General features: G+C 28.9%; 16 protein-coding genes and 2 pseudogenes across 37 annotated transcripts in view; 11 read left to right on the forward strand and 7 right to left on the reverse strand.

Annotated features, from left to right (window-relative positions):
• LOC149894600 (uncharacterized) overlaps positions 1 to 12,749 on the reverse strand; it is a 13,606-nt gene extending 857 nt beyond the window's left edge. Inside the window, exons 1-10 of one of the 6 annotated variants that reach the window (XM_090088202.1) lie at positions 12,521 to 12,749; positions 12,344 to 12,412; positions 10,181 to 10,394; positions 9,700 to 9,919; positions 9,546 to 9,606; positions 8,972 to 9,188; positions 8,564 to 8,784; positions 806 to 868; positions 511 to 733; positions 20 to 291 (exon numbers count right to left, since the gene is read on the reverse strand). In XM_090088202.1, coding sequence (XP_089944328.1) covers positions 20 to 291; positions 511 to 733; positions 806 to 868; positions 8,564 to 8,784; positions 8,972 to 9,188; positions 9,546 to 9,606; positions 9,700 to 9,919; positions 10,181 to 10,394; positions 12,344 to 12,412; positions 12,521 to 12,560 — 1,600 coding nt within the window. In that variant the 5' untranslated portion in view covers positions 12,561 to 12,749. The remainder of the gene's footprint in view (positions 1 to 19; positions 292 to 510; positions 734 to 805; positions 869 to 8,563; positions 8,785 to 8,971; positions 9,189 to 9,545; positions 9,607 to 9,699; positions 9,920 to 10,180; positions 10,395 to 12,343; positions 12,413 to 12,520) is intronic. The other 5 variants (XM_090088215.1, XM_090088207.1, XM_090088231.1 and 2 more) reach the window with 5 other exon arrangements.
• A 5,248-nt stretch (positions 12,750 to 17,997) lies between these two features.
• Positions 17,998 to 18,822, forward strand: LOC149894601 (uncharacterized). The gene has a single exon (XM_090078732.1). It carries the CDS (start codon positions 17,998 to 18,000, stop codon positions 18,820 to 18,822), a length of 825 nt encoding a protein of 274 aa, XP_089934858.1.
• A 2,170-nt stretch (positions 18,823 to 20,992) lies between these two features.
• Positions 20,993 to 40,712, forward strand: LOC149894602 (putative hydroxypyruvate isomerase). Of its 2 annotated transcripts, XM_090095598.1 has the most exons (9): positions 20,998 to 21,274; positions 21,752 to 21,862; positions 29,302 to 29,401; positions 29,938 to 30,055; positions 36,641 to 36,710; positions 37,329 to 37,378; positions 37,585 to 37,654; positions 39,526 to 39,660; positions 40,325 to 40,712. In XM_090095598.1, the coding sequence occupies exons 1-9, from the start codon at positions 21,160 to 21,162 to the stop codon at positions 40,369 to 40,371; spliced, it is 816 nt and encodes a 271-aa protein (XP_089951724.1). In that variant the 5' UTR covers positions 20,998 to 21,159; the 3' UTR covers positions 40,372 to 40,712. The 2 variants fall into 2 exon arrangements, with proteins under 2 accessions (XP_089951727.1, XP_089951724.1); XM_090095601.1 differs by lacking the exon at positions 40,325 to 40,712 and having other exon boundaries at positions 20,993 to 21,274; positions 39,322 to 39,660.
• LOC149894603 (uncharacterized) lies at positions 22,868 to 25,649 on the forward strand. Of its 2 annotated transcripts, XM_090095586.1 has the most exons (2): positions 22,868 to 24,791; positions 24,963 to 25,649. In XM_090095586.1, exons 1-2 carry the CDS (start codon positions 23,136 to 23,138, stop codon positions 25,503 to 25,505), a joined length of 2,199 nt encoding a protein of 732 aa, XP_089951712.1. In that variant the 5' UTR covers positions 22,868 to 23,135; the 3' UTR covers positions 25,506 to 25,649. The 2 variants fall into 2 exon arrangements, with proteins under 2 accessions (XP_089951712.1, XP_089951701.1); XM_090095575.1 differs by having other exon boundaries at positions 22,868 to 25,649.
• On the reverse strand, positions 30,334 to 34,062 carry LOC149894604 (zinc finger protein 862-like; annotated as a pseudogene).
• Positions 40,713 to 41,143: 431 nt separating the features above from the next.
• LOC145191997 (EKC/KEOPS complex subunit LAGE3-like) lies at positions 41,144 to 41,546 on the forward strand. Its single transcript, XM_080069131.2, has one exon. The coding sequence runs from the start codon at positions 41,202 to 41,204 to the stop codon at positions 41,475 to 41,477; it is 276 nt and encodes a 91-aa protein (XP_079925257.2). The 5' UTR covers positions 41,144 to 41,201; the 3' UTR covers positions 41,478 to 41,546.
• A 465-nt stretch (positions 41,547 to 42,011) lies between these two features.
• LOC145192336 (centrosomal protein of 78 kDa-like) lies at positions 42,012 to 49,920 on the forward strand. 3 transcript variants are annotated; one of them, XM_090090970.1, is made up of 14 exons: positions 42,579 to 42,868; positions 43,387 to 43,453; positions 43,643 to 43,739; positions 43,827 to 43,899; positions 44,022 to 44,125; positions 44,215 to 44,386; positions 44,832 to 44,945; positions 47,922 to 47,986; positions 48,335 to 48,450; positions 48,588 to 48,640; positions 48,722 to 48,996; positions 49,103 to 49,145; positions 49,433 to 49,523; positions 49,672 to 49,920. In XM_090090970.1, exons 1-14 carry the CDS (start codon positions 42,634 to 42,636, stop codon positions 49,706 to 49,708), a joined length of 1,542 nt encoding a protein of 513 aa, XP_089947096.1. In that variant the 5' UTR covers positions 42,579 to 42,633; the 3' UTR covers positions 49,709 to 49,920. The 3 variants fall into 3 exon arrangements, 2 of the variants coding, with proteins under 2 accessions (XP_089947088.1, XP_089947096.1); XM_090090962.1 differs by having other exon boundaries at positions 42,012 to 42,868; positions 48,588 to 48,996; XR_016453499.1 differs by lacking the exons at positions 49,103 to 49,145; positions 49,433 to 49,523; positions 49,672 to 49,920 and having other exon boundaries at positions 48,249 to 48,450; positions 48,722 to 48,900.
• A 51-nt stretch (positions 49,921 to 49,971) lies between these two features.
• Positions 49,972 to 54,080, forward strand: LOC145192337 (uncharacterized). 5 transcript variants are annotated; one of them, XM_090090986.1, is made up of 9 exons: positions 49,972 to 50,160; positions 50,528 to 50,633; positions 50,711 to 50,779; positions 50,885 to 50,949; positions 51,161 to 51,263; positions 51,376 to 51,503; positions 51,614 to 51,709; positions 51,917 to 52,069; positions 53,358 to 54,080. In XM_090090986.1, exons 1-9 carry the CDS (start codon positions 50,110 to 50,112, stop codon positions 53,580 to 53,582), a joined length of 996 nt encoding a protein of 331 aa, XP_089947112.1. In that variant the 5' UTR covers positions 49,972 to 50,109; the 3' UTR covers positions 53,583 to 54,080. The 5 variants fall into 5 exon arrangements, with proteins under 5 accessions (XP_089947112.1, XP_089947130.1, XP_089947114.1 ...); XM_090091004.1 differs by lacking the exon at positions 53,358 to 54,080 and having other exon boundaries at positions 51,849 to 51,976; XM_090090988.1 differs by lacking the exon at positions 50,528 to 50,633 and having other exon boundaries at positions 50,038 to 50,160; positions 53,358 to 53,702.
• A 5,911-nt stretch (positions 54,081 to 59,991) lies between these two features.
• Positions 59,992 to 79,693, forward strand: LOC145192605 (F-BAR domain only protein 2-like). 2 transcript variants are annotated; one of them, XM_090090204.1, is made up of 29 exons: positions 59,992 to 60,134; positions 60,354 to 60,380; positions 60,961 to 61,217; positions 63,742 to 63,833; positions 65,265 to 65,342; positions 65,635 to 65,776; positions 66,004 to 66,075; positions 66,188 to 66,280; positions 66,388 to 66,412; positions 66,527 to 66,606; positions 68,120 to 68,218; positions 68,868 to 68,964; positions 69,042 to 69,110; positions 69,230 to 69,314; positions 69,393 to 69,426; positions 73,709 to 73,826; positions 73,928 to 74,058; positions 74,238 to 74,256; positions 74,417 to 74,480; positions 74,627 to 74,826; positions 74,926 to 75,308; positions 75,429 to 75,564; positions 75,646 to 75,976; positions 76,277 to 76,432; positions 76,769 to 76,904; positions 78,375 to 78,574; positions 78,659 to 78,723; positions 78,840 to 79,004; positions 79,282 to 79,693. In XM_090090204.1, exons 3-29 carry the CDS (start codon positions 61,008 to 61,010, stop codon positions 79,305 to 79,307), a joined length of 3,306 nt encoding a protein of 1,101 aa, XP_089946330.1. In that variant the 5' UTR covers positions 59,992 to 60,134; positions 60,354 to 60,380; positions 60,961 to 61,007; the 3' UTR covers positions 79,308 to 79,693. The 2 variants fall into 2 exon arrangements, with proteins under 2 accessions (XP_089946330.1, XP_089946338.1); XM_090090212.1 differs by lacking the exons at positions 59,992 to 60,134; positions 60,354 to 60,380; positions 60,961 to 61,217 and adding an exon at positions 62,296 to 62,489.
• A 5,256-nt stretch (positions 79,694 to 84,949) lies between these two features.
• On the reverse strand, positions 84,950 to 89,897 carry LOC149894605 (uncharacterized). Of its 5 annotated transcripts, XM_090075312.1 has the most exons (14): positions 89,780 to 89,897; positions 89,382 to 89,417; positions 88,956 to 88,979; positions 88,799 to 88,822; positions 88,686 to 88,709; positions 88,573 to 88,599; positions 88,463 to 88,486; positions 88,100 to 88,123; positions 86,036 to 86,106; positions 85,891 to 85,924; positions 85,743 to 85,766; positions 85,438 to 85,622; positions 85,281 to 85,366; positions 84,950 to 85,187 (listed from the first exon to the last, which is right to left on the reverse strand). In XM_090075312.1, the coding sequence occupies exons 1-10, from the start codon at positions 89,820 to 89,822 to the stop codon at positions 85,916 to 85,918; spliced, it is 306 nt and encodes a 101-aa protein (XP_089931438.1). In that variant the 5' UTR covers positions 89,823 to 89,897; the 3' UTR covers positions 84,950 to 85,187; positions 85,281 to 85,366; positions 85,438 to 85,622; positions 85,743 to 85,766; positions 85,891 to 85,915. The 5 variants fall into 5 exon arrangements, with proteins under 5 accessions (XP_089931438.1, XP_089931419.1, XP_089931434.1 ...); XM_090075293.1 differs by lacking the exons at positions 84,950 to 85,187; positions 85,281 to 85,366; positions 85,438 to 85,622; ... (1 more) ...; positions 85,891 to 85,924; positions 86,036 to 86,106 and adding an exon at positions 87,443 to 87,781; XM_090075308.1 differs by lacking the exons at positions 84,950 to 85,187; positions 85,281 to 85,366; positions 85,438 to 85,622; ... (2 more) ...; positions 86,036 to 86,106; positions 88,686 to 88,709 and adding an exon at positions 87,443 to 87,781.
• Positions 89,898 to 104,504: 14,607 nt separating this feature from the next.
• On the reverse strand, positions 104,505 to 106,690 carry LOC149894606 (myb/SANT-like DNA-binding domain-containing protein 3). Its single transcript, XM_090094905.1, has 3 exons — positions 105,906 to 106,690; positions 105,453 to 105,598; positions 104,505 to 105,052 (listed from the first exon to the last, which is right to left on the reverse strand). The coding sequence occupies exons 1-3, from the start codon at positions 106,193 to 106,195 to the stop codon at positions 104,709 to 104,711; spliced, it is 780 nt and encodes a 259-aa protein (XP_089951031.1). The 5' UTR covers positions 106,196 to 106,690; the 3' UTR covers positions 104,505 to 104,708.
• Positions 106,691 to 107,416: 726 nt separating this feature from the next.
• LOC149894607 (uncharacterized) lies at positions 107,417 to 111,289 on the forward strand. Of its 2 annotated transcripts, none has more exons than XM_090094913.1 (7): positions 107,417 to 107,569; positions 108,767 to 108,836; positions 109,086 to 109,250; positions 109,811 to 109,951; positions 110,169 to 110,263; positions 110,430 to 110,607; positions 110,943 to 111,289. In XM_090094913.1, exons 2-7 carry the CDS (start codon positions 108,770 to 108,772, stop codon positions 110,993 to 110,995), a joined length of 699 nt encoding a protein of 232 aa, XP_089951039.1. In that variant the 5' UTR covers positions 107,417 to 107,569; positions 108,767 to 108,769; the 3' UTR covers positions 110,996 to 111,289. The 2 variants fall into 2 exon arrangements, with proteins under 2 accessions (XP_089951039.1, XP_089951049.1); XM_090094923.1 differs by lacking the exon at positions 107,417 to 107,569 and adding an exon at positions 107,658 to 108,582 and having other exon boundaries at positions 108,708 to 108,836.
• Positions 111,290 to 112,541: 1,252 nt separating this feature from the next.
• Positions 112,542 to 126,348, reverse strand: LOC149894608 (uncharacterized; annotated as a pseudogene). Its single transcript, XR_016453309.1, has 3 exons — positions 126,167 to 126,348; positions 113,290 to 113,952; positions 112,542 to 113,107 (listed from the first exon to the last, which is right to left on the reverse strand). The product of XR_016453309.1 is annotated as an uncharacterized LOC149894608 (transcript).
• On the forward strand, positions 113,975 to 114,828 carry LOC149894609 (uncharacterized). Its single transcript, XM_090090247.1, has 2 exons — positions 113,975 to 114,389; positions 114,525 to 114,828. Exons 1-2 carry the CDS (start codon positions 114,312 to 114,314, stop codon positions 114,804 to 114,806), a joined length of 360 nt encoding a protein of 119 aa, XP_089946373.1. The 5' UTR covers positions 113,975 to 114,311; the 3' UTR covers positions 114,807 to 114,828.
• LOC149894610 (uncharacterized) lies at positions 116,030 to 116,479 on the forward strand. The gene is made up of 2 exons (XM_090090236.1): positions 116,030 to 116,093; positions 116,167 to 116,479. The coding sequence occupies exons 1-2, from the start codon at positions 116,041 to 116,043 to the stop codon at positions 116,477 to 116,479; spliced, it is 366 nt and encodes a 121-aa protein (XP_089946362.1). The 5' UTR covers positions 116,030 to 116,040.
• LOC149894611 (uncharacterized) lies at positions 116,039 to 118,598 on the forward strand. Of its 2 annotated transcripts, XM_090090224.1 has the most exons (4): positions 116,526 to 117,388; positions 117,485 to 117,605; positions 117,717 to 117,760; positions 117,850 to 118,598. In XM_090090224.1, exons 1-4 carry the CDS (start codon positions 116,711 to 116,713, stop codon positions 118,447 to 118,449), a joined length of 1,443 nt encoding a protein of 480 aa, XP_089946350.1. In that variant the 5' UTR covers positions 116,526 to 116,710; the 3' UTR covers positions 118,450 to 118,598. The 2 variants fall into 2 exon arrangements, with proteins under 2 accessions (XP_089946344.1, XP_089946350.1); XM_090090218.1 differs by having other exon boundaries at positions 116,039 to 117,388; positions 117,485 to 117,760.
• LOC149894612 (uncharacterized) lies at positions 121,510 to 123,401 on the reverse strand. The gene has a single exon (XM_090099141.1). The coding sequence runs from the start codon at positions 123,290 to 123,292 to the stop codon at positions 121,595 to 121,597; it is 1,698 nt and encodes a 565-aa protein (XP_089955267.1). The 5' UTR covers positions 123,293 to 123,401; the 3' UTR covers positions 121,510 to 121,594.
• Positions 126,349 to 132,713: 6,365 nt separating the features above from the next.
• The window catches only part of LOC145192385 (RNA cytidine acetyltransferase-like), a 27,861-nt gene continuing 18,559 nt past the window's right edge, over positions 132,714 to 142,015 (reverse strand). The window contains exons 25-28 of the mRNA XM_090095450.1: positions 141,147 to 141,220; positions 139,611 to 139,691; positions 132,954 to 132,987; positions 132,714 to 132,820 (exon numbers count right to left, since the gene is read on the reverse strand). Coding sequence (XP_089951576.1) covers positions 132,746 to 132,820; positions 132,954 to 132,987; positions 139,611 to 139,691; positions 141,147 to 141,220 — 264 coding nt within the window. The 3' untranslated portion in view covers positions 132,714 to 132,745. The remainder of the gene's footprint in view (positions 132,821 to 132,953; positions 132,988 to 139,610; positions 139,692 to 141,146; positions 141,221 to 142,015) is intronic.

The raw sequence follows: 142,015 nt of genomic DNA on the forward strand, positions 1-142,015 counted from the left end.
ATCGGAATAAAAATCTTACCTTTGCCAAAGATCGGAGATTTTATAAGCGTCATTTCATCTAAAAGAGACTTAGGGGGATTCACGTTTTTTTTAAAGTTTTCTATCGAGCCAATATTTCCTCGTGGTTTGTATCTACAAACAACAACAGATATTTCCAGCTTCTTGTTTAAAGATATCCCACAACCTAGATACTCGGTTTCTTTCCATACGATTTGAGTAAATTCGTATGCTTGGTAATTTATCTTATGGATAATATGATCGTCAAATGAGTACTCTTTTATTGTTGCGTACCTAAAAGTTAAATAAAGATAAAACAAAAGTAGAATTTAAAAAAGCAAGAAAACCCGAGAAAGTTTTTATTTATACAAACTCGAAGCTCACTTAACAAGCCCTACTCGCAGGTTTTTCTTCACTCGAACACCCTTACTCACAGATTTTTCTTCACTCGAACAATCTTACTCGCTAATATTCTAAAAGTCTCACTTTTTTTTTATCATTGCTTTCACTTACCAATAGCGAATTGCTTCGTTTGCAGCAGCTGCAGTTGTACATTCCGTGCATTTATATATGTTTTCACCATACTCTTTTGTGATAGGAGAAGACATTATTTGGTTGTAATGACAAAGCTTTTTTGACCAATTTTCGGCCCCTTTTGCTAAATCTTCATTCCACTTTAATCCGTTGACACCGTGATATTTAACGCGTATTAAGTTATGCGCGAACTGAAATGCTCCTACGTAAAGTATTTGAGAAACGTTGCTTCAACAGTTTAAAAAGTAACTTAAGGACATGTAGACTAACTTACCCATGACATCTATCGCGTTTAAAAGTTCAACTCCAGCAAATGATTCGTTTTGAGTAGAGTTTTCTGTAAGGAGCAAAGAATAAAAATCAGCCAAATCACCACAAATGAAACAATTCAAAATTTAACTCGAATTGTTCAAGAACAGCATCCCAACTATTTTTTTCCTGCTGTTTATAAAATGGATTGTTAGTATATATAAATTAAGCATCGGCGTTACCGCACCGGCGGTAAAAAAATTTCGGTAAAATGCGGTAAAATGCGGTAAAACGCGTAATAGGCATTTTTACCGCAGTGCGGTAAAAATGTGTATTACGCACTTTTACCGTATGCGGTAAAAATGCGTATTACGCATTTTTACGCTTTCTTGTAACAGAAGACGGTAAAATTGCGTAAAAATGCGTAAAATCGGTAAAAATGCGTAAAAATGCGTAAAATGCGTAAAAATGCGTAAAAACGGTAAAATTGCGTAAATACGGTAAAACTGCGTAAAAGCGGTAAAAATCGGTAATTTCGGTAAATTGTGATAAAAGTTTGTATAAGCGGTAATTATTATGGTAAAAAATTACTTTGTTTTTATCAAGTCAGATAGTTGTTAAATAATTAATTACCCTCTAAAATTAAATTAGTCTCCTATATAAGCTTGACAAAAGTCAAGAAAGACTAACAACCTCAAAGTTCTTCAGTGATCTGATTAGTATACCAAAATCACTACCGAATCAAACCATCTTCAAGAAACAATGTCTCTTTGGAATTATTTTACCAAGCTAGACAGAGAAGAGGATAACATCTCTGGCTCTGGCAGAAAATCAGGATTTGCTGAGTGCAATAAGTGCAAAAAAGTGATTAAGCTGTCTCAAGGTAGCACCAGTGGAGTTAAAGCTCATTTAAAGTAAGTGTTTTACTCTTACTATAGTTTAGTATATTTTAAACCACTGATCTCAAAATATAACTAGATAGCGTATTCTATTGTTGTTTTCGAAAAAATATTGAAGCAAAAATTGGCCTTCCAAGATGGTGGCGATCAGAGCTCTTAGCGGTGAACCGATGTACATCTAATAAGACTATTGTAATATGAAAGAAAATAATTAAACAGTTTTGAAAGAAAAACAAGACAATGAAACAAATTTTTAAAAAGTTTATAGAAATGAAATGATTTTAAAAAAATTAGACAATTAAAGAAATTGTTAATTTAAATGTTAAAGTTCAAAATATTCGATATAATTTTTTTATGTGCAATTTACGATTAAATTAATATTTATGTATAACTTATGTACCTTTTAGTTCTTAGTTACCCAATACAGTGTGCTAGAAGGTTGATAACACAACTGAATGGTAAGCGGCAGTGGTGTCTACCTACAATTTTGACAAATTTTATATTTTCAATAACGCAACATGCAGTTGTGCTACTAACCTTCTCAGGGCGTGTCTAGGGGATGTCTGCTACGTCGCTGGACATACCCAAAATATGTATCTTTATATATTTTTTCACAACTTCAATATTTTGAATAAATATGATGCGTCGGTAGATAAAAGCAAACAGAGCGAATAATTATAGCAAACTAAAGCAATAATTAAGCAAACTATACAAGGTTAATTGTTCGAACGGATGGTAAGAAGTTATTAATCCGGGATAACAGTTAGATTTACGATTTGGTATTTTATTATAGCGCTTTTCAAATCGAGAACGGTCTAAAGTTTATTAAAAAACGATTTATATATTAAACGGAGGTTGTTTTAATTTTTGACTTAAACAAATTAATAAAAAACTTGAATGGACATACCTTTTTTATTAAGTTATAAAGTACTTCATTTTTTAAATATTTTCTTTTGTTAATTTAAAAAAAATAAAAGTTATTATTTCTTAGAGAACAAATTCCGGACTTCCATTTCAATTACACCCTTAGTAAAGTTTTAGTCAAATACTTTTGATATTTATCATCAGGAGGAGAAGACTACAGTTAACAACAAGCATATATTAAAATATATCAATGGACATCCCCAATTGTTTTATACAAAGCTGTGTATCTTTTTAATTACTTGCATTTTGAACAATATAAAAAGAAAGTAAGGGTTTTAAACACTAAAAATTAAATTCGGACTTACGTTTGTACATACACTAAGCCGTCTTACCTGATATATGCGTTTCTCAATGAGGAAGGGGGGGGGATGCTAAAATTTAACATTTTTGGGAAGGGGTTAAAATTGCGACTTATCCAAAAAAATTCCTGTACAGGCCCCTGCTTCTAGCACAAGCATTGGGTAGTTAAAAACTAAAAGGTACGTAAGTTATATTGCAAATGCTAATTATTTTAAATTTGAGATTTCTGCACAAGTAAACAAATACTTTTTCTTCACTACTATTAAACAAACTAAATTGAAACAAACTAAAATTAAAACTCCTACTTAGTTTTACTGAGAATCTGTATTTTATCATATGTGCCCATAATTATGAAAGTGGTCTAAGTCAAAATTTAAAAAAAATGAATTTATCACTTATTTCACACGACATGATTTTAAACTAAATATATTCAATGTAATTTTTACGATATCGTCAAAAATGAACCTTTAAAAAGTAGTTGTAATTACAACGTTATACGGAATTTTTAATTTATTCAAATGCGAATCATTAAATATCTCGAAATAAGAAATATGACTTAGACCACTTTCATAATTATGGGCTCATATTTATTCTAAAAAACGAAAAGCAGAAAGTTAACATACAACAAGCTATTGTAAGAATATGTTTTGTTAAATAAAAAAATATTTATACTTGAAGTTTATGTAATTATGTAACATTCCGTTATTTTTATGAAAAAGTCTTATGCTAAACAAAAAAATAGATTTTTATTTGAAACTTATCAATATTTGAGCTTAAGATATAAAATTTGATTATCATTAGTTTCTTAATTTTCATATAGCCGTTCGTTGTATCCGCCGCCTTCTTGAGAGGCCAAAACTGGCTTCGAAAAGTTTTGCGTTTATATGAATAAACGAGCTGGCCCGGATAGCGATCCGGGCTAGTTTGTTTATTCATATAAACGCAAAATAAAATTAAGTTGAAATAAGGACAACGTCGAGATCTCGGTAAACGGGCTGGCTCGTTTGCCGAGCCAGCCCGCTTTCCATATAAAGAGGCCCTAACTCTAAATTTTCACCAGTCAACAAAAAAATCTATTAAAATGGCTGCCCACAGTTTAAAAACAGAACCTCTGATCACGTGGTATTAGTTTAAACTTTTATAGCATTTGTTTAATAAGACTGTACTTCAGGATAAAGTAACTACTTCACGCGTTGACAAATTACTAAACAAATTACACCAAGGTAAAGGAAATTAGTTGTCGGCACGAACAGATTTTCATCATTTTTTCAAGATAAATATTTGTAAATTTGGGAACTTTTTTCGTGTAAACAAAGTCTGTCAATGATAAAATAGATCTGTATGGATAATTTTAAAATGACTAAAAAAAGTATAGCGAAGTATAAAAAAACTTAAATTAAATTTTTTATTAAGATCTGGTTTCATTCAACTCCTTGGTCCTTCATTCACCAGCCTTAATTTTGTGTATTTTTTTAGTATTTTTTCCGACATGTCGCCATTTTTTGCCTCGGCTACTTTATAAGCTCCATAATTTATATTCCTTAATGCATTATTTTTTTAGTAGGTGTATTTTCTTATAGACTTTTTTATAATTCATTTGATAAAGCATAACCTTTTAAAAAGTTATTCAAATTTATAATTATCTTGCAAAATGCGGTCAGATATTTCATGTTTTCGCTTTTCATATTTCATATATTATTTCAATTGTCATAATAAGCTCATAATAACCCATTTGTTTTTGTCAAATAAAAATTAGTTTATATATAGCTGGTAAATCATTTTATGTTAATATTAAATACTTAGTTATTCTTGCGGTTTGCCATAAATTGACTTTGCTAAATTCTTTAAAACTGTGACAAATTATTTTTTTCTTTATTGTATTTACATTCATTTTATGTATAAGTTATTTATCCTTTACTGTATATATTTCTGTTGTTAAACATAAAAATAGAAAATTCTATAATATTCATAAACTGGATGTCTACAGCAATATAATAGATGGAGTAATTCCCTAGACATGAAACCATTGTGCTCTAGGTAGCTACAAAACAATTTGATTTTTGTATTATTTATTTTATCTCAAGTTATACATGTACTAAGGTAGTCAAGCAAATGATCTCAATTTCTTTTCATTGTCCGCGTTATTTCTTAAGGTATTAAGAATGTCTATCTATATAAAATTAAGCTTAAAACTTGGTTCTTTTGCTGTTATCTTTAATAAATGAGAGGAAGTTGAAATGACTGGTTAGACGAGTCCAAAAATTTTCGTTAAATCCGACAGACTTTAATATAATTTAATTTCTATTGCTTAAAACAAAAGATTTCTAACTATGCGCAACGAGCATGGTTCGCAAAAAAAACAATAGGTTGCACGTCCATTTCTTATATGTCCATGGTAAAATGCAACATGATAAAAAAAAAATTATTTAGAATTTTTAAAAAAACACTAACGTGTCTTGTGGTTCATGTATTTATTTTTTATGAACTATCTACTACTGAAACATTGTAATTCGCATCCTTTTAAACATATATAATTCCACTATTTTATTTCAGATCCTGCAATCCGCTATCTTTTTACCAGATGCAAAAAGTCGATAACGAAAATAAAGAGAAGAAATTTCAAGAAAAGAGGAATGCTCAGGCAGAGGCTGATAAGTCCAGTACCATAAGAAGATATTTTGGTCCTATTAATAAAAACAAAAGGCTTGATAACCTCCCACATGATGCATCATCAAGTCACCAAACAAAAATGGACGACTTTACTGAAACAATAAAGTGGCCTTCACAAAGTGCTCAACAGTTGGAATTTGATACCATCCTAACCCTTTCACTAGTTCTCTCTAACCTCCCGTTTCACGTTATTGAAACTGCTGGCTTCAAAATGCTGCTGAATTATCTTTGTCCACAAGCCAACCTAAAAAGTCCAACCACCTTATCCAAATTCAAGCTACCAATGATTTATCGCAATCTAAGACGTGATGTAAAAATGCAAATTGAGAGAGACATCCCGCATTGCGAAATGGCAGCTTTCACTACAGATGGATGGACTGCAAGAAATGGTGATCCCTTCGTCTCCCTTACATTGCATTATGTTACCAAAGACTTTGAACTCAAAAACTTATCTTTGGATTGCCAAAACTTTATTGGGAGACATACAGGGGTTTTGCTTGCATAAGGAATAGACCACATGATTTCTCAATTTCCTGGTCTTCAGAGGGAAGACCTTTACAAAGTGGGTGTTACTGATGCTGCAGCCAACATGAAGAAAGCAATCACGGAAAGCAAAGAGATCAGTGATCATCTAACCTGTGCCGATCATCTGCTCAACACTTGTTTAACAAAGGCTGTAGAAAAATCAGAAGGAATCAATGGTATAATTAAGAAATGTAAAGGACTTGCTCAAAGGACCCACCAAAGTTCATTAGACTGGCAGGACATCAAGAAAGCGTGCGTGGAAGCAAATATAGAACCAGTAAAGATCATTCAGCCAATTGTAACAAGATGGAATTCTAACTTTATGATGCTTAAGTCAATCCTCAGATTGAAGGCTGGTTTACTGGTTGCTCTAGAAACTCTAAACAAACCAGATCTTCAAAGTTTGATTCCGGATGAGTTAGAGTTTATTAGTATTTACAACATTTTACCATTTCTGGCAGAATGTAAGCGATGCTCTGATTCCTGGTCTTCTGAAAATCTAGTGACTATGCATAAAGTTCAAAAAGACATATTAAATCTCCACTTGCTTTGCAAAAGAACCATAAATGACATTGAAGAGCGTGACCCTCAAGTTGCAGAGTGCCTACACAACTTCATGAAAGAATTTGAGAAGGGTTTACCTAATTATGGCGTTGGAGTCAAATACTATAATGTGGGTTCACTTCTGCACCCATATTATAGAGGATATACACTCAAAAATATTGCAAACAGTGAGGAAGGGAGGGAAGCCGCCATCAAGGAATTGGTTGACAATCACCCAACCACAATCCAGTTCTGCGAGTCATTGGTTGATGATCATACTTCACTAGAAACATCAGATCTTGACGAAACTATGGATCCAGTGGACCTTGAGTTTTTGAAAGACAGGAGGCAGGTTTCAGCGCATCGCCCTGGGACTTCACAGCCTAGCCAATCAAAGCTCAAGCCACCCTTGATGCTTGAATTTGAAAAGTATCAGACTATGGCCTTACCTGAAAGGGATGTGGATGCTATAGAATGGTGGAAGCAAAATAAAAATGAGTTACCTTTGCTAGCTGGTCTGGCTAGAAGTTACTTGGCTATACCTGTGACTTCTGCTTCATCAGAAAGAATGTTTTCAGTAGGAGGTAGGACAGTTACTGATTTTAGACATAATGTAAAACCAGAAAACACTAGCATGTTAGTTTTTGTGAGTCAAAATTACACAAGGGTTCCTTCTAACCTCAACGATTGGGAAAAAACTTGCGAAGAAGAGCCGTATGAATTACCACATGTCACACCACCAACTAAGAAGACTCACCAACAGGGAAAATCACATAGTCAAACTGAAACTAAAAAAAGAGGTGCACTTGAAAAGGCTTCTCCAACTTTATCAGATACTCAAACTGGTCCTGAACCTAATAAGCAACAACAGCTACAGTTAGATACTCAAGAGAGTCAAAGGACTCTAGCTCAACAAGAAGGGTATGAAGTGACTCAAGGTAAAGACCAAACTCAAAGTGTCTCTTTGTTTATTCCAATGACACTCCAGCACAATCAAAGTAGAATCAAAAAAGCAAAATTAGGTAATATAATGAAGTCGAATTGGAAGGGGAATGAGAAAAAAAAGTACAGAGCATCTGAGCTTGCAAACATTTTATTAGAGACAGATGATGATATATCTGATGATTAATTTTTTATCAATAACTTGTTTGTTTAAAACTGTAAATGTAATATTTACTAATAGAAATACAAAAAGCAATTTAAAGTATCTTTTTTAAGTTTTTTGGTAATCAGCAAAAAAAGAGGTAATTTGTGATAAAATGCGGTAAATCGTGATAAAAAGCGGTAAAAATTGATAAAAACGGTAAAAAGTGATAAATGCGGTAAAAAGTGATAAATGCGGTAAAATTGCGTATTACGCATTTTTACGCAAAATTACCGCGGTAATTACGCATTTTTACGCATTTTTACGCTTTTTACGCAGATTTACGCATTTTTACGCAAATTTACGCAAATTTACGCAAATTTACGCATTTTACGCATTTTACGCAAATTTACGCATTTTTACGCATTTTACGCAAATTTACGCATTTTTACGCATTTTTACCGACGGTGCGGTAACGCCGATGCTTAATATAAATTAGTACAATCAGAAACGTCACAAAATGAACTTTCCAGAACCTATTAGCACCGTTTATTCAGCACCACGTGCTTAGTTTAACAATCAGTTTGTTATTATTTTTTTTGGAACCCCTAAAACTTAAAAGTTTTTAAACAATCTAGCTCACGTGAGTACCTAGTGCGCTTGGTACCTTTGTGTTTAAGTTAAAACAGCTTCATTAAAAACTGTTAAATGGTTATAAACTGTCATTTGGTCAAGAGTTCAACTCTTGGACTTTTGTTAAGTAAGGTTATATTTTGTAGTAAAGCTAAATTAATATTTAAACTACTCCTTTTTTATATATATTTTTTATATTTGAAACCTGATTGGTTATAGTTACTTGGTATTGGTCTGACGTGTCGAGAATAATCCCCAATGTTTGCACGTGGCTTATATCTGCAAACAACGTATGCCAGTTGTGTAAACTTGTTTTGACAACTCCCGCAGCCTAAGAGCCTGACATCGTCCCACACAATTTGAGTAAAAGCGCCAGCCTGTCGATCTACTCTCGATGTGTATCTGTAGTTTCTTCCAGTATTATACCTACAAACAAGTTTCGATGTTAACTAAACATCCTTTAGATGAAAGCAAGTTTAAATTGCCATTTTCTTAAAACGTTTATTTTTTTGATATAGTTTCGATTTTTTTTTTGTTTAAGCGAACTTTAAACTTTAAATAGATTTAAAAGCTGAAATAAACAAATAACTAAGAAACAAGAAATAAACCTAACCAATAATCAACGGCGTTTATTTGTTCAAATAAGTCATCCGTTGGACTATACTTATATATATTTTCACTAAAAACCATAGATTGTGGAGAAAATTGCATTTGGTTTTGAGTTGCTACGCTATAAGCCCAATCCTCCGCACTTGCGGCGAGTTCTCTGTCCCATTTTAAGAGTGCAACGTTATGTTTCTTTCTGTAAGTGTTATGTGCTTCTAAAATGGCTAAAAAAAGTTTAACTGCGATGCTGCTGCTGATGGTGTTTCCTTCGGATAATGATGATGATGATGATGATGATGATGATGATGATGATGATGATGATGATGATGATGATGATGATGATGATGATGATGATGATGATGATGATGATGATGATGATGATGATCTTGATCATGATCATTATCATAATGATCATGGTTATTATAAAGGTCATCAACGGATCATCGTTATGATTAGGATGATCATGATTATGTTTCTAGAAATTATGATGATAATTATGGCTTTAGTGGTTGTGGCTATAGTGATATTAACATTAATTGCTAGGGCAACAATGATAGAATATTTAAAATGCATTTATTTACCGTTTTCAGCTTTTTCAACAAGATTTTTACACTCGCTTTTAACAAAAACGTTTGATTTCTGCTGCAAGAGAGAAATTCTCATTTACTATTTGACAATTTTATTTGTTTATAATAAGAGGCTAAAATTAGTAATAAGACTCAATAACACGCTTACCTGGTTTACCTCATTTTCAAATGATGGGCGAACGTGTTGAGAATAATCACCAACATTTGCATTTGGACGGTATCTACAAACCACAAAAATGAGCTGCTTTGTGTTATTACGACAGGTTCCACATCCTACATATTTTACATCATCCCCAACTATCTGAGTGAAAGCGCTAGCCTTCACGTGAGCATTTGCACGATTAGTGTTGTTCTCACCAGTGTTATACCTATCAAGTAATAACACAGAGTTTTTTAAGCTGTATTTAACTTGTAACGACAAAATATTCAAACTGCATTTATCTTCAGAAACATATTTCTTTTTCTTTTATTTTAAAAACGGAAAGAAAAGCAAAGACGTCAAAATGTTGAGTGGCCGTTTATGTTTTAATAGTGGTGGCACTTTGTAATACATTAGTTGCTTGGATTTTTCTGTCACCAGAAATATAAAAAATAACAGGTTATCGAACTAAACTGTCTAAACATTTTACCAGTGATTGACGACGTTTAACAAAGTAAATTGATCGTAGATTTCACTTTTAAAAATGTTTTCGCTGTAATCTAATGTCTGTGGAGAGAACTTCATGAGTCCGTATTTAGAAAGGTTGTAAGCCCACTCCAGGGCACTTTCTGCTAGTCTTTCATCCCACTGCACGAACGAAACGTTATGAATTTTTCTGTACTGATTATGCGATGACAGCAAAACTAAAAAAAAATTAAACTTATCCAAAATAAAAAAAAAACTTAAAGTTTTTGATGCAATCTCTTTAAAATATTAACTTTAACAAATTGAAAACATTTTGCAAAAGGTTTTAAAATCTAAATTCAGGGCCGATAACTTGAACTATTCTAGTGTGATCTCCTAAAGCATCTCTCAACCGCTTCCCCTTTCTATCATTAGGAAAGGTTTTGAAATCAGTTTTTCTCGGATTCTCGGATAAAAGACTTTCAGTTTCATAACAAGTGACTATCCGGAATAATGACCCATGGGATTTTTGAAATTTATTAAGAACCACATCATTATTGAAATCAATAATTCGTTTATTGCTTCAAAGCAAAAAAAAAACTTTTTTAAAGAGATTGCATCAAAACGTTTTTGATGCAATCTCTTTAAAATATTAACTTTAACAAAATGAAAACATTTTGCAAAAGGTTTTAAAATCTAAATTCAGGGCCTACAACTGGAACTATTTTAACTATGTTCTTCAAACCCATCTTTTCTCCGTCCATATTCAGGAATAATATGAAATCAAATTACTAACGATAACTATATTAACATTACAGGTTGCGGCCAATCATTCGCGGACATTTTGGTGCAACTAGCCCTAGAATTTTTGAGAAGAATATAAAAAACAATCTCTTTAGGCTATATTTTTACAAGAGAATATCGAAGCTAATGAATTTTATGATTTAAATGGGTCTCCCTTTTTGAATAACGACTGAATGATTGAGATATTTCTCTTCATTTGATCTTTCAATTAATAACTTTATTTAATGTTAAGAGTATTGTTTAATGCTATCATTTTATTTAATATTAAGAATATTTATAATCAGTAAGAGAAACATTCACTATGGGCCGCCATTTTGACATGTATGATATATTCAAAACGCTCAACCATGGTCACGTATTTAAGTAGGCCTTGGCCTATTTAAAGCCTATATTTTAGTACAAAATGTTAGTTCTTGATGTTAGAAATCAGATTTGAATGAAATAATTCATGATTCCTCCAGATACTTTTCTATATAAAACGGTAAAAATTTCAATTGATAGCACCTTCATACGCTTGTCGTGAATAAAGTCTTCTAGATGTAATTAGCGTGTGCGAAGGTGTTAATGTTTTGTAGGTGCTAATGAGTGAAGGTGTTAATGTTTATAGGTGCTAATGTATGTAGGTGTTAATGTATGTAAGTGTTATTGCATTAAATGTGTGAAAATGACGCGATTGTAAAAGTGTATAAAAAGAGAGTGTATTTTGTAAAATGCATTGATTCGCAGTCAGATGTTAAAAATATTATCAAGTTCAAAAAGTGACTCTTTAGTGTCTCAGGGAAAGTCTAAATAGTTCCTCACACGCTTGACCATGATGATTTTCCATTGAATATTATTTAAATTAGTGAATCTTTGATAGCATTCATAATTGCAACATATCTTTAGTTTCGCCCAATAAAGTCTTTTTTTAATAGCAAAGTCATCAGGAAATTAATATTAAGCGTACAGAAATTACTCTGCTTAAAACGCTCTAAAAGATTTGCGTTCTTATTTACACTAGGCTTTAATTTTGAAATACTTCGTTGGACGGTCTTATATTACTTTCATTGTCAAGCCGATGCAGTAAATTGTGCTCTTTCTAGCACAGCAATCTTAAATTCGTGCTGCTGAAGATGATCATTTGCACTTTGATTAGCAAGGTACTGGATTTCCTTCATAGCATAAAAAAAAAAAGAGACTAATGTTATGTAATGTTCAGCATGTGAAAGAAACCCTTTTGCTTTCTAAATATATGCATTATTGAAATGACATTATTTGTTTCAACAAATTCTATTCATCAGGATTTAATTGTGGTAGCGGTGATTTATCATAATGTAACAATACTAATTGTATTTATAAAACTATAATAGTAAAAAATGAACGTTTTAAGTGTTTTAAATGTCACCTGCTTTATCTTCATCGATATTTATTCCGCATTCATCTTTACTCACAAGCTCTGCCAAAATCACCTCACCTGAGCAAAAGACAATCAGTTTTAATCGTACTTTAACGTAAGACTCAATTACAACGCCAATATTTTGAAATGAAAGTATTCTATAAGTTTATATAATTTGCTGTTTACCTCGAGAAAAGATTGAAAACAACAAGAAAACAAGAAGCATTTTAAAAGTACATTTTTAAAGCAATTGAGTCACATTGTGTCACATGCTTTTTTTGAAGCAACTTTGGAGTATCATGAAGGTTTGGAATAATTTAAGCAATTTTTGATAAATCTGACCAGCTTTTTTTAAAAAGTTTGCGTATATTTCCAAAACAATGTCAAGCAAGCCACAGTTGGTTGCACATAAAACAATGTTCAAGTATTTGCGCACGAGATTAAGCGTTTATTTTAAAAATTATATAACTTTCAGAATTCTGTTAAGTATTGTGCATTAATTTATTCGATTACTAATCAAAGAATTCCAGCACAAAATTTTGAACGGCTCATAATAAACTTGATAAATTTTTAACTGGTTTTTCGAAACAAAAAAAAAACTGGTTTCTGTTTTCTTTTATGATTTAGGAGAGAAATTCTGATCATCAAGTTATGAAACAATATATATAGATAGTTTAAAATTATTTTACATTGAAAAACTTCGGAATTCGTTAACTCAAAGTATTTTATTTTTTGGTTTACAACTGTTCATAGTATATTTAAAAAAAGATTAATTATAGGTTTATTCTTTTAGTTTATTTTCTTTAGCTGTAAAGATTAGCAATACTTTTTCTTAACAAATTTATTTACTTCACGAAATTGTACATCGCTCTCTCGCTAATATTAAATCTTAGATCCGCTAGCCGGATGTCATTATACTTGAAATATCATCAAATTTATTATTTTCAAAATCTTTCTCTCATTCAAAAACAAATCTCATTGAAGTGATCAACAAGAGGCTCTTTTTCACTTGTTACATTAAGAAAGCATATACTTCCTGTTTCCTACTGAATATACAGTTTTTGAAAGTAAATCGTTATGTGTTTCGTCATTTTGAATGTATTTACAAACTCAAACAGATTACATACCATTTGTACACAACAAAATGGACAAATCTCGGACTCATTAAAGCAAGCTTTTAGAGATTTATTTGCACTGTATTTCTATTTATGAAATATTTAGTTCCTTGTGTAAATATTTCTCACAATGTTGTAATTTTTTTTTCTGGCATAGTTGGGGAAACTGATTCGAATCAGATAATATGTTTAACTCTTCAAAGCCTTCAAATAAAAAAGCCTTCTTTAAATCGAGATTTATAAAAATAGAGCTTTATAAGGATCTAGAAAAATGTTTGGTTTAAAGCCAGAATTGAGTTTTTTCAAAAGGATTTGGTGAAGAACTATTTCAAATTGCGCAGTATTTGGATGTTTCATACAAATATTATTTTTTTGAACTATCATGATGACAAGTCAGAAAGGTCTTTTTTAAACATGGAGTTGGATATTCAATTTCCTTCACTGCAAAAGTTTAAATTTTGCTAGAAAAAGATTAATAACTTTAAAAAATCAGTATGGTTAAAGAAGTGCATTGTTTTTTAAAATTTATTTGAAGTTTAATTATTTTAAACGACATCTCTTAATCATTTAAGAAATGAATTAATGACTGGGATTTAGGTTTTTTTGTTTAAATTAAAACTAATGGTGAAAGTTTTAAAAAAAGAGTTGTTCTATATTTTTCTTTAGATTACAAAAAAAAAAAAAAAAAAATGTTTAAGGGTTTAAAAGTTTTTTAAGTTTAAGGGTTTATAGAAATCTCGGTGAAATTTGACGAAGTAATCACAGAATTGGCATTACAAGCAAACTCTAAGCATTTCTGTGCATTTGTCGCAAATTTCGGTACTTATCAGTGAATAGTGTGATGCCCTTGGGCGTTTTTTTACTCAACCTGATAGAATATAGCAAAAAATGTGGAAAACATGTTCTGTTAATGTAGAGGATCTAAAAGATTTCCCAAATACCTATCATAGGGTACCATTCATAGGGTACCATTCATAGGGAACCATTCATAGGGTACCATTCATAGGGTACCATTCATAGGGTAGTTTTACTAAAAACTATCGAAACTTTATGGGGAGCAGAAGATTTTCATTGTTTAAGACCTAATAAGTTGAAATGGCTTTTGGCAAGTTTCTTTTTTGTAAGTTCATCTGCAAATAAATGTTATTGACTGATGAACTTACAAGTAAAAAATAATTGTGCTAGCTTTATGTTGGAGGGAAACTGTTGTATATTTGATTATGTAATAGCTTATGTCACTGTGCTTGCTTGGTCATATCATAGCGCAGTGTGATAAAAAATGGTCAAAATGTGGTCAAAAATCAAAAAAATCACATTAAAATTTTATATTTGACTATGGAGTTTTATTAGGAACACATTGGATAAGAAAAATCCAAAATAAGAATGTTCTAAGTTATACCAATTTGGAGATATTTAGTGTCAAATTCAAAAATTTCGAAAAAAATTACGATTTTTTTCGAAATCATTCTCTTTAAGACATTTTTTTGAAAAGCATTTTTATGGAAAAGTATAAAACTTTCCCCAGACCTCTTTATATCGTTAGAACAAAAGTTAAATGTAGTTTTTAACAGTCAAAAAATATTATTTCTTCGGCTTATCTTTCAAATTCCCTCGTAAAATCGAAATTTAAGAAAAAATATCTTAAATTTCATCTTTGTTGGACATTTAAAAACATTTTTTCACTTTTTCGAGTTATTTAATACTTAAGATACCTTTTCAAACATGAAAAGTTAAACAGCAACATGTTCATTAATAAATTGTATAAACCTTGTGCTCTCAATTCGAGTTTTTTAGTACCAGGTACAAACAAACCATGGTCGTCACCATGCCATGTAAAGTATATATCTCAAGCCGCAGAATGAAAAGCTTCCTTTTTTTCAATTGTTTATTAGGTAAAAAAATATTCATCTACGAGCTTCCTTCCTTCCTTCCTCCGAAGAAATTAAATGAAGTTTCAGATATACCAGAAGACCTAATTGTTCGAATAAAAAAGTTGATCGCGTTTAAACTGCCAGAAGGAAATCAATGCAGAGAAGTTAAATTGGTATTGCATAGAGGCTTAAAAATTTCTTCTTGATTTGTATGGTTCTTGGTTTATGATTCCATCTTAAGTACAAAAGTATTGGCACATGGTGCTAAAATTATGTTGCATTCGCCTGTTCCACTATACGTAATGGGTGAAGAGTCAAGAAATAAATTATGTAGGAAGTATCGTGAACTCCATACTCGTAAAATAAATTGGAAAGTTGATGTAAAGACATTATTGTACGGACTATAGTATCATTTGACACTCATTAGCTCTATCAATTTATAAGCCCAGTTAAAACAAAAACATAAGACTGCCATTAAACTTCTTTGTGTTGTAAAAGACTTTGGGTGAAAGTTCTGACTCAGAATAGGTTTACTAGTAAGATGATTATGTTATATTAATGATTTAAAATGTGATAATAAACTTTTATTAAAAAATCTTTTTAAATAAATTTGGAGTTTTTTTCAATTTTCTCAAAATTTGCCAATATTTCTCACAAGCTGTATAAACTGGATGGACAAAAATTTTACTGAGGCTGAGTTAGTATAAGTAAAAAAGTGCCAAAAATTTTTTACTCAACAAGGTTTTCGATTTTTGGCCACAGCAATGTACTAAAGTTCCACACTGTGCATCGGTGTACCTGATTATTTTCCATGAGTAAATGATTAGAATGATCCGAACGGGAGATAGAGGATAGAGTCGGAAATTTTCTTAATACATACACTCTTAAAAAAGTTCCGGTAAAATGACGAAAATTTCAGGCAAAATTCCTGAACTACTTTGTGCCGTATGAAACCAGACGAACATTCAGGTAAAATACCTGAACCTGAACTGGTTCAGGATTTTTACCTGAACCTGAACTGTTTCGGTTCCGGTATTATGCCTGAACCTGAACCAGGTCAGGTAAAATACCTAAACCAGACCCAGTTCAGGCTCAGGTATTTTACCTGAATGTTCGTCTGGTTTCATACGGCACGAAGTAGTTCAGGTATTTTGCCTGAAAAGAGTAAATATTCAGTAAAATACCAAATCGTGATTATAAATGAACTCGGTTTAGACGTAAAAACGATATTTGATTTTCAGAAAGTCAATATATTTAAATTTATAATTATTACAAATTTACGCTTAACAAAGCAATATAGGAAATAGTTATTAAAATATAAATGTTTTAGCACTTTAAAATTAAGTCTTTTTTGTCTAAGGTAAAGCAACAAGTCACTGGCTCCTCTCGATAGATGCGTTTCATCTTGGTAACCTAACACGGTATGTTGCAAAAAGTACAATAAATGGCTAGATTGTTCCGCATACTCCATGTTCATTAAAAAATAAAGTTTAATTAATATGTCCAAAGCATAAGATATACACCTTGCGACAGGAATAGCTCGACACTCTGTAACAATAAATAATTGTTCGACAATGCAATGAGTACCCAAAGCTATGACTAAAGGATGCTTGTAAGACTTTGAATCACAACATCCATCGGAGTTGATGCCTATTTAGACGCAGTAAGGAAATTAAAATAAGTAATTTAAAAAATGTAATTTTAATACATAATAAATATAAATATCAGCACATACAGCTTAGAACTAATACTATATTTACTATATTTAATAACTAAACATAGATTAGAATCCTGTTAACTCGGACCCATGGATAAATCGGACAGATTTTCAATTCCCCTTGAATTTTCTTTATTTATATATATATATATATATATATATATATATATATATATATATATATATATATATATATATATATATGATATATATTATCAGATTTACTTCAAATTTGGCTACAATACTGCAAGTATTAATAGGAACAAAGGCAGCCTTGTGGAGAAATGAATTTCAATAGTTTATAATTTTGGACCACTTTGTAGGCGCTACTCCTTTTTCTCCCCCTCCCCCCCCCCCCCCCTAATTTTATGATTGATTCTGATAGAGAATTTTTATGCTGATTAAGAATCGTATAAAAACATGGGTCTCAAAATCAACGGAAAGTGCTCTAATCTGAAGTTGAAAAATATACCGCAAATCGCTAATATTCGCCATCTTGAAAAGTGATTTTTTTGTGTTTAAAAGTTATCCTTTCAAAGTATCAACAACCAGGTTTTTATTTTTTATATTAAAGATTTCGAATAATAGAACAAAGAACGGTGCGTTAAGTTCATAATCAGGTGTATTGACCGCATTTTTTTTTTCTACTAGCAGGTAATGGAATTTAATGGCATTTACTCTTATCGCGTCAATTTGCTTTAACTGGATTCTTAGTTTGTTAGCTTGAGTGTCTTTTAAAACTTTTGTCAAATAAGTTGAAAAATTTTTTCATTGATTGTATTCTACAATTAACTTTAAAACAAGTTAAAAATTTTTTAATTAAAAAAATAATTCTTTAAAACTATTGATTTTCTTTTAATACTTCAAGTTAACCCCACGTGAATTTATTTTCATTATGTTTGTCATATAAAAAGGAGTGCTTCAGAATAGTTTCTCTGCTTCTTTATTTATCTACATATCATGGCTCTTCGAAGACCAACAATAGACGCTTTTGACTTACTTTCTTTGACAGAAATAGGAGCAAAATTCAAATACGATATCGAAGCTACAATTCACTGGTGCAGAACTTATGGTTTACTCGCTGAAAGTATGAATTGTAGTGTATGTAACGTGCCCTGCACACAGCAAACAAAGAATGGGTCAGTTGATCAAGTTATTTGGAGATGTCCAGTCAAGCGCTGCAAAAGAACCTTCAACATTAGAAAAGGCAGCTTCTTTGAGAAATCTCACCTACAATTGTGGCAAATATTGGGCTTAACTTACGCTTGGAGTAGAAGTGCAGGTAAGAGCCGGGGATTATCAATAAACGATTTAAGGCAAGAGTTAAATATCGGAAACGACAGCACCATTGTTGATTGGAATCAATTTTGCATAGACATTTGCGTCCCATATTTCCTCTATAACCCTGATCCAATAGGCAGTCCAGGGTGCATTGTTGAAATAGATGAATCTGTTTTTTGTCGAAGAAAATATCAAGTTGGTAGAATAATCCCGCAGCAGTGGATTTTTGGTGGGTATGAACCTGCAACGAAGAAAGGCTTTTTGGTTCCTGTCCAAAATCGCGATGCTGCAACATTAATTCCTATCATACATCAATGGATACTTCCTGGCTTTATTGTCTGGAGTGATATGTGGGCAGCATATAATGATTTGCAAGCTCCTGCATATTTACATGGTACCGTTAACCACACCCTCAACTTTGTAGATCCACAGACAGATGTAACAACAAATCACGTGGAAGCTATGTGTGCATCAAACGTAACATACATTACAATTCATGCCTAAGGTTATGTAAATCAAAAAACGGCTGAATTTTCACAGCCACACAAAGTTATTAAGAACATTTTTTGCAAAGAACATTAAGAAAACCCTTTTTTATTACTCCATGAAAGTTTTTCTTCCCAATTAATTTTATTCTTTAATAACAAACAAAAAAAATAATCGAAAAAATAATCGTAAATTCTGTTATAAAACTAAAAATTATAAGAAGGAATCGCATTTTCGCAAGAGCGACACGTTTTAAATTTTATAACTCGATCGTCTGCCTGATAGCTCTGGAAAGAACTTACGCGTCTATATTAAACCAGAACAATTCCTTATAGTAAAAACCAATGTTTTGCGGTTAAAAACAATATCAACCGTAAAATTAGTGATTTCAAGATGGCGAATATTAGCGATTTGTGGTATATTTTTGTACTTTCAACTTCAGATTAGAGCACTTTCCGTTGATTTTGAGACCCATGTTTTTATACGATTCTTAATCAGCATAAAATTCTCTATCAGAATCAATCATAAAAGTAGGGGGGGGGGGGGGGAGAAAGTGGAGTAGCGCCAGAGATGTGTTTATTATATATACATCTCTTTTACGTACGTTGGCAAAAAATATATACATTTATATGTATGTAAATGTAATATATATATATGTGTAAATATACATATATAAATATGTAAATATACTATATACACATCTCTTTTACGTACGTTCGCAAAAAATATGAAAAGATGGCTTACTTTTAAGCTTTTCTGTAGCATCTATAGATATTCCTTTTGATAATAAATATTCTGCCAACTTTGACTCTGACAACTTTACTTTTTAATAAAAAATTTTAAAATAAGAGAAAGCAAGCACATGCGACCTCTAAAAGGTTTAATGGCGATTGCTGTTGGCGCGGAATAATAGTTGCATATTTTCAGTCGATTTACTTAATGTTTCCGGTAAAACACCTGAACGTTCCGGTAGAAAAGTTCACGCAACTTCTTTTGCCTGAACATTTCAGGAGTTTTACACTAAGTGTTCAGCTAGTTTGATAAAATACCTAAACCGATACGATAAATTTCCTGAATGTTCAGGTAAATTTGTTGGCCTGAACCACTCCGGACAGAGTTTGCCTGAACTTTTTGTACTAGTGTACTATTCTAACAAGAAAAGGTTTGTAATTCAGAATAAAATTTTAAGATATTTTTGAGATATTTGAGATATTAAAAATTTGTTTCCGATGAAATTGCCAGGAATATTAAGGATGTTTATAAAAATACATGAAAATATTTAAGGAGCGATATTACTTGCTATGAAAGTTTTGAATTTTTATCAAAAGCAGCAAGTAAAAGAAAAATTTTTTCATAGAACTTTGTGCAACTTCAAATGCAGCTCCAAATAAAGCTAAACAAATCTTAACAATTTTGAAATGATAAATTTAATAGTCTTAGTTAAGGAGAATACCTGCTAATAAATGCTCTTAGAAATCTTTTCAGTACCATCAGACCAGTTGCCTGTTAATTTTTTGCACAGATATCTGTTCTATTACGTATTGAAAAACATTCTTTTCAGTGCGATAAAATTGAATTAATTCTACCAATCACAACACATCTTACAAAGACGTGGAAAAAGTTTGAAAAAATGCATGTGGTTTGAGGTACCAAAGGGTTACTTTTTGGATTGCTTGGGTCCTATTGTAATCATATACTTTTAAATACTAGAAAAAAGTTTTTTACAAAAAGAAATTGCTAAGCATATTACTGCAGCTCTCGTAAGAGAGTTGTTCTAAATGCTGATATCACCGTTCTTCCGTAGTCAGCAAGATCCTTTGTTCTTTCGCTAATCGAACATGTATTTTGGATATTATTGGCAGAACTCTGTCTGTTCCCTCGATGGAATTAAAGCATTAAAAACGAAAATCAGGTTTTTTTTATCATTCAAGAAGACATTGACAACTTTATTTAGAGTATGCCTTGCAGGAGAAGGAAGAATGTTAATTTACGAGAAGCTCTTACTCATTAAATTTATAGTTTAAGACCTTTTACTAAATTAAATGACAATTTTTTATGATGTGACTCTATAATTGCTAATTCATTATCTAAAGCTATGATAGCGCTCGCTAGGTGTTACAATTACCAACCCAAGGATGATATTAAAAAAAGTAAAACTCGTACCCAAAGTTTTTCTAAACCCGTCGTCGTTTTCAAAACCCGTCTAAACTGAACAAACAACTTATGAATTCAAAAGCCTCATGCAAAAAGGAAAACATTTTGAACGATCTAGATCTAGTCTGCTAAAAGTATTACCTCAGTGCAATTCCTTAGTGTTTAAGAACTTTTTTAAGTTCAGTTTGGAATAACTTTATTATGGAAACTAAAACTGTTGAGAAAATAAAACCATTAAAATTTTCTGCAAGTTTATCATTTCTTTTTCCTGAGATTTTAGGTATTCCGAAACGCTATGCGGCTGCACAAGCTGCAGGTACTTTTTTATGTCTTTTAAATAAATCTGTTTATTGGACTCTGATAATCATCATTTAAACTTCTTAAATTGTTGTTGCTGTGTTCTTATTTGCTCAAACTTTATATGAGGATAATTTAGAAAAGATTAAACTCAAACTTTATATGAAGATAGTTTGGATAGCAATCAGCCATCCAAACTTTCTCATATTTAGTACTAATTATGTTTTTAAAATGTTATTTACACTCAAAATTTATCTAAATCAGGATCTAATTAGTCATCTCTGCCACTGTATACACATTCTTTTAAAGTTTAAATGTATTTAGGTAGCGTTATATGTCTAACAATAAAATGGTTATAATATAAATGTCTATAATTTACATTAAAAAAAAAATCAGCTTCAGTCAATGACTTGTAAATTATATCACTAAAACAAACCTTTTCTTTACAATGTGTTGTTTTTATTTATTTATTTATTTATTTTCTATTTAAATGTAGGTTTTAAAGGAGTTGAATGTACAACCCATATTTATGACTATGCTCTACCTGAATTGATTGCTGCTCAAGAAAGCACCAAACTTAAACAAGTTCAAATGAACTTTTTTTGTGGTGAGCTGAACTTTCTGATATTTGTTTGTTTTTTTTTTTTTTTTTTTTTTTTTTTATTGATTCTTGTCTATTGTAGCTGTTTGATCATCTGTTAATCAAACAGTATGTTACATCTTTTATCAACAATAATAAAAAGAAAGCCATTTTTATAATAAACTTTTTCTTGTAAACAAGAAAACATTTGGTTTTAAACCTGTGCAATGTTTTTAGTCTTGTATTGTCTCAGCCAGATAAGTTTTTTTATAAAGGATTGCTATTCTTCTGAAACAATAAAATAACCAACCCTTTCTTATTTTAACTTTCTATTTATGTAAGGCTTGAGACTTAGGGAGAGTTTTAAAGTGGTTATTGACTTTCTGAGAAGAAAGTTTTGATTTTTCTTTGGTGGGATTGGTTGTGTTTCTCTGTCTATAAAAATATGTGGTTAAAGTTGTGTTATAAATTATTAAATTTTAAAAGTGACTTAAGAAAATGAATAATTAAATTAGCACTAAAATTAATAATATTGCATAAAATTATGTCTGTTGATTATATATATATATATATTAGGGCTGTTCATGTGAACACAGGAAAAAAATTTTTTTCTCGGATTTGAATGCATAGTTGTTTATTTTGTGCCATTTGACATAGTAATTGACTGTGGAAAAAATCTTTCCAATCAGATAATGTTTAGGGGGTGCTCAATGACCATAAAGTTTTACGAAAAACGTCAAAAACGTGTAAAAAGTTCCAAAGTTCCAAAAATTTCTAGAACCTGGTTAGTTAGATTTTTTCCACTGAAATATTGTCTGATTGCGTGCTATATAGATTAATTAAAGTGCAGCAGATTAACTGTCATCAGGGCACCAGACTAAAAAATGTCTGCTAGTGTTTAAAACAACTGTGTTTATATCATTTTGTTAAAATTTGTATTCATAATTTTAATACTATTATTTAACTCAATTTAGAATTTGTTCAAACAGAATAAAAAGGTTTACAAGTATAAATATTATTTTTATTTGGAATTTCAGTTTGACAACAAATGTATTAATATTTTGATAGTACCTAACCTTAGTAACCTATTACAGAAAACTAGCATGGTAGTCTGGTAGTGTATTGTTTGTTATTAAGTGCAGATAATAATAATTTCTAATTTGAAAATATTTATTTAATTTCTTTAGTAATAATTATTATAATATATTGCTGCAGCTGCATAAACCAACAACTGAATGATAAGTTTGTATAATATGGTATTGAGTTTTGATTTTCTCATAATATTTCAGTTATCATTGAAATGGCAGCATCATCTCGTGTTGCTATCTCTACACGACTTCAAACCAAAATCTTTTTAATTGGACAACCAGAGCCAAATCTTCCAGATAAAGTTCTTCCCTTAACATCTGATGTTTTAAAAACATTTTTTTATCATCTTAATTCAACCAAAAAGTCAGTGCCTGAAAGTCTTAAAACAACTGTTGATGAACTGATTATTATTTGGAATAAAGCCCGTATTCCGACAGCATTTCATCCGAATGTAGTCTTAAAGTTGAAAACTTTAGTCCAGGAATTTAAATTAATAAAAAAAAATAAATCCAGATTGTCAGATTCTCAGAAATCGAGAGAGAAATCATTTACAGACACCATTGGCCTACTTTTTGACATTGCCCACAAGGATGCTGAAACCATGATCAGAATTGAAGAAGATAAAGAATTTTTATTGGATCAGAGATGTCAGAGAAAAATGGTGATGTTTGGAGAGGACAAAGAACTTTCAAAATTAGAAGAAAGAAAAGAAGCAAGGAAACAAGCAGAGAGAGAACGAAAGCTAAAAGAAGAGCAAAGACAATCTGGTGCGAGTGCAATAGTTCCTGTTATTGAACCTTTACATGACGAAAGTTATAGTGATGACAACGATAATGATGCTGTTGATAATGACAAAATGGTTGTTAGAGATTTTGAGATAGAAATCCCTGTTTATTACAGACAACAAGTCAGTAAAGCAAGTTCTTCAGGGTCAGCTGAATCAAGTTTAGCAAGTACTCCAAAACAACAATGTATCTTAGATACAATTCTTGACTCGCCTGATGTTTCATCAACATTAGACAGAATTAATCTATCTGACACAAAATTTACTATACTAGCAGCAGCAATTGCAAGGGCTGGTGGACAGAACCTCGATGATGGATCATTGTCACATTCTACAGTCCGTAGAAAACGAACCTATCATCGATCAAATACTGAAGCTACTGTTCAAACTGAATTCTGCGATTTGGACAAACCACCATTAATCGTCCACTGGGATGGCAAACTGATGATAGATTGTACAAATTCTGCAGCCCCTAAAGCAAATGTTGACCGGCTATCTGTAGGTGTGACAGGTCACAATGTTGACAAAATACTTGGAATAGCAAAACTATCAGCTGGAACTGGAGAAGCCCAAGCAAAAGCAGTTATTCATCTGCTTAATTTCTGGGACATAATTGGTGATGTTATTGGAATGAGTTTTGATACTACAGCCTCTAACACTGGCTCCAAAAATGGTGCATGTGTAGTTCTAGAGAAACATATAGGTAGAAATTTGTTATATTTCGCTTGCAGACACCATGTTCATGAGATCATAGTAGCAGGAGTGTTTGGATCACTATTTGGACCATCATCTGGTCCCAACATACCTCTTTTCCAGAGATTTCAGCAATATTGGCCCAAAGTTAATCAAGGAAATTTTAAACCTCTGGATGACATTCGAATGAAAATACCCCTGGTGCAAGAACTGCAAAATGAAGTGATTGCATTCCTCAAAGAAAACCTGCATGTTAAAATGCCAAGGGATGACTACAAAGAAATCATGGATCTCTGTCTGTTAATACTTGGAAAACTGCCTGATCAAGAAGAGAAAAATTATCATTTCAAGATCCCTGGTGCTTATCACATGGCTCGCTGGATGGCCAAGGTTATTTATTGTTTTAAGATTTATTTATTTCGTGAAGAGTTCAAGTTGACCACAAAAGAGGAAAAAAATCTCTGTGAATTTTGCTTATTTGCTAGTCTGGTTTATGTAAAATCTTGGATATCATGCACAAATGCCAGCGATGCTCCAGTTAATGACTTGTTTCTGTTTCAGCAACTTAAGCAGTTTGCAGTTGTGAATAAAACGATTTCCGAAGCAGCAGTCAAGAACTTTCAAAACCATTTGTGGTACCTTTCACCAGAATTGGTCCCACTAGCTTTGTTTTCAAACAAACTTCAAACGGAAGAGAAGCGAAAAATGATTTCCAACATGAAATTTCACGGTGAGAACTGGTCTGAAAGGTTGATCAAATTAAAGAACATTGAAAGTCTAGAGAAGAAATCTCTGGACATGCTGGTGACATCAGTTTCAGCAAGTGCGTTGCGGTCAATGAAGGTTGATATTGATTTTCTGTTCAACAACGATCCAGCTACCTGGAATGATTCCCCAGAATACCAAGAAGGAAAAAATTTAGTATATTCATTGAAAGTTGTAAATGATGCTGCCGAACGATCTGTGGCTTTAATGTCGATGTTTAATGAATCGATTACAAGGAATGAATCTGAAATGCAGAGGTTAATTCAGGTGGTTGAGGATCACAGAAAGCGAGTGCCAGATGCCAGAAAGTGTACTCTGAAGAGTTATAGTCCTCGCTAGCATTAACATTGCACGAACTATAACATTACGATAATTAAATGTTAATTGCTCATATGTTTTTTTGTTTATAATTCGTATTTTAATCAATGACAAAGAGTCAAAAATCCTAGTGTTTTATTTTGGAAAAATTCTGATATAACAAAAACCGCAGAACTTTAGTCGTATTGCAGTATTTTATTTCATTAATTTCTCTGCTAATAAACCAGTCTAAAGTGGGTGTGGATTGTAATTTGTATTCAGAATTTAATATTTAGAGATAATTAAAACTGATCAAATCTGAAAAATCTAATTAACCGGGTTTTAGAAATTTGTGGAACTTTGTTACTTTTTCCATGTTTTTCACATTTTTCGTAAAACTTTATGGTCATTGAGCACCCCCTAAACATTATCTGATTGGAAAGATTTTTTGCACAGTTAATTACTATGTCAAATGGCACAAAATAAACAACTATGCAATCAAATCTGAAAAAAAAATTTTTTTTGGACAGCCCTAATATATATATATATATATATATATATATATATATATATATATATATATATATATATATATATATATATATATATATATATATAATCATTTACTGAATTATAGTTAGAAATTTTTAGAAGTATCAGCAAATTATTAAGGCATATGCTTTAGTTCAAATATTGCTATTCTAATTATATATTGCTAACTCAGCAATATTGTAATATAGTTTGTTGACTTTAAATTTCTTTATACAACTTTTTATTCAATGGAACTCTTTACCAAAAATTTCAATTGGTCTTACTTTGGGAATATTTGGTGAGTTACGTTTTTTTTGGGACAAAAAGGATGTTTTTTACAGTCAACCAATCTGTAATCTTAATTGAATTGTACCAGGTCTGGCCAGAATATAAAATTGTCATTTAGGTTATGTTTACCAATTGACACACATTTACAGGTATAAATTTCAGAATCAATGATTTGACCAATCAATGATTAGTTTTACAACAAAAGTTTTGAAATTCTTGCAGATGGAATAAACCACCATAATCTATAGATCAAAGTTCTACATAAATCATAATTCTAGGTTCATTTTTGTCTTTCTTTTTGTACTATTTGTTTAATTACTGTAAAACATTCTGGAAAAATGAAGTCTTTAATATCTCTCAGCAATTACGTATTTTTTGTATTATTTGTTAGTGTATGGAATGTTGCTTACATTTATGATACTTTACGTAGTTTTTCTTCAAATAAACAAAGATTACTTTTTCAAGCTGGTAAAACATTTTTTGAAAACTGAAAGTATCGTAGTTTTTGACAATTTTGACTTAAGCATAAAATGTTTGTAAAAATATACAAAGCTAATCTTTACCTTAATAATCATGTTGCTTTCTCTACCAGAAGTTCTTATATTTTTTGGATTTTGTCCTGGAAATAATTTTGTTTAAAAAAATTGTAGGACACCTGATCCACACATTCTCCTTAGCAGAAAACCATGGTCTTTTTAAATTTTTTTTAATGAAGAGAGCATCCACATGTTTACAAAAAAGTTGTTTTTATCTTCTTTCTCTAAATTAGTCTGAATGTTTAAAGCTTTATCCACTTGAAAACTCCAGGGGAAGAAATGGGAGTCAACTTTTTATGTTTTTCAATTAATAGTCATAAATAATAGTAGCCATGACTACCTTTATTTTTCCCAAATAAAGTCAGGTACCTATTTGAAATACAAGAAAAAAATCTTACTTTTTTAAAGCAGGATTATTTGAGCATGTGATTGAAGTGACTGTTAGTTGTTTGCCCTACAATTCAGCCACCCTGTCTCTGATGTCCAAACTATTGTATTAGTTCCAGCAAAATGTTGCCAATAAATTAGACGTCAGAGATGCTGCTGAAAGAAAAATTTTATAAATTTGAATTTATAAAATTTGATTGAAAAAAAGTAACATGTCAATATTTTGAATATATAAACAAAAATGGATTACTCTTAACTTGAACAATTATTTCTATAAATAATATTTTAGGCAGTGGAAATAAATATGAATGAAAAGCTTACTTGGGTAATAACCCAATATTGTAGTTACAATTGAAAAAACAAGTCCATTTTGACCTTAACTCCAGTATAAAGTAATATTAAACCTTTAATATTGAACTTGTAATATTTAAAACTTTACTTTGTTAAAATATAATGAAGCGCATAAAAAATCTTTTGAAAATCCTAAAAACTAATGTAACACCTCATAAATAAAATTTTGGACAAAATTTAAAAACTAATATTTTAAGAACTAATAAGTTTTATTATTTAATATTTCAACTGTTAATATGTTAGTATACGTAGTTTACAAATATATTAAAATAGTTATTTCAAATACCATATTTAGAAATATTATAAGGTTTTTTTGAATGATGTTTTATTTGAGTAAGGAAAATTTCTTTATTAATCTTTGAATAAAAATATCTAATTCTTGCTTCAAGATCTTCCAAATTCTGAGCTCTCCAATTATTCTCGTACACTAGCTGTTTTAAATCACCTCAAAAGTTTTCAATTGGTCTTGCTTCTGGAACATTAGCTGGGTTTATATCTTTGGGTACAACTTTGACTTTTTTCAATTTTAAAAAGTCGATGACCGACTTTGCGTAATGTGATCGAGCTAGATCAGGCCAGAAGATAAGCTTTTTGTCTTTTTTATAATATTCTGATACTAGAGGAAGTAAAGTTTTTTCTAGTATCTCTTTATAAGTGTACTGGTTGATTGCCTGCTTACTGTGATGAATATAAAGAGGGCTTATTCCATGGGGACTGATGCAACAAGAAACTAAGAGCTTGTCCTCATACTTTTTATGCAAATTGTATCTTACTTGGTCAGAACATTGAGAAGGATCAGCGGCATAAAACCTATCATTACCAGCTAATGTGCTATTGTTTAAGGTAAAATAGCTTTCATCATCCACAACAAAATCCAAGTTTTTATAATTTTCGTACAATTTACGACATTTAAGACGCATAGCTTTCTTCTGCTAATGGCTACGATCTGGATGATTTGTTTTTTTGAAAGTTCAAATGTTAGTCATTGTTTTTAATACTTGGGAAATTCGAGTTTGACTACAGTTAAAAACTTTTAAAAAATCCAGCAATCTTTGGAATATTTTCTTTATTAGCTACCTTAGCAATTCGACCACTTCCAACTTTTCTTTTTAGAGATCCATTCTCCAATATTATGATTTTGTCGTAAGAAGTTGATCTGGGTAAACCCCATTCCATAAACTGCTCAGTAACAAACGCTTTACCTTTTTCTCAATTTTTTTTAAAAAAAATTTCCATAATTTTTTCAAGGTCCTTTACTTTGACCATTTTATTTTCAATGTTTAAATAATATTTTTAACTTAATTAAATTAAATTTAAATAAATTATAAAATCCTCTTTCAAATAAGTATAAAGGCTTTTTGTGTGCATGAAATAAATTACATAATAAATGCAATTAAAATTTGTCTGAAATTTTATTTATAGGGTGTTATTATTTCCAAATTATTAATGCTAATATTTTTTTTTACCTAAAAAATTGTTTATTTCAATCTACAAAAACAAATTTTTTTGCAGTGCTTTTTACTTACTATTGTTAATAATATATGTATTATAAAAAAATTCCTTGTTTCCAATACCTCATGAGTATATTTACTTTACTCCTATAAACTTTAGATGTAAAATAGTTTTAGTAAATATTTTTTTGTTTTAATTTTAATTTTTGTATTTTCTAAATATGCTCATTTTTAGGCTGATTTTACATAGGTAATGTTCTTTTAGACATTACCATTCTTTTTTTAATTTTTTAGGCCAAAACAATGGAATTGCAGCTATCCCAAAACGTAATGAGGAGTTCAAACAGTGTCTTGAACTATCTATACAATACTGTAATGCATTGAAATGCAAGAGGTAAACAAAACTTTATTCAATGAGAATTGTTAGCATTGTTTAGGAAGATTCTTGATACTTGACATTTCCCCTGAAGTTGCCCCTTTAAGGAGATCTCTAATATTTTCTTTTTTTAAATTTAGTTATTTGATTTTCTTTGTATGTTTGAATTTTATTCAGATGTCCCTAATTAGCAAATCATCTATGGTGATTTGCTAATTAGTGACATCTTTTTCCCACTACATGAACTTGACTGGGGCCCCTGAAGAACAAGTCTGTCACAATTAGTTTGCTTATGATGTTGCTGGGCCTCAGACCTATATGATTCCATTTGTCAGACAGTATGCCTTATATTGTACTAAAAGTTCCAAGTTAAATAAGTAACAACAAACTTTATTTATTACGATTGTTAAAAACTTTAGTTTTTTAAATAAGCTGATAAAATCAAGTAAAGTTTAAATTAAATTATTAAGTTTTTATGGATTTAATCATTTTTTACTTTGATTTTGATTCTTGCAAATAAATCTTGTTATGACAAATATTGTTATAAATATTAGATTGCATATTATGGCAGGCAAATATCCCGAAGGTGTTGAAATAACTGAGGAAACAAAATCCACATTCACTGAAACATTCATTGAAAATTTAACTTATGCTTCACAGAGACTTGAACCGGTAAACTGTTATTCTGCTAAGTAAACTTTAATTGTTTTATACCTTAAAAAAATTTTTTTACAACCCAAATATAAATGTTCTAGGACCTATAAATACTTGTTTTAGAACTCAAATTAGTTTTTTAGAGCTCTCGTACCAAATTAGTTACCCTACAGGGTGCGACAAATCGTTTTTTTTTAATAGACGTTGGCATTCATATCTTAAATTATTGACGAACATCTAATTTAAGAGATACATGTCAAATAAGTGAGTTTTATATTAATGAATTTTTATTCTAGCTAATAACTTTTTAATTTATGGCCATCCAAAAGTCTAATACCAACTGCTGCGTCAATCCAATTTTTGACATGTTTTTGGGGCAAAAAGTCCTCAATTAACTGGCCATCAAACTTTATACGCATAATATCTTCTAAGGTTTTGTCATTTAATGAAGTTCGCAAAATATTTTTTTGTAAGTTCATGCAAGAAAAACTGCGTTCACAACATGCCGTTGAAGCACTGAAAGTTAGCATAATCTCTAACAAGATATTTATACTTGCCAATTCAGGTTCATTTTCCAACAAGATATCTCTATAAATGCTCAACAGTAAATTTGTCCTTAGTTTAGAGACTTTCTCCCTGAATAAAGACCACTGCAATACACATAAGTTAGAAGTTTCTCTGCTCATCAAATTATTATTCTCATAAAAGTTGCAAACACTTTTTATTTCATTAAATCCCCATTTTTTTGTCTCTAGCAAACCTGTAAAGGATTTTGGCCAGTTTCGACAATCAAAGATTGTGGTTAAAGATTTTAATGGCTCTTAATTGAAATCATGGCTTTCTCCTTTAAAATCCTTTAGCTTTCTGTGCAGTTTCGTCTTTCTCGTTTGCCTTGGTTTCTAAATCATAAATAATAACTTTATAGTCAGTTTCAATTAATGTTAACGCCCTTTCCCGGCTTGCTAACCAACAAATATTTTTCAATCTCCCAAGCTGTTTAAACTCTTCATCTAAAAAAGAAGCTATTTCTTTCAGTTCTTTTCTTCGCTGCGATGATAAATAGTAAAAACAAAACAAACTATTGATGTTATCATCAAACTTCTTTAAATAAATATCAAACTTTATTGAGTATAACACAGAAAGTTCTAATCTATGTGCCATGCAGTGGGTATATACTATACTGGGGTTTTTATTTCCCATTTTAGTTTGAACCCCAGCTTTATTGCCAGACATTACAGATGCACCATCAAAGTTAACATTTACAGTTTTTGCATAGATATTGTTTAAATATAAATCTTGATTCATTTTGTCTGTTGTTAAACTTTTTAAAACTAATTCTATTGCATTTAATATTCCATCGGCATCAACTGTCAGTGGTGAGTTAATACCAGCAAATATAGTTATTGGATTACCATTTTTAACAAACCTTAAAAAACTGTTTCTTGTTCACTAATACTCTTTTTAGTAGAACCGTCAGATAAAATTGCAATAAAACGAGCATTTGATACGTCTAAACTTAAGTCGCATTTTAAGTCAGACAAAATTGACGAAATAAAGTTTTTGCAAGCTTTGTCACTTAAGTAGTTCTTGCCCAACTTAATTCCATATAGCTTTTGTAGCTCACACAGCTAAGGAAATTTTTGAAATGCAAGATCCTCTTTAACAACAAAATACGATATCCGAAAAAGTCTGTTCATTTCTTTTTGATTATTCTCAGTAGTTCTTAAAACTGATGTCGTTACAGTTTTCTCAAGACTTGGAGCTATATTATGAAGGTTCTCTCGATATTTAGAAATACAGGCTTTATGCCCATCATCTTTATTGTGGCGTAACAAGTATGTTCTTTTCCAAAATTTACATCTCATTGTCACTGAATTGGTTGCATTGCTAATATTTGGATACTTTTGGCAAACCCAACAAGAGAAACACTCATTTGATTTGTCAATATGAATCCAGCTTAGTTGTTGCCCGTGTTTTTTATTGCTTGGCGGCAATCCATCTACGGTGTTCCAAAACATAAATTGAATATCTTTTGGCCATTTATTCAATTTTCCCAAAGTCATTGCACAATCCAAATCAATGCACTTTTTTTTCATATGCTTAGTTTCTCTCTCTTCTTCTCCTTTACGTTTAATGCTACGCTCCTCTGTACCATCTTTCTTTAACATCGAAAAGATGCTTAGTTGTTTTGATATTTTCTTAAAAACTTTAAAAATAATAGTATATTAAGTATTTAATTATAAGTTATTAAAAATATCATATTATTGGTGTTGTTAAACGCACAATAAAAAAAATTAAAATTATGATAAACATAATAACTTTATATATTCTAAAAGATAATGTATTTTTTAGTAAAACTTGAAAGTTATTTTAAAAACTTTTAGAAGTTTTTAAATATGCAAACAAACATTACTTCACTTTAAGGAAAATAAGAAAAAAAAAAAAAAAGCAGGCTATTGAAGAAAGCTATCATTAAGTTTAAGCATGGTTTTTTTTTAAAGTAATTGCAAATGCAGTCATTTTTAGTAAAATTTTGAATGCTTTTGTAAATGCATGCAAAAACCATGCTCAAACATAATTACTTTCTTCGTTCCAGTAAAGAAATTAGTTTTAGCGTGGTTTCTATTAAAGTCTTTGAAAATGCATTTAAAATTTTCGTAATTAATTGTTTTTTATTGCAATTACGTGTTTTTTATAATGAATAAAAAATGATCAATCGCTTAATAATTTTGAAAAAGTGCCTGAAGTAATGCGTTCGTTTTGAAAAATTTTAAGCAACTGCCAACATTTGTGTTAGGAAAAGTAAAGGAACGTAACGTTCGTTTTTCTGTCTTTTTTTAAGCAGACGTTCGCACATTCATCAATTTGTCGCACCCTGCCCTAGTTACTCTCAAAGCAAGTTGAGAATTGTATCCATTATCAGGATTAGCAGTTTTATTTTCTCTATTTCTTGTTTCAAAATCGATAACGGTTTTGCAAGAATGATTTAGTAAAAACAAAAATATTTACATTTATTTTAGTCAACCCTAGATTTACATTTTCTATATGGATATAGAAAATATAAATTTATAGTAAGCTAGAATATTCACCCACTTACTCATAAGTAAAAATATTTGTGTGAAAAGAACATGTGCTTATTTGTCATCCAAATTTGTTGTCTTTTAAGCTTCACTAGTGAAGCTTAAAAGACAACATATCAAATATTGGTGTATTTGGTGCATATAATGTTGTATCTAAAATTAAAAAATATATTCCTATGTGTTTCACTATCAATTTAATACTGTAATCATAATTAAGAAGGTTAATTGTTTTCCTAAATTAATTTAATTAGTTTTAAAGTTAATAAGATAAGAATCTGAGTAAAACCCCAAAAGCTATGGTTTTTAGATGAGTTTCTGGGTATCAGTTCTACTATTTATGGACTTTTGCAACATATAAAAGCTCTTTGTTCCAATTAGTTTAAATGTTTGAAATCTATGAGAAATTTAAAATAAGAATAAGTAAATATTTTTTATGTAAAAAACAAATCAATCTATATATTAAAACATAATTGGTTTATTGATTACTGTGAACTTTTTACAAACTTTCTCAAATCAGCTGGATTTTTACCAAATGCTCTTTATATTAATTCAATTCATAATAGAAAACAGCATCACAATGACGAGACATTGAATCAACTCATCTAATGAGAACATCCTGAAGAATGTCTTACCAACATTCTTTAATCAAAGCAAATAGATGGTCTTTTTTGGTTGGTTTTCTGCCAATTAATTGCCAATCGATGTACTCCCAAATATGCTCAATAGGATTTACATCTGGCTTTGTGAGGGCCATTCAAGAACTTTAACTTTTTGTGATTTAAAATAGTCTTTAACAGATCCAGCACAATCCTTTGGATCATTATCTTTTTGTAAGATCCATTTGTGAGTCAATTTATCCTTTACATCTTGCAGCATAACATTCTTCATGATGGCTAAATAAACTCTCTGGTCCAAAATACCTTCTATGTGATGAATGGAACCCATATTGTTATGGCTAAAAGATCTCTAAAACATAACATTTCCTCTGCCATGGTGAGCAGTAGGTAACTGATATTTTGGATTGAGTCTGTTTCCAACTGGACGTTTGGTATATGTAATTCCATTACTACTGAAAAGCAGAATCTCTAATTTTTTAGAGAATAGGACTTTTGACCAGTCATTAACTGTCCAACTAATAACTAAATATGATCTGTTTCAAATTTTATTTTCATTTTTACTTGCAAATTTCTTGCAGATATCTTAAGTATAATTAACTGAGAAATGGCCATACTGATTATTTTGATGTAATCAATCTTTAGTTTTATCAATGCGAGAGTTTGTGCCATAAAACTGACACATAATTGTATTAAGTTTAACAGCAGTCTTGTGAGGATCTTTCTTAGAATAGGGGAAAACCTTAATGAATGGGACAGTTTTTGTAAAATGCTTTTTAAACGTAGATAAAATTGTTTAATATATACACTACAATCTCTCTAATTCGAACTTCATGGGGAAAAATAAAAGTTCGAATTAGAGAGATTTTCGAATTATAGAAAGATGATTTTTTTTCAAATATTTTGGTCAAATTACAAATAGAAATGAAAAAAACAAACAAATAGTGATTCTTAGGCCTAAATGCAATAGAGATTATGTGTTTTAAACTTTTTTATTAAAAAAAAAAAGTCAGTAAATGTAGATCGCCTTTTTTGAATATAAGCTCATTTGTTTGAAACATTTAAGTACAGCTTTGTTAACATGATAATAAGTATCAACCTGCATCCGTTTAGCCAAATTTCCTTGACGAAAAGCGTCAAATAATTTATCTTTATTCTTTTTACAGGTTAAAAGAATGCTTGGTGGAATATCAAAGATTTTCGAAAACCTCTATTTGTTTTTCCTTTCTCCAATTCCAGTAGAACATTGTGTTTCCGCTTTAAATTGGTTTCTTTATGCGGTCTCTTTGATGCCATGATGTTTTTTAAACAAAAGATAATAGTTCACGTTAATCGTTTTTCAAAAACTCAAAACATTCGAAATTTGAAAAAAGAACTCAATGGTTAACGAGCTTTTTACACTTCAGAAAATAAAAAAATCAATTTACAGAGAGATACTCAATCCAATCAATTTCCAAAAATCCAATCGAATTAGGGAGGTTTTCGAATTATAGAGATTCGAATTATAGAAAGTTAAACAAAAGAGCTTCTTAAGCGCATTTCACGGTGACTTTACATTGAGTCGAGTTACAGAGATTTTCGAATTAAAGAGATTCGAATTAGAGAGATTGTACTGTATATTTAAATATGTTTGATAACCACCGACTTTTGCTCAATGATATAGTAAAACAAAAAAATTGGATTTGCATTTGGCTATTGGTAAAAAGAGAGTTTTATTGGAGCATGACATTTGTCCCATTCATTAAAGTTTATACGTTTATTTTTAATTCTTTTATGTTTGTCTCATTGAATGAAACAAACATAAAAGAATTAAAAATAAACGTATTTAATTCAATCATTTTTCAAATTAGTTTATTAATTGTAAATGTAGTTAAATATGTAGATACATACATAAAGACCACACAAAAAAAGTTTTTAACTTTAAACATTTTAACTCTAATTAAATTTCAATCAAAGTAGAACTTTCTCATTTTAGAATATTAAAATTAGTTATTTTTATTTAAGTAAAATATTGCAATATAAAAGTGTGTAAAAAATGCCCATTAATTAATGATTAGTCACACCAAAAACACCATTAATTAAGCTTGAATGTTTTACTCACTGTAGTACTAGAGACTGCTATCTATTTAAGCATGGAATTTTATTTTCCATAACTTCAAAAATTGCTGCAAAATCAGAAAAAAAAAAACATTAAAAATTTCTTTTTACATTCGAAAACACAATAACATCCATTGTCATTATGGTCATAGAGCAATAGGATGGATGAGTCGGTTAGTTGAATTCTTGTTTCTATCATTCTTTGTTACAGGAATTTAAATATCCTTACATCGATGCTTCTGTAAGAATCTGAGTTTGTCCCATTCAATAATCGCCCCATTCATTAAGGTTCTCCCCTACTTTACCAATAATCTATAAATCTTTTCTGTTGTAACTTTAGGTCTTCTAGTGCAAGGATTTTTTTCAATAGTATTGTGCTGACAAAATCTCTTAATATTGTGACTTATTACTGGTATTAAAGCATTATAAAGTTCAGAAATCTTTCTGTAAGATGCATTCTTTTTCACAGCTTTTATAACTAATTTCTTTATTTCATTTGAAGATTCTTTGGCCTTTCCCATGCTTTTAAAATATCACAAATTGAATTATAAAATTTCACAAATGTTTTGACAATTAGTTATACTTCATTGCTTTTAAAATATCTCTAAAGTAATTGAATTAACAAGTTTCACATATATTTGGGCCTTAAATTATGTTTACAAAAACTTGATTTAATTGCAAGGTATGATACTGTTTTTAAACTTTTTCAGAAGTCTTTTCAAAAAAAGTTAAATGTTAATTTTATATATACTGCAGACAATGGTAAGGCTATTTTATTTTCTCATAAATTTATTTTAATCTAATTTTTTTAGGAGCGCATCATGGTACTCATTGAACCCTTGTCTAATGTAGAGAACTATTTTCTAACTTCTACAAAACAAGGTAAAAATTTTTACAACTAAAGAAATAGAAAATAAAATTATTATATTCATATTTTTATGTTTTATAAAGATTTCTTATAAAAGGTTTATCAACATAAACACATTACCATTTGGTTTGGAGATTTTTAAGCAAGTTTTAACTACCATTTTTTAAAATAACATTTTGAATATTTTTTATAATAATATAAATAAAAAGTAGTACATAAAAAACAGTAACTTCTTTAAAGACATTGAATGCACAGTCTGTATTACAACTCTTATATCTAAGCTGATCAAATATACAAAATTTGATAATCTAAGATAAGTTTTTGTACTTTGTGTAAAACTTCATCTACATCATCATTTGTGACTGTCAAATGGTCGCTAAGAAACCAGGTATATCTCTGCATGTTTTTCCAATAGTGTTTCAGAAATGTTAGAATCAAAAAAGTTTTGTTATTTTAACTTTTTTTAAAACAAAGTATTAAAAAATACAGCAGCAAGAGTATTTGTTAAAAACTTATTTTTATAGATTATCATTAATAAAATCAATGATTATAAAGTTTTGATAAAGAATGCTTTTAGTTTGCTTAAAGTAATATTAGATAAGTTAATTTCTTTTTTTTCTTTTTACTTAAAGCTGTTGCTATTTTGAAGAAAATTAACTGCCCTAATGTAAAGCTGCAACTGGTGAGTTTATAACAAGATGCTCTGTACTATCTTCTTTAAAGAAACCTAAAACTTTTTATTTACAATTTTATTTTGAAAAGATTGAATTGTGTGATTTCGCAAGCTTTTATTTTAAGCCTTGGTTATAAGGGTTGTATTAATTAAAATCTGACCTGTGTTCTGTTAATTGCTTTAGAATTATATTCTGTGTTGCTCTTATTTATTAGGATTTATACCATCATCAGAAAACTGATGGAAATGTCATACAAGCTCTTACAGATTACCAGCCTTACATAGGTATATTTGTTTACTAATTTTTAAAGCTTTAGACAGTTTTAAAATTTATAGCAAATTTTATTTTTTGTTGCAAAGATTTTAAAATTTTATTTTTCAATATCATGAAATAACTTTGTTGTTTGATGGTTTTGATGTACTTTTTATCTCATAAGCAACAAAAATTTGTAATAAAAATATCTAACATGAACATTACATGAATATGTATGAATAAAAAATGAACAAGGTATTGATTTAATTTTTTTTTATTAATGAAATGTTTTTTGAAAAATCCTACGACATTAAAAAAGATAATTATGGGTAGGAGCCACATCTTGTTGGACAAACAATCTGTATGATAATTGAAATGGCAGATCTAACAAGATGGGATCATTAAATTCTTTAGCAAAGCGCAACATGAGAATTGGTTGATTTGGGTTATGTTCTATTATCTACTCTATTAAAAACAAAAATAACTCTAATACAACCACAAATACCTTTTCTTTCTTTCAACAGTTTTTACCTTTTAATTTGATGATGGTAATCAACAGCACTTTTCCAATAGCTATTATTGCACCAAATATTTTAAAAGTAAAGTATTTCTTACTGTATTTGAATAAGTACATTTTTCCTGGTTGTTGTTAAAGTTTCTTTTAGTTTCATAATTACTCTTTAGGTTTGTTCTTAAATGACAAATGTTAAAACCCATGAGGATTCTTGGTGCTACTTTATTGCTTATGATTTTTAGAAAGATTTTTAGAGAAAGCCACAAAAACTGATAATTCTTTTGCTTTCTCTCTTGTGCTAAAACTGGAGCTGTCAGTTGTAGCACCTGTGTTCGATGCTTCATTTAGTTTTGGACTAGATAGGATAAAATTTTTATTAACTTTTCTGATAAACTGGATTATTAGTTAATTTCACACAAATTTTTTTAAAATATTTGAGTGAAATTATAAATTCACTTGCTATTTCAGAACCAAGAAAGTTATTTACTTTTGGCTATAACATTTTTTATAAAAGACAGACAAATTAAATTACTTGATAAAAATACCAATTACTTAAAACTTTTAAAACTAAATTAAAATTTTGGTCGCTTTTTTATTTACTGCTTTGAAAAAAAATAAAAGTTAGAAAATTTTAATGCACTTCTTTTTTACAATAAGGTTGTTGTTCTAGAAAAATAATTTATAAAATAATTTATAATATTATAGTTTTACGAGCTATAAAAGTTAATCTTGAATCTAAAGGCTGTTATCATGGATGAAATGTTAATAATATGATCATGTTATTTGTTTTTTTTATATTGATACTAAAAGAACATGAAGATAGCAAAATTAAAAAGGATCTCAAAAATTTTTTCCTAATGTTTTGAAATAAAAATAGTCCTGTTAAAAGCATATTTTATAATAAATGCTTTCTTTGTAAATTTTATTTACAAATAAAACAATTTTTTTTTAAGTAATGAAAAAAGGTGGTGAAACAGCACATTAATTTTTTTTATTTATTTTTTCAAATAATAAAAACATTACTACTACAACAACTTTTTCATCAAAAAATTTTTCTATTTGTCAGATTGTTCATTCATATTTTGCTGCAATTTTGATAAGCAAACTTTTTTTACTTTTTGCTTTTTTGCACCTTTTTTAGTAGTTTTACCTAACAACAACAAAACTTTTATTTACATTTTGCAGCATGGTACAGCATTAAGCATCAAATTTAAAAGCCTGCAAAGATTTAAACTGATCAGAAGTTTCACCATACATAGTTCTATTATTTTTTATCTGTGATAACACTCTTAAAACTAATGGCATGGCTGGCTACCAAAACTTTGGCCGAACAAATCAGTAACATATTGAAACTTCGCTTATGGGAGATTTTATTTTCGTTGTATGCAGGTCACATTCAAATCGCTCAATTTCCTGACCGCAATGAGCCAGACAGTCCCGGAGATATAAATTACCCAGAAGTGTTTAGACTACTAGTCTATTTGGGCTATACTGGATGGATAGGGTGTGAATACATTCCTAAAGGTTGGTCATATTAATTTAATTTCTTTGAATAATTCTATACAATCAAAAGATAAGGAGAATATTCTTCTCAAGCACGTTTAATAGCGTACTTAACTCAAATGAAGTGCTTTAAACTTTATCATTATTAAATTTATCAAACTTCTGTAACTAATTTTGGTTTTATATTTTTATACTCTTAATTCAGTACATCACTGTGTTAGATCAATTAAAGGACACATAGTATAGTAATATATAGCAGTAGGTAAATAAAATTTATTTAAATTTGAAAAAATTTACTACAAATTATGTGTTCCCTTTATTTCTCCACCTTCTCCTTCTGTGATGATTTATGAAAACCTGGAGATGTAAACACATTTTATTGATATAAATCATGGTAAAAATATTTCTGTTTTTTTTTTTTTTCTCTTCAGTTGATTTCAAAAAATGCTTCAAAAACATTTGAGGAATTTTATTTATATGTGACGTATAAATATACTAAAGCGCTGCATACTATTAGTAACACAATCTAATACTAAGATTGTGTGCGAAGCGCCTATACAAACAGATTATGCGATGCACAAATACTAACGGGCTATTCGAAGCGCTAATAATAGTGCACTAGGCAGTGTGTTCATATTTAATATAATTTAGGAAAATTTATTCTTGATATTTGTATTTATTTTAGACCCTCAAACATCTTACAATTGGCTGCAACAGTACTTAATCAATTAACAAGTTCTACAGATGTTTCGCTAATATTTTGTTGAGAGATTAGTTACTAAAATACTATCAATGACATTAATTTATTTATTAATTTTATTAATTCTCGTTTGTATATTTTTTTTTTGTGTGTAGAATTTATGGATTTATATCACGATCCTTTTATAAGAAAACAGAGAAAATTTCTCTTGAAAGTAGATAAAACAAAACTCTACCAATTCCCTTTTAAAGATTTTATAGTTTGTTGAAGTTTATGTATTTTTTTTATTATATTTTGAATATTTTACGAATTTTGTGTGCTTTACTTCTATGATTGATGTTGTTAAAAGATTTCTTGTATATATGTATGTAAACATTTTTTTTTTTTTTTTTCATTTCAATTAGAGCTATAAAATAGTGTCTAAATGTTAAATCCCAACCCTTTGATTTTGATTTCTTTTGAAAAAATACTTTTTGTAGCTGTTAAGAACCTTTTAACAGCTATAAAGTTGTAAATAAGTAGTTGGAAAACAAGAGTTTTTACACAGATTGCAATATAATTTTTCGACAAACCCAATTAGTTATATTACATGGATTGTAATATAGTTTTGGTCAATTTATGGATAATTGGATTGTATTATGCAACCTAACTTAATTGCAAAACTTTTCTCGTCGGGTAATTTCACTAAGTAAACGTTTAATAATGTCATCATTGAACAATTCTTCAGATTTAATATTCTTTACTTTACTTGTGTTTTTACTAATTTTACCAATTTAAGAAATAAAATTTTTCTTATAATTTTTTGCTACATTTTTCATTTCTATTTTTAAATGTATTTTTAGAAAAGTAATTTTCAGGATTAATGGACAACTTGTTCGCTTACAATTTGGAGTTAAATGTTCCGTTTCCAACAGAACGTTACGCAGAAATTGCTTATAATACATTGCGCGTTGATAAAGAACCCAATCGAAGTGGGTGTAAAAAAACTATTAGTGTCAACAAGTGCGTTTTGACGATTGCTTTAGAAGCGAAGGAAGCACGAGTACTTCGAATGGCTTCTAACTCTGTTTTTGATCATTTGGCGCTAGTTACTGAAACAATGGATAGATTTGGGCCCCCAGTTTTGTTCGACTCCTAAGAGGACTGTTACTAGAGGACTACTTGCCTATTATGATTAAAAAGATACTTTTTCCTTTTTATGATCGAATTATTCGTTTTAATCTTTATCAACTGATGCCGAAGTATCTATCGTTTTTGTTATCCATTAAAAAGATGCCACACTGATGTTTTGTCAAAATATTCATATTTTAAGCACTAAAAAAAAAATTGTGACGGAAATAACTAAAAATTTTTAATCCGTTTTTTTAAAACGTTAAAATCTGCGGAAAAAACTTCTTGTTATAGTAAGGATATCTGAATTGAAGAAAACCGTCAACTTGGGTGACTTGGCCACTATTGCTGATTTTGTTTCTCTAAATTCTTTTCTTGTTCATTTACCATCAATTGATAAGAAAAAACTAAATTAGGAAATAATTTACTAAAAGAACTGAGCACAATAACAAAAGAAAAAATTCGCAGGAAAACAAAATCGCAAATACTGGCCAAAGTCATCCCAGTTAAATACTATTAAAACAGCAGTTCTATGCTATTTAATCTTATTACTTAAGTAAATCGAAATTTAAGTTTCGAAAAACAACGCTGTTTCACTCAGATCACCCAGTGAACCAAGACTGAACATCGCTGCTACACATAGAAAGTCGATTTAAAAGTTATGTTCAAAATATTATTTTTTGCAGATCTGGCTAGCGAGTGGAAAAGGAATAATTTTAAAAAACATATTAGCTGTTCAAAAAAAAATAGTTTAAAATTAACTTCAACTTATTCTGGTTTAAGACACCTAATAGTGTTCAATTTATTGGAAATAGTATAATAGAAAGTTGGACTTGTGTTAATAACACGGATTGTTCAGGCGCCAATGTTGTAAACAAACATGGTGGGATTTGAAATTAATCGAATCTTCAAATTGTTTAACTTTACATCATAAATAAGTATAAAAAGAGGCATAACAATGTATAGTACGTTCAATTATGAACTTCTATAATAGTTTACATTTTTATTTATGAAAATGGAAGAGTATTTTTTTTTCTAATAGAAAAACTTTTCTGTTTTGCAGTTAAAGAAAAGATTTTTTATTTTTATCTTCATAAAAAAGGTATATAAAATCTCACTTAATCTTCCAGTATTCATTTATATATTTTAAATAGTTTTATAAAATAAATTGAACATAAAAAAAAATGAATCAAAGTCGAAGACAGCAAAAGGAAGATTTTGCATTTGAATATGAAAGGTTGTGTGCACAAGTGAGCTGCTGTCCAAATTTCCATGTTATTGCAAATCTAAAAGAAAATATACTGGAGTTTAATGCAGACAAAATTATTTCAAAAGAATGGGAACCATTATTAGGTGCAATCAAAGTTAATAAGTCTTTAAAAAATATCTCCATTCAAAGCATTAAACAACCTACAGAAGGTATCTTTACACATGTGTATAGTAATATATAACATATTTTATGTACATAAATTTGTATAACAAGAAAATACATTGCAACATAATTTAAAAAATTAGAGCAAGTTTTTTTAGTTTAATACTTCATTAAACTTTAATGTGAAAACTTTTTTTAAATTAGATTCTAATTACTTCAATGAAACATTTAGGAACAAAAAAAAAATTTTTAATTGAGTTCAATTTTAAATTTTGTTACAGAGTAATAAAGAGTTAGGCTAAATAGCTAAACAAGAGAAGTGATCAAAATACTTTAACAAAAATATTTAAAATAAGCAACAATAAACATCAGCTGATGTAGTAGGTTTTTTTAATATTAACCAGTAACCTCTGATATAATGCAAAAAAATTAGTCATAGTTGCTTGGTATAAATTTTTGTAAAAGTAGTTATTAAAAAGTTTGTTTTGTATTTATCTTTTCATGCTTTAAAAATAACTAGTTTTTGTTTTTAAAGTTTTTTTTTTAATGAAATGGTTTTCTTAAGGAAATAAACTGATCAAGAAAAAAGTTGCAGCAGTTCGTTCTAAAGAAATCACTCTAAAGCTGGCCAGGTCTGCTTGATTTATCTATAATGCGGTAGCTTAACAAGGCAAATATCTGAGGTGGAGTGTTAGTAACAACTTAATCTGTATTTTTGTAACTTTTACACTCCACCTTTTATTGATGTTTGCTACCATATAACTCTGACACTGAATAATTGTTTTTAGTATTCAACTTGATTCAGATTGTTTTTGATTTAGAGCTCTAAAAGATTGCCTAGTCAATAGTCTGTGTTTAGAATGCTTGGTTCTTCAAAACATACCATTTCGAGAACAAGATATTTATATTTTAGCAAAGGTCTGTACTTCAAATAAACACTATTATATGTTAAAGTATATAATTTTAAATAATTGACTATTATTATTGAGTATCTTGCCTTAATAGGGTGTTGAAAATTCAAAATCTCTAAAATATTTTTCATTGGAAAAGTCTAAAATTGGTGATAAATTATTTAAAGGTATTTTGATTTTGTTAACAATAAAGTCAAATATTTGTTACTTTTTACCTATTTATTTTCCAATTTTCTTTCTGTTATATAATTTACAATAAGTAATAAGAGAAAACTATTATTTTTTCTAGTTATCTGTAAAAGTATAAAAAATTCACAGAGTTTAACATCAATTAATGTCAGTGGATGTGGCTTGAGCTGGAAGAGTGCTGAAGATGTAGCTTCTCTAATTAAGGTCTATAAAAAATTTTAGAAAAAAATTTTTTATGTTGTACTTTTTTTTTTGTCACTGGTATTGATTTTACTGTATGTGTATATTTTAAGTACCAAGCTACAAACAGATTTGGTGAGGCTTGGCAAGAAAGTTTGCGTTATAGAAAACCCAATTTAGATCAAATGCATGGTTTGCGCAGAATCTCAATGTGTGACAACCACATAACTGATTATGGTGCTAGATTACTAGCTGATGCACTTAAAGATGACTTTTGGTTAAAAGGTTAAAATTTAGAATTAATTTTTTCAGAGTAAGTGTTTTTTATACAAAGCTAGTGATACCAACTAGGTGAAATTCACCTACCTAGTATTGCAATTGTACAATAAATTTAACTGATTATTGCTATTATGTTAATCTACAATAGATTAAAAAATTTGTTTGTTTTCTTGTTTTGACTATGCTAATACAGCAGCAAGACTTTTTTAAAAGTTTTAAAAGTTTTTTTTCACGGTTTAAATTACATATTATTGAATAGTAACAGGTAACTTTTTATTAGATTCTCTTTTTGAATTTAATTACCTAATTTTATTTTATTAATCTAGTTTTTAGACCATAAAATAACTTCTTATCTTGTGACAAATTATTTAGTTAAAATTATATAGAAAAAAAAAACACTGTTGTTATTGTAAAAAAAATGTTTCTTTTTATTACATTAAATTATTTTCAGCTATTGATTTGCAACAGTGTGGAATATCTTCTGAAGGTGCATTGGTTATTCAGGAAGCAATTGCATTTAATAAAACTTTGCTTGTACTGGACTTACGAAGGAACCCACAAATAGGTACACAAATCCATTATGCACTTTTTATGCATTATGGCACTTATCAGAAAAAGATGTAAATTTATACACACACACACACACACACACACACACACACACACACACACACACACACACACACACACACACACACACAAGGGTTGGACAAAATAATGGAAACACCTTCAAATACAAATAAATTTGTTTTAATTACTGGTAGGACCTTTGGCAGTAATTATAAATTGAATATGGCAAGGTATTGACTCATACAAACTTTGAATGTGTTCTAATGGAGTTTTTTTTTGTTCTTCTATAAAAACTGTCCATAGTTCTTTTAGTGATTTTGGTGGTGGATATCGACTTCTTAAATTTTTTTCTAATGTGTACCACAAATGTTCAATAATATTAAGATCAGGCGATTGTGGTGGCCAGATAAGATGAGTTACTTCCTTAGAGTGTTCATCATGCCATTTTAAGATTACTTTAGTGGTGTGAATTGGGGCATTGTCATCCTGGAATATTGTGTTGCCTTCCAAGAACAGTTCTAAAATGATTGGATGGATTTGATCTGATAAAACAGTCAAATAGTTATGAATACTAATTCTGCCATGAAGGGAAACTATTGGGCCAGTTGATTTCCACATTATTGCTCCCTAGATCATCACTGATCCTCCTTTATGTTTTACAGTAAGAAGAATGTAGATGGACATGTAAATAACAATTCATCAGAGAATATTACATTCTTCCACTGCTATGTAGACCAGTTCTGGTTATTTTTACACCACTCTAAAAATGTTTTCTAACGTTTGTTGAGATAGCAGCTCTTCCATAAAATCTGGTATTATGAAGCTCCCAACAACCAGTCTCTGTAGAAACTGGATTTTTGAGATACCTATTAAGTTTGGTAGCAACTTTAAGAGCTGTTGCTTGGGGGTTCTTGGTGACTATTCAAGTTAGAGTATGACGGCCCTTGTCAGAAAGGTTTTTTCCTTCCAGAATTGCACTTTGATGATGATGTTTTACCATACTTTTCAAATGCTGTCATTATTTTCAAGATGTACCTCTTAAAGTATTTAGCATCTGGGCTATTTTGCTCACACTTACTCCTGCCATACAAGTACAAATGGTTTGGCCTCTTTTAAAATTGGATAGGTCTGTCATGTCCAAGCATTTTTATTTTGTTAAACCAATTTTATCTGAAAAAAAAAATTACTTAAAAATATATAAGGTACATTAAAAATAAATGATAAAAATAAAAATAGAATTGTCATTGACTGCTTTACAGACATCAGGTTGGTTGGTTTTATATATGTGTGTAAATATATATATATATATATATATATATATATATATATATATATATATATATATATATATATATATATATATATATATATATATATATATATATATACAGTATTGGACAAAACATTTGCAACCAACATCAGAATTTTGTTGACAAGTGCCATTTTGCAGCAGACAAAACAAGTGCAACTTTTTTGATTTGTTTCATTTTCTTAAGTCTGGTTCGTGTCAACGTCATGGAAGTTTTTTAATAATTAAAGGAAGTTTCCAGAAGCTTCCAGAAGTTTCCAGAAGAAGCATCTGGAAGCATCCAGTAGCATCCAGAAATATTTGTTATTTTTATGACTTCAAGTGCAAAAATGGCTCCCAACAGTCTTGGATTGGAACTAAGAAAGAAAATTATTGGCGATTACGTAAGTGGAATGTCAGTGAATGAAGTGAAAAAATGGACCGTATCAAGACTATGTTCCAAATATCGTTCAACGGGAAATTTGGCAGCAGATAACAAAGGTGGAAGACCGTGTTCCACCACTTCTAGAAAGGATTCTATGATTGTCAGATCTGTCAAGAAGGATCCCTGGATATCATCAGTTAAGATACAAAAGCAATTAGAGCTGCCTGTATCGGACCGAACAATCAATCGACGTGCTGTTGAAGCGGGATTGTTTTCTTGACGCCCTGCAAAGAAACCGCTGATTTCACTAAAAAACCAGAAGAAAAGACTCCTGTTTGCTACATCTCATATTGACTGGAATGTGCAGAAATGGCGAACTGTCCTGTTCAGTGATGAATCGAAGTTCAACATCATTGGGAGCGATGGCATTTGCTGTGTACGTCAACCAGCCGGAAAACACTTAGATTTACGTTACTGCCATAAGACCGTGAAGCATGGTGGAGGCAATGTAATGGTCTGGGGGTGTTTTCTGCTAACGGTCTAGGTCCGATACATCGAAATGATGGAAAAATGGACTGTTTCATGTATAAAAATATCCTGAAAGATGTTATGTTACCTCATGCTAAATGGAATATGCCAATAAAATGGGTTTTTCAGCAAGACAACAATCCGAAACACACTGCAAAAGTAGTCAAGCAGTGGTTTCAAGACAACCACCTATCGGTGATGGATTGGCCGCCTCAATCTGCGGATCTCAACCCTATCGAGAACCTGTGGGAGATCGTCAACTGTAGAATTAATCGTGAAGGTGTTCGTAATAAGGATCAACTGTTTGAACAAATCTAAAAGGCCTGGGCAGCGATTCCACAAGTTTGCATTGATCATCTGATCGAATTTATGCCTCGAAGATGCAAAGCTGTGATCGACAACAAAGGATTCGCCACAAAATATCAATCGCAAAATACAGCTTGGTCAACATTTTGTCGAGTTGCACTTGTTTTGTCCAGAAGGAAATCAACTTTTTTTAATACTTTTGATTAATTTGTTAATTTTTGTGTACAAATAATGAACTTTGTGATGAATAAAACTTGAAGAACATTGTCTCTAAACAGTTACATAGTTATTTCTCTAAATTGAAAAAATGCAGCACTTTTATGTAAAGAAACTAAATTAACATTATTTGGTTGCAAGTGTTTTGTCTAATAATGTATATATATATATATATATATATATATATATATATATATATATATATATATATATATATATATATATATATATATACACAATTTTTTTAGATTATGATTTGTTGCGCTCAATAATTGAACAGGTTATGATAAATGCTCAAGGGGAACATTTAGAGGTATAAAAGAAAACTTTTTAAAACTGCTAAATTTTAATAGAACTAAAAAATTCAAATTTTTTTTTTTTTTTTATGTTTACCTAAAATTGGCCTTTTGATGGTATTATTTTATTCTGTTAGCCTCTTTAATATGAGTATCTTCATTTGGCTATAGCAATTTGATGAATAGTATCTTATCAACACATCTAAAGCCTAGAAGCATGATAAAATGTTATTAGAACAAGGCATCTAAGTCTTTGGTTGATTTTTTTTTTTTATTTAGGTTAGTTGAAAAAAAAATCATACAAAGTTTAGCAGAACTTTATTCACAAAATGAATAAAATGACTTTTTTTTTATCTGTTGTGCAGTACAAATGGTTGAGTGGTAGAACTCATGCTGAAACTAATAAAAGGCAATCTAAGAAGCAATCAAAATACAACATTACAAAATCATTTCAAAACAAAGTGACTAGAAGAGCTTTAAGGTGAAAAACTTTTTCTATTGAAACTAAGTTTAACTTTTTTTTTTTTCATAATCACAATTAAAATTTGAAAGACTTTTTCTAGGAACTTTTCCTATCTTGCTTGATATTATCTAATCAAAATATTTTATTTCACATAGAGACACCAAAAGAATGAATCATCAAGCTTACTATTCTGATACAAAAAGAACAGGTCACCATAATGAGATTCCTGTTAAAAATTGTAAAACACTACCATTTGCATCAATGCCAATTGGTATTCATTCTTATCTAGGTTTTCAAGACAATTCTAGTTCAAAAGATTTTTGGGCTGATCCTGAGTCAATGTCAGCTCAAAAGTGTTTTGAGTTAACAGGTATTGATCAATGTGATCAAAATTTGGGAAATAAAGAAAAAATGATCAGGGAAAAAGTGAAGCTGGAATTTTATAAAGAAAAATGTAGAAAAGAAAAATGCTTGAGGCTCATTGCTGTTGCTAAATCCAAACAATTAGAAGAAGAAAAAAAAAATTTAGAAGAGGAAATTGTTCAGCTCAAGAAACAGCTAGTGGTCTAAAGTTTTCCTATCTTATTATTTCTATTGTTTGTACTTTAATTACATAATAAATGTTTTGTTCTATCTGATATTGTTTTTTTTATTTTGTTTTCTTATGCAGGATGCAAAAGCTATGAAATCTAAAAGTTATTTAGATTTACCAGGTGGGTTTGAAAATCTTAAATATAATGCATGTCCTTTCTTAAAAGACATTTGAATACTTAGTTTTCTTTTTTTAAAATCTGGAAATTTTATTACAAAATAAATTGATTTTTTGTCACCATAATTTAAAAAATCCAATAAAAGCTAAAAGATTAATTAAAAAAATTAATTTGCTGGTGAAATTTAAAAAGATTTTGTGGAATTTATTTATAGTAGTCATATTAGAAAAGATATAATATATTATACCATGGCTTACATGTTCCATGCTATTAATAAATGTCAAATTTAGTGAAAAGTTTGGAAGATGAAAATGTTCTTGAAAGTATTGAAGCTTCCTTTGAGCAATTCCAACATTTCTTAGACATGTTGAAAGAGCTTGGGTAAGAAACTAAATAATTGCATGTGATTGCATTAACTTTTTTTAAATAAGTTCTAATAGCATTTTTATTTTTTAACAATTTGCAATACTTTAGATGATGAAAGGTGTAATGGCTATTGAAATAATTTTAACTATATTTGTTTTTAAAGGCTTGGAGATCTATATTCACAACTGCAAAAGCTTTAAATTAAACAAGATTGATTTTTGGTTGTTGGTTTATGCACTAATTTGAGAATAGTCTGTAGTTATGGTCATTTAAAAAGAACTTTAATAATAGCAAAATATAATCTCCTTTAGATTAAGCTTTATATAAACCTGCTGAGCTTGAAATAATTTTTATTTATTATAGATTTAACTGTTTGTATTTTGTTGTGAATATATTTTTTAACATATTTAAATAGATCTTTTTTTTTTTTCTTCAAGTGGCTGTTGCTTTCCAATATAATGATTTAATTTTTAACTGTTAGAAGAATAAAATATTACATCTATATCACTTATTGATCTCACTGATTATATATAAAGTAAAGAATTCTGGTTTAATATTCTAGAAAATAAAAAAAAATGTTTAGGGGTTTTTAATATTTAACATGGCTGTTGATATTGACAAGTTGATAGAAGAACTTCTTAATCTCAATATGGTAATATTTTACTTTGTTTAGTTCTCTTGCTTTGCTGATTTTCACAAATTTCATTGATTTTGAAGTTTATTTTTTCTAAAATAGGCTGAATATAGGCTTAAGTGCGTCTTTTTTTTCTCCTTATTTGAAAAATTGGTGTATATATATATGTATATATATATATATATACATATATATATATATATATACACCAATATATATATATTTGTGTGTATATACATACATACATACATACATACATACATACATACATACATACATACATACATACATACATACATACATACATACATACATACATACATACATACATACATACATATTCTCAAAGATGGTCGTATGATGCGTTTTGCTTAATTATAAATAGATTGTTGAGAAAGTGGTTTTAGAAAGTAATCATTTGCAGAATTTACTGAAGGTTTCAGATAAACGTATCCAAGCATACACCATTGCCGAAAGACATTCTAAAGAAGGTTTTGACATACTTTCATAATAGCATTATTTTCTACAGATTATTAATTTCATAAAGATATTTTTCAATTTTTTATAGAGATAAAAATTCTTCAAGAAATGATTTCAAAGTATCAAAGTATGCTTACAGATCATGCGAAAATTAAAGGTAAAGCTTCTTGTTGGGTTTTTTCATCATAGAAAATTATGGAACTTTTTAATGTAGAATAGATTTAGTGTTAGAAAAAACAAAAGTAGATTTTTTTCCGAATAGATGAGGCAGTAGTATTGAGAGAAACAGTTAAAGAGTTAAAAGAAAAAGAAAAAAAACTTCATCAGGTTGTTTTTTTTTCTTCCTATCTTCTCTTTCTGATAGTTTGAAAAATTTTTTCGTTTTAAAAAAATTTGCTCAATTTTAAAGTTATATATATTTCTCCCTTTCTGTTTTTTTTTTTTTTTTTTTAAAAAAAAAAAATTTAAGAAAAGTTTTGACTTTTTATATATGCAGTTATTACTTTTTATATATGCAATTATTACATTCAATTACTAGATTCTTCATGAAAACAAGGAAAACTTTGTCTCTCAAATATCTGATTTGAAAAAAAAGCAACTCTTTGAAATTGAAAGTCTGCAAAAGCAAGCTGAACAGATTTGTCAGTGTTTTAATTTTTTTTTTTTTTTTCGTTTTGGTTTTGTTTTATTTTTTAATCCTTTCAAGAAATGTTATTTTTAATAGTTAATAATTTTCTTTTTTTAAATTATCAGCACGCAAAGAAATATCAGTGTATGAGGCAAAATTGAAAAGTCTAAATGATCAAGTGAGCAAGCTTACAAAAGAGCTTACTGAAAATGAAAAGAAATATCAGCTCAATATTGAGAAAGTAAGATCGGAGGTAAATTTGAAGAAAAAAAGTTAACACTTGGTGCATTTAATATAAAAATAAAAGCATGTTTAATACCGTCATACAAATATAAAGTCTTTAAGTATTTTTTTGATATTTAGTATGATACTAAGATCAGCAATCTTCAACAGCGACATCTGGCGCAGATAAACACTTCATCTGTTTCATATCACGCTAGAAATAACATTTTCCGAAAGGTATTTAAGGTTTCTAATTGCTTAAAGATGGTTTTAAAGACTAATGCGTTAGTTTAAAATGTTTTTAAAGGCTTTCTTGAGTGTTAAATCTAGTCTATATTTCAAGATAATCAACAAGGTATTTTGGCAATTTCTTTAGAGAATCAAGAGATTATTTTTCTTTTCTTCTAAAATAATTTTTGGTAAGAAAAACCTCTAATGTTGTAGAAGATGGAGTATCTTCAAACTGAAATGTTGAAAGAAACAGAAGATTTGAAGAAAAAAAATTCTGAATACCAACAAAGACTTGTTGATGCACAGCATCAACAAAAAATTCAGAGCAGACAATCTCAAGATCAAGTTAAACAGTATCAAGATCAGGTTTTTATTTTTAATTGTTTAAAAGTAGCATTTTCAGTTCATCCTGATTAGCAATAACAACGTAGAAATGAATTTTATGTTTCTCTTTGAATGTATTTTTTGGCGTGATTTTTATGAAAAATATTTTTAGCGTCAAATGTCATATTTGATGATCGTTCTAGTATTCTTTTTTTCTGTTAATAGCATGATTGGCCATAGGAAAAATTACTGAGATATACTCCCTAATGTAGGAGCATGATATATGAAGGCGTTGGAGACTGCAAATCAGGTTGAGAAGGGGTAGGGTGGGGGGTTATAAGAAAAAAACTTTGTGCGCAATATTTTCCTTAGAAAGATTTCCGTAAATAAAAATTAGTTATTTCCATCGTAGCATTGAAGATGCACTTTATAATGATATAATTCTAAGTTATAATTATTAGAGAAATGTAAGTTATAACTATTACAGAGAAGTAAGTCATAACAAAGTAAAAGTCGGTAATTTTGACTACAAACAATTAATGAAAGGTAAAGTTTTCACAAACTAAATGTTTGATATAAACAAAAGATCTTGGAAATCTACTGTGAAAATGTTTTAGGAAATACAAAAGCAAAAACCTAGAAATGTCTGGTAAGTTATCAATTGGACGCAACATGAGTGTAATTTTTTTTTAGTTTTCTTGACCATTTCAATAAATTTTCTACTGACCTCGGTTACGTGTGTGATAAGCGAGCACTTGCGTTAAGATTTTAAGGGTATGGAGGAAAGGTATCGAAGCTGATGAGACACCGATGATTGCAGACTACTATTAGTGCATTTCAAAAGACACGAAGCACTCAGTTACTTTCTAAGTTTACTCCAGTTCTCGTAAATGAAATTGTTCTACAGTTGCTTTATGTTACAGTTGCTCTAGACACGAAGCACTTTTTTCTCGCAAATTAAATTGTTTGACAGTTGTTTCATAAAAGTATTTTATGCCTCATTTCTCAATGTCGGAAGTTTTTATAACTAAGCATCATGGTTTTGAGCAATACAATTTAATAAACTTGAAAATTCATTTGCACTTAGCATCATAAGATAAGGGTATATCATAGAATAAAAACTTGATGTGGTTAAAACGGTAACATAAGCAACCAAAAAGTTAGCTTTAAACAACTCTCAAATATTCAGTAAAAGTACATAGTGTAATAAACTCAAAAGTGTCTTTTAATTAAAAATCAGTTGGTGAAAAAAGCTAAATGTGACCAAACAAAATGTTTTAAATCATTAGAGATGGACAGAAATTTTAAAAAATATATATTTCTTTTTAAGGCGCGACAACAAGATAAACTGTTGCGACAATACCAATCAGAAATAAAACGTTTTCAAAATCAGCTTAAAATTGAAGAAGAAAAGAACGGAGTTTTACAGAAGACCATTAAAGATCAACAGTCTACTATAAACGAGTGTAAAGAAAACACATCCAAACGAAAAAAGGCGATGTTTAATCCAAAAAACAACCGTTTAGAAGAAATATCTGAGAATATTAACGTATAAGATATATTAACTTATAAGATATATTAATGTATAAGATATATTAACGTATAAGGTATTAGCGTATAAGATATACTAACGTATAAGAATTTATATTGAAAAGATCTGTTTATTGTTAAAGAATGCGCTCTTTCTTACTTTTAGTGTCAAATTTTCTTTACACGTTGGCTTTTAACTTTAATCACACCATTAAAATTTATGTTTTTAAATTGTTCTTTGTTAATGCAAAAAAAAACAAACGAAGATTCTTCAATCTTCTTTGTCATATAGTTAATTTTTTCTGTCATATCGTTGATCTTGTATTCTTAATCAATTCTTAATCTTTTTTTATCTACTTTTAGGAATATCTTTTTTTATTGGTTTTTAAATGTGCTTTACTTCAATATTTTTAGTAAGTCTTTAACACTTGAATTTGTACTCACAAAAATTAATAGTAAGATTGTAATTAAAATAAAACAGTCAACTTTTCAGAAACGCTAGAAATTAAAAAATACTCATAAATTTATCTTTTTTGTTTGCAACATGTTCTGAAAATTACGACTGCTTAGTTCTTTAACAAACAAAAAATGAGATTTTAATAAAAATTATCCAGGATTTTGAGATCTTCTAAGGCTGACACGCTTTTTAAAATGGAGGGGTAAAGTTTATTTTTAATTCAAAAATTTTTTGTCTTTATAATTTGAGATAAGAATATTGAGAAGACAATCGTTGGATTTATCCATAAAGTTATGCAGCGAACAATTGATTATATCAAAACTAATCTTTGTTCCATAATCACAAAAATTCATTTCTGATGGCTGTTCAAGACTATAAACAGCAAACATTTTTGTAATTTGTATTACCAGGCTGAAGATTTTTCTGTTAGTTGCATCTGGATTTTCTTTGCAACAAGCCATGGCAAATCGTCATGTAATGATATTGGTGGCACAGTATAAAAGGCCTGTTGCCACTGCTAGTTTGCAGAGTCCAACCGCAGGTCAAATACTGTCTGCTGAAACAATCTTTGAATGCTGTCAAAAGTCAATCAGTGGGATCAAGTTTGAATATGTCACTGCTGAAGAAATGAAGTTAACACGAAAAAAAGTGTCCCATAGATTATCAATAGCAACCACTGTTACTGAGACAAGAAGTTTCCATCAATATAAATCTTCATCTACTTCAATCATAAAGATGAAACGGTTATCTAAGGATGATGATTTTGCTCTAATATTTAACTTCCTAAATAAAAGAAAAAAAACAATGTAGTTCAGATTGACAGTTTTACAATATCACAATACCTAGTGTGCAAATATGATGAACTTTACTGGCCTGGTATGGCTTCCAAAATTGGTAAAGAGAATAATGATTTCATGGTTAAAGTTCATGCACCCCAATTTTTCCAGATATATATTATATATTCAAAATGTAAACTTTAAAAAAGCGTAGAGATTTGTTTTGATCATTTTGAAATCAAAAAAAGATAATCAAAAATATGAATTGGGTTATTTTCTCTTTATCATTGGATTCGCTACCCTCAAAAATGGTCAAACAACAATTTTCAGCCAATATCTTCCTCTATCAATTAAATCATTCAGTAAAAGGTACCACTAAAATATCTATAATGTAGAACACGGGCCCAAAAATATTGGCATTTTCAGTCTAAAATTCAAAATGGCATATCTTTATAATGATTCAAGTACCAAAACCGTCTTTTATATTAAAATTGTTTAAAATCTCTTCTTTTATCTGATAAAAATTCCAGCCCATGAGAGTTGGACAACTCCAGGAATTAGTGAAAGTGTAACCCATGGTAAAAAAAAAAAAAAACAGAAATTTTGTCTTCGCCATTTTAAAATCCAAAAAATTTTGCTTGTGTAATTTTGTCTACATATTTGGATTCAGCACCCTCAAAAATGGTTAAGCACTGATTTTCAACTGTTTTTTTCCACTAGAATTTAAATTATTCAAAAAAAAAAGTAATGCTTTAAAATCCATCATGGCAGATGAGAACAAAAAATATTGCATTTTAGGCTAACTTTCAAAACATCATAACTTTTCCTTTAGGATTATTTTGTTCTCACCGCCTTTAAATGTGACAGCAAATTATCAGAACAACAAACACGATTTCCATTAGAAAATTAGCCACTGCTTCAACAACTGCTTTAATTTCTCCAAGTTTAAATCTCATCTACTACAGATCATGTCCTCCTTTCTGATCACAATCCAGCGAATCAATATCAATAAGAATATCAATAGTCCAGCGAATTTAAACTTGGGCATCCAGAAGGCTAAACTTTAGCTCTAAAGAACTTTGGTGTGTGAATTTCGAGAAATTGTTTTGTGAACTTCACTTTCTCAGCTGCACTTTAAATTTCGCACTAGAATATTGCTGGTAGGTCTAATTACCAGAATTATACATGGTCTCATTAAGAAGCTCAACGACCTTGTCCAAAATATCATTTTGGTATGTTTTTGTACTTATTTCTACACACTGAGCACAAAAATGTAGCTTAGTAACCCCTTCATACAAAAGAACCAACTAAACCACCACAGATGATAGATGATAACTTTTTGAATGACTTGAGCCGCCTCTTGAGAGCTTAGTAAATATACAAAATCAGTTTGATCATTACAATTTTCTTCATGTTAAAAGTTTTTTGTAAGAGTTGAATGATACATGTTGTATGGATGTCGTTGAATCAATAGTTTAGTTCTGATCTTCCTCATATTCTTTAGAGATGCAGTAAGTCTAGTGCTTCTTTTATAAAACCCCAGTTCTTAGCCTAAAAATCTCCTCATTACAAAACCAAATCTTTTTTTCATGTTTGTTAAATCCGGTGTTAGTTATCTTCATTGTTTTAAATTTTCTGTCATCCCTTTGGGCAAATATGTCCACAGTATTTATTTTGCTAAATTTGTCAGAAAAAAGCTTTAAAATTCTGCCATTTTAAATGGAAACTAAAAACCAGCATGTTTGCAACCATCAAGTTCAAAAATGCCACTTCTTCACAAATGTTTAAAACAAAAACAATAAAATATTGAAACCAAATTTTCATATTACATAAAGAATATCTTTAACCTACAATTAACTTTACATTTCAGAAAAAAGTATTGAGAAAACAATATACTTAATGCTACTAGAAATAACATCCCACCATTACTTGTATTTCTATGTGCTAAATTTAAGAAATACACGCTGAATGGTGCTCCTCCTAATGCACGAAATTTGGTTGAAAAACCAGTTCTTTTATTAATGGATAATCATGAAATTTATGTGAGCATTTCTATTATTGAGCTAAAAGATGAAGCTTAATTTTAATTAACATTTCATTCTCACGTAACCCACGAAGTGCCACCCTTATTTAAAAGTTTTTACAACATTGGCATGAATAAAAGGATGATATCTCTTGTCAAACAAGTTACAATTTATGATATATCTTACCTTGTTGGTCAGGCTTATTCTCGTGCATTTGTACCAAATAATATGATTACCAGTTTTAAATGTACTTAACCCAAATGGTTTAAGGATTTCTAATGGTTTCTTTATGATATAAAAAAAAAGATATTTTCTTTTTTACTCTCAGAATCAGTGGCGGACTACAGTATTATACCGATCTTTTTTGAAGTCGCTAAAATGTCATATCATCATAAATCAATAGCTCTAAGACGTCGTGAAAGAAAACGTGCAACAAAAGCACACACAGAAGTAATGTCAAAAACAATTAAGCTCACGGAGATGTTTGGGAAGCAACCTTCAGTAACAGTTACAGAACAAATGCCTCTTGATGATCCTTCTTCTCAAAGTGCTATGCCCAAGGCAACATCTCATTCTCATGATGTTCTAAATGTAGAAAAATGATGATGATGATAACGAAACAGGAAGTAAGGCAATGACGATAATGGGCCAAAGTTTGTTACTTTCAACGCAGTTACTTTCAACGCAGAAAAACGCTTTTCGTGGTGATGAGTTCAATGACTGGAAGAATGGCTTAGCCGTTATCTGTGCGCATGAAAAGTCTTTAGCCCACATAGCTGCCGTTCAGAGCAGCAGAAACCTTTAAGTGGCTGCAGCTCGTATCGATGAAAACATTGTCAAACAATTCAATGCGGAATCCCAATACTTAAGATCGGTGCTCGAACGTGTCGTTGAAATAATCAAGTTTTTGGGCCAGCAACTAATGGACACTTATGTTCACCGAATTAAGCGTGCTAAGTACTATTAAGTATCTATGATAGCACACCAGATGCATGCAAGGTTGATCAATTAACTTGTATTGTTAGATATCTACTTGAAGACAGTTGCGTACTCGTTGAGCGTTTCCTCAAGTTTCTTGACATGAGTGGACATACTGTGAGTGAGATCTCAACAAGCGTTTTGGCATTTTTAGAAAAAGTGGGTATCGACATTACAAACAGTCGTGGTCAATTATATGATAATACTAGTGACATGTCTGGAACTTACCATGGTGTTCAAGCAATATTAAAGGCACGGAGTTCATATGCTGAATACATCTCGTACTTTGCACACTCAATGAACTTAGCAGGAAATGAAGCAGCAAACTGCAAATCATAAGCATCATTGTTCTTTGACATTATTGAGAAACTTTACTCGTTTATGAGTGCTTCAATGCATAGCTGGTCTGTGCTGAAGAATATCCTGGACTCAACACCCGTTTCGAAGAGTCTTAGTGAAACCAGATGGTCAGCTAAAGCAGAGGCAGCAAAGGCTTTGTAGTTGATTTACCATGTAATGATACCACAGATTTGGACCTTAACACAGCTTTCAGTTTGATGTTATCACTAACTGACTACATGAGCAGTTTAAGAAAAGAGTTTGAGTTGTTTGAACGTAAAGGTCAGGTGCTTACTGGCAAGTGGTTTGAGTACTTCTAAGCGTGTTAGAAGTGCTCAAACCACTTGCCAGTAAGTGGTCTGAGTACTTCTAAGCGTTTCATGAAGGCAACAAAGAGGAAGTTAGCTTGTTACCAAGGGAAGATTTTAGAATAAGCGTTTTCCTACAAATCACAGACAGCATTTGGCTGCTATGCAGAAGCGTCTTATTACGTATTCTGGTGTTCGAGATAAGTTCTCCTTCCTACACAATTTAGTTGATCTCCCTGACTCCTGTCTGCGTGAAGCCTCATCAACATATTGCTATTTTTTTTGTCAAATTGGTAACTTTTGCACAAGGGGCCCATAATATATCATTAGCCTAGGGGCCCCAGATTTCTTTTTCTGCTATTGCTCAGAATTGCTAAATTAAATACTCACCAGCAAAATTACATAAAAAGACTTTGCATAGATTAGCAATATATTTATTTCGCAAAAAAAGAGTTTGCATTAATAATATATTTCCTAGAATTAATGTTTGTCTTAAATGTTTCAAAGATCAAAACTTTAAATCCTACTCAGTGGCAAAAGTTGATTTTAATGCAGTGATCAAAACAGTGACCAACGTAGTGAGTAGCAGAAATCGGAGAAATCTCTTCCTTAAACAAAAAATCCTGGGCTTTTTGAAATGGAGTATGTCCCACAATATTTAATATAAACAAAAGATGGGGCTAAAACCCCAGTCTGAGATAATATACATTGCATTCATGTACAGGCGCCCATTGCCAACTTTTATGGGGCCTAGCAAAACTATGAATGCTGATTTTTATAATGATATCTGGCACTAAAATATTTTTCAGTCAGGTTACAAACCTATTACACACCACTTTATAGCTTACTATGGCGTCCTTTGCACTGTAACATTCGTATATCGTTGTGCAATCTTTAACTCTATACGTACGTAGCGTACTTCATACTGGCCGTACTTCATACACACAAAACACCTACCATATTGTTTTAGAATTCCTTTCTTGATTTAACATTCTTTACTGTTCTATACTGTGAAGGATCGTAATCATTTAAACAGAACATGCATGGACCTCTTTCTTTTAACTTTTTCACTTACATAATTTCCAAAATTTTGCTGAGTTTCTTTTATATGTTAGTTTGTTCTTATTAAGAACTATTATTTACAAACCTCTTCTTCATTGAAGCTCTCTAATAACAAATCTAAGCTACATACTTGACTTTCAAACTTTTTAGAAATTATAATTCAACTCTATGTTTTATTCATCTTGTAATCTCTCCTTCCTTTACGACGTTTTATTTTTTAAAAGCAAGGAACTTAAAATTTATCTAATTGAAAAAATTGAAAAATAAACTTTTTATTCCTTTCATTTATTCTTTCATGTGTCACATGAAATTTAAAGAAAGTTTAAGCATGTTTGTAACCTTTTTCATTCAGCAGTAAGTAACAAAATAATCTCATTTTTTCTTCAGTCACAGAAAAAGTTAATTTTTTCAGAACTTATTTGTTAACTCTGCCCTAAACTTTTCTTTGATTTCATTATTTTTCAAACAAAAAAAAACTAAAGAGCGTGTCAATATTGGTGAAATAAGAAACCAGATTACACTTACAGTGCTGATGGAAGGCTCTGTGTTACCTTGCACAAAGTGCTCTTACAACATTTTTCGGCTTCAAAGAAAAAAAAATAAAACAAAAAAAATACTGCTATGAAACTTCAGGTATAATTTTAGAGTTTTATTTCTTCTATATTAAATGTATATTTTCTGACTTTCTTTTATTACCATCTATCGTAGATAAATTGAACAGTTTTTTTTTTTTTTTTTTTGCATACTGAATGTTAAAATAATAGCAGTAATGAAAGTAATAATGGATGACGTATTAAACTTTGAAATTTACCAAACAATGAAATGTAAAAATCTTAACGATACTCCCTTTAGAATGTCAAGCAAAAAAATGAATGAGAGGTAAGTGCTTTTTGTACCAAAGTTTTTTACTTTTGAAAGAGTAGCTTAAACTAAAAATTAAGTTGATTGTTTTAGGGTTTTTCATTTTTATTTAAAAAAGGAAGTTAAAAAATATTTTGTTAAACAAAAAAGTTAAAAGTAAAATAAATTTTTTTTGTCCGTTTTATTGCTAAATATCTTGTGGTGTGACCTAATAAAGTCCTATGCTGTAAAAAAGTCCTAATGTAGCAAAAGATAAATTTTGTATATTGTAAAATAAATATTTAGGAGAAATAATTTTGTTATTTTAACTATACGTATTGTTAAAATAACAAAATTGTTTTCCCTAAATATTTATTTTACAATATACAAAATTTGTCATTTGTTACATCAGGACTTTCTTACAGTTTAGGACTTTGGTAGGTCACACCACGGTATAAAATTAGAATTTTAACATTCTTCTCGATTCCAATACTCCCCATTTTAGGATGTTTTTTCAACTACTTTTTTTTTCTCTATTAAAATTGAATGTTAAAGCAAGTGCGATAAAGTGATGCGAATGATAAAAGTAATTTAAACAAAGAATTATCCTTATTTCCAGTTTAAAAATTTAAAAAAGTTGAAGCATAGCAATTCAAACCTATTGCCATGACCATCTCTCCTCAACAAAGTCCTGACATAAATGATCGGTTAAGAACTTTTTCAAGTCCAGCACTCATACGACCATCAGCTAAACGACTAATATCTGCTAAGTTTACGCCACAGAAGTATGCTTTGAACAATGCCAACTTTGAAACACACGAAGAAGAAGATTTAGTAGAGTACTTAGAAAACAGCAACAATGATAAATGGTTGAAGGTTGGCACCTACTTTATTTTCTTATTTGTTTTCTTTATTTTTCATCGTGTACCGAAATTGTTTATTTTCATTTTTGAATAAAAAAAACCATTCTTGTAACTTTTTTTCATGCATCTATTCAATAACTGATTAAAACTACCTTGGTTGGTTTATTTTTAATTCATTAATGAATAATTTTAAGTTTGTGTGGAATCTTCTATCGGCATAAGTATTGTACTAATTTTTATCGTTACTTTTAAGTATCGAGAATAACATTTTCATGAAGGATTCGTGGCTCCTTACTCTTAAACTAAAACTTTAGGGTTTGCTTTTAATAAGCAAACCGAATGTTTTTGTTTAAACTAGGAATGCGTGTCCATATGTTTGCCGTGTAATTGGGAATAACATAAAGAGTGTAAAGTTTTAGGGTCAAACTTTACAGTATTTATTTAATTGTGTACATACTATAAATATATAACCGAAGCGCAAAAAAATAGAAGCACTCAGTAATATGCTGCTGTGATAGCAGTCATAGAATTGCAAAATTTAAAATTTGAAGTTAAAAATTTACACCTGAATTTCATGACCTTTAGCTACTAATTACCAAAAGCTACTTAGTAGGGGTGATAAACTGAACTTTGCTTATCAACGCGGTGCATGATATCTTTTTTTGTGTCTATCTATCTATCTATCTATCTATATCTATCTATCTATCTATCTTCATATATATATGTATATATATATATATATATATATATATATATATATATATATATATATATATATATATATATATATATATATATATATATATATATATGTATGTATGTATGTATGTATGTATGTATGTATGTATGTATGTATGTATATAGTTTGACCTATATTGTGATAAGTTAAATGGTTATCAAGGTTAATTTATTTTTTATACAAATAAATCATTATAATTCATAATTGTGGATATGAGTATGAGTGCTTTTTTTTTAAATTATCGTGAAGTTTGTTAAACTTTAAATAAAAATACTGAATATACAAGTTGTATATAAAGCTGTTCAGGCATTGCACAAAAACATACATATCATACACATCAGCATGTACAACTTGTATATACAGTCTTTTTTTTAGAGTCTTAATTTAAATGATAAATAAAAAAGCAATTTTCTACACAGTTCTACTTATCTAAATGAAGTGAGAAATGAAATTTTGAAATTCATGAGAAATTTTTGTTGTCTCTTCTTCAATCATACACTTGACTAATGTTTTACCATGCTTGTCAACTTCCAAGAACATTTTTGGGTATGTTTAATTATTGAAAGACTTTAAGGCATTGATTTTAAAGTAAACTGTATGTTTTTATGTCTATAAAAGACTATTACATCTTGTATAAATCAATAATGTGTTTATATATATATTCTTCAAGCATATAAAGGTTTCATAATAAATTATACAAAGTTGTCATGTATAAAATTGACTGTTCAAAATTAATAATAGCCCTAAAATACTCCCTTTAATAAAATTTTTGTAGTACTATTTTACTACTGACATTTCAAAATTAAAAGTTTGTAACAATATTATAGTAATACCATAAATACAATGATAATATCATGGTAATAACGATTATTCATTTTAGCTTAGTTATGTTTATTAGATAATTCATATGCATGTTAAATCTTCCTCATTATTTTTTCTTTTTTTCTTTTTTTAATTTCTCAGCTTAAGCCTTAACAGGTACAAGCTTAGAAATTAAAAAAAAAAAAGATATTTTGAAAGATTAATTCCTAAAGGCTCTTTTGTTAAAAATATTATTTTTTATTTTGAAAATTTGTTCAAATTTAAACAAAACAAAAAAAAGTTTGTAATTGACTTCTTAATTTTGACTCCTTAGTTAAGGTTTTAAAAACCAAAAGAGTTCACATGAAATAAAGCTATAAACTATAACAGTTGAAGTCAATTTACTTCACTTTTACAATAGGATATTATTGTATAAACAAGTAAGTAAATATTTTTAAGCATAGAAAATTTATTATGAAAACTTTATAAAAAGGTATACTTTCCATTTCATTTTATAGCATTTCTGAAAAACTTAATAGGATGTTTTACTTATAAACCTAATGTGGTTTTTGACCTCTATGTTTGTAAAACCATGTTAACACATTTATTATGTCTAAAATAATTTATTGGAGCTTTTTTTATTTCATCTTTCTGTACTTATGCTTAAAACTGTAATACATAACCAAAGTTATTTAAATAGTTTTTATTTTTTATGAAATATATATTGAGGAATTAGAAATATAGTTGTTAAAAAAGCTTTAGATCTAAAAAATTTCCAGAAAATATCTGAACTTGCTGTGAAAAGAACTATTATTAACAGAAGGTAGTAAATAATGATACAACAGTTTAAAAAGCTTGACCAATTTAATAAAAAAGCAGTTCTGTTAAGGTTGTTGAAATGTTATTTAAAAGATGTGTGAGAATTACCTAATTGAATGTTATCTTGATTTATTTACTTTATATTTCTAAATTTATTATTTAAAGTATTTTCTTCTAGGGAGAAAAGTTTGATGGCTTTAACATCCTTCAAGAAAACTTCAAACTTGGATTTGGATCAAGCAAAGAGTTTGCAGAATTCCTCAAAGAAAGGTAAAAGGCTACTATAAAAGTTGTAGCTATAAAGTTAATGTTAAACACTTTTGAATTCCTTTAAAAATCAAATTAGGCTGTCAATTTTCAACTACTTTTTTTTTTAATTAGTAGTTGAAATTTTTCCTTGATCAGTATTTTGAACATTGATTGGTACTAGAAAATGTGGACTTTTTTTTTATTATCTCTAGACAAAAGCTGTAACTAGTATGTAAAACTTAGAGAAATCAATAACAATTAAATCTCTATTGGCTGGCAATACCATAAAAAATTATCAGTTTAATAAAAGATGTTTGTAGAAGCTGTTTCTACATAATGAAGCTTTAGAGCTGGATTCACTGCGGAATTTCAGCATTTGATGATCTCATATATAAACATTACTACTAAAATATGAATACTAACACTACCTGCCTGTTTTTAACTCTTTATGCATGTCTTCTAATTATAATTATTGATCTCCACTCAACCCTAAAAATAAATTGACTGTTCATATTCATAAGTCCTAGATTTTATTTTTGTGTATTTAGCAATTATTTTTGTGTGCTCTGCTTTTAACTAAGTTACATTCAAAAAATTGTTTGTTGAAAAAAAATTGTAGTTTGTTAGATAAAAATATTGTTCATTAATAAAACTAATGGCTATTTTTTAAAGAAAATTAGTCTGACAATTTAGCTGTATTCTATAGCTATATAAAGTGACTAGTTGTATTATTTTCCTGATGTTTTGTCTTGTTGTTATCAAAACAGTAGTCTGAAGCATCCTCTGTAAGGATAATGTTAAAAATTATTAGTTGAACTGTATAAAAATGAGTAAATAGTAAAAAACTTTTTTCTAATGCCATGTGCAAAAAGACATTTACCCACATGTTTTTCAATAAAAAATTCTGCAAAATTTTACATATATTTAAGATGAGTGAATCTGAAAAAAATTTTAAAGTGAATGTTTTAAAATCTACTACTCTAAAAACAAAAAAATAACTTTTATTGATGTAATCCTGCAGAAATCTAGCACAAGCAATGTTCCAAGTGTTATCAACACTAATTTAACAGTTTAAATAAAGTTTAAATAATTTTTTAAAATTTATTTTTGTAATCTATATTTACATTTTGAAAATTCATTTAAATATATATATATATATATATATATTTATATATATATATATATATATATATATATATATATATATATATATATATATATATATATATATATATATATATATATATATATATATTAACCTAAGTCAGGATTAAAAGATGTATTAAGTGCTTGAATTGTATGATAATATGCTTTATAAAGGCTTTTCAATTGCAGATAAACTAATATAAAAAAGATTAATTGTTAAAATTTTTAAAATACATGTATTTCTATCTATATTTAATGGCTGAAGTTTCTTCAAAGAGTATAGAGTATTTAAGTTGCTTCTTATAGGTGCAGTATCGAAGAGACATACTCAAAAAGCCTATCTAAACTTGCTCTCAAATGTTCTACTGCAAATTCACATGTTGGGTAAAAATTTTTCAAGTGGTTTGTGTGTTGGGTTTTTTTCCAATTTAACTTCTCTTTTGATTGTTGGAAAAGTTAATAGCAAATTTGTATAAATTTGCTAAATCTGTTATATATGAGTGAATATCTTGACCTACATTTAGTGCACATTTAAGTAAGATAGAGCACTCCTAGCTAAATTAAAATGTTAGATCACAAAACTGTTGGCTTGTGATGTAATGTTTTATGACAAAAATATATCTTTCTTTTTAATTGATCATAATTATAAAAGTTTACACAATATCTTTCTTATCAGTACATTTGAACCATGCTGGAAATTTCTGCAAAGCTCTACAGAAAAACTGGCTAATGTACACAGTCAGATTATTCAAAACTTAAATGAAGTTAGTAAGTCAATACGAGATTATAGTGAGCAACAGAAAGAAAAGCAAAAGCAGGTATTTTTAAAAGTATATTGAATTTTTTTGGAAAATTGCACCAGTCTTTATTTGAAGTTTGCTTGTTTACTAATATTGTTGCTTATTTCCTATTAATGCTGCTTATTTTTCTTATTACTTTAAACATTCCATTTTCTTCTGTAATCAAAATTTCCTAAAGAAAGAAGTTCTTGTATTAGCTGGTTGACATATAGAAGTAATATAATAAAAGCGATTTTACATTCCAGTTGAAAGAGGATTTTTCCACAACATCTGATGCAGTTGCTACTCTTCAAAATCTTAGTACTGCTTTGTTAAAAGTACGTGTTACATTTTTAAAACTTTTTTTATATACTTATATTAATACAGTTAAATGTATGAAATTTAATTCAGTTTGAAATTTAGTTGTGTCTATATTATCCAATAAAATAGGCAAAAGAAGTGTATGAACAGCGCTCACAAGATGTTGAGAATTGTCGAAAAGATTTCACTAATCTTAAAGTTAGCCTTAAGGATATCAAAACTGTAAGTTTTTAAAGTCATTTGATTATATTAAATGTGATTTTACAATAATTTTTGTATAATATTATCTGAAATTGCATTTGTTTTTTTGTTTTTTTTAATGTTTTTAGGCTGAAATAAAATTCAAGAAATCTAGTAAGCAGTTTGAATTTTAAATTATTTTGAAAAATTATTTTGAAAAATTGTTTTTCTAATTCATTTTTTCTATTTAGTTTTTTTTAAAAAAAGTTTAAATTCTACACTTTTTAGGCGAGGATTATAAACAATTGGTTGAGAAGCGTGAAAACGCTCGAAAAGACTTCCATGAAAAGATGTGCACAATCTCTCAGGTGTTAGGTTTACGGCTCCTTATAAATTGCTCACATAGTTTTTTAACTTACAACTAAAACAGTAGTTAATATTTTGATTTAATTGATGACAAGTATTGAGTCATAAATATAGTGTCTTACATATCATTTCTATCATTTCAAATTATTCTTAATATTAACTGAGAATAAAACAAGTTAAAGCTTTTTTTATAACCTTTTATAAATTTATCTTTTAATTTATCATATTTACTCTCATAATTACACTTACCTATAAATATATATATCTATCAATAAGTATATCTTTTGGCAAGTATTGTTAAAATTACCTAATTGCACATATTACTATTTACAAGTATAACCATTAGTAAATAGTATATTAATTAGTATGCCTATTTCCAAGTAAAATTTCCAAGTACACTATTTTTTATGTTAAATGGTAGGAAACTTCATTTGCATACCAAAAATATATTCTAATACAAAAAGAAGCTTAGGTAAAAATTCAATATTGTCATATTTGCATGCCATTTACCTTCAATATTTGAAATATTGTCATATTTGCATGCCATTTACCTTCAAATTTCTAGTTTCTGTTAAAATAAAGACCAAATATAAGTGCAATCGCAAAACAAATACTAACCCATACTTTCTTAAGATATTATCTTAATATTGTACAATATTTCAAAAAAATCAGTTCAAAACAACCTTATTACTAAACTCACCTGACAGTTCTTGGAAACTAATTTTAGGATTTTCTCTTACCCTTTGGTACAAAAAGCTTTGATCCCTAGAATAAGGTTTTGACAGCCTGTCAACTCTTGATGAAACTTTTACATCATTTGAAAGTTTGTGGTTTTTCAGCGTTGTTTGGACACAGCATAGTGAAACACTATATGATCTTGCTATTTCTTGTTGACTTTTTGTGTTATCTTTGGATAGATAGATATATTTGATATATTTAGATAGACCTTTTCCATTTGACTTCTTGTAATACTGATTTTTTGTCCATGTTTCTGTTGTGCCAAGAATTTACCAATTGAAATTCATCTCTTGAAATGATAGTCATGTTATTACTTACCAAGCTCTAAACGAACTTGGTAATTAGTAACACAGCTTTTAATTTTAATTTAGTTTGAAAATCTAAGTATCATAAAATTAAGTTTTAGTATAATTATAATGTTAAGTATAACATTTAACTTAAATCTAAAAAATATGTAGATGCAATATGTTTTAAACATGCATTTATATTAAATGTTTTCTTTTTGTTTTTTTCTTTTCAAAGAAATTATTGGTACTTAAATATATTATAGCATTCTTACTTATATTTATTTAAAAAAAGATTTCTAAGTACTTTTTAAGAGCTATTTCTTATTTTTATTGTGTAATATTTTACACAATATTAAACAGAAAAAGTAATAGAAGTTGTTATTTTTTTTCAAGATCAAATTTCATTTGCATTTTTTGTATAAAAAGTTTTATCAATTTAAATATATGAAAACTGAAACTTTAAATATTTTTATAATGGCTTTTATTTTAGAAATTGCAAACAGTTGAGGAATATCACTTAACTCAAATGCTTAATATACTCAATAAATATGGAGAGACAATTAAAACTGAACGCTTTCTGCTAGATCAAGTATATAATTTAATTCTTTCACTTCCTCATTTTACAATTAAAGAAACCCCCTGGCTTCTTTAATGATGAAATAAAGAAAAGAAGCAAAAGAAATATTATTCAATTTGTTTTTTTTTTAGTAAGATATTCTGGTTCTATTTCCAACATTTTTTCCTTTTCAACCTTACATAGATGAATACTATGTAAGATTCAGATAACAAAATATCCATGAGTAAAATTAATCCTGAGCATTTTGAAGGAGAGAAAGAAGTTGAAAATTGTTATTCTCAATAATTTTATTAAAGATGCTTTTTTTGAAATAGTTAATCAAAGCAATTATTAAGTTAAACTTTTCTTGTTTAAGTTAATTATAAATCTTTTATTCTAATTTTATTGTTTGTAATAATTAGTTTGATGTATGTAGTTTATTTTTGTGATGACAAAAGTTGTCATATTTTTACTGTTATAAAAAATGTTAAGCAGCAAAATTATAAAAACAAGAATATTAGAAATTTATGTTAAAATTTTATTTGCAGTGATTAAGTACTTTCATAAACTCAAATACTTGTCCAAAACCATCCAATAAAAAACAAACTCAATATTCACCTTTATTTACATGTTTTTGCTTCAATTATAGTTGGTATTAATTTTTTGAATTATTGCTTTGTAGATTATAGATGATTTCAGTAGAAGTATGACTGTTCTCACTGTGGAGTATCTTCTGCAGCATTTTATTTCAACTAAACACACTGGAAAAGATATACCATGTAAGTCTTTTTTTTAAGTTCAATTATAGTGTTAGTTTATCCATTATTTTTGTTTTTATCATTCTTTATTATTTTAGCCGCTATTGACTTTGTTGAAGTGGAGTTGGCAACAAATCCTGTTGATATTGATGCAATTGCTCTTGCAAGTATGATTGATTTGTGTATGCTTATTTATAGTATGATTGATTTGTGTATGCTTATTTTTGTTTTGAAATTTATGTCTTTCTTTTTGTTTAAAAATTGAGCATGTTTTTTTAAATTTTAGTTAAGGAAGATAAAAAAAAGAAAAAGCAAGAAAAGCGTGAAAAAAAGTTAGAGAAAAAAAAAAAGAAGGAAAAAAGTCAAAATTTGTAGGTTGAAAAAAATGCTTTATTGGTTTGAAGATATGGAGATATTTTTTTTAAAAAAAAGTTTTGTTGATTTCTTAGAGAATCAGGTCAGCAAGCAACCACAAGTGAAGAGGTGAACAAGTTGCTTACTTTTTTGCTTCTTTATTTGCTTTATTTCCAAGTTTAACAAAAAGTGTTAAATTTTTCATAATAGGACATGTATTTGATCATACAAACATAATCAGCATCAACAAATTATTATCTAAAGATTATGAACACTAACAATTTGCTACTAGTGAATCATTATTAAATTGTGTAGGCCAGTGATGGGTACATACAAATGTAGATACCTACATAGCTACATATATACATTACATACAGACAGACAGACAGACAGACAGACAGACAGAAAGACAGACAGAAAGACAGACAGAAAGACAGACTGACTGACTGACTGACACACACATACACACACACACACACACACACACTACCAGTTAAAAGTTTACATCACCCTCACAATTTTAGCTAAATGTAATAAAAACCAAGATTTTCCTTAATTATTGTAATTTGCTAGGATTGTTTATGAGAAAAGTAATCATTATTGAAACAAAATATGTTGACTCTTACAAAACTTTTGAAGATTTTTTTTACATTTTCGATTTGTTCCAAGTATGCATTGCTGTAATACAGGCGAAAAGTGGAAAATATCCACTTTTTGCTTGTATTACAACAATGCATACTTGGAACAAATCGAAATATTTTGCTTGCATACTCTGGGTCTTGCAATTAGTTTATCCAATGACTCTGTTGTAATTCCAACAAGTTTTTAGAAATGTGCTGGGCTGTTTTGTGTTAGTTGCATTTTCCTCACATTTCTGTCCAACTTGTCCCATAACAACTCAGATAACAATCAAGAGATTGAGTAGGCCATTCCATAGCAACAACTCTAACAATAAAAAACTCTAACAATATTTAGAACTGTGCTTGGGATTGTTATCCTGCTGAAAAACAAATCCACCACTCTTCAATTTGCACAAGATTACTAACTCTGTTCCTTGCAAAACATCCCCAAACCATGACCAACCCTCCACCATACGTGACTGTTGGAATAACACATTGATTAATTATGCTGACAAAATGTTTGATGTTTGCCAACCAGACATCAAACATTTTGTTGATATTGTCCTTTAAAAATTTCAAAATAAACTTCAATTTATCCATGAACAAAACCTTAGACCATTGTTCAGTTATCCAATCTTTATGTGCATTTGCTCAATTTAATTTTTTAACTATGCTTTGTATGTGTAGTAATAGTTTATTTGCAGCAACACATCTTTTTAAACCAAAATTACACAGATGTTTCTGTTTAGTTGAAACAGAGATATTTCCTGCACGGGGTTGAGTTGAGTTCTTGAATTTTTGGAGCGCAAGGAAACAGTTTTTCTTGCTTTGAATACAGATGGATTTGTCCTCTTGTTTTGAAGTTGCTTTAGGTCTTCTAGAATGATGGTGACTCTTATTACACCCACTTTTGCGCTTTCTTTGCAACGCTCCCATGATAGCACTTTGAGAAACAGTTGTTGATGTAATTTTTGCTTTTCTGTTTAAAATATGTTTTAAGTGAGATCTTGCAGCATAAAGATAATGAGTAAAAGCACTAGGCCCTATACATATATATATATATATATATATATATATATATATATATATATATATATATATATATATATATATATATATATATATATATATATATATATATATATATATATATATATATATATATATATATATATATATATATATATATAAAAGGATTTTTATCACTTATTATTTAGTCTTCTGGTGCCTTTTATCGTATCAAGATGTCTCATCAAATCATAACCAATATTATTTGCATTTAACAACAGGTGTGTATTATCAGGCCACATAAAGGTGATGTTTCATTCCATGAAATAGCCTATAAATTACATTCAACTATTATCAGATGTTGGAATTCTAGGATAAGTGACCAACCAGAAGTGAGAAAACAAGGTTCAAGTGCTGTATGTAAAACTACACTTAGGGAAGATTTTTTTGTTAAAAAAAAAATTATTTTATGGAATCGTTTTGCATCTATGACCATTATAGCTAATGAATGGTTGTCTGAAACAGTTAGGGTTATCCTTGAGGACTGTTTAAAATGGAATGATTTAAATGGGATTCAGGAGCTACAGACCTTTATTGAGGTTACTCCTTGCTTCAAAGCATTGGCTTGTAAGTCTGAATTTGTGTAAGGAAAGACAACAATTGGAAAATATTATCTTAAGAAATGAATCCTGCTTTTGTTTATGGGCTCTTGATGGCAGAGTAAATGCACAATAAAGGTTGTGCCTTATTATTGTGAAGGTCCCCTAGTGTTACTTCCAGGAACAATAACTCATCAGTTATGTTTAAAATGTGTTGGAACCTGTAGGACTCCCCTTGGTACAAGGTGTTACAAATGGAATATTTTAACAGGACAATTCCAGACCTCACATGGCAAGGTCAACACTAAGGTTTTTAGATGTTCTCCAGATTTATCACCAATTCAGAACCTCTGGGGTATGATTCATGTTTCATTGAATGATAAAACTGGAGCAGTTAAAGTACATCCAATATATATGGTAAGGTGAAGGTAACTGAGAAATTGGCTTTCCAATGTGCCAGTGGGGCAAATCTCAAATTGGATAAAGCCATTTTATAGTTTAATTTACATTTTATTACTTGAGGAGTTCAATATGTATCGATTTCTTAAAGAGTTCAATATGTATCAATTTCTTGAAGAGTTCAATATGTATAAATTTCTTGAAGAGTTCAATATATATCAATTTTAGTTTATTGTATTTTCAATATTAATTCAGTAATAACTTGAAATCAATAAGTAACATGCACATTAAATTCAGCAAATGAATAAATTAACTAATTTACAACATTTGAAAGCTGGATGGAAATCACAAACAGATGCCAGACTATTGATGTTGATAATGGGTTGACCTGTAAATAATGCTCAATTAGCCTGAAATTTTGCAGGTCAAATACATATACCCAATGGACAAAAAAAAACCATAGGAAGTATCTGTTAAATTTTTCTACATATACATGATCGAGGTTTTTTAACTCTTTGTATATATACAAGATCAATCTTATCTTTCCTCATACAAGATTGAAAGTCTAACCTTTTTCTTTTGCTTGTTTATTGCTGTATGCTTTAGCATTCTTACTGCTAGAGATTGTTCTGCTGTTGTACATTTTGCTGGATTCACTAGAAGTTTGCATATATACATATATATATATATATATATATATATATATATATATATATATATATATATATATATATATAAAAGAGACTCCCCAAAGTAATTAGTGTTTTTTAGATAATTAATCACAAATAATTATTGTTTTTTCAAATCATTTTCTTAGGATTTTAGCAGATTTCCCATGCTCCTTCTTCTAAATTAAGATTAAGAGATTAAATTGTATACTAATTTTTCTTTTTAAGTAAGAAGTTAAAAAATGACAAATTTTCAGGTTTTTTAGCCAAAGTTGTTGTAGAAATATTTTCAGGTGACCTTAACTTTTCTATTTCACAACATTCCATCAACATTGTAAGATAACACAAATTTAATGTTTTTCTATTCTCTTGGAACCTATGTTCAAAAAGAGGCTGAGCATTAGTCAATCTGTATTCTATTTTATAAGTGTTTTTTGTTTACAAGAGAATTATAGATAATGCTGAATCTGTTTAATTTTTGATGATAAAATTTCTCATCAAAATTAGTTATACATTTAAACTTCTTAAAAAAAATATTACCAAAGAAAAATGATAATGTGGTTATTACAAGAAGGAAAGATTTATACTAAAGAAAATTGTCTTTATAAAATAAGAGTTATAAGGTGTACTACAAACAGTCTGTTATTTAAATTAAGATGGATTTGTGCAGAATGAGTAAGGTGTTCTGTAAGTTCCTATGAGTAAGGTGTTAGGTAAACTTTGATTAATACCAAATGTTTTTCAATTTTACTTTGACTTTTCTTAGCTGGAATTTTAACTATGATAGTTTGCTAAAGTTAGAACATCTAATTAATGTTCTAGGTTCTTAGAACATTTATTAGATATTCTAACCTCAAGAAAGTAACAAAACAGGTGGAAGAAAGTAACTAAACAGGTGGATAAATCTTATTACCTGACAAAAGAGAAGCAAAAAATAACTCCTTTAGAAATCAAGTATTTCTTCTAAGAACTTCAAAAATGTTTTTCATTCAATAAGCTGATTGCTTTGTATAAAAAAAATTCTTTAGAAAAATTTCAAAAAGTTTTTTTTTGGCAAGATTTAAATGGAAGTCTGAATCAATATCCTTAAGTTTTTTTTAGCTCTTTTTTTATATAGGTTCCTACTTCACAATTAGATGAAGAAGGTTATATTATCCGACCAAATGATTCTGTAAGCATAAGTTCTGCAAAGTTTTCTAAAGGAAGCAATTCATCAGATTCAGATTCAGATTCTGGTTAGTATTTAATATGTTTTTTTTTGTGTTTATTTTTTTATTTCTTTTATTATTTACTTACTGCTGTAAGTATCATCATTTATTTAGTTTTTTTTTATTAGAATTAGAAGATTGTCCTAAAATTAAAGTAAGAATTAAACCTGTGGAAGAAACAAACACTGGCAGTAACTCTGATCTTTCACAAGAAGAATTTAAAAAAATAAGTGCTGCTATCACGCTTATGAAGCCTACTGTGAGTTTATCATTTCTTCAAACCATCAATATAATTCATGGATGATGTTAATCGTTCAAAGTTTGTCATGATTAGTTCATTTATGCTCAGTACCAAATTTTTATAATTAGTAATTGACATATTTGTTAAAAATTTAACATAATGGAACAAATTATGGACTATTTTATTTTCATTCTTAGCCAAAGTTGTCACCAAAAAGTATGTTTTTTTCTTTAGTTTTTTGTTGTTTTTAAAAAATTTACATGAGGATTTTCTGTTTTTTTATGAGATAATTTTTTAATATTTTTTACTTGTTTATGTTTTAACTTTCTTTATATGTTAAAATATAAATTTTTAAAAAATTGTTTTATTTATTCAGGCGAAGAAAAGAAATTTGTATCAATTTTCTCATCACGTGGAAATCTTAATGCTTTATCTCAAAAGTAATATCTGATTTTAACTTAAAATATTGTGCCAAATCTTTTTGAATCCTAATATTTAATGTTTAAAGATATCATAGTAATTGTTGCTAAAAGTTATAAGAAAGTTAAATTTCCTACTATAAATAACAAATTTTCTGCTCTGATAGATCTTTTTCAAACAATGATTTGGTGAGTATTAGTCTTCAAAAAAGTAATGTTGACACAGCAAGTTTACACAGTCTTCCCGATGACTCCTCCTTTTCAGCTTTTCAAGTTGAGAAATCAGTCAGTGAGAAAGATTTAGCCACAAGTAATGGTGAGAATGAGCAGACAGTTTTTCCACTTGATGATCCGCACGGCTTGCATTGTAAGTCGTTTAAAATCTAAAAGCTAAACTTCATTTAAAAATGAAGTTGTTGTTTTTTGTTTTTTTTTAATGTTTTACAGTTTGTGTTTTCTATTATAGCTATTGAATCAAAGAATTCTTCAACATATGGCAGCATTCCCCCATTATTAGACCCTAAAATTATTGAAGGAAAGCCACCTCCATTACCAAAAAAGTCATTTTCAAAGTCTTACTCAATCAAAGATTCTTCAAGTTCTATTGATAATTCAGCATTTCAGCAGCACTCAAAACCTGAAAATAGTAGTTTAAATAAATCCATATCTTCTGAAACTGTCTTGTTTTCTGATGAGTTTGGTTTAGAGGGTTCTTCAGCTTTACTTAGTAACAATAGTTCAATAGAAGGATTTGCTAACTTTGATATTTTAAAACCCCCTACTAATGATAAGCGCCAATCTACAAATTTGCCTTTACCTGCATCTAAGCCAAGACCAAAATCTAACCAGGTTGATAAGTTTACATAAAATCTTACTGTGGATCCTGTATTAATTTCATCTTCATGCAGTATTTTTCTTTAGATAAATAAATGATGTTAAGTATTCAGCTTATTATAGTTTTTCTTTTAGACAAACCCAATTCCAACTGCTTTGCCTCGTCATCATAGCTCTCTTTTTACAAACACATCTTCAGTAACACAGCCAGTTAGCTCTATGTCTGATTTACTTGATATAAATTTCTCACCTTCTCAGTTGCCTGTTCAAGGTACTTTGTTGAATTTTTTTTTTTTTTTTTAATATAGTTAAATTCAATTTAGATTTTGTAATATTCTTTTGGTTCTTTTAGAAAAGACAACATCACAATGGATTAATCTTGACGAATCCATGAAATATAATACACCTGTTTTACCAAAAAATAATGACTTGTCACCCATTAATCTAACATCCTTAACAACTGTAAAAGCAAGAAATGTGTCACCCACAAATCAATCTATCTCCACTGTATGTTCTCCAAACAGCAACTTTGTTTCTACTACCAATATAGCACAACCTAAACAGCCTGTTCATGTTAGTGCAGTACGGTCTCTAAGTGTTGGTGATATTGATAAAGGAATACCTATAGCTGTAGCTTTTATAGAGACAGTGAATGGTATATTTAAAGGTTTAAACACAGACAGGTATCCATATTTGCTTTCCTTTTTGTTGTTACGTAAACTCATTTAAAAGTTTTGAAATGCAAATTAGATTTTTTAAATTATTAAAAAATCTAATTTGCATTACAAAATTTATATTTTTTCAAAAGTTTATACTTTTTTGGTTTGTAAAATCATACCTTAGAATATAAAATTTTTTATCTGTTTTATCTGATATTTTACCTCTTATAATCTATCCTATTTTTTATTTATGTTATTTATTTATTTTTTTTTATCTAAAGACGCTTTTAGTTTAGGTATAAATATTTACTCTCTTCTTTTCAGCTGTGTAGTTAAGGTGACTGGTGACATGACAATTTCATTTCCAGCTTCTATAATCAATATGCTTTCCACTGATCCTAACCCTCCATTGCTGTCATTTAACATCACAGGAACATCATCATTGGAGCAAATATTCCCTAATAAAGCTTTAATAGAAAGGTATGATAAAAACATTGCTGATTTTGTTTTTTAATTAAGTTTATGCCATCTTTTTTTAACTTTCTATGGCAAATTACAAAATGAATCTATAATTAAAATATGGCATGTTTTTTATGAAGGTACTTTTCTTATTCCTATAACCCCTAACTTCTTTTACTGTTGCATTTAAAAAGACCATTTGATGATTAACAGATATCTCAAGCAATTTTTATAGATATTACAAATGAATATTGAAAATAAATGTTAAAAGTAAATATGTTAGCACTTTTTTTTTTTTTTTTTTTTTGATTTTTTTATGTTTATATCTCTTAAAAGATATTTTATGTTTTATTTTAGAGAAGGTCAGGTATTTGGTGGTGATAATATGGTATTTAGGTTCAATATGAAAGCATTGGCATCATATTTAATAAAACAGTGTTCTGAACAGGTCTCAAAGGCGTCTTACTACAATATTGACATTCTTAAATACCAGGTGATTAGATAATCTATTACTGTTAAATGTAGTTTAAAGATTAATATTGTTCTTTTGTACTTTAAAATTTAAATTTTTATGGTGAAAATTTGAATTAAAACATGGATTTACTTATTATCTGATTAAAAAATGGATAATGGTTAGTAATTTAAAAAAAAAAAAAAAAAAGGATTTAAAGATATTTTATTGTAGAAACATTAGCCAAAACCATATCATGCAGTTATGTAGCATTCTAAATTTTCCCAGTCTGAGTAAATTTCTGCACCTTTCCTTTAACCTTCACTATCATCCTGGCAACCGTCTCTGGAAATATCTATCTGCTTGCGCTATTGCACTATTTCTTAAAATGTGGCTGGTCTTTTGTGGATTTCCCATTTCTTAGGAAGTGCATCTTCACTATTAACCAGAATCACTCAATAGGTCACAGTTCTGGACAGTTTGTAGGGTTGACTTATTGAGGAACCATCATGATGTTGTTTTGTTGAAACCAGTCAATTGTTAACTGTGCATAGTGGCAACGTTGGTACTTTGATGCATCCTGATGAATGGTAGCAAGTATTTTCAAAAGAACTGTTCAATATAAATGTCACTGTTGATTGGCTTGTCTGACACAATGAACTTGCTTTTCTTAACACATGAACAAATTGCTTGCCAGACAAGGAGCTTTTTTTTTTTTTTTTTTATCTTTGGAAGACATTTGTACTTGTAGTGACTAGCTACGTCAAACTGAGACATCGCCACATAAAATCCATTACCTTAGAGCTGCTTAAAGTCTGATTCGATTTATGTTTGATTATCAAAGATTAAATCATTTTTCAAGTCTTTGAGATGTCAAGTGGTTAGGGATGTTTTGAACTCTGTAGGATCTAAAACTGTTTGCATTCTTATATCCCCCAACTTTTGCAGAGGACAAATCTACTAGTGAACCAACATCTCAGACAAATCTGAGTGAACCACCTTTGCAGCTTTTTCTGGATGTTATGGGCCAGTCTTTTTGCCCGTACCACTCTTTCTTGTAGTAGTTTTTTAATTTTGGAACTTTAAAATCGCTCTTCTGACAATTGAGTACAGATGTTTTCACTTTTTGCTGATAGAGAGCAATGATTAATTTGTGTTTTCTAAATATTGGTTAATAATAGAATTATTCGTTGCTACTTGATTTGATGACGTTTTGTAATTGTCAACAAAATAAAATCAAATGAAGTGGTAATTATGTGCTACTATGATCACTTTATTCATGTAAATAACAATGGCATTTCTGCGCCGCCTAATAGCGTGTAGAAAAAACATCTTTCATTATTCGTTTTTTAATGAGAGTTCTTTGCTGCTTATTTTGTTTTTACTAGAGTTGTTGTTTATATTTGTATTCGAAGTTTTAAAGTTTTTGTTGAGTGGAGTAAAATTTTTTATATTTGCATGCTAGATAATGATTATTTTTGTTAAATTTTTGTTAAAATGACTTCATGTTAGGTCCGTTGCAACGGTGTTAATTCTTCACCTCTTCAATTAACAGCATGTTGGCAATGTGATAAAGAATTTACAAATTTAACAATTGAGTACAAGCACAACAATGCTTGTATGTCCTCGCCTGTTGCATTGACTAATGTAACAATAGTTGCACCAGTGAATGGTGGTGTAACAAATATGCAATCAAGACCAACAGCAATTTGGTGAGTTTTAAATTTATAACATTTTAGATTTAAGTAATTCCTCTTCCCCCTCCCATTAAAACAAAAGTTAAAAAATCTTTTTAGGTCAGGCGAACACCAGAAGTGTATTTGGAAATTGTTATCTGTGTCTTCTACGGATGAATCACAGGGTAAAGTATTCAACTTTAAAATCATTTATAAAGATTTGAAGTTGTTAATAGTTATAACAATTAGAGAATCCTGCATTATTGTACATTAATTTTGTAATACGTCTTTTTCGTTATAGGTTCAAACTCTTTACGTGCACGTTTTGATATTAATAACGGGCCTTCAAATCCAGCTCCAATTAGCGTGCAGTTTACAGGAGAAGGAAGCACTATTAGTTTGTTGAGCTTTGAACTTACTTCGTCTTCATATAAATTATCTCTTGTTAAAAAAAGATTTGCTTCTGGTAAACCTTTTATTTTAAAGCACTTGGTTTACTGTTTTAGTTGTTATGGTTTATTGGTTATGTTTGATAATTATTTGTATCTATTTGATTGTTTTAAATTTATATTTATTTGATATTTGTTCTTATTTGAATTTTTTATTATTACTCTTGTTTGTAAATTGTTTTTACAACTATTGTTTTTTATAAACAATTATTTTTTACAAATAAATATTTTTAATGGAATTTTTATTAGTTGCTTTTTTTACTGATAATATTACATTTTCTTCGGCTATTACAGGAAAATACTTTGTCGATGAATCATGATGTTTCCAGCTGTTTTAAAATTTTCGTCAAAGTTAACGTGTTATCTATTCCGAATCACAGAAATAGAAACCCAGCTGTCAAGTTTGTTAGCCGAATTGCACCTAAATTAAACAGTATATAACTTCTGAAAATGAACATCAACTCAAGGAAATAGCTATGGAAACGAGTTTGTTAATGTTGCAATTTGCTGGCCAAATCAAACATTTGGTCAATTAAGCGTTTAGTTTAAAGAGGAAATATTACTTTTATCCTTTATCAGTGAGTGAATTGCAGATCTTGGAAAAATATCTTAAAGTTATCTGGTTCTTTAGTTTTCAAATTGTGAAATCTTTCTTTCCATATATTGCGTTATTTCTATCAGAAGTCAAAAGATAATCGAAATTGGATGATTTTATACATATTCCTGTACATATGTATATATATGTATGTGTGTATATATATATATATATATATATATATATATATATATATATATATATATATATATATACATATATATATATATATATATATATATATATATATATATATATACATATATATATGTATGTAAATATATTTTTTTATGTTTTATCTGTCGAGGTATAAAAATTTATATACTTCAGCGTCATGACGTTTCACTTTTTCTTGTGGAATTTAAAATAATCTTTTTATAAGTTGATAAAACTAATGCGCTTTTAACTTATTTTTTCTATAGCAGTTTTATCTCATTCGTTGTTTAAAAGAATTAACCTTTGTTATTGTAACTAGACATATGGGTTAATCTTTTTTGTACTGGCTTAGCTATATGTAGCTATAGAAGGAAATGTTCCTTCAGTATTTGATTTTTATATATTATATATTTAAAAAAATATAACGTCTTGTTTGTGATTGCATGTTGCCATTAAAAATGGAAAATATTTCTTGTTTTATTTGAAAACTCTCTTTAGAGATATTTACATGCTCTCGTCCTTATGATATGCATCATGTAAAAGGACCTAATTTTAACAACTTTCATGCTGCTTTTTTACGGCTTAACACCTCACATTGGTATTAAAGATATTTGGTAACTATAAAGAATTTTTTGAAACTGCATTTTGATTTTAGATTGACATTCCTAAGATCTTGAAAAAAGTACCCTAAATTGATTTTGTTTAATCATGAGTTCGGTTGAAAAACAAAGAGATTCCACTAGATTCTGTGGTAATTCTAACATTTTCCCATTGATAGGTATAAATATGAAACAGAGAAAAAAAAGTCAGTTGCCCGAACTTACCCTAATTCAATATACAACCTTTTTTTAAAAAGTCGAGTGTAAAACTTCGTACTGATCATTTTTCACACACATTTCATACTAGATTAGCACTATAGAGGTAGTTTGTTATAACTCAAAAGCCAACATTCAAAAACTCATGTTCAAACAAATCATGTTAATTTTCAAAACTCAATAACCAAAACTTACATGATTTGACGTTTTCTGCCTGAATTAAACATTTAAAAACAAAATTTGCGTACAAAATAACGAATAATACTAGATTGCTTACATTCATCATGAAAAGAATACATTTAGTTCCTATCATTCAAGAGGAATTAATCATAATAATTTATTTGAGGATCTTCTACTTGAGTTTAGTAGATTGGAGGGTCTAAACCATGAAAATATTGATGAACGCGAAATAATAAATCTTAAGAAAACTCTATCAATATTTAGGTGTAAATTCAAATCTAAATTGCTGAAACATTCAAGAACCTTTTAAGAATTCTGGAACATAAGCGAACATAAAAAAATAACAGTTATCAGAAAAGACATTGCTTCAGGTCCAGGTAGAAAGAACAAGCGCTGGAAAGATCTAAGTTTGAGGCAAAAGACCTAAGGTAGTAGTAAATCAATTCAAACCTATTCAAAAAGTAGTTTACTCACTTAAATATTAAATATTATTTTGTTTAAAGTTGCCAAGTCGGTCGAATATCCTGCTGAAGAATTGGTATTTGCTTCAATAAGAAAAGCCTCTGGAGATCCTACCAAGAAAGACTTTGTTGCCATTAAAAAATGCTACAGAGCAAAGTTAAAAGCATGGAGGTTAGTTTTGCGACAAAAATGAAAACTGAAGATGCCATGAGCTTAAAATTTTTGTAATCTTTCTAATGAACAGTATCAAATTATCAGAAATTCATCCATAATACAAAATGAAGATATTTTTCTTTATTTTTCTATATTTTTCGATATTTATCTTTCTTTTCATGAAATTAGTAATAAAAGACAGAAATGTTATTCTGAGGATGTAGAAGTTTCTGTGATCTTTAAAATCTTTTTTCTTTGACACTTGGGGAAGCCAGGTGTTTCTTAATCCTTGCTCTTGACTTTTCCTTCAGATCCTTCCTGACCACATTTCTGATGGTGCGCTCTTTAGCTATTTTCTTCATTGACCGTACTGGATTCCGAGAAATTCGACCTTTGATTGCCTTTATCAACTGAGGAGTCCGGACTGACCTCTTCAAACCACTCCCAGGCTTCCTCTCAACACAACGAGTTATTTGAAAAATTTAATTACAGAATACACAGTACTCAGAGGTTTGTTTAGCATCTTGGAAATGTCTTTGGGCGCGGTGTCATTCATGGCAAAGTCAACAATAGACTTGTTTTTCCTATTTATCTTTACTTTTCGGCTGCTTTTTTCATTTTTTTTTTTTTTTATTTTAAATCTCAGCGAATTCAATAATCCAGTATCGATCATATCTAAACCAGCCAATGATAAGGTTTTATCTTTGGGGCTTTCTACTCTGCATTGCTGGCTCAGATCTTATGAGTACATTTTACATTTGCGATACAAGGCGGACATTAAAACATACTTTGTGAAGTCCTCTTCTAAAAAAGCGTGATTAAATAATAGAAAGAAGAATCTTCAACAGAGGTTTAGAGAGAAACAATCAAGCTTTATAGTAGATATGCCGAAACAAGTTTTTGGCAACATAAATGATGCAAACGCTGCCTGAAGGGCATATAAAATGCTGAGATCTTTGTTTATAAAACAGGATATAACTAATGCTCTTATACTAGAAAAGTATTCTTGGTATGTGATTCCTCCAACTGTTCATAAGCTCTTGGAACATGGTATTCAGATATCTAAGGCATTAGAAATGCCTATCAATTTTTACTCTGAGGAGTGACAAGAGGCTCTGAATAAGAAAATTCGCAAAGCTAGTTTGAACCATAGGGTCAAGATATCTAAAAAGAATGTTATGATTTACCAGTACCATTAGCTCTTAATCAGAAGTGATCCTGTAATATCTAACATTAGTTTCAAAAAACAAAAATCTGAAAATGGAAAACCTCTTTCCCATGAAATTTCGTCTTTATTAATGGTGTATTAACAAATTAAATCTGTTTTTGCTAATAACTGTTTTTCTTAATTTGGTTATAGAAAAGTAAGGTAAGATAATGCGGTATTTTGGTTTTTTGAATCAAATTTTTTATATTAATTTGCATGTGCGCGTTTTGTATTGAGGAACTCAAATTTTTTTACTTAAATTAATCTTTGTGTACCTAAAAGACTCTAACGCGCATACGTGTCGTACGCGCCTTAGGTACACGTAAAATTTATTTTAAAAATACATGGTATTCCATTATTTGGGATTAAGGAATCCTATTTTTTTATTTAAACCATTATTTGCGCGCGTAAAGGAAACTCTTACGCGTATGTGCGCGTAATACGCGCCTTAGGAACGCGTAAAGTTTATTTCTAATAACAAATTTAAATTTTCTGACCAATAAACGCTAGAACTGATGTATCACATGTTTTTATTTGATGGTCATATTATTTTTGTTGCTTTTTCCTAACTCACTGTGTACTGACCGATTTCTAACTCACTGTGTACCTTTCTAACTCACTGTGTACTGACCGATTTCAAAATACCGATCATGTTACGACTAATGGAAAACGAATTGTACTGTGACTATATAAAGATGATGAACTATTTCTTTAGAGGATGTTTGAAATGCTTATGAAGGTATTCCTCTTGTATGTCAAGATTCATTTCAAAGTAATTGTTTAAAAGGAAACCTTAATATACCATATAAATTTACCTAGCAGATTAAGAAACAATACATGATTGTAATATTGGAAAATTTTACCCTAAGGGAATTTGAGATTAATTAAGTGGTAAACCAAATGCGTTTTTTGTTAAAAAAGAACACTCTTAAGAGGTAAAAAATTCAATTATTATTTCAACATTAAGATAGATTCATATTTCTCAAAAAAACTTGTTTTTAAACAACTTTTCTTACTGATTACTCAATGCAGCTTTTTGAAAAGAAACTATCTGAGGTTTTTTTCACAAAGAAATATAACGAAATTCATTAAAAGCTTATTGAATTAGACTATAAAATTGTGTTTGTGTCATCCTCTAACATATATAAGTACATTTGGACACAATTTGGCTCATTTTTCACAACTTCCACTCTTAGTATTCCTTTGCAAGTTAGGAAACCCTATTTTGAAATTACATCAATTATACAAGCGCTGCCTAAAGAAGAGTCTATAAGAACTAGAAATTCAATGTAAATATTTACTTTTAAAAGGAATTGATAATGAAACAATGACATCAGAGGTTTACATCAAACAATTTTCATAAAAAAATTTTTAAAAACTTTGAAAGTCTTAATAAAAATCTAATTAATCTTATTCTAAATTTATGCGTGATGCTCTTAAACATGGTAAAGACTTTAGACTAGCTCTTAAAGAAATTTATATTGTCAGATAAAGTTAAAGGAGAAATTAGGTTGTTATATAATTTTAACTAAAATGGTTTACCAATCTATAGAGAATCAAATAAGTCCCTCAAGATGTATTCATACGCATACAAAGGTTTTTAGTTCTTTTACGTCAGCCATTTTAAATATGTTATAACTGCCTAAAAATAAAGTGAAATTTTAGAACTGCTTTAGAAACTGCTTTAGGAAAAAGTTGAAAAACTTATATTATTGTAAAAATTATATAAGGACTCTGTTTTCTCGCCAGTTACGCTACCGTTGGCTAGCAAAATAGGGTAGATCGGGTCAGGAAAGCCCTTTTGAGTTATTTCACATATAACTCACTCGGGCCCTCTAGGAATCAAAGGGAATGTTGGTAGCACTTCTCCCTTCATTCCTCAGAAGTATTACACTCTAAAAAAAAATCCGTTGTATACAACGAATTGGGTAACAGATCAATCCGTCGCTATTGCACCAACGGCTTTTCCGTTAAGTTAACGGATTAAAGTTTTAACGGATTGAAGTCCGTTGATATTTTTCCGATTAAACAATCCTTTTAAATAAAGGAGTTATTACTTTAGTGCATCAAATTATCCGCTGTTTTTATTTAGTTAAAATAACGTTATTGTAGGGAATAATCAGTTAAAATCACTCCATTATAATTAAAGAAGAATTAAGCCACATAGTATTGTAACTTGATAACAAAGTAATCCTTACATTTTTTAAAATATGGATTATTTCATTATGATATTCTTAATACATATTGGTTCTTACCATTATAAATGTAACAATTACCACCCATCTGATACAAGCAGTACTAATTATACAAACTACCATGGTTGGGAGAAATATAGTGCTCAATTTGTTAGCAAGCTTCAAAAACTCTTTAACTGGACATTGAAAACTAATCAAATATTTGTAATAATGTAATTCAGTACACAAACTTTTAATTACAATCAAAATAGTTTTTAAATATATTTTTAATAGTCATTATATTTGAGGTTATAAAACATCTGTATAAAACACACACACCCATATACACAATAGATGTTTAAACTAAACCAATTGTTAACAAACTAGGTTTTAGGTTTTAACGCTGCTGTTCTTAGTACATGTTTCATGCTTCAATTCCAGCAACGTGTTGTCAATTCCTAAAGGTAAATATAACATAAAATACAATAAAGAAAATATGGAACCTAAATTATATAAATAGTATGAAATGAAAATAAAATTTTACAAAGTACCTTTAAGAAATATTGCTATTGCTAATTCCTGATTTATAAATTGATAATAGAAATTTTTTTATTTTTTTTATTTCCGATACCATTTTCTAAAGATAAAGTTCGATGCAACAACTAAATAATATCTTTAATAAAAATGTGTAAAAAAAGATAATCTTACCTGATAACTGAAAGGTTCTATACTTCACATACTTCAAAACCTGTCAGGAAAAAAGTAAAAAAAAGGTCTTCAACTTAAATAACGATAAATTAAAACAAAAATAAATAACCTCACCAAAAGAGATGCAAATAACAATATCAGAATTTCAATTTGATACCACATCCCTCGTGTCTAAGTAGTAAATTCTAAACGAATATAAACAAGGCATACATAAACTTAGTTGTACCTAACCGAAATAAATATCCCCATCAAAAGAAATGCAAATCAAAATCTAATTTTTAATTTTACAACTAATTTAAACTTACAGCGTGATATTGCATACCATGTGTTTAAATAGCAAATTATAAGGATATAAACAAGCCATATAAAGATAATTGTGTAACTCACCATTTAGTTTACACTAAAACTGTGTAACTACAAAAAAGCTGGCAAATTAAACTTATTGCAACAAACCTTTTATCTACAATGTAAATGTGATTTAAAGATCCTGTAAACAAAAAATATTGTTAACAACTCATTTTTTACAATATTTGTCTGATGTAACTGACAAATTTATTTAAAAAAAAATACAATAACAAGGAACAGATAACTGTAATACTTGAACATGATTAAGCCATTGTAAGCTGATGTCCATGTAAGTCCTTAACTTGCTTAAACTACATATTAAAGCTAAAAACATATAAGATAATAATACAAATATTAAAAATTATAACACATCTATATATTTTTTTATAGTTAAATGATTATAAAAAAAACAATTCAAAACATTATTATTTTTTATGTAAAGTACTTCAATATGCTGACAAATAAAACTCTAACAAACAAGATTTAAAAAATAATTTATCAAAAGAATATCTTTTTATTTTTTATTTTTAAAAATTAATATATGTATATATATATATATATATATATATATATATATATATATATATATATATATATATATATATATATATATATATATATATATATATATATATCAATATATTTTGTGTTAAGGATATTACAAAAAGCACAGGTCATTGCAAATAGTAATTCACTAATAAAACGCAATGACCTAAATAATATAAAGAAAAGAGAAGAGAAAAACATAAGAAAGAAACTAGTCACATAGCAAAAGTGGAACTTTACAAAAATTTATAAGTAACACTTATAAAACAGACTTTTAAAAGAGTTAAAATATAGGTCAAATAGCTATTATAATGTATTCACATATACATACATATATACACATATACACAAATAAGAAATTATAATATGAACATAAACATAAAGAAAAAAGTTGTAGAGGTAAAGAATGAAGTTAAGCGTAACTTTTTTGGTAAGTATGATGGAGTGACGTTAAGAACAGATTCTTGGATCTAAGGATAAAATCTGTTTTTAGGGTGTACGAAAGGGTGTTCCAAGAAAGGATACCCTAATATGTAATGGAATTTATTCCATGTTTAGTTGTCTGTTTTATATATATATATATATATATATATATATATATATATATATATATATATATATATATATATATATATATATATACACATATATATACACACACACACACACACACACACACACACACACACACACACACACACACACACACACACACACACACACACACAGATATATATATATATATATTAGGTACGTGGACTGATTTTTAAAACTGAGCATATACTAAAATGTTATGTATCATTAGAAAGCCCTTCAATACAGTATTTTAAAGGTGAAAAAATTATTAAAAACGAACAATTTAAAAAAAAGTTATGACATTTTTAGTAGCAAATTTTCGATATATGGATTTATTGAAGAAATTGGTTCCAAAAAAATTTTTTTTTTCATTGAAATTGTTATAACTTTGTCAAATCTTATCCAAATGCCTAAACCTTGGTATCAAAAGATAGATGTAAGAGTAGGCTACAAGTTCACATAACTCTATAGATAGAAGGGGTGTATAGAGGGCCAGAGGGGGGAACCGGAACACCATCGTAACCTTAAAAAATACAAGTTTTTCACACGAAAGAGTGTTTTTCTGATAAAACATGTTATCTTTATACACAAAAAGTTAATCTAATTTGCTTTCATTCCATTTCCAAATATTAGTGGTCTTTTTTAGATTAAAGGGTGGACGTCTTTGTTATGTTTTAACACCCTCGTAGTGAAATGTTACATTCTTAAACATATTTAAACCTAAAAAACACTGATTATATTTTGTGTTAAAAAGTTTAAATTATATTTTCTTATTTTACATCATATACAAGTGGTGTATAAATTGACATTAGGGGCGGGGCATGTGCCATGCTTAACGGCCCAACCCCCCCGCACCCCCCGCCCAGTCTTATCCAACCTAAAAAAAAATTTTTAAATATGTATGAATAAAGGTTTTAAATAGAGTTTATGGAAAAAGAGAAATAAGTAAATAGATTAGTACTTAATAGCATTATGTAAAATTTAATTTAAAACAATTAATTGTAAAAGTGATAGGCTGAATAAATAAAATGAACAACATATTAATCAATGACAGCTTAAAAAATGTTAATGAGATAGGTCATTTCATTCTACTGCACTTTGAGGGATAACACAATACTAATGCATTAAATAGTCTATATAAATAAAAACATAAATTCGATAATCATTCAGAAACTTTTCTAAATCATAAATTTACCAGCAGAAGGTTGTGCACATGTAACTAAAGATAAAAAAAGTTTTTATAAAAATTTGCAATTGATAGGAAAGGTGTCTACATGTATGCAAATAATAGTTTTTAAACTTACTAGTTGTAGTGGATTAGTACTTAAAAGCAATATGTAAAATTTAACATAAAAAAATTAATTGTGAAAGTGATAGGCTGAATAAACAATATGAACAACATATTAATCAATGATAGCTTAAAAAATGTTAATGAGATTGGTCATTTCATTCTACTGCACTTTGAGGGATAACACAATACTAATGCATTACATAGTGTTTATAAATAGAAACATAAATTAGATAATCATTCAGAAACATTTCTAAATCATAAATTTACCAGCAGAAGGTTGTGCACATGTAACTAAAGATAAAAAAAAGTTTTTATAAAAATTTCCAATTAATATGAAAGGTGTGTACATGTTTGCAAATAATAGTTTTTAAACTTACTGGTTGTAGTAGCCAATGAAGATGTAACTAAAGGTTATCAAAGTTGTAGTTAAAAAAAAAATACTCTAATTGCCAAGATAAACATATTGAAAGATAAAAATTTGTACACATACCACTTATAGCAGATGTAGAAGGAACTAAGTTTAAAAATTATTTAATAAAAAATTTATATTGCAATCGTCAAAAATATATACACATATTAAAAAGTAATAGTTATTAAACTTACCATTTGTTGAAGACGATGATGTAACTAAAATTCAAATTTGTAATAAAAAATAAATACTGTAAAATAATGACTTTGAAATTGGTATTCTTTGAAATCTATTCACAGATTAAAAACTAATTCAATAATCATTAACATATACAAACTGATACAAACTTACCAGCAGTAGGCCGTGTAGATTCGACTAAAAATGTTAAAAAAATTTTACACAATATAATTTGAAATTGTCAACATCAAGTTACAAATGTAACAATGGTTAAAGCTGTTCTGCTTAAGGTGCAACAACTATACTAAAAAAATGAAAATAAACAATGAAAATATAACTATTCAAATATAAAGATATTATTTTTATAAGCAACAAGCTAAAATTAGGAATGGTTATAAACTTATGTAAACAATAAACACAGATAAAGATAAGTATACAATAAGTAAAGAACATTAACTTAAGTTTTTTAAGTGTTTCTATATATAGGAAGATATTTTAAATGTTTTATTAATATTTACTTAATTTTAACTATTTTCTCTTTGTGATTATGTAAATGTTTTTTTAATTAATAAACCCAATATTTATGTGGCTTATACTTACGAAATCTTAAAAAATCCACAAAAAGTTGGGTAGGATCTAAACAAGATATAAATGTTAGACATGCTTGTATAATAATTTAAACACTAATCCACAGATAAAGAAGTATATAATCCAAATATGATAAAAGACAATAACAATGATTATCATTAAATGATATGTTTTATAATAAACCACATATGAATAAGTATATTACATACTTCATTAGATTAATCTTAACAAAAAACTTCTTAGTGTTTTTAAAATATTAAATGTTATTGTTTTAAAATATTAAAGCTGTTCCTATTGAATGCCAACAGTTTTAATCTGAAACATTAATCTTTTTTTATGTTCTATAAATAACAATTAAGATTTTACATTTATCATTATTTTTGGATATGAGAAAAAAAAATTGAACTTACTATCTGTTAGTGTAGCCACAAGATTTTTGTTGGCATTGTCCATATTTAATTAAATCTAATAATATAAATCAAAATAATTCAAAATAAGATTTTCATTTGAATCCCCCCCCTATCCAGATTTCGGCCCCCACCCGGATTTCGCTTAAAAAAAAAAATAACAGAAAAACCGAAATTAGGTACCTAAAGTCCAACACTAATTAGAGTAATTGCTAATCCTGATTTTTCGTTGAAATTTGGCATGTTCATAGAAAATGCATAAAGCAAACTATTTTAATAATAAAAAATGCGGACTTTACATTTCTTCGACTACAAGTCCAAGTGACAACATCAACCAAATTTTCATGCAAAATTCTCAGCAAAATACTCCATAAAAAAGTATGGTAGCGATACACAATAGTGATATAAAAAACAAGCCTAACCTTTCTTTTTTTCAAAAGTTGTCAAGGTTTATATCAGAGACTGGAATTACCGAAAAACGGTTCCTTCGGTAAATTTCGGTTCCTAATTTGATAAGGAACCGATAACTTCGGTTCTTTTCGATTCCTTATTTTAGGCAAGATTCGAAATTTCGGTAAATTTCGATTCCTTATTTTAAGAAAGAATCGAAATTACGGTAAATTTCGATTCCGATTCTGATAAAGAACCGATAACTTCGGTTCTTTTCGATTCCTAGCGGGAATTTTGGAATTGCTAAGAACCGCTAAGAACCGAAATTGGAATTTTGGTTCCAATTTCGGTTCTTAGCGGGAAATATCGCAAAAAATCAAAAATGCTACAAAGAATCGAAATTGTTACTAAGAATTGAAAAACTTGAATTTTTTTAATTTTTATTTTCAAAAATACAGTTGAAATACAGTTGAAAAATACAGTTATTCTAAATCACTATCAGTGAGATCAGTGACACTGTCCTTGCTGCCCTTGCGACTACTACTAGCACTGCTATAAGCTACGCTAGTAGAACTATCACTAGGTTCAGTATTAAATAAATCTTTAGATGCATCATATATAGGGTTTTTTTTCATTGGTGATTTTTTCATTGGTGATTCAAGTACAAGTTTCCTTTTTTTAGCTCTTTGTAGTAGACTTTGAGACTGTGATTCATTTCAGAGACTGGAATTACCGAAAAACGGTTCCTTCGGTAAATTTCGGTTCCTAATTTGATAAGGAACCGATAACTTCGGTTCTTTTCGATTCCTTATTTTAGACAAGATTCGAAATTTCGGTAAATTTCGATTCCGATTCTGATAAAGAACCGAAACCTTCGATTCCTTTCGATTCCCCGAAAAATACCGAAGAACCGAAGAACCGAAAAACCGTTTTTCGGGAACTTCAGACCTTAATCTCTATCAAATTTCGAACAGTTGATTGTAAATTCTGTAACACTTAGGAAGAGAGAACCCGACCCGAATACCCGAAGGTACCCGTGGACGGGTAATTTTAATATCTTTAGGGTGGAATGCAAGAACCGAACTTGAGTCAAGTTCGACTTGAAATCTCAAGTTCGACTTTGTCAAGTCAGACTTGAAAAATTGACTTGAGCGAATGCGTAAACGAGACTTGAAAATTTCAAGTTCGTGCTTGAGAAAGTCGAACTTGAAAAATAGTCGAGGCGTTGAATTTAGGGCGTTTATCGGAAAATGCACTTCGCAACCAATAGCGGTAATGGATTTTTTTTACGGGAAAAACCTTTTACTGGAACAAATTCCGTGTAATGATATTTGTATAATATACGATTAAATAAAAAGTTAATGACAGTAAAAAAAAAAAGTTCTTGCTATGTATTTTACATCAGAAAAATAAATTCATCTTGGCACTTTCAGTTCCAAATCCTAAGTTGTTGGTAAACAACGGTTGGTCATATGTACCACTTAAGTGATCAAGACAATTTCTCTTGATTTCTCCATTTTAACAGATTCCATTTGAATTAAAATACATGGAAATGTTCTAGAAAATAGAGAATCGTATTTTGGGGATGATACTATACTACAATGTATTTTTATTTATCTTTTTACTAACACTTTAATGAAAATAATGGTTTTTTTTAAAAATACTGAGAAAATTACTTTAAACAAAATTAGTTTTCTCAATACTAATACTACATAATACTATGTGTGTATATATATATATATATATATATATATATATACCTACACATATATATACCATTTACATATGTAAGTATACCATTTACATATGTAAGTCAATAGAGATCACATATGGAGACAGGTCTTCTGAAATTATTGGGCCACTTATAGAAACAGAAAAGAAAACTTTTAAAAACCATTGATAGCATCTTGCTCATTAACACATGAAAAAGAACAAAGTTTAACGTTAAACAAAAATCTCTTAATAAAAAAAAAATACAAAAAAGCAATATAATGAAATTCATGATCTTGATAAAGAACTAATGCAAAAACAAATAGAAATAGATGATATAAAAAAAAAACTCTCTCCAGAAAAAGCAACAATACAAACAAAACTTTGTGAAAATTTTCACAGTTAAAATTTTCACAAAGTTTTAAAAAAGCAACACAACAGAATTATTCTATGTGAGGATTATTATTTTCTAACAATATCAGATCCAAATTGTTTTTGGAATGTTTGAATTTATCACTTTATTTTTTAGTGAAATTGTTTTTTTCATATATAATACTATTTTGAAATATAAAATGTAATTCTTTTGAAATAATATGTAGTATAAATATTTGAAAATAATGTTTTTGTTATTAGACCCTTTATCCATTATCAGACACAAATTTTTTTTAAAAAAAATAAGTCTGAAATTTGACTTTTGCTTTGTTTCTGCAAAAATATCTTTAGTGAATGCTTTAGCACCACATTTTTCATTGCTATTTTGTATTTCATTGCCTCCACAATAATCATTTTGTAGAAGGGCAATGTTGTGAAGCACAAAACAGGATATTATTATAGCTATGGAATTTTGCAGTTTTGTTCCTAAGGGAATGTTAAGACAAGGGTATTGTTTTTTTTTTGATATACCAAAACAATATTCAACAACAACATTCAACATGGGTGTACTTCTCAAGTTGTAATTCTATCTGATTTCATTTTCATTTTTGGGTTAGAAAAAGGTGTCATTAAATATTGTTTATAAGGATAGCCAGAATCACCTGAAACATGAACATGTTGGCGAGCTTCTAAAACTTGTTTAATAGCTGAGTTAGCAAAAACAAATGAATCCTGAACAATTCCAGGCCATTGAACACAAGCAGATAAAATTTCATTTGAAGCACCTGCAATGACCTGGCAATTCAAAAAAAAAATCCCTTTTTGTTTCGATAAATTTCTGCGCTTTCTCCACAAGGAATTATTATAGGAATATGTGTTCATTAATTGCTTCTATACATCCTGGGAATCCTTGAATTTGGTAAAATCTAAATAATGGTTGATAAATATAAATATTTTCTTTATCTAAGAAAAGTTTGAAGTTTGTATGAAATAGCAAAATCAGATATCCATGAAAACTTATAAGCACTTTTGCTAAATTATCAAAAAATCAGCTTCTGTTGGAAACTTTATGTACTGATATCTTTTGTTAGCCATTTGAATTGAAATGTTCTAAACCACTGGACAAACAGTTGAGTTTCAGCTCTTCCAAATCTCCTATTATTCTCTAAAAGAGTTTATTTATTGTTATAATCATTTGTTGGTATAAAATGTTGTTATTTAAAAACGTAATGTAAAATCTACAATAAGAAGGTGCCATTTTCTGATACCGTTTCTTGAATATCTACTCACTTGGAATGAACCAGTAGCATAAAACCGAAATGCAATAGCCAGCTGTTGTACAGTTGAAAGAGGGCACCCTCGATTGTTAACATTGTTGTTAACAATGTCATTAGCTAATATTAAAAATTTTTTTTTGGAAAATCTGTAGCACCTTTTAAATTCTATACCGTGGTAAACTTCTAAAGGATTAGCTCTGTCAATAATAAACCTTGGTATGTGACTTGGCTTATTTTTTCTTCTTCTTCTTCTAAAATTCAGCTCATACCGATTCATTTTTGAACATTTAAAAAAAAGTTTTTTTAATACTTCATGTAATTGTAACTACTTCTCATGAACTCTCTTTTACTCCTTTTACACGTATCACCTCTTTGTATAACTGCAACTATTTATTACTAAATGGAATTTACTTTTATACTGTATCACAAAAATGTGCCTTAATCAACAGCCTTTTATAATGCTAGGATGTTCGACATTTCAAAAAGCTAATAAACATTTCTAATGGCATCAAAATATGACATGTTGAATCATTACATACGAGTTACAGGATGTTTTAAAAGACACACGTTTTCGCAATGTTAATATTCAGTTTTCTGTAATGAATTCATTTAAAAATATACTTTCACAATGTAACCTTCTAAATTAATTACGTCAATATGCCCAAGTAACTACTTTTGCTTGTTAAAGACTCATTTTCATACTTGCAAAGGTTGTAATAAGTTATATAGTAATAGTAAAGTTTTGTTACGCATCAGCAAAATGATAATGGCGGTCTGTTTTTTTTTTCAAGTTTGGTTTCAAGATTGGTCTGGAGCAGACTTGAAAAAATGACTTGAAAATTCAAAAATTCTCGTTTTTCAAGTCTGACTTCAGTTCAAGTTCGCTTCTTGCATTCCGTTCAAGTCAGACTTGAGATTTGAAGTCTGACTTGAAATTTCAAGTTGGGTTCTTGCATTCGGAAGGAATTTTTGCTCTCTCAAGTCTGGTTTGAAGTCAGACTTGAAAACGGTCTATTTTTAGCGGTTTTCAAGTCTGACTTGAGTTGAAGTTCGTTTTGTGCATTCGCTCAAGTCGCACTTAAGGTTTGAAGTTCGACTTCAAATTTGAAGTTCGGTTCTTGCATTCCACCCTTAGGGTGGAATGCAAGAACCGAACTTGAGTCAAGTTCGACTTGAAATCTCAAGTTCGACTTTGTCAAGTCAGACTTGAAAAATTGACTTGAGCGAATGCGTAAACGAGACTTGAAAATTTCAAGCTCGTGCTTGAGAAAGTCGAACTTGAAAAATAGTCGAGGCGTTGAATTTAGGGCGTTTATCGGAAAATGCACTTCGCAACCAATAGCGGTAATGGATTTTTTTTACGGGAAAAACCTTTTACTGAAACAAATTCCGTGTAATGATATTTGTATAATATACGATTAAATAAAAAGTTAATAACAGTAAAAAAAAAAAGTTCTTGCTATGTATTTTTCATCAGAAAAATAAATTCATCTTGGCACTTTCAGTTCCAAATCCTAAGTTGTTGGTAAACAACGGTTGGTCATATGTACCACTTAAGTGATCAAGACAATTTCTCTTGATTTCTCCATTTTAACAGATTCCATTTGAATTAAAATACATGCAAATGTTCTAGAAAATGAAGAATCTTATTTTGACGCTTTTTGGGGATGATACTATACTACAATGTATTTTTATTTATCTTTTTACTAATACTTTAATGAAAATAATGGTTTTTTTTTAAAAATACTGAGAAAATTACTTTAAACAAAATTAGTTTTCTCAATACTAATACTACATAATACTATGTGTGTGTGTGTATATATATATATATATATATATATATATACTTACATATGTAATATATATATGTAATATAATATATATAATATACATATGTAATATAATATATATAATATACATATATATAATATAATATATATAATATACATATGTAATATAATATATATAATATATAATATATATATGTATATATATATATACTTACATATGTAAATGGTATACTTACATATGTTAATGGTATATATATGTGTAGGTATATATATATATATATATATTATATATATATATATATATACCTACACATATATATACCATTAACATATGTAAGTATACCATTTACATATGTAAGTATACCATTTACATATGTAAGTCAATAGAGATCACATATGGAGACAGGTCTTCTGAAATTATTGGGCCACTTATAGAAACAGAAAAGAAAACTTTTAAAAACCATTGATAGCATCTTGCTCATTAACACATGAAAAAGAACAAAGTTTAACGTTAAACAAAAATCTCTTAATAAAAAAAAAATACAAAAAAGCAATATAATGAAATTCATGATCTTGATAAAGAACTAATGCAAAAACAAATAGAAATAGATGATATAAAAAAAAAACTCTCTCCAGAAAAAGCAACAATACAAACAAAACTTAGCCAGAATCACCTGAAACATGAACATGTTGGCGAGCTTCTAAAACTTGTTTAATAGCTGAGTTAGCAAAAACAAATGAATCCTGAACAATTCCAGGCCATTGAACATAAGCAGATAAAATTTCATGAAGCACCTGCAATGACCTGGTAATTCAAAAAAAAAATCCCTTTTTGTTTCGATAAATTTCTGCACTTTCTCCACAAGGAATTATTATAGGAATATGTGTTCATTAATTGCTTCTATACATCCTGGGAATCCTTGAATTTGGTAAAATCTAAATAATGGTTGATAAATATAAATATTTTCTTTATCTAAGAAAAGTTTGAAGTTTGTATGAAATAGCAAAATCAGATATCCATGAAAACTTATAAGCACTTTTGCTAAATTATCAAAAAATCAGCTTCTGTTGGAAACTTTATGTACTGATATCTTTTGTTAGCCATTCGAATTGAAATGTTCTAAACCACTGGACAAACAGTTGAGTTTCAGCTCTTCCAAATCTCCTATTATTCTCTAAAAGAGTTTATTTATTGTTATAATCATTTGTTGGTATAAAATGTTGTTATTTAAAAACGTAATGTAAAATCTACAATAAGAAGGTGCCATTTTCTGATACCGTTTCTTGAATATCTACTCACTTGGAATGAACCAGTAGCATAAAACCGAAATGCAATAGCCAGTTGTTGTACAGATGAAAGAGGGCACCCTCGATTGCTAACATTGTTGTTAACAATGTCATTAGCCAATATTAAAAAGGTTTTTTTGAAAAATCTGTAGCACCTTTTAAATTCTATACCGTGGTAAACTTCTAAAGGATTAGCTCTGTCAATAATAAACCTTGGTATGTGACTTGGCATATTTTTTCTTCTTCTTCTTCTAAAATTCAGCTCATACCGATTCATTTTTGAACATTTAAAAAAAAGTTTTTTTTAATACTTCATATTAATACTTCATATTTTTTTTTAACTACTTCTTCTCGTGAATTCTCTTTTACTCCTTTTACATGTATCACTTCTTTGTATAACTGCAACTGTTTATTACTAAATGGAATTTACTTTTATACTGTATCACAAAAACGTGCCTTAATCAACAGCTTTTATAATGGTAGGAAGTTCGACATTTCAAAAAGCTAATAAACATTTCTAATGGCATCAAAATATGACATGTTGGATCATTACATACGAGTTACAGGATGTTTTAAAAGACACACGTTTTCACAATGTTGGTATTCAGTTTTCTGTAATGAATTCATTGACAAATATACTATCACAATGTAACATTCTAAATTAATTACGTCAATATGCCCAAGTAACTACTTTTGCTTGTTAAAGACTCATTTTCATATTTGCAAAGGTTGTAATAAGTTATATAGTAATAGTAAAGTTTTGTTACGCATCAGCAAAATGATAATGGCGGTCTGTTTTTTTTTTCAAGTTTGGTTTCAAGATTGGTCTGGAGCAGACTTGAAAAAATGACTTGAAAATTCAAAAATTCTCGTTTTTCAAGTCTGACTTCAGTTCAAGTTCGCTTCTTGCATTCCGTTCAAGTCAGACTTGAGATTTGAAGTCTGACTTGAAATTTCAAGTCGGGTTCTTGCATTCGGAAGGAATTTTTGCTCTCTCAAGTCTGGTTTGAAGTCAGACTTGAAAACGGTCTATTTTTAGCGGTTTTCAAGTCTGACTTGAGTTGAAGTTCGCTTTGTGCATTCGCTCAAGTCGCACTTTAGGTTTGAAGTTCGACTTCAAATTTGAAGTTCGGTTCTTGCATTCCACCCTTAAGGTTTGAAGTTCGACTTCAAATTTGAAGTTCGGTTCTTGCATTCCACCCTTAATTACTAACAAGTATTAGTAGTCCAGGCGGCATATATATTATAACATTTTACTTTTAAGTACAAAATACTTGTTACAATAATTATTTAGATATGGTTTTGTTAAACTTAGACATTCATAATTTTCTCCAAAAAAACAATCTTAGTATTTCAAAACAAAATATAACTGAAGATATATTAAAATTCATTCAGCCAAAATTTGCTGATTTTAAAGACGTTGATTTTAGACATGCTGTTCAACGATTTGTTTACTTGTATAAAAAAAAGTGGAAATCTGCAAACTGTCAAAAATTTTGAAAAAAAGTTTGTGAACTGGTTTAATGAATATTTAATTGTCAGAAAAAAAGACAATGAACCAACTGCAAGTAGACGTGCTCGAAAACCAGTTGCATTTGATAATAGTTCTAATAAAACTAAAAAACGGCGTGTATCTTGTTTAATTGAATCTCATTCATCCAATGAATTAATTTTTGCTGCTAATAAAAAATTTAGAGATGAATCTATTGTTATTGCTGCCAAGAACGTTTTAAATATTTCAAATACAGATAAAGCAACTAAGTATTCAGCAGACGAAGCACTGGCTTTAATATATGATGCAAGTCTGACAAAAGCTTCCTATCAATTGATCTAGAAGCGGAGAAAGAATATAACATCTACCCCGCTTACAATGATGTCAGAGATGCAAAATTGAAATGTTATCCTGCAAACATAACAGTGGAGGACTATTCAGCTTTAGTTCCTTTAAAAGATTTAATGATTCATACTTTGCAAAGAATCTGTGCAGTTCAGGAACCTGTGCTAAGGCACTTGATGTTGAACGTCAAAGCAATAAAAATAATGACACTAACGTGTAAGGCTGGTTTTGATGGTGCTAATGGCCATAGCATTTATAAACAAATTTTATCAGAACCTGACATTAACGGAGATTTAAAGTGTGAAGAATCATTATTTATTACTTGTCTAGTCCCATTGGATTTGACTGAATTTAACAACAGCAACGAAAAGGTGCCTATTTGGAGAAATCAAAAGTCGTCCTCCACAGCCTATTGTAGTCCCATAAGATTTGCATAGAAAATGGAATCCAAGGAATCTGTGATTGAAGAAGATCAGTACATTAAAAGTGAGATAGAAAGCTTGGGTATGATTTTATTAGAGGTTTGCAGATCTTCTATTGAAGTGAATTGTATTATTGAATTTACAATGATTGATGGGAAGGTTCAAAAAATATTATCTGAAAAAAATAACTCATACCAATGCTGTTCAGTGTGTGGTGTCTCTCCAAAAAATATGAATAGTCTTGATATCCTTAACATAGATTATAAAAACAGAGAGTTCAAATATGGTCTTTCCAGTCTTCATGCATGGATTCGATTTTTTGAAATGGTATTGCACATTGCATATAAAAAAGAAACAAGAAAGTGGCAAGCAAGATCTAAAGAACACAAAGAAAAGGCATCTGTAGCTAAACGAAAGATTCAGACTGATTTTATGAACAAAATGGGACTTGCTGATTTCCCTAAAAGTGGTGGTTCTGGAACAAGCAATGATGGCAATACCTCAAGGCGTGCTTTTGCAGCATATGAACAAACAGCTGAAATTCTGGGTATTGACCAAAACCTTATATTCAGATTTTACATTATCTTGGTAACGCTCTCTTCAGGATATGAAATAGACTGCTTAAAATTCAAGGATTATTGTTTTGACACTTTTAGGCTATATGTGTTCCTTTATCCATGGTATTACATGGCTCAATCAGTTCACAAAGTATAGATTCATGGACATGACATAATTAAAAGCCCTACATTACCCATCGGACTTATGTCAGAGGAAGCTCAAGAGGCTAGAAATAAAGACTTCAAATCTTATCGCGAAAATTTCAGCCGAAAAACATCCAGAAAAGCAACAAATACTGATCTTATCAATAGATTCCTAGCTTCCAGTGATCCTGTTATTTCATCACTGCGTAAATCAACATCACACCAAACAAATCATAAAGCATTTCCTTCAGATGTTTTACAATTACTTAAACAATCTTCAAACGATATTATTGTTTTATAATTCTTTGATGTAATTTAAAATTGATAATGTTTTCTTGCACTATCTTTTGCTTTTATTATTCCTAAAACATTATTTACCTAAATACTCAATTGTTATTCAATATAGGTGGGTCACAAATCCAATAAAATATTCAAATATCAATTTACCACTTTGTAACTAAGGAAAGTATCCGGTAACTAAGCAATATAAGTATCCATAACAACTAAATTTAAAAAATTATCACTTTTGTAAGAAGTGTGATCTCATATTGGTACTCATGCCAAATTTAGTGAATATAGCACTTATAAAATATCTGCAGATAACAAAAGTAGGTTGTTGTTAAGCAAAATAAAGGTATCCATAGCAACGAAATAAAAAAATATTACCTTCATAAAAAGCGCAGACATCATATTAGTACTCATACTAACTTTAGTGAATATAGCTCAAATATTAAATTAGTTACGAATTTTGTCCAGTAAAAGTGCATTCAGGCCCACTGTGCGCTGGTGAAAAATTAAGTTTTTAATAAGGTTTGCTTCAACCATAAATTATTCGACCTATCATGGAACGGAATTAAATATTCTGACAAAGAGTTATTTTCTATTTTTATTATGTTGCAGACGATTAGATCGTCGAATTTATGCTGTAAATGGTTCGACCCTTTAAAAGTTCTACTTTTCTTTCTACTTAACATAATTTCTAATGTGGCACAGGACGCCATATAATAAAAACCACATTCAGTAATAAAAACTTAGTTTGAGACTAAGTTTTTACATTCTAATAAGGGGAAATCGAAACTTTTGTTTTACTCGTCAAATTAATCTGAAATGAGCTATAAAGTTGTACGATTTTTTCTTCTAAAATAAGAAACAGCAAATGTCTCAGACATGAAATTATGTCAAAATATGAGGATAGAAAATATTTCTGAAATAATTTATGTCGGCAGAAAATGTCTCAGACATAAAATTATGTCAAAGTAAGTGGACAGAAAAATGTTTCTGACATAATTTATGTCGGCAGAAAATTTGTCTAGGACATATTGGACAGATAACAACTCTGAGCATCGGTTTGGAATTATTTTTGTCTCCCATTTTAAAAAATACCAGAAAATTAGTTATAAGCTTTGATAAACAATGATCATTTAAAACTTTGTTTTTAAAGTTACCTCTAATTAAACTTTTAAAATATAAATGTTAAACTATTTCCTTAAGGTGGAAAACCCCTGAAAAATTTTTTTTGAGTAAATATCAATATTTTATAAATTTAACTTCATATACATAAAGTAAATAACAAAATTAACTGAAAAAAAACAAAAAAAAATTTTTTTGGATAAAATGGTAGCTGTAGCAGGTGCCAAAAACACCAAAATATTGAAAGACCCCGGCCAATGTATCTAAAGATATACACAATTTTAACAAAATCTTTTTTGCATACTTATTCTAACAAGGTAGTTCTGTGATATGAACGAAGCAGATTTTTCATAATAATTTTTAATAGGCTAATATATTGGACCAAAGTACATGTAAAAAATTTGACCGAATTTTATGAATTTGTTGACCGATTTAAGGACTGGATTCAATTTTTAAAAAAATCTGTCACGTTTAAATCACAGAAGACAATCAAACAAATTCATACTTAAAATTTTAGCTTAACACCACTTTTAGTTATTTAGATATACTGGCCGGCGTCTTAAAAACTCTACATCTGAGAAAAACAGCTTTTAAAAATGCTGACATAAAAAATTTCAAAATAGTGTAAATAAATATCCAAATCTCTATATAATAAAAAAAGTTAAATCTTAAAATGCACCAGTTTGATATGGGTTTTGCTCTTTTTCAATAAATTTGTCATATTGACTCTTCTTTTTTACACGAACTATTTGTCTGTGTTTCTTTGCTCGTTCTGTGTTTTTATATATGTCTAAGTATAACCGCTTTTGATTAATTTTCCAACATCCTTCTAACAAATACTTTCCAGGTCTTAAATTCATTTTTCTAAAACTAAAACACTAGCTTGTCTACCAATGTTAAAATGGGCAACTGCATCAAAGTGCAACATCAATAACATTGGGCACATGGTCTGGAATAGAATTTAAAATAAGATCACTCTTCAAGTCTTTTAGTTCTTGAACAGCATCCATCATAGTGTCTTCAGCTGCAGATTTTACTGCATTAGTTAGTTTTATAACAATTTTATTATAATTATTAGCAGTCATTGGTTTAGGCATGTCCTAACCAATGACTGCTAATAATTATAATAAAATTGTTATAATATTTGAGGACATTTTTTAAATGTCCTCAAATATTTTCAATTTTATTGTGTTCATTATATTAAAGAATTATTATAAAGTTCACTTTCTCATCGTGGTTTTAATCACGATCTTTAATTGTAACAATTGGTCGAAGTTGATAGATCGTTATCTGAAAATATCAGAACTAAGGGTGGAATGCAAGAACCGAACTTCAAATTTGAAGTCGAACTTCAAACCTTAAGCGCGACTTGAGCGAATGCACAAAGCGAACTTCAACTCAAGTCAGACTTGAAAACCGCTAAAAATAGACCGTTTTCAAGTCTGACTTCAAACCAGACTTGAGAGAGCAAAAATTCCTTCCGAATGCAAGAACCCAACTTGAAATTTCAAGTCAGACTTCAAATCTCAAGTCTGACTTGAACGGAATGCAAGAAGCGAACTTGAACTGAAGTCAGACTTGAAAAACGAGAATTTTTGAATTTTCAAGTCATTTTTTCAAGTCTGCTCCAGACCAATCTTGAAACCAAACTTGAAAAAAAAAACAGACCGCCATTATCATTTTGCTGATGCGTAACAAAACTTTACTATTACTATATAACTTATTACAACCTTTGCAAGTATGAAAATGAGTCTTTAACAAGCAAAAGTAGTTACTTGGGCATATTGACGTAATTAATTTAGAAGGTTACATTGTGAAAGTATATTTGTCAATGAATTCATTACAGAAAACTGAATACCAACATTGTGAAAACGTGTGTCTTTTAAAACATTCTGTAACTCGTATGTAATGATCCAACATGTCATATTTTGATGCCATTAGAAATGTTTATTAGCTTTTTGAAATGTCGAACTTCCTAGCATTATAAAAGCTGTTGATTAAGGCACGTTTTTGTGATACAGTATAAAAGTAAATTCCATTTAGTAATAAACAGTTGCAGTTATACAAAGAAGTGATACATGTAAAAGGAGTAAAAGAGAATTCACGAGAAGAAGTAGTTATAATATGAAGTATTAAAAAAAAAATTGTTTTAAAACGTTCAAAAATGAATCGGTATGAGCTGAATTTTAGAAGAAGAAGAAGAAGAAGAAGAAGAAATATGCCAAATCTCATTCCAAGGTTTATTATTGACAGAGCCAATCCTTTAGAAGTTTATAATGATATAGAATTTAAAAGGCGCTACAGATTTTCCAAAGAAACCTTTTTAATATTGGCTAATGACATTATTAACAACAATGTTAGCAATCGAGGGTGCCCTCTTTCATCTGTACAACAACTGGCTATTGCATTTCGGTTTTATGCTACTGGTTCATTCCAAGTGAGTAGATATTCAAGAAATGGTATTAGACAATGGTACCTTTTTATTGTATTGTATTCTTATTGTATTCTTATTGTAGATTTTGTATTATGTTTTTAAATAACACCATTTTATAACAACAAATAAAGTAATCATATACTCAAGTAACAATAAATAAAGTACTTCACATTTAAATTTGTATGATTTGATCTAATTAAGTACACTCTTTTAGAGAGTAATAGGAGATTTGGAGGAGCTGAAAGTTAATCAGTCAACTGTTTGTCGAGTAGTTAAAAACATTTCAATTCAAATTGCCAACAAAAGATATCAGTATATAAAGTTTCCAACAGAAGCTGATTCTTTGATAATTCAACAAAGGTGATTATAAGTTTTCATGGATATTTGCATTTTGCTATTTCATACAAACTTTAAAATTTTCTTTGATAACGAAAATATTTATATTTGTCAACCATTGTTTAGATTTTACCAAATTCAAAGATTCCCAGGATGTATAGGAGCAATTGATGGAACACATATTCCTATAATAAACCCTGGTGGAGAAAACCCAGAAATATATCGAAACAGAAAGGGTTTTTTTTCTTTGAATTGCCAGGTCATTGCAGGTCCTTCAAAAGAAATTTTATCTGCTTGTGTTCAATGGCCTGGAAGTGTTCATGATTCACGAGTTTTTTCCAACTCAGCTATTAAAGAAGTTTTAGAAGCTCGCCAACATGTTCATGTTATAGGTGATTCTGGCTATCCTTGTAAACAATATTTAATGACACCTTTTTCAAACCCAAAAAATGAAAATGAAATCCAATACAATTACAGTTTGAGAAGTACACGTATGGCAGTTGAATGTTGTTTTGGTATATTAAAAAAACCATTTCCTTGTCTTAGCATTCCCTTACGAACTAAATTACAAAATTCCATAGCCATAATTGTATCCTGTTTTGTGCTTCACAACATTGCCCTTCTAGAAAATGATCATTGGGAAGACAATGAAATACAAAATAGCAATCAAGAAGATGGCGCTGAAGCATTTACAAGAGATATTTATGGAGAAGCAAAAAGAAATCAAATTGTGGACCAATTTTTTTAAAAAATCTTTTTTGTGTGTCTGATTATAGATAAAAGTTATATTTGCATATTATTTCAAAAAAAAAAAAATACATTTCAAATTAGTACTATATATCAAAAAACAATTTCACTAAGAAATAAAATAATAATTTAAAACATAAAATAAAAAACACTAGATCTGATGTCGTTTGAAAATAATTTTCCTCAATTAGAATAATTCTGTTGTGTTTTTTTTAATACTTATAACTGTGACAATTTTTTTTGGTAAATTTCCATTTTAATTTCATGTTCTTTTAGTTTGTATTGTTGCTTTTGCTGGAGTAAGTTTATTTTTATGTTAGCTATTTCTATTTGTTTTTGCATTAGTTCTTTATCAAGTTCATGAATTTCATTATATTGCTTTTTTTCGATTTTTTTAGAGAGAGATATCTTTTTTAATGTTGAGCATTGTTCTTTTTCATGTGTTAATGAACCAGATGCAATCAAAGGCTCAGTAAAAGTTTTCTTTTCTGTTTCTATGATTGGCCCAATAGTATCAGAAGTCCTGTCTCCATATGTGATCTCCATTGACTCGTTCAGAATACCTATATAAATAAATAATATATTTAAATGATGAAAAATGTGTGCATATATATATATATATATATATGTATATGTCTATATATGTGTGTGTGTGTGTGTGTATATATATATATATAAATATATATATATATATATATATATATATATATATATATATATATATATATATATATATATATATATATATATATATATATATATATATATATATATATATAGTTTTAGCATTGAGAAAACCAAGTTTGTTTAAAATAATTAGTTTTGTCAGTATTTATAAAAAACCTTAATTTTCATTAAAATTTAAGAAAAAAGATAAAATTGAAAAATAAAATATGAAATTAAAAAAATAAATAAATATATAGTATTAAAAAGAAATAAAATTAAAAAATAAAATAAAATTACATTGCAGTATAGCATCATCCCCAAATGGTGTCAAAATAGGATTCAATGATTTTGGTGGTAATATCTGCAGAACGCTTTCAATTTCCTGTGACGGAACAGGAGTTTGACTAGGACCTCCGCCAGTTTTGTTTAGCTCTTTTCTTTCACTAAAATCCAAAGAATTGGTTAGAAAAACCCCATATTATTAACTTTAAAGTAATATCGACAAGAAAACATGTTGTAAAAGTCTGACAGAGAGAAGTCCAGCACTGTATAAACTTTACTGGTAACCATACAGTTTGGACAAGAAAATCATTGTCCCACAATTCATATTTTAATAACATTTTTCGATATAAATAACGTTTGCTAAATGTACACAAGACTTCTTTTAGATGTCTAAAACATGTCTTATGTTTACTGGGTGCTTGCCTATAAAACCAATCTTTGTTTTTTTTTTCTTTATTTGGTACTTACAAATCAACAAATTGTTTTGCTTTTTGCTTTGAGTTCATCCAGCATTTCTTTAGTTCTTTTTGATCTCTTTTAACTCCGATGCCTTGGCTGTTGAATAATTGCGTTATTTCTTCCCACAAAGATTTTTTTTTTTTAAGGGAGACATTATCCGTTTTCTTTTCTTCGATGTCTTTGTAGTCTTTGATTATATTGATCAAAAGTGATTTTTCTTGTTGACTGAAAATTCGTCTTTTAGAATTCATTTTACAAATATTTACAAAGTAAGCAAAAAGTCTATAGTGGATATGCATTTTGAAATTTTTGTTCTTTTATATGATGAGCAATTCCGATCATAAATATTTACGACAAAATTTTCATTTTGATAAAAGGAAACAGAATAGGCAGTAAACAAAAAAACAGACTATAATAACACATTTATTTGTTATCTTTTCCTTTTCACTGCTTTAAAGTTGTAAAAGTGTCATGATTAACTAAACTAATACCTGTAGTTAAATTGTAATTTATATTGTCATATAATTTATATATTGATCGTATATTATACAAATATCATTAAACGAATTTGTTTCAGTAAAAGGTTTTTCCCGTACAAAAAATCCATTGCCCCTATTGGTTGCGAAGTGCATATTCCGATAAGCGCCCAGAATTCAACGCCTCGGCTATTTTTCAAGTTCGACTTTCTCAAGCACGAACTTGAAATTTTCAAGTCTCGTTTACGCATTCGCTCAAGTCAATTTTTCAAGTCTGACTTGACAAAGTCGAACTTGAGATTTCAAGTCGAACTTGACTCAAGTTCGGTTCTTGCATTCCACCCTTAAATTCTATTAAAAAACCTTTTAAAACTTTGTAAAACAAAATTTCTGACTTGATGAAATGAATATTTTCCGTCCTTTGATCCTAACCTTTGATCCTAACCTATGATCTGTGTTTTAAAATTTCTTTAAAGAAGCTGTAAGTTACTGTTCGGCTCACTTTATATTCTGCGGGAGGCGGCACCATATTTATTTTATTCCGTCTCTTCACAATATCGTGTTTCGGAGACTTTTGGCGCTTATGGGACGAAGCATTTAACTCAAGAATATCTTGATAAGCGAAGTCAAAGTGTTATTCTAGATTCTAAACTGGAAAACTTACTTTTAAAACATAAAATAATTAATTTTATCTTTTAAAAGTAATTTTTATGATTCTTTTTAACAATGTAAAAGTCGCTGGCAAGCGTTACGATGAACGTAAAATAAAATATAAATGTAGGTTTCTGATAAAGTTTATCATAAAGCGTTTATTATTCTTAAGGCAATCATGATGCATGATGATCATGATCATGATGCATGATACAACCACATTAAGAATTTGAATCAACTTAACTAATGTTAAATATTCATCTACTCAGAAATGCGTCGTAGAAATCCTTTATTTTTACAATCTAAACTTTAAATTGTAATCTAAATCTTTTTTACGTTATGAAGGGATCACAACTGTTGTTGATAATCATACAAAGAAACGTTGTCATTAGCAACTTAATGGTAAATGACTCAGATATACGAAAGTCAAAATTAAGGATTTAGTTTTATTAAGTCAAAATCAAAGAATTACTTTTGTTAAGAAATAAAGTTTCGTTTGGTTTTAAGTTTCAGCATTAAATACAACAACGTGTTCATAAATATCAGGTATTACGTTTTTACTTAAAACTTTTTATAAAAAAAAGAATTTTCAAAAATTACATTGAAAATCTAGTGTTTCAGTTTGAGGTGTTTTGGCGAATTATTGACGCGCAAAAATACTTCAAAATACTTTACTTTGATTATATTTCATCAAAGATTTAGGAGTGAGCTAATATTTTCTTCTTATTTTCTCAAAAGGTCAATAAGTGACTGCATCAATCTTTTTATCATCATCTAGTTTTGAAATTTTCAATCTTAAATGTATGACAAGTCGTAAAATAAATATATTATTCGTATTAAATATGTCAGAATATTTTCTATTAAACATACTTTTTAACAAATGTTTACGATTTATATTTATTTAGAAATTAGGATCATATTAACATACAATAGTTCATATTTTATCTTGAACTTTTGAAGCTCTGTGTAAAAACTGAACTTCTAGATTAAGATTAAGTGATGCAGCATGAAAGTTATAAAACTACCGAAGTACCTTGCGGCATTCCGCGGCACTAAACTTAAAACATTACTTTTTAATGAATGCATTGATACCCAGGTTTTGAATAATTTAGCGCTGCATAACATTCAAAAGGCGAAAAGAACTTAAATTAATTTTAAGGAAACTGCCATTTTAAAGGTTAATTTACTTAGATATAAAAACAAAACTTAATGATGGATAAATCTTTGAATGCTGCAAAAGTGAGGCACAACGGTACATGAGTTAAGCATTCTAAGCTTTAAAGTACAAGCTTAAAAAACTTTTAATTTCAGATTTTGAAAAAGACTTTCAATAACGTAAACCAAAAGGAAAAGACAATTTAAAAATAAACTTTAGGAAAAAATAATGTTTGTTTTTTTTTTTTTTTTTTTGCGTGCTCTGGAATTGAGGATTCAAAGTTCAAAATAGGAAAATTGTTATAAGTAAAACAAGCTCTTATTTCGTTATCTTAAAGGGAAGCAAATTATTTTTAATATTATCGTTATCTTAAGTTATCTTTGTTTCGTTATCTTAAAGGGAAGCAAATTATTTTTAATATTATCGTTATCTTAAGTTATCTTTATTTCGTTATCTTAAAGGGAAGCAAATTATTTTTAGTATTATTGTTATCTTAAGTTATCTTTATTTCGTTATCTTAAAGGGAAGCAAATTATTTTTAAGGTATTTTTCAAAACATCTCACAAAGCATTTACTTTTTACAACAGGTGATGGCTAATCTGCAGTTAATTTTATCTTTTGTTTTGTTGGGGAAATTTGGTGTTGTCTTCATCAATGGTAAATATGTATATATTTATTTTATTTGCTTATATGCATTAATAGTAAACATGCAAGAAAGCTAACTTCAGTTTCTAGTGGCTCATTATTTATGTTTCCACTTTAAATTACAAAACGTGACAATTTTAAAAAGCAGCACTTTTTGCTCTTAAACAATTTTTTTTTAAATTTTTACTCTTTAAATTTGTCACAAACTTATTTTGCTTCATTAATTTTTCAATTAACATTTATAGCGTTTCTTACTTTAAGCTGATTGGTCAACATGGACAGCTTGGACTGCTTGCTCTGTTTCATGTGGGGATGGATTATTCTTGCGTACACGAAAGTGTATCAACAGTATAGAATTCGATTTTCCAAATACTTGCTTCGGAAGTGCTTCACAAGTTCAACCTTGCAACGTGGAAATTTGTCCAAGTGAGATTTTTATACATACATACATACATACATACATACATACATACATACATACATACATACATACATACATACATACATACATACATACATACATACATACATACATACATACATACATACATACATACATACATACATACATACATACATACATACATACATACATACATACATACATACATACATACATACATACATACATACATACATACATACATACATACATACATACATACATACATACATACATACATACATACATACATACATACATACATACATACATACATACATACATACATACATACATACATACATACATACATACATACATACATACATACATACATACATACATACATACATACATACATACATACATACATACATACATACATACATACATACATACATACATACATACATACATACATACATACATACATACATACATACATACATACATACATACATACATACATACATACATACATGCATGCATGCATGCATGCATGTATACATATATACATAGATGACTACATTTCTTTTCTATGAAGCTTTTTGCAACGTGATTCAAGCAGCCAACTGTTCGAACGTTAATCAAGATTTTGTCAATGATATTTTGCAAGATAATTCTATCAACAATATTCTTGCTGAAGTTTCAGACTGGTCAATGGATTATATCATCAGCTTTAGCCGTAATTTTTTTCACGCTTCATTTGTGTTTTATAAAAATATTTACAATAAAATGATTCAATCTAAACTTGAAATAGCTTTAACTACCGATTAAACGATTAAATATTTTTCCTTAGGATTCTGCTTTGCAACTTGGTTTTGATTTATGCTTTAGTTATTTTTTAATTCGATTGGGTTTTCTGTTTTTAACATAAAATAAAACTTTTGTGTTTTTTTCAGGCTGTTTAGGCAATCTTGGAGATTTGAATAAAAAAATTGATGAATTAAAGAACCATGTTGCTTCTTTGACAAATGCGAATAGCAAGACTCATTCAGTAAGAAATTTTTACAATGAATATCGTTATAAAGATTAGAGTAACTACGTAACTACCTTTTAAAGATTAATTAACAATTTTTTCCTTTTTTTTTTTCTCTTTGTAGTTTTTAAGTTAACAGTTGATTACACCAAGATTTGATTTCTAAATTATTTTTACTTGAAAGGTTTTACACAAAATTAGAGACTTGATTGGGTGTTCTCAAGATGTCAACTCAAAAAAAGATTTATATAGCCGCTGTAACTTGATATTAGAGCAAAATAAATCTGTGCGATCAAAAATTGCTCAGCTTCAAAACTACCGCACCGAACTGGACAACTTCCTAAACAAATGCAAGCAATTTAGTAAGACTTATCTAATATCAATATTTGATAATAATATTCAGTACTAATATTCAATATCAATTATACAACTTTAATATAGAGTATCAATAATTGATAATAATATTCAGTACTAATATTCAATATCAATTATTCAACTTTAATATAGAGTATCAATAATTTATTTAACATATTTAATATTATTAAATATTAACATTAAATATTGAGCGTAATATTTGAATATTCAATGTTTTTCAGTATTTCACCAGATATTTGAATATTCAATTTTTTTCAAGATTTCACCAGATTTTTTCCTGCTTTTGTTGTCTAAGTGATATTAATTAAATTTTTTTTCGTAGGTTTTATTCCACAAATCTTTTTTCAAATGGCAAAATCAGTTATAAAGATTTAGGTTATCCATTATGCGATTTTTTGGTATTTACGTAAAACACCATAGTAACTGGAGGTATTTTCCTGATGACTGGTTATTTTTGGAATGCAGTTAGTAAATTCTCATACGCAAACGGAGGGATAGGCCGACGAATTATTTTTTTTTTTTATGTAAATTTTTATTATACCTTAAAGAAATTCTCATTTTAAAAATTTAATTTAAAAAAAAAACGGAAAATTTGTAAGAGAAAATCAAACGGAAGCAGAGGTATGTAAAAGATAATAAAATTATATGACATATAATTTAGAAGTAAAACCAATTTCCTTGATATGTAACCACTTTTAGGACCATAACTTTATGTTGGTCCTAAAAGTGATCCACAATGAAATTCAAACTTGGACAGTGTATAAAGTTCTTAGTACTAAAGTTCAGCAAATTTTATATTTTCAAAAATAACTAAAATACATTTTATGACTTACTACTTTAAATATAATTTAAATTTTAGTTGCAATTTTTTTAAATTGTTAAAGTGAGGATTTTTTCTTTGTAAATTGCTAAAGTGATTTTTCACCAAAAATGGCGCACAAATGATAGTCATTTTTGTTTTGAAAACCTCTGAAATTCGTGTCATGTGAATAACGAAAATTGAACAAGAACTCGATTCTTCCATTTATAAAAATTTTCCAATTTTTAAAATGTGCCTTTTAAAACAAAACTGCATCATTATTATCATTTAAAATCTGAAATCAGAAATTTTTACCAAGTTTAATAAGATCAGTTCAATTAAAAATTGATTTTGATTACCTAATACACTTCAATATCAAATAAGCACAAGTCAAATGTGCTAAAAATTTGCTTGAAGGTTGAAAATTTGATTACTTCAAAAATTGCTTATTACCCAGCTAGCCAGCCCATAAGGTACCCGGGTGGGTCCCGGGCAGGCCGCAGGACGGGGCCCGTACGGGTAATCCAGACGGATCCCGCCGTTTTTTGTCCATGGGATCCAGACGGGACCCGTCCGGGATTCCCGCCAGAAAACACAAACGGGACCCAGCCGGGATCCCGTTTGTGTTTTATTATTATTATTATTATTATTATTATTATTATTATTATTATTATTATTATTATTATTATTATTATTATTATTATTATTATTACTTTTACTATTATTATTATTATTATTATTATTATTATTATTATTATTATTATTATTATTATTATTATTATTATTATTATTATTATTATTATTATTATTATTATTATTATTATTATTATTATTATTATTATTATTATTATTATTATTATTATTATTATTATTATTAGTATCATTATTATTATTATTATTATTATTATTATTATTATTATTATTAGTATCATTATTATTATTATTATTACTATTTCTATTACTATTATTACCACTATGTCACATTACTAAGTCCTGTAGCTATATTGCAGGCAGATAAGATGCATTTTATTAATGGCAACAATAACACTGCCAAAAATAATTGATAAAACTGATAAGCGGTTAACTATATGCAAGTCTATTTAAAAAAAAAAAGCAATTACAAGTCGTAAACTAACAAGTTTTCAAAAAATGCACCAATACTATCATATAGCATACAAATGATGCAAATTGCAATACTACATCACTGCAAGTAATAACTGATTGAAAATATACCAAGAAATACACATGAATGCTTACAGGTAATAACAATTAGTTAACTAAATTTTCAACGAGTATAACTGAATTAAACAAATAAGAGTATTTGAAATCAGATCCTGTGTGCTATAAGGCAAAATATATTTATAGGCTGGACAAGCCAGTATAATGTAAACAGTGCTTGAAAAGCAGATCACATTGTGTACTATTTTCAATAAATCATAACTTAGACCATGGCAAACAGTTTGTAAACTCTTAACTGATGCTAGATCAATAAACATTGTTCACTGTTTAACAATTTCTAACTGCATCATCAGGAACTTGTATTACATTATTGACTTCTGTTGCATTCTTCCCTTTCGGTTTTCGGCTCCCTTCCCCACAATCCCGTGAATATCCAAACCACGTAGAAAGTTACTTCTCAAGCATCTCCTTGGTTGTGACCTTGTTGGCAAAGTTTTGTTTAGCAGCACCTAAATACATATAAAACAATTCTTGTATGTTAATGCCGCAGTATACATGTTAAATTATTATTATTATTATACCATTTAGCAAGTATTACTTTTCTGGGCTAAATGTTGTGATCTAAATAAATAACTCAAGATTAATATGTGGCTGTTAAATGTGGGCATACAAATTTGAAGTGAATACTTACTAAACAAAATCTGAAAGTGTTGCAGTGCTCAAAATTTAATTTTGCCTCGTTGGCCAATCAAGTTACACTGTCGCGCTTGCTTAGATGTCATTAAATAGGCCATGTTTTGCTTGATAAATTGTGTCAAGCTACCTCCACCATTACTGACAAGAACTAGGAAAGACATTGTTACCTTCAAGTTCTACAATCGAACTAAGAATTGGCCAGACAGAAATGTTTCAGCTGTTAAATAAAGGAATACCATCAATATTTATATGAATTGTAAGCTGTGTAGTATCAGATGAAATTGAAAATATATTTAGGAGCAAAGATAACCGGTTTTTTAATCCTATATAAAAATATTCACCACCAGCTACAGAAGCAATAATAATGTTTCGATCAGTTCTAAGAAGTGTTCTAGCATCTTTAGGCAAACCTAAATTTGATTTTTGCAAATTCTAAAGCAAATTATTTATAGCACTATGAGATATGTTAAATGCAATCTTCCATTGCTTTAATTCATCTAATACACTTTCATTCACTTTTGTTACGCAATTGTTGCCATCAATATCATCACTGTCTAAATCATCATGCAAACAAGCTTTCCATTTGATGTTATCACTAGATTCTTCAAAACTTATGATAGAGTTAATGAAAGGTAAATTTGTATTGTCATCCGACCTGGGGCCAATGCTATAAACAATTCGAAGTTTTTTTCGAGAAAAAAAATCTTTCGTAAAAACGCAATTTTTCACGTACGAAAAAAAGTTCGTAATCTCGAAGAATTTATCGCTGTTTGTATTTTTTTCGCCCATTGCTATAAAGCATAAAACGTAAACGTCACTAAAATTCACGAACTTTTTTTATCCGTAATATATAGTAGTAATATAATAGTAATTTTTATTGTAACTTTTATTTATTAGGCCTACTTAATGAATTTAATTAGTCATTAAGTATGCTGTGCTGTCTATTCTATTTTTATGAATATTTTTAAATTCTAGTATTTGGTGTTTAAAAAATCTGTGTAAAATTAAAGTAGAAACATGAATTTAATTTTTTCGGATGAAGACTTAGATTTCGAAGTTGCAGAAAATGAGCTTCGCCACCGATTGCCTCGAGAGGTTGGTGTTTAAAACATTACTTAAAATTACTATATATATATATTTTTTTAATGATTTTTTATCGAACAAAATCAGAAATCATACTAAATAGGCGCAGAAATTATATTTTTGTTTTGTTTTTCAATATCATTTTAGTTTAATGGTCGCTTTTTTAACGAAGATGTTTCTGACAACGTTTTTCGAGAGCAGTATCGAGTCCCAAGAGCTGTATTAGATTTTTTAGAAACTAGGCTTAAAGATGATTTGCAACATTATACTAAGCGAAATAAAAGCATTTCAGTACTTTTCCAAATAATGGTATTTCTTCATTTTATTGGCACAAATATTTTTTTTCATGTTCTCAGAGACTGTCATGGAATCTTTACCAACACAATTTATAGTATTATACAGTGTAGGAGAAGCTATTTTCAATGTTAGTGTATTAAGTTAATAAAACTATTGGAAGTATATATATATTTACATGAATGTAAAATCTTTATTTAGAAATATGATTGATTACATACTTATATTATGTTAATATATACTATATATTACATACTTATACTATAACATTTGTAAATATATATTTAAATATATATATATATATTTAAATATATATTTACAAATGTTATAGTATAAGTATGTAATATATAGTATATATTAACATAATATAAGTATGTAATCAATCATATTTCTAAATAAAGATTTTACATTCAAGTTTATATACAAATAGTTATAAACTAATGTAAAGTAAACTACTAACAGTGCTAATGATATATAACAAGGGTAATAATAATGGCAATTTAATCATTCTATTCAAAAACTGCAGAGATATATTACAGTATATAAAATTAACAATGATAACATGATGTAATGTATAGTATATATCAATTTTATATATATATATATATATATATATATATATACATATATATATATATATATATATATTAGGGTGTTTCAAAAAAAAGTCATGTCTGAAAAAAAAAAAGAGCCCTAGCTTATCATCTGCCCAGACCATGATTTAGTACTAAGGATTTTTTTTTTTTTTATTTTTGAAAATCCTAAGAGTCCCTCCAGGGGGTAAAAGGGGCAATTTTTAGAGCGTTTTGTACCATTTTTAAAAGAGTTTGGAGGAAGTCTTAACATTAAAATTTTCAAATGTTTTTTTCATATTTCTGTTTGTAAAGACCTAGTTAATCTAAATAAAACGGGCTCTATTCTCAAAAAAATAAAATAAAATTCTAAAAACTGTTTTAAAAAACCCAAAAATCCATAAATATATAACAAAAACAAATATTTTTACGGTGTACTTATTTATATATTTTTTTAAATAAAATTTTAAATCTTTTCAGTAAATAATGTTTTATTTAAATATATGTTATATAAAACTTTGTTTTTAGATTAAAAATAAAAAAATTGTTAAAATGCCACCGAAAAAAAAAGTTAGAAGTAATAGATTGGTTGAAATATTTTTAGTTAAAAAATATATCATAAAACTTCCAGCAAATAAATTTGCAACTGTTAATAGGTAATTCAATATTATCTCTTTCTACGAAAATTAAGATGTGAAGCAAAACTTAAGTGCTTAGTAGGTTGTACTAACAAAAGTTCCTCTTTCATACCTAACTGCCCAGTTGATCAGTTTGACTGCTGCATATTATCTAAACTAATGGGTCCTTGGATACGTGATGGATTTAAGGTGCTTACAATACAAAAGCTAAGGTAAGTTTTATCATTGAACTCTAAATCAGTTTAATCCATAAACCATTATACAAGCAAATATTATTTTTTAAAGGAATAAAGTTGAGAAACTGTTAAAAGAGTGGATAAAATTAAAAGATAAAAGAAAAAGAACAAATCTTGCTGAAGTAAAAAAAAGACATTTATTTGAAGAACAAATGAATAAAGTATTTTGGATTGGAAAACATCCTCATGTTATGTTTGAGGAAATATTAAAAGATAAAATGAGAAAAGTGAAACACAAGGAAGAAGATATTGCTTTCTTAAAAGACCAGCTTTGGGAAAGGAAAGGAAGTCTTGGAGGAAAAGATAAAAGATATGAGTATTCTGTAGGAAGAAAGAAAAGAAGCAAATCAAATTTAGAATAAGAGCTATGTGTAGAGTTAGATAAAAATGGTTTAGATTATCTAAGTTCTTCTAGTTACGCTAGCGACGATTTAGGCCAGGAAACAGATATCGACTTTGATTTTAATGAGATTCCTAATACTCAAAATTCTGTTCTTCTTCCTAAAAATATACTTCAGTCTACTGCTCATACAGCAGTGGGAGAGGGTATAACACCCCACCAACATACAGCTTTGATTAGTAGTGTTATTGTCATGGCTGGTGGTTCTGTAGCAAACTTTAAGTGCTCTAAATCAACATCTTATAGAGCTGCAGAGAACATAGTATCTGCCGGAGCAACAGAAATAAGGGAATATATAAAAAACAGTGTAGTATCATCAGATTCACTAATGACCATACACTTTGATGGAAAAATAGTAAATGAATTGACGGAAGGAAAGCAATTAAAAAAAGATAGAATTGCAGTTTTGGTAAGGATTGATGGGAAAACAGAACTACTTGGCATTCCTCCAATAGAGTCTAGTTCAGGGGTTAATCAAAAGCAAGCTATTTTTGAATTAATGGAGTTTTTTGGATTAGGAGATAAAGTTAAATGTCTCTGCTTTGACACAACTTCAGCAAATACAGGAAGATGGCAAGGTACTTGCATGAGATTAGTTCAACAGATTCAACGCCCATTGTTGCTGATTGCATGTAGACATCATGTAATTGAGCGACACATAACTCATTTCTGGAAGATTTACCCTAGCAGCGAAACTTCTGGTCCAGAAAACAAACTATTTGAATTTCTAAAAAAAAATTGGAACTGTGTAGATACTGAAACTAAGGAGCTGAAAAGACTAATAATACCACCTGGAACATGGATATATAATAAAAAATTAGCTGCTATTCAGTTTTTTACTAATGTGATCAATTCAAAGATCTTTAAAAAGGTGCTATTATAATTTTGATTTTGTTTATGTCTATTTATTCTAAATATTTAAAAGAAACGATTGTAACAAATTAAAAATATATTAAAAATTTATTAGGATGGAAATGTTAGAAAAGAATACCATGAGCTAGCTGAACTTGCTTTAATGGTTCTATCGTCAAATAGGTTTAAATTCCATTTACCGGGACCAGTTCACCATTCAAGATTCATGGGAAAAGGTTTATACTATTTAAAATTGTATCTTTTAATGAATGAAATTCCAAACCTGACTAACAAAGAAAAAGAAGAAATAACTGGTATGGTTTTATTCATATCTCTTTTCTATACAGAGTGGTTTCTAAAAGCAGAGTTAAGTTCTTTAGCACCAGCACAGGTATATGGTCTTTTAATAATTTATTGAGAGGTTAGAAAGCTTGCTATTGATTAAAATGATTCAAAATGTTTATTAATACTGTTTATTAGGATATGAAAGCTTACTGGCAAATGAAAAGATATGAGGAATGGAATCTACTTGGCTCCCAAGCTGTTACGAGCTCTATTCTTAGACATACTTGGTATTTGGATCCCACTTTGGTAGTTTTTGCCCTAGCAGATGAAGAATGTAGGGAACGTGGTGATATGGCCAAGAAACTGTATAGTTTACCAAGATGTCCAAATGAAAATTTCCCTTTGGAGCGCCAAATAATGGACCAAGCTATATTAAAAAGCCTTAACTTCAGTAAAGATGAGCCTCCTAGTTTAGCTCCATTAATAACAGACAAGTCGTGGCTAGTTTTTGATATGCTTAGACATGGAAAAGCAGAAACTCAATGGATGAAAACACCACCAGAATTTTGGAAATTCAATGATTTTTATCTAGAATTTAAAGCAACAGTAATTGGACTTGATGTTGTTAATGACTGCTCTGAAAGGGCGGTAAAATTAGTTCAAGACCTAATAAACAGAGCATATTCTGAGGAGAAAAGGCAGGACACCCTTCTCTTCACAAATGATTACAAGAAAAACAGAAAAAGCAGAAAAAAAATCGATTATGAAAATGCTGCTAGCAGAAAAAAAATCTAGTTTTTTATTTTATATTTTTTTGTTTAACAAATTTTTAATCTGTTTTTAATTTGAAAAATTACTTTGTTTTTAATAGATAGCTGTAATAAAGATGATCATAAATTAACTAAGATTACTGTATTTCAATTTAAAACAAATTTTACATTGGATTTGAAGTTTTTTGTAGTTTCATAAATTTTTATTTTTTTTTTTAGTTTTCGGAAAAAACCATTTGGTTTTGAATATTTCATTACAAAAAATATTTAATCATTTCCTTATTATTCATTCCCAGGCCCTCTTTTTTTATTATTTCCTAGAATAAACTCTGTAGCTGAATACAAGTGAATTTAATATAATACTGCATCGAAAATTTAATCGAAAATAAACCTACTAATATGAATTTCAAAAAAATATTGTTTAACATTTATGGGTTTTATAAAATCAAAAAAACCCTAAATTTAGGATTTTTTAAAACAGTTTTTAGAAGCTTTTTTTTTTTTGGAGAATAGAGTCCGTCTTATTTAGATTAACTAGGTCTTTAAAAACAGAAATATAAAAAAAAAAATTAAAAATTTTAATGTTAAGACTTCCTCCAAACTGTTTTAAAAATGGTACAAAACGCTAAAAAAACTGCCCCTTTTACCCCCTGGAGGGACCCTTAGGATTTTCAAATATAAAAAAAAAAAAATCCTTAGTACTAAATCATGGTATGGGCAGATGATAAGCTAGGGCTCTTTTTTTTTTTCAGACATGACTTTTTTTTGAAACACCCTAATATATATATATATATATATATATATATATATATATATATATATATATATATATATATATATATATATATATATATATATATGTAAATATATATATACTTCCAATAGTTTTATTAACTTAATACACTAACATTGAAAATAGCTTCTCCTACACTGTATAATACTATAAATTGTGTTGGTAAAGATTCCATGACAGTCTCTGAGAACATGAATATATATATATATATATATATATATATATATATATATATATATATATATATATATATATATATATATATATATATATATATACATATATATATACAGAGTTGTTACGGCATAATATGTCTGGCAGATCTGTCGACATATTTTTAGACATATTTTACATAGACATAAAATATGTCAGAATTATTTTTCTGTCCTCTTACTTTGACATAACTTTATGTCTGAAACATTTTCTGCCGACATAAAATATGTCCGAAATATTTTTCTGCCTACCAACTATGACATAATTTTATGTCTAAAACATTTTCTGCCGACATAAAATATGTCAGAGACATTTTTCTGTCCACTTACTTTGACATAATTTTATGTCTGAGACATTTTCTGCCGACATAAAATATGTCAGAAACATTTTTCTGTCCACTTACTTTGACATAATTTTATGTCTAAAACATTTTCTGCCCACATAAAATATGTCCAAAATATTTTTCTGCCTACCAACTATGACATAATTTTATGTCTAAAACATTTTCTGCCGACATAAAATATGTCAGAGACATTTTTCTGTCCACTTACTTTGACATAATTTTATGTCAGAGACATTTTCTGCCGACATAAATTATGTCAGAAACATTTTTCTGTCCACTTACTTTGACATAATTTTAGGCCGAGACCTTTTCCGCCCGACAAATTATGTCAGAAATATTTTCTATCCACATATTTTAACATAATTTTATGTCTGAGACATTTGCTGTTTCTTATTTTAGAAGAAAAAATCGTACAACTTTATTGCTCATTTTAGATTAATTTGACGAGTAAAACAAAAGTTTCGATTTCCCCTTGTTAGAATGTAAAAACTTAGTCTCAAACTTAGTTTTTATTATTGAATGTGGTTTTTATTATATGGCGTCCTGTGCCGCACTAGAAATTATGTTAAGTAGAAAGGAAAGTAGAACTTTTAAAGGGTCGAACCATTTACAGCATAAATTCTACGATCTAATCGTCTGCAACATAATAAAAATAGAAAATAATTCTTTGTCAGAATATTTATATCCGTTCCATGATAGGTCGAATAATTCATGGTCGAAGCAAACCTTATTAAAAATATAGTTTTTCACCAGCGCGGCGTTTCAGGTTAAAATAGATTAACCACAGGACGAACGACAATTTAAAGCAGCGGTTAGAATACAATTTTAGCCGTAAGAAAATATCTGGCCAACGTTTATCTTTTAATTTAATCGAACCGTCAGAATCGTTTTTTGAAGAGTAGTGATCTTAACCGAAAATTTACTTCAAATAAAACAAATATCAATGATAATGTTTGGTTGTTAAAATTTTTTTTTCTCTTACACGTTTTTTAAAGAGAAAATATCCCTTTTCAGATTGTAAATGATACAACGCAAGCCATTAAAATGGCAATTAAATGCCTTAGAATCAAATATTTGTCTGCTCTCCTCAACAATCCACATGGCATTACAGGTTGCTAATATTTGGAAAATTGGCTTTTTTTTTTTATCCAGTTGTATTTTGTGGCCTTTTACCTTTATTTTGGCATTTTGACACAGAAAAATTTAAGTTCTTGAAAAAGTATTTGTTTTGGAAAAAAAGATGAAATCAATTTTTGCTCCTCAAGAATTTTTAAGGATAATAAAAAACAACTTTTGACTTCCGATCCGAAGATTAACTAGTTGATTTCATTGATGAAATTTGTTCAAAATAAAGTGACAGAATCGTTTTGAAACAGCCGCGATATGAAAAAGGGCATTATTATGGCATTTTACATTCACGATGGAATTTCACATGTAAAAAATGTTGGCAACACTGAATTTAATTGTCAATTAAAACGACTAAAATATGACGACTTGGAATGCTCGCTTCCACGTTTGAGACATTAAAACGAATTTCCTAGCCGCATTAAAAAAACTCTTGATGCTGGAGTCTTTTGACCCAAATGCAATTCAGTTGTAGATTTTTATATCACGGCCGTTTAATCTATTCTCAAAATTAACTTTGACTTTTTGTGCTAGAATTTTGTCAAGTACTTTGCTAACACAAAATCTAAAAGAACTTTATTACGTTATAAAAAATTTTTTTTTTTGTTTCGACTCTAAAAAGGTTTTCAGAACTCGATTCTTGCACTGGGGCGCCATAAAAAATTGACTAATAGAAAATGTGAAACGTTTAGTTTTTTAAACAAATTTTATTTTATCAATCAAATCTAGATTATTTTTTACCACCATGATGGAGTCTAAGAAATCATTTGAAATGCGAGTACGTAGATGGCTATAAACCAAAGCGAATCCAGAGAAATCACGTTCAACTTTTACGCTGGAGAACGCTGCACCGTAAACTACTTGCGAGATTTCATAAAGCCGATTCCATTTTGTTTTCTGGTTTTTCTTCCAGTACGCAAGAATGTTGAATTCAACGTCTAATGACACTCGCGGTTCATTAAGAGTCCATTTTAAAATTAATTGACGAATATCTTGATCTGACTCTAAAGCTGCATTAGCAACATCTTGTCTGGTTCCTCCTCCAGTATATTCAATAAAACGGCGTACTTTTTCAGCATAAATTTCTTCTGAGTTCATAGGAATCATCTCTTCAGAAGTATTTGAGGAATATGACGCATTTAATTGTATGGATTCTTCTGTTGATGAAAAACTTGATTGTTCTCGTTGAGTACAAAGTTTTTGATGAATTTTGATTAGCTGTATAATTCCTCTATTTAACATTTCTGTATTAAACAGTTGATGACCCGATGTAAAGCAAAATCTAGGATCCATAACTAAAGCAGCAATAAATGTTTCACATTTAAAAAAAACTTGTTCTCGTGTATTGATTGCGTTGGTCAGTAGCATTTTTAATCCCAAATCACCTGCTGGAACGTCCTCAATTCCTATTTTCATTTGAATCCATCGAACGTAGAATTCACTAATTGATAATTTTGCGGATTGAAAATCCATCATAGCCGAATGTATTGGTAAAAATGCATCGAAATATTCATCTATTAAACTCCATGAAGCATCATTTAATTTTAATTGGTCGTGTCTTAGCCTTTGATATGCTTCTGCGTTGGTATGGAAATCTTCTATCATCAAAAACGTGGAATCCCAGCGTGGTTCAATGTCTACACGAGGTTTTTTTAGATTTTTAAATGTTTGAATATATGCTACTTTCTTGGATTCGATAGCAACTTTTCTGATGTTATTTAATGCATCTTCAAACATTGATGTTACGTCCTTAGCAGCTAGCTGACACACATGTGCGCCACAAAACATGGCTGAACAGAACGATCCAACTGATTTTTCAACACAAACAGTTTGGGCTTCACTATAATTCCCTTCTTCATTCTCTAAAGCGCCAATATCAATTTCCTCGTCTTCGAAATCTATAAATTCGTCACCATAAATTTCAAGGATCACTTTCATTTGAACTTGTGCATTTTGAAGAATTTTTGAAGCCTTCGTCATGTTTTTTCCTTGATCTGTGCAAGTTGCGTAGATATCATTAGCACATTTTCCAATTTTTCCAATTACATTTTCTAACTGAGCAGCTAAAATTTCGCCAAACTGTCGACTTTCTTGAGTAAGTATGCCTAAGGTTCTGTCAGCTATTTGCCCGTCCTTCACATATCTACAGCTAACTCCAAACACGTTTCTTCCATATCGCGACGCACTATCAAACATCAACGAGACAAGAACATTTTCAGTTTCTTCTCTTATGAGCGAAAAAATATTTTCACACGCAAGTTGAATGTAGCGTTTCATGCTGTGACGATTTATAACAATTTTGAATTCTTTGAGTGCATTTTTCACTAAAGACAATTGTCCGATTTCATCAGCTGACGCGAAAGACAAGTTACGGTTCATCATTAACTTAATCATTTCTCTAATTAATTGATTTACATCAACATCCAGCTTGATTCGTTTAATTAATTGAATCTCATCGTTATTTCGATTCCTTGTAGCCGAAGTAGTTTCAACTAAGTCAATTTCGCCAGCTTTTTCTTTGTGTTTTCGAAGAAGGTGATCTTTGAGGTTACATAACTTGCCTTTGTAAAATTTTTTGCACATTTTACACTTTCCTCCTTCTTTACTAATTTCAAATTGACTTTTCACTTGTTTGTGCAATAAATTATTCTCCATATTTGTCTTTAAATCTTAAGGAAAACAAAAACAGTGACAAGAAAATAGTTATTCCAAGATCTATTTATACCACAGGACAATCGTTTAAACCGCGAAAAATGAATAATTAGATTAATAATCGTTTTTTAATGCGGCTAGGAAAATCGTTTTAATGTCTCAAACGTAGAAGCGAGCATTCCAAGTCGTCATATTTTAGTCGTTTTAATTGACAATTAAATTCAGTGTTGCCAACATTTTTTACATGTGAAATGCCAGAAGCGCGAATGTAAAATGCCATAATAATGCCCTTTTTCATATCGCGGCTGTTTCAAAATGATTCCGTCACTTTATTTTGAACAAATTTCATCAATGAAATCAACTAGTTAATCTTCGGATCGGAAGTCAAAAGTTGTTTTTAATTATCCTTAAAAATTCTTGAGGGGCAAAAATTAATTTCAACTTTTTTTCCAAAATAAATACTTTTTCGAGAACTTAAATTTTTCTGTGTCAAAATGCCAAAATAAAGGTAAATGGCCATAAAGTACCATTGGATAAAAAAAAAATGCCAATTTTCCAAATATTAGCAACCTATAATGCCATGTGGTTTGATTGAGGAGAGCAGACACATAAATATTTGATTCTAAGGCATTTAATTGCCATTTAATTTGTTTGAGTTGTATCATTTACAATCTGAAAAGGGATATTTTCTCTTTAAAAAACGTGTAAGAGAAAAAAAAATTTTAACAACCAAACATTATCATTGATATTTGTTTTATTTGGAATAAATTTTCGGTTAAGATCACTACTCTTCAAAAAACGATTCTGACGGTTCGGTTAAATTAAAAGATAAATTTTGGCCAGAATTTATGCTGTAAATGGTTCGATCCTTTACAAGTTCTACTTTTCTTTCTACTTAACATAATTTCTAATGTGGCACAGGACGCCATATAATAAAAACCACATTCAGTAATAAAAACTTAGTTTGAGACTAAGTTTTTACATTCTAATAAGGGGAAATCGAGACTTTGGTTTTACTCGTCAAATTAATCTGAAATGAGCAATAAAGTTGTACGATTTTTTCTTCTAAAATAAGAAACAGCAAATGTCTCAGACATGAAATTATGTCAAAATATGTGGATAGAAAATATTTCTGACATAATTTATGTCGGCAGAAAATGTCTCAGATATAAAGTTATGTCAAAATATGTGGACAGAAAAATGTTTCTGACATATTTTATGTCGGCAGAAAATGTCTCAGATATAAAGTTATGTCAAAATATGTGGACAGAAAAATGTTTCTGACATAATTTATGTCGACAGAAAATGTCTCAGACATAAAATTATGTCAAAGTAAGTTCGCAGAAAAATATTTCTGAAATATTTTATGTCGGCAGAAAATGTTTTAGACATAAAATTATGTCAAAGTTGGTAGGCAGAAAAATATTTCGGATATATTTTATGTCGGCAGAAAATGTTTTAGACATAAAATTATGTCAAAGTTGGTAGGCAGAAAAATATTTCGGATATATTTTATGTCGGCAGAAAATGTTTTAGACATAAAATTATGTCAAAGTTGGTAGGCAGAAAAATGTTTCGGATATATTTTATGTCGGCAGAAAATGTTTTAGACATAAAATTATGTCAAAGTTGGTAGGCAGAAAAGTATTTCGGATATATTTTATGTCGGCAGAAAATGTTTTAGACATAAAATTATGTCAAAGTTGGTAGGCAGAAAAATATTTCGGATATATTTTATGTCGGCAGAAAATGTTTTAGACATAAAATTATGTCAAAGTTGGTAGGCAGAAAAATATTTCGGACATATTTTATGTCGGCAGAAAATTTGTCTTGGACATATTGGACAGATAACAACTCTGCATATATATACATATATATAAAATATAATGTAGCAATACATAATTTTATTTAAATAGTTTGCTAATTAAAACATACTAAGCTTCCCAAGAAGAACCTCTTTGTTTTCTCTTATTTATATTGCTAGTAACATTTTAAGTTCTTTAGACAGCATTTTATTTGTTGTGTATTTGTGTATTATTTTGTTGTGTATTTGTGTATTATATGGCATATTTATCGACTATTTATACTTTTCTTTAGTCAAACACTATGAAAAGTTTAACCAGAATTACTATCGAAAACATTCATAAATAAGTATGGAATTTTAAATTCATACATGCATTGTTAACGAAGCACAACAAGGAACTGAATAATAGATTAAATGCAGTTTTTAAGTAATTAGTTTATTATGAAGTTACCAAAATCCTTTTAAGCTTTATCTATAAAATATCTGCATAAAAACACAAACAAAGAATGTTCAATGATTTTGAAGCGCTAACGTTGTTCCAACAATGGCCGCCAAAAATCACGAAGAAAATATCTAAAATTGAGATCAAAAATCTATCTGAAGTTTTTTTTCGAAAAAACGCATTTTTTATCTGAAAAGGCGATTCCCTTGCTCGTTTATAGCATTGGATTTAAAAGCGAAGTTTTTATCTTAAAAACGGAGTTTTTAGAATGTTTATAGCAATGGACTTTTTTTTTCTTCGCTTTTTACGGTAAAAACTTCGTGTTTTACGGAAAAAACTTCGTTTTTTATGTTTATAGCATTGGCCCCAGCATTAATTTTCGGGATTTTTGGGAGAAGACTCGGGTAACAAAGTATTTTTGACAATTGGACATGGTTTAGAAGAATTAAACGCGAAAATATTATTCAACAATTAATTGCATGATACTTCTTTCACTATTCTTGCTATTTCAGCAGCAATATTTCTACGTTTTGTTTTGTGTGAACTCATAGTAAGGTTATTTATATCTTCGTAATTTTACAAAATGTTTCTCTGTTATTTAACAAAATTAATTAACAAACAATAAATAGATATAATTACAAATAATATAAAAAAAGTACATGGGTAATAAAATCTTATTAGGTTATAAATATTCCCCAATTACCAAAATAGTTTTATTATAAATTAAATGAAGATAGATTTTATAAATTATATGCAATAAAAATTATTAACAACGTATGTTACTTTCTCGCGGCGAACGCAGCGTTTCAACTCTACATTTTCTCTTCTTATAAAAAACTCCCATCCACAAAAAATTTGCCTTCAATTTACACTTTACAAATCAACTCAAATATATCCATAAAAATACCGCTCAAAGTAGTTTATAGGATTTTAAGGAAACTGCGCAATGCCCACTCTTTGTAATTGCTTTCGCACGTAGTGTAATTACAGTATCTCAGACAACTCAAAACCAGTGTTTTCAACTTAATGTTTCAACCAATTTGCAAAAATCAACATAGAATTATCTATAAAGAGTTATTGCAAACATAAAGAAAACATAATGAAACTGTAATACTTAAAATACTGTTAGTAAAAAAGTTATCCTAAAAAAGATTTTACTATAATCAAACAGTAAAAAAATTGTTCTTATCCGACAATCGTAATTTAAAAATGGATAACTTTAACGAAATATTTGAAAAAAATATGCAAAAAAATATCTACCACTATTTGAAAAAGAAACAACTTTAAAGCGTAAAAGAAATATAATATTAACAAAATATTGCAAATGGCAATTTCAAACTTTGCGCATGAGGTAAATTCTAATACAGTCGATATGTGGCGTTAACGCCCGGGAAAACTAGATCCCCAGTTCAATACCGTACGGAACCCGTCTGTATAGGCTAGCTGGGTAGTTAGGTTGTTCAATTAAAATTTGCTTTTAATAATAAACAGATTTAACTATGAAAGAGAACGAATTATTAGGTTCACATCCTGATGAGAAAATTAACTTTTAGTGGATTGGGGCAAATATTTCCCCACCCTCAGTTAAAAGTAAGTATGAATGTATGTATGTATGTATGTATGTATGTATGTATGTATGTATGTATGTATGTATGTATGTATGTATGTATGTATGTATGTATGTATGTATGTATGTATGTATGTATGTATGTATGTATGTATGTATGTATGTATGTATGTATGTATGTATGTATGTATGTATGTATGTATGTATGTATGTATGTATGTATGCATGCATATATGTATGTATGTATACACACATGTGAGGATAATTTGAATGTGTACTTAAATGAACCTGAAGTATCATACACAATGTTTATTAAAAAAATTTTCTTCATTTGTTATCAAAGAATTGGAGTTGGAATTTAGCATTCCTGTACTAGAAAGATACTGTAAAAAACTAATAATACTGCTAAACACAAAAGTTAAAAATATAAATAAATTGTTTGTATAAAAGCCTGTTTACTTATTCAATCATAAGATAATTTTTAAAATTTATGTCATAAGACAAATTTTAAAAACTAAGTTTTGCATTAGTATAGAGATTGGAAAGAAACCAACTATGAAAACTATTTCAAGCCATATTTTCTATTACATAAAGAGAAAGAATAGTCTGTCAGATTGTACAATAGATTTAATTGCAATGAATGATTGAAAAAATTTGGGTAATTTTAGGGGTGGAAGTCAGCACTTCTTAGAAAATAAAGAAATGGTCACATGCTCTTAATTATTATTACAGAGTAGAAAATGTGGAGTTTCCACCAAAGAAAGTAGTTGGGAATAAAAAAACTCCTCCATACTGTAGTTAAATATTTATGTAAAAGATCCAAATTTACTTGTTTATCATGTTTTTATTGTTTAGGGAGGTTAATTTTGTTAAAAGAGGTGGATAAAATTATTATTCATCTGGGAATAGATCTTTGTGGTCACGGATCTTTGAAAGTTGTAATGAACGTTTTTTAATACGGAAACAGATATTGACTGCAGCTCTACAAGAATGTTATACATTCATATGTATTTCATGAAGCTTGAGTACTTTATGTAATTCCTCCACCAGAACTTTTTTTGCTGATGAAGATTGTGACAAAGTTCAAGTGTGTTTTCTTAAGTAAAAGTTTAATTTTCATTTATAAATTTAAAAAAAAAATTACCAAAAACAATTAAACTATGAAAACAATTCCCATTTATAAGTTTTTAATACAAAACTTCTTATTTTTTAGTTTTTAACTTACCATCAATCAAAATCTTTCAATGGAGTGGAAAGTTCACATTATGAAACAACACCATTTTTTAAAATAAAACTAGGATTCCATTGGAAGTATTTTCTGAGCTGTGAATTTGTTCATTGTAACATGTTAAAAACCCTGATTAGATTCGTAACTTCTGAGTCCAGATCAAATCATGGAGAGCTTCTGAGAAGAGTGAGAGGTTAGAATACTCAACTTAGATGATATTAATTCTTACAAATCAATAAGAGTCATTCTCTGCATTACATTTTGTGTATCTTATTATATGTAACAATGTATAATTTTTTATCTTAATAGAATCTGAAAATTGTATTAAAAAGTTGATTTTCTCATGTACAACAAATAGTTCGTTCTCTTCATAGTTGAGTCTGTTTATTAGTCCTTAATAACGCGCATTTGAAATTATCAACTTTTCAACCTAAACTTACTAAATTGACTTGTGTAAAAGAATTAAAAACGTAAACAATGCAAGCAAATTTTTCTAAAAATTCAGGTTTATATAAGACGCGGTTACATCGCGAGTTCTCAAGATTATTGATAAAACGTTATAAGTGCCATGCAAAAAATGTTATTTTTAACTTTTGATTCACTTATTAATCAAATCGCTCAACAAATATGTAAATAAATTTGATTTTGTTATCTAAATTATGAGACACCAAAAGTAAATACCACAGAATGAAAAAGAAAAAAAATCTAGAACAAAACAAAGTTTGCAATATAGTTTATTCTAAACTTACAGAAAGAGGTTTAAAAGTTCACTTAATGATGAGAGGAGGAAAGTCAGGAATGAGAAGAATAGTATAATGTAAAGGCAGAAGATGTATTGATAGAATAGAAATGAAAGAATCGCTGCATAATCAAAGAATGACATAAACCCTTTTCCTTGTCCTCAAGGCAAACGTAAATGAATCAAAAGAATAAAAAATAAAAGTACAGTCGTTTTGAAAACTTTACTACGAGAAAATGCGCTGTTAGCTGAGTTTGTTTGCAGCACCTCTTAAAGTCTATCTGCAGATGCTATAAATTTAGTCCAGAATTTTCATCTAAGTGCTGTTACAAGTAGTGCATCACCAAATATATCAGACTTTGTTAACGTTTGTGAAGATGGATTTCAGATAAAGCTTAGTGTTAAACGTTTAGTTTACCCTATTAATGAAGTTTTCCCTACTAATGACGCTTACCTTGCTGAAGACGAGTAATATGTTGACAAAATAAATAAATGTTTTTCTTCATTTTTTTAAAAACTAGATAATGTTAAATAAAATTAAAATTATAAATTACAACAAAGAAGAACTGACACCACAACGATCAAAATGATAAGCAGATAAGAAGATGGCAATCAGGGTTTGAAAAAATTGAGAACTTAAGTAATCAAGTCTCTTGGAAAAAATGGGTAAAAATAGAATTGAAAGTAACCCGTCCCAACGTTGATTATAATATTAAGAAAGTATATGTAACCCGTCCTAACGTTTATTGCAATATTGAGAAAGTAAATATATGAACTGCTGCTGAATTTTTGAACCACACGTATGTAAAAATTAATCGAAATGCAGCATCATTACATGGTTGATAACATTATGAATTTTGTTTCGTAATTTTACGAAACACATGATTAATTCTTACGCTTGATCAAAAAATTTATTGAAGCCACTTGCAATCACTTGCAGTTGATTCAGACTATAAAAAGCATTTTAAAGAAACCCTGATTCCTTACATGGATCCATTTTTAGAGCAAGTGTCAGAAACCGTCAAAGAGGTTTGAGTGATACCACACCTCAGTTCAAAAATTACTATATCACGTTTAGAAAAACAACACAAAAAGAGAATTAAAAATGGATCCATGTAGAGGTTTCTTTAGAATGCTTTTTAAGGTCTAAAATTTTTTTTCTCGCGCTATTCCATGACAAATCTGTCTTTGACGAAAAATGTTGAGAAAATTGGTGAAAAAGTTGCAACCTAGCTTGAATTTAAAGATCTATTTCTATTACATCTAAATTTCTATAATGGAAAATTTCCATAGCAAAAATTCGAAAAGTAGCAAATCGTGGCTTTTCAGGGTGTTTAAGTTTAGCAGAATCACCACGCACAACTTTTGTTCTTTTTTCTGAATTTTTTTTTTGAAGAATTTTATTTTCAATGCGCTATAAACTGATAGAACATATGGTAGTGTCTGATAGAACATATGGTGGGTTCCATGGTTATTGACGTAACGTTCGCAAAAATCATGCTTGAATTTTTTTTTTTCCATTACAGAAAGTTGAAACAAAAACTCTAAAATAAAAGCAAAAGAGAAGCAAAAGAGAGTTAAGAGAAAAAGAGAAGCAAAAGAGAAATAAAAGATGAAGAGAAGCAAAAGAGCTTATCACCGTCTGAACAAAGTTGTTTTCATTACAAAGTTGTTTTCATCGTCAATTTTTAAAATTTGCCTTTTAAACAGAATTTATTAAAATGTTATACAGTACAATCTCTCTAATTCGAAAACCTCCGTAATTCGACTAAATGTAAAGTTGCCGTGAAATGCGCTTATGAAACTCTTTTGTTTAGCTTTCTATTATTCGAATCTCAATAATTCGAAAACCTCCATAATTCGATTGGATTTTTCGGACCCTTTAGTGAGAATCTCTCTGTAAATCGATTTTTTTAATTTTCTTATGTGTAAAAAGTTCGTTAACCGTTGAGTTCTTTTTTCAAATTTCGAACGTTTTGAGTTTTTGAAAAACGATTTACGTGAACTATTATCTTTTGTTTAAAAAACATCGTGGCATCAAAGAGACCGCATAAAGAAACCAATTTAAAGCGGAAACACGATGTTCTACTGGAATTGGAGGAAGGAAAAACAAACAGAGGTTTCGAAAATCTTTGATATTCCACTAAACATTCTTTTAACCTGGAAAAAGAATAAAGATAAAATCTTTGACGCTTTTCGTCAAGGAAATTTGGCTAAACGGGTGAAGGTTGATACGTATTGTTATGTTAACAAAGCTGTACTTAAATGTTTTAAACAAATGAGCTTATATTCAAAAAAGGCGATCTACAATTACTGACTTTTTTTTTTTAAATAAAAATGTTTAAAACAAATAATCTCTATTGCATTTAGGCCCAAATAATCTCTATTGCATTTAGTTTGACCAGAATATTTGAAAAAAAATCAACTTTCTATAATTCGAAAATCTCTCTAATTCGAACTTTTATTTTTCCCCATGAAGTTCGAATTAGAGTGATTGTACTGTACTAAACTTTTTCTGGATTTTGCGCAAAATCCTAATTTTTTTTTTTAATTCTTAGATTTTGCATGTTTGGTATGATAATGGCAAAAAGCATTTTCACTCTTAATTTCCCAATTTAATTTTGTAATTGAAAATATAGCACAGAAATGCTTTAATTTAGCTATATTTCATTTCTGTTATTTTATTATTTTAAACAACATAATTAGAGATACATGAAAAATAATTTTGATTGACTCAATTGTTTTCTAAGTTCGCACTTCAAAGGTTTCCTGAGCACTGTGGGTCATTAAGAAAAAGAATGTAACGCATACCTCAGAGTCGTCAACTCTGAAAAAGAAATGTAGAAATTTATGACGATTATCCAGAAGGATTTTTATGTCAGCGTTAGATTAAAATATTGCTAGCATTAGATAAAAAATCACAATGTTTCCCTATTACAGCTTTGTTGTCAATGTTAAAAGATGCTTGAAGAGTGATAAATATAGAGGTGTTTAAAAAATATATTTTCATTCGATTTTAGAAGAACGAAAAAATTTTTTTCGTTCTAATAAAATCATTCACGTTGAGGATTCACAGACTTGCTAAGAGTGACTACCACAATTAATTTAGAACTGGCAAAAAAAAACATCAAATAAACCCACCAAAATATTGAGCAACTTAATTATACGACTTTATAGTTTGACCTAATCATCACACTAAAATTCCTGGTATAATTTTAATCACCATGACAATGGGTTGTTTTTTAAGGTCCGCAAGTTGTAAATCTAAACGGCGATTTCACATATTTTACGAAAAATAAAGAGAGGGAAACAAATGAAGAGCTTTTCATCAGTTTTAAATGACAAGAAATCGTTCGTGCACGAAATAAAAGAAACAAGAATTCTTTTTATCAAATTTTCCTAAATTCATTATTTTTCACAGAGCATTTTTTTTCTTAGATTTTTTATGCTTTTTGTTCGATGGTATATTTTCCTCTTCAACTGTAGAAATCTACAAAAGGAATAAAATAATCCCGAATAAAACTGCAACTTAAAAGAAAAGTAAAATCGTTGAAAAATATTCAGCAAAAAGACTTTTTTAGAGGAAAGAGTACTTTATATGTATATATATATAAAAAAAATACCTTAGACGTTCTCTTTTTCAGTTTTTCTTTGGTGCTGTAAATAGATAAACAAATATCTACTAATTTATGATAATTTATTGATTGTTACTATTCTCTTGGGAAGTCATGATCCAAAACTAATTTACCAACTTTAATATTAATTGCTCAAATACACTCAACTCTAAACTACATTTTATTGTTTTTCCTACACTTAATAACATTTATATTTTCGTAAAAATATGAATGTTGGAATCATATTTGATCTTAGTGGAGTGATTTAAGTCAAAGTGATAACCTTCGCACATTCATGCAGCTAACAAAGAAAGAAATCAGTGAAAATACCTCTAGTTCTGATGTTATTCCGGAAGTTTTTTCTGTCGTTACAGATAGCAAAAACCAGTTTTCTGCAACTTCTAGGATCAAGTTTCTTATAACACATTCCTAATTTTTGGAAAATAACTAAGTCTAACCGTAAAATTTGCGTGAATTTTTTAAACTTAGTTAATAAAAAAAAAATTCAACATTTTTAAAATTTATTTGCTTAAATTAATGTTTTTGAGAGGTTTATTTTGTCTTTTTACTTAAATCTTTAGTCTTAACCTAACTGACCTCAAATGTATGCATCTTTTCTGACCTGTGCAAATACATGAGAAGCACATTCAGATGTCATTTTCTTTTAATAGATTGTGTTTGATTTTGGTACTTTAATAGGAGGGTTAACAAAATTTACCTGCTTTAGCAAATAAATGACATTTGGAGTGGGTTCAAAATATCACTCCATCCTATAAATTTCAACAAACAGGTTGCTCCCTGTTTGTAAGGAGTCAAAATGTAAGGAGTCTTTTAAATCCTAAAAGACCTATCCCAGAATTAAAGTGGATCATTTCCGTTTTTTCCTAATTTGTAGAACAGACCTAGGGTAAGCATACCATACTAATTTTTTAAAAGTGGATAAAAAAATATTATCTTCTGAGCCTAATCTTTAGTAATTTTATCTGATTGAGTAGGTTCATGGCCTACTTAAATACACGGCCTTCTTTACTGCTTAAATCGAAAAAAAATAGAAGGCCAGTTTAAAAATCGTATATTCGGCCGGATGGACAAACTTTCTCAAATTAATTTTGATTATCGCGCTATAAATTTTCAGTATGTATATCTGGCACAGGATAAAAAATTTTACGTTAGCTAAATCTTAACTGCTAAATTTCAATAAACTTAATTGTGAATACTTAATTGTGGCTTCTTTTTAGTATAAGATAATGGTTGCACCTCTAATTATTTCTGTTGTAAAGTAGTCTCAGTTTTTTGTTTTCCAAACTACAATGATTTGAGAAAGATATGAGTTATATTTTGCAATAGAAATTTTGGGACTGTCAAGTTCTGTGCATGAAATAAAAATATACAAATTCTCAAAAATAAGCTTCAAAAGTATAAAAAACTCTAACACAAACTGATTAAAAGTGAAACAAAATATTTTCATTTTTCTCTCTGTCTTTTTTTAAATGCAACTATGTTATCTGCAACAATTGAATCCCCGACTCTCTTTCTGGTGTTATTAAAATAAATATTTGAAATAACAGTGTGTATAATTTCTTTTCCATGACTTTGATGGTTTGAACATAAAAATGGTTGATACCCTTCTCTACTGCCAAGAACTAACTTTGCTGCTTTACGGTGTTGCATTTGAGACTGATAAATAACATCAAAAATGTGATCTAGCATAGCAAAACTGTCACAGACATATTCTAAAAGCAGTACTGATGGAGTTGTTAGCCCACCTCTGGATAATATATTTAAATAATTATAATCATTTAACTCCTGTTGACAATTTTGAGTACAAAGCAATTTGCAACATACTCCAAACTTCTTAATCAATTTTTTGGCAATAAAACCAGCAATATAACTGGCAACTTCACGAGAATCATCCGATAAAGTCACACAATCAAAATCTCTTTCTTTAATCTGCTCCATTAAGGATCTAACATGTTCTATATCTTTATCAGCATTGATATCATTTTCAAAAATGTCAATTCCTTCTTTTATCAAACTTTTTATTTGGATTATACTCTCACTATAAATGACATCTTTCAAACTGACAAGGAATCTGCCACCGCTCATTTGACGGTATTGTCCATATCTTCTTTCTAAGGGATCACTTTGAAAACGAGCAGTCAATATAAATTTGTACTTATCTTCCAGCAGATCTTCAATTAATGAAGCATGACATAATAAAGTTCTTTGCAGTGCTGATGATGTTTGGGGAGATAATGTATATTTCTCAAAATTTGGAATTTTTGTGTTTTTCCATTTGTTTAACCAGTCAGCAAAAGCTCGAAAAAACTCAGGTTTTTTATCATTTATAATAGCAGCATTACCAAGAAAATTATTAGAAAACTGATTTTTTGAATTTGTAATTGTCCACCATTTATTGAATAGAGTTAAGAATGATGCAATATCTAAACGGTCAGGAAAATATGAAATTATTGCTGCTGCTGTAGTTTCATGGAAGATACCTAAGGCAACACTGACATTTTGCTTCCATTTTCCAGGATGGACAACTTTGTTATTTATATTTGGTGCTTTTTTTAAACTTGCATCCAACAGACTGTCCTTTTCTAATAAATCATGAAATATTTTCCATGATATTTCTCCTGATTGAACATGAATTTCATCTTTGAAAGCTGAAAAATTAAATTCTGGAAAAATTAATCTTTTTTTATTAAGTAAGTTGTTTCGAATATTTTTAATCAGATGCACTGTGTCAAAGAATAAGTAAACTTTTTGTGATAGTACATTAATAAACAAACCATCTTTTTTTTCACCATGCGTATCAAGTAATTTTGTAAAAGAAGAAACATTTGAAGCGTGATTGTCACAAACAACACCTCGAACATTAAAATTATTTTTTATTAAAAATTGAATCAGGTTAAGAATTTCAGACTTTAACCAGTCACTGTTCAATTTTACAATTGGAATTGCTTTGACAATACAGGAGATACTTTCTTTCAAACCAACTACCATGAAAGAGACAATGCTTCTATAACATTCATTTTCCTCACTAATCCCAATAACATTGCCACCAGAATATTCAGCACATTGTTGCAAATACATTTCATCAAAAATTATTATAAGATCTTTCGATAAGTTCCCATTTTCATGTAGCAACTTCAAAACTTTCATAGAATCTATTTCACCTGATTTAAGCTTGCCTAACAAAGATATAGATGGGAGTGGGAATTCCTTCAGCAGTAAATGATAAGTTTGCAGTGAAGTGTACCGCAACATTAATGCAAATTGAAGAACATTTGAAGAATAAATTTGTTTTTTTTTTATTTGGTGACTTTTGAGTTCTTCAAGAATAGAAGACAACTTTTCTTTTTCTGTACTAAAATGTGAATTGAGATTTTCCAGCATACTCCTTCTTTTTAACATACATTGGTGGGTTACTCTGAACCATGATGGTAAGGAAACTGGAAGATTTTTATAAAAAAGTTGGACATGTAAATTTTTGTCGATACAAATAGACTCAGCAACTTCAGGTATGTGTAGTTCATTTTGAATAATTCTATGGAACACAACACAATCATCAAATTTTGAAAATAAATATCCTGCTGGTGAATCAGCAGCTGAAAGGGAATCAACATCTTTAATAATATCTTTTAATAAAAATTTCTGATATTCATCTTCTTGAAATATTCTTTTAGCTGGTGATTTTCTTGGTCCAGATATAACTGGAAGAGAAGCAGTTGCTATGCTAGCAGGGTATATTGTAGGAACAGGCTTTAGGTTATACAGCAAACGAAATCGTTTTTCTGATGCTCCTTTATGTACAAACTTTTTCTCAAAGTGTTTTAAACAGATCACAGATGATTTTGTGACAGTCCAGAAATTTCTATTTACAAATCTAATCCATAACTTTCTTAAATCATCATCTTTTGGAAAACTGAAAACTGGAACTACTTCACCACCTAGATAATTGGAGGTACAACCAACAACACAGCATTTATTAACCATAATTACTATCTATTTATAAAAAGAAGCTATAATCAAGTATATGAGGTTTAGTTGATGTGAAGATATAGAAAACGCTGAAGTTTTTATCCTATGCCGGATATACTTATTTAAAATTTATAGCGCAATAATTAAAATATGTTAAGAAAGTTTGTCCATCCTACAGAATATACGTTTTTTAAACTGGCCTTCTATTTTTTTTCGATTTAAGCAGAAAAGAAGGCCGTGTATTTAAGTAGGCCATGGTAGGTTGATTGGTGTTCCAATCAACTAGACTTTGCTCATTTAAATTTTCACCCGTTATTCCATGCTCGGACACCCATCTTCTGCAAAATCTTATGTCAGAAGTTGTCATCTACTGTGACAAACAGGACCAATTTTTAATGATACTAATCTCTTTGGCAGAACTCTGGTTTTAATAAATACTACTATTTGGTATGCAAGCTATGATCAGTGCTCAGATCTTTAACAATATCAGGACTGAGATACTTAAGTGAAGATAAAGCTTTGCAAACCATTATAAAGTCTGGATTAATTTCAAGATTTGTTGCATCATTAAGCATTTAACTAAATGATCTAGAATTATCTCTGCATATTATTTAAAATCTGATTCTTCATGAAAAAAATGAAAAAGAAAATTTCCACCAGGTTCACTGTAAGCAGTATAAATGCTCTTCTTTTACTAGACCTAGGAATTTCCTGCTTCCACATCGAAAAAGTCTTAATTTCAACTTTTCTATTATCAAAAAGAATACAACTTAAATCATTATTGTTAAACTCATTTTCATGTTTCGAGGTCTTTTTCAAATTTTTCCTGTGCTCTTAACTTTGTTATGAACAATGATAAAACCAGTATTTCTTTCTGTAATAACTTTGGTATCAATAAGAGTAGCAGTTGTAGCTTCCAGTCTCTCAAACCTCTATGATGCCTTCAGCTTGCTAAAGCTACATTTTTCATATTCATGGTATTATGTAAACCATTTATTTCTTTTCATTCTTTGCTTGCTTCAAAAATATCTTCAAAAATATTTTTTAATTGAAATCTTAGGATTCTGGAAGTTGGGAGTTCTGATGGAAGAAACTCTAGACCTTTTTTTGAATTGACAAGCTGACTTACTTCTATTGTTCGGGATATTTGATTATAGTGTTCGGGATATTTGATTATAATAGTCAGTTTTACTTCAAAAAGGTAAAGTTCCAGAAAGACATGTTGAATTAAATGATGCATCAATATTATTACATTTTGTCCAGTTCATGTTAAATTGTAACTTATCATGCGTACTAAATTACTTTTACAAACAGGAGTGGTAATATTTAAATACTATTTTGCAGCACATTGTTTATTAAACTAAATTCTAAAATATAAGATTTTTATTTGTATTTCAATTTCATTTTGTTTGACTGTATGGTGCTTTAGTGCGATTTTCTATGGAGGTTGTGGGATATTTATGTTTCAAGCATAGCTAAGGTGTGTCAATTTTACATAAAATTGACACACCTTAACATCAGAACTTATTCATATATAGCTCTTTAGACTCCACTAAGACCTGATATAATTAAATTTATTTTCTTTAGGAATTTAAAGAGGTATAAATACATCCAAGTGGCACAATGTATAGTTAAATGTTAAATTTTTTTTAGGTAAACTGACAATTCTAATGCCATTCATGATTTGATTTCCACATTCATTCTCATTAAATTTTTCTAAATTTTTTCATTAAAGTTTTTCAAGGGATTTAGAGATTTACCATTAACTATTTGATAAAAAAAAAAAAAGAATGATTTTTATCTTTCAAAAAATTACAATATAGTTGTAAATAAAAACAGTGTCTACTTTTTCTTAATTCCATTGTTTATTTAGCTTTTCATAATTACTTTAATGTTCTTCCTAGAAATTTTGAAAATTCAATGATATTGAAGTAATTGTGCTACAAATTGTTAAGTTGACAAGAAATTAATTTCACTTTTTCATCATAAAACAAAACAAAAAATGAACTTCAATTAAACATTTTCATTAGTAAAAGTATTACTTCTCAAAAAGCTTTTTCATGTGTGTAAACACAATTCTAGACATTTTGATTGTTTCCTTGTGTTTTATTGTTTGTTCACAACTTATTTATAATCCCACCAAATTAATAATTTAATCATGGATTTAATTTGGTCATCAAAAATTTCAGCAGATTGATCGAAATATTAGTCCATCTTTGAGTGAAAATTCTTCTGAACAAAATTTTTAAACCCACTCTAACACATTCATTAAGCAAACTTCAGGTGTCTTAATGAGCCTCAGTGGCTTTGCCACCTTTAAGGAAATAAAAAAGGAAAATATGTTGAAATTTTGTTTTTATTTTCCATTTTTAGAATTGACAGCTGCAAACAAAACTAAAGCTAAAAGCTGTCAAATGTCAAACAATGACATTTATGAAAAAAGGAATTACTTTGTGTCAACTTTATTGGTTTTTTGAGTTTTGTGGTACTAGATATATCATAAATTTACACCCAAATTTTTCTGGAATAATAAAAAATGGCATTACATTAATAATTGGTTTTGTTTCTGTACTGCAAGCCCTACTTCATCAAATCCTTTTTTTTTTAATTGGTAAATTCAATACATACATCATAGAATTTAGTTTTTTTAAATGAATAAAAGCGAGCAATTTAAATCACCTTGGAATACTTAAATTAGCAAGTTTTTTTGTCTTTCCAAGGGCTTCATTCCATTCCTCATTGGTGCCAGTGATCTCGTATCTATTTATACAAAATGAACATTAAAATGCCAGAGATTATTTAATATGCCAAGAGTTCATATTATCATTAACAACCTTACATTTATAATCATTTGAGTCTGCAAAGTATTACTAAACTGACATTTGAGTCTGCAAAGTATTACTAAACTGACATTTCTTATCAAATATTACAATATAAATTGAGAGTGGCAGGAATTTGGCATAAAAAAAAGAAAAGAAAAAGTAACTAAAAATAGTAAAAAAATTACAAATTGGTTTTCAGATTAAAAAACAAAGCGCCAATATTAAAATTACATTAAAATTTTTTTATAACTAACAATAATTAACAATTTAGTAAAACAAATATAAGTAATTAACAATTTTGCCATTAATAATAACTTTGTTTTAATCCAGCTAAGATTATTTTCTTTTAACCTAGATACTAGAATTATTTTCAGATGCTTTTCTTTTTTTTTTAATCTATTTTCTTTTTTTTTTTTTTCATTATTCATTCAGGTTAAACCAGAAACTGAAACTTTTAATTAAATAAAAGAAATTGGATGGTCTGATGAAAATTTATAAATTTTTTATTATTAATCAGAAAATCATTTTCACGCAGAAATTTATCAAAGCTAAATTTTTTAGCTTTAAAAGTACCTTAGGTTTAGATGTAAAAAATGAATTCACTTTTTTTTAGGGTTTTTCATTTCCTCAAAAAGAAAAGTCAAAGCAATTCCAACTGAATTTCTTTGATAGGCCAAATAAAATATCATTAGCATTTGGTGGGCCACACCAAACATAAAAAACAATTAAAAATTGCTTTACTAAATAATTGCCTTTTTTAATATTAAAAACAAAAAGTTTCATCAAACTTAAAACTAGAAATACCAAACTTTTCTTAATAATTATAATAATTATATTGATTTACTTTAGAACATTAAGCAACCAAAATTAAATGCAAAAAAAAAAAAATGTATATACAATTTTATTGTAAAATTTTTTATCATTTTTTACCTTAATTTCAAATTAGGAAAAAAGTTAAAATATCTTTTAAAAGGGTCAAATTAAATTTTTTTTGGTTTGTAGAAGACATTTGCAAATTTATTGATTTAAAAGAACTTTTATAACTGTTTATAATATATATTATTTCCTAAACAATTTTCTCCAGATCAAAATAGTTATAATAACTTCCCAAATTAGCCAAATTTACAGTATATATAATCATACATGACATGCATGCATGCATGCATGCATACATAAATACATACATACATACATACATACATACATACATACATACATACATACATACATACATACATACATACATACATACATACATACATACATATATAGATATATACATAGTGCTCAATTAATTAGTAGCTTATGCAAATTAATATATTTGAAGTTAAGCCATTACATCAATATCTATAAAGCTTTTGGTAAAATGAAAATATAAATTATAATGACTTACTGAGATAAATCAATATTTTTCATTTTCTTTAACTCTATTTTTCTTTTTATTTGAAAATCACGTTCAACTTCCGCCTTAAACAAAAATTAAACCACTTTAATCATTCATATAAATGTGTTTGTGTGCATGTATAAGCCATCATTAATGAGTCAAAGTACTTTATACAAAGAATAGCAACAAAAAGTTGCTATTTCAAAAGTTGTTGTTAAACAATTAAATGTTATTGCATGTAAAAGCTTTTTTCAGTCATTTGTTTGAAGCAGGGACAAAAAAAGAGTTCTATTTTGAGATACTATTACAGAAAAATTAATAATCAGATATTCTGCTCCATGTTAACTAGATTTTGGTTTCTGATTTAGCTTCTTATAGAGAACAAATTTAAACTTTGCTTTTACATTCAAAGTTTTGTAACAATAGTGTTCCAATAATTCCAATTAATGTGTAATTCTGTTCAGAAAAGGAAATGGTTAAACTGATGAAAATAGTTAAAACTGTTGTAGATGGTCCCAAGGCCTGGAAAAACACCCAGTGCATCTCTTAAAACAAGAACTCAATATATTTATGTAATATATTTATTTAATTGAAACCTTCCTTTAATACTGGACTTAAATTATTCACAGAAAGTTCTCGCTTAACTACAGAAAACATGGAATATACAATAATATATAACTGCATGTGTTGTTGGCTATGAAAAGGGTTCATAAACCTGAGAAAATTGTCTCTGATTGTATACAACAACACTATATTATAGAAGTTTATCATGCAAGAAGGAGATAATATTTTAACCATTGCAATTTGTAATTGATAAATACTACTGACTTTAGGTTATACAATAATTATTGTAATAGACTGCATTGTGATCTCAAAAG

This window comes from Hydra viridissima, unplaced genomic scaffold (assembly GCF_058129835.1).
Source record: "Hydra viridissima isolate aposymbiotic clone 2 unplaced genomic scaffold, HvirCarnegie_v1 scaffold_1, whole genome shotgun sequence".
Classification (NCBI taxonomy): Eukaryota; Metazoa; Cnidaria; class Hydrozoa; order Anthoathecata; family Hydridae; genus Hydra; species Hydra viridissima.

Bases quoted from the DNA above. Each gene is read 5' to 3' on its own strand.
- LOC149894602 (XM_090095598.1), top strand. From the start codon at position 21,160: ATGGAAACTAAAACTGTTGAGAAAATAAAACCATTAAAATTTTCTGCA. The intron at 37,655-39,525 runs GTATATTTGTTT...CGTTGTATGCAG, and splicing joins AGATTACCAGCCTTACATAG to GTCACATTCAAATCGCTCAA. The intron at 39,661-40,324 runs GTTGGTCATATT...TATTTATTTTAG, and splicing joins GTGTGAATACATTCCTAAAG to ACCCTCAAACATCTTACAAT.
- LOC149894601 (XM_090078732.1), top strand. From the start codon at position 17,998: ATGGCTCTTCGAAGACCAACAATAGACGCTTTTGACTTACTTTCTTTG.
- LOC145191997 (XM_080069131.2), top strand. From the start codon at position 41,202: ATGGACAACTTGTTCGCTTACAATTTGGAGTTAAATGTTCCGTTTCCA.
- LOC149894605 (XM_090075293.1), bottom strand. From the start codon at position 89,822: ATGGACAATGCCAACAAAAATCTTGTGGCTACACTAACAGATA. The intron at 89,418-89,779 runs GTAAGTTCAATT...TATCTTGTTTAG, and splicing joins TGTGGCTACACTAACAGATA to ATCCTACCCAACTTTTTGTG. The intron at 88,980-89,381 runs GTAAGTATAAGC...TAACATTTTTAG, and splicing joins TGTGGATTTTTTAAGATTTC to TCGAATCTACACGGCCTACT.
- LOC149894609 (XM_090090247.1), top strand. From the start codon at position 114,312: ATGAATTTAATTTTTTCGGATGAAGACTTAGATTTCGAAGTTGCAGAA. The intron at 114,390-114,524 runs GTTGGTGTTTAA...ATATCATTTTAG, and splicing joins GCCACCGATTGCCTCGAGAG to TTTAATGGTCGCTTTTTTAA.
- LOC149894607 (XM_090094913.1), top strand. From the start codon at position 108,770: ATGGCTAATCTGCAGTTAATTTTATCTTTTGTTTTGTTGGGGAAATTT. The intron at 109,251-109,810 runs GTGAGATTTTTA...TTTTCTATGAAG, and splicing joins CAACGTGGAAATTTGTCCAA to CTTTTTGCAACGTGATTCAA. The intron at 110,264-110,429 runs GTAAGAAATTTT...TTTACTTGAAAG, and splicing joins CGAATAGCAAGACTCATTCA to GTTTTACACAAAATTAGAGA.
- LOC145192337 (XM_090090986.1), top strand. From the start codon at position 50,110: ATGGCTGTTGATATTGACAAGTTGATAGAAGAACTTCTTAATCTCAAT. The intron at 51,264-51,375 runs GTCAGTGTTTTA...TTAAATTATCAG, and splicing joins AAAGCAAGCTGAACAGATTT to CACGCAAAGAAATATCAGTG. The intron at 52,070-53,357 runs GTTTTTATTTTT...TTTCTTTTTAAG, and splicing joins TTAAACAGTATCAAGATCAG to GCGCGACAACAAGATAAACT.
- LOC149894611 (XM_090090218.1), top strand. From the start codon at position 116,711: ATGGCTGGTGGTTCTGTAGCAAACTTTAAGTGCTCTAAATCAACATCT. The intron at 117,389-117,484 runs GTGCTATTATAA...AAAATTTATTAG, and splicing joins ATTCAAAGATCTTTAAAAAG to GATGGAAATGTTAGAAAAGA. The intron at 117,761-117,849 runs GTATATGGTCTT...ACTGTTTATTAG, and splicing joins GTTCTTTAGCACCAGCACAG to GATATGAAAGCTTACTGGCA.
- LOC149894610 (XM_090090236.1), top strand. From the start codon at position 116,041: ATGGGTCCTTGGATACGTGATGGATTTAAGGTGCTTACAATACAAAAG. The intron at 116,094-116,166 runs GTAAGTTTTATC...TATTTTTTAAAG, and splicing joins CTTACAATACAAAAGCTAAG to GAATAAAGTTGAGAAACTGT.
- LOC149894612 (XM_090099141.1), bottom strand. From the start codon at position 123,292: ATGATTAAGTTAATGATGAACCGTAACTTGTCTTTCGCGTCAGCTGAT.
- LOC145192605 (XM_090090204.1), top strand. From the start codon at position 61,008: ATGACCATCTCTCCTCAACAAAGTCCTGACATAAATGATCGGTTAAGA. The intron at 65,777-66,003 runs GTATTTTTAAAA...TTTACATTCCAG, and splicing joins AGAAAGAAAAGCAAAAGCAG to TTGAAAGAGGATTTTTCCAC. The intron at 69,427-73,708 runs GTGAACAAGTTG...TTTTTTATATAG, and splicing joins AAGCAACCACAAGTGAAGAG to GTTCCTACTTCACAATTAGA.
- LOC149894606 (XM_090094905.1), bottom strand. From the start codon at position 106,195: ATGCATATCCACTATAGACTTTTTGCTTACTTTGTAAATATTTGTAAA. The intron at 105,599-105,905 runs GTAAGTACCAAA...TTTGGATTTTAG, and splicing joins GCAAAACAATTTGTTGATTT to TGAAAGAAAAGAGCTAAACA. The intron at 105,053-105,452 runs GTAATTTTATTT...TTATTTATATAG, and splicing joins GGATGATGCTATACTGCAAT to GTATTCTGAACGAGTCAATG.
- LOC145192336 (XM_090090962.1), top strand. From the start codon at position 42,634: ATGAATCAAAGTCGAAGACAGCAAAAGGAAGATTTTGCATTTGAATAT. The intron at 44,126-44,214 runs GTCTATAAAAAA...GTATATTTTAAG, and splicing joins ATGTAGCTTCTCTAATTAAG to TACCAAGCTACAAACAGATT. The intron at 47,987-48,334 runs GTATAAAAGAAA...TCTGTTGTGCAG, and splicing joins CTCAAGGGGAACATTTAGAG to TACAAATGGTTGAGTGGTAG.
- LOC149894603 (XM_090095575.1), top strand. From the start codon at position 23,136: ATGGCAGCATCATCTCGTGTTGCTATCTCTACACGACTTCAAACCAAA.